The following is a 144,179-nucleotide window of genomic DNA, read 5'->3' on the forward strand; positions in this document are numbered from 1 at the left end:
CAGAATTAGCGAATGCACCTCCTTCACGCTGAGGGCGGTCATCGGGTGACGGGTCACAGAAGGGACCCAAAGGAAATGCCAGCTAAGCTGATTTTTCAAGCTAGGTCGCGCATGGAAAAAAGGCTTTCCAGGCAGAGGGATCAGTGTCTCTAAAGAAAGGACAGACGAACCTGGCTTCTGACTATAGCATCAACATCGGGGCGGGGGGGGGGGGGGGGAGAAATGAAGCCGGAAGGTAAGCAGGGGACGGGTCTCAAGGAGCCAATTATACCACGTCAAGGAGGTTGCCGTTGTCTTGATGGTAACTAGAAGCTGGGGGAGAATGCAACACATTTGCTATTTTAGAAACATTGGAAGTAGAGACCACCTCAAGATCAACAGCTAATGCACTAATAAACGAACAACGTGCCAGATTTTGCTTTCACTTCCTCATGCCGCCATGAGAGGGATTCCCTTCCCAGGAGCACTGCCACAGACCGGCGAAAAGAGGAAAGGCCCACGCCTGTACAGATGTACCACGTCTTCCGCCACCCAGGACTATGGGCAGAGGAAAGCTTTGACCACCCAGGCAAGAAGAACTTTTCCTTCTGGAATCGAAGCCTTCAAAGACAGGCTGAGTTCCCCACGGAAATTCAAAATACACGTTTCCCCAGAAAGAAAAGAAAATGATACATTTTGCTATTTTAAAAAATTAATTAGTTTTTATTTATTTATTTCTAAGTAAAGTCAGTTATTTATTTCTGAAGTGAAGTCCAATGTAGGGCTTGAACTCACCACCCCGAGATCAAGAGCCGCATGATCTACCAACTGAGCCAGCCAGCCGCCCCCGTTTTGGTATTTTTAAACATGTGGCTCAGCCAGTTTATGGGCCGCTCTCTGTCCAGTAGCTGTCCCAGGGCCTGGCACATGGCAGGTACTCCATTCATGATTGCAAAGGTGAACTGGATGCATCGAAATGGATCTGCACACTCACATGCCTCTTGGTTACAGGAGACGTAGGAGGCAAAAATGCCAGTGCCACGCGGTGCCCAAATTATGTGTGCAAGGAAGAGAGGAAGGGAGAGTAAGGATTCGCCTAGAAGGACAATGAATGATAGTGAGCTAGCAAGTCCCTGAATCTGCTGTTGCTCATGGGACAGAAGATCCCTTTGTCTTAGGGACAGGAGCTAATAGGAACATGAAGTGACCTGGACGAATTCTCAATAATGTCAGGACAGGAAATCAACTTAGGGAAACTAATGTTCGTTGCATCACCTATTGCGTATTTTAAGAGTTGATTTGCTGGCTTGTAGCTTAAACATGGTGGCCTTCTCTCTGATTCATCCATTACTCAGAAGGCCCTGGCTTCCTAGAATTCCGAACACAGCTGCAATAGTTTTCATTAGCACTCATCAAATCTAGCTGAATCCTCTCTCAAAGTACCCTTGTTTATTTCCCACTACTGATCCGGCCTATCTCTAGACTCTCCCAGTTTCAACCCCACAGCTATTGCGGAGCGCAAATTTACCTTCTTAAAACAATGCTTTCATTCAGTTACGCCCCTGTTTAAAACCCTTTCACAGCCTCCCAAGCATCTGTCAGATAAAGTCCAAACCTCTAGGCCTGCCTTTACCATCCAGGACGGTCCTCACCTGTAAATTCTGTCCACCTCCATTTTTGTATCCAGTCAACCTCTGGATTGAGAGCAACTTGTTTTGCGAAGTGTTTGCCAGATGAGCAAACATTTCTAATAAATTGTAACTGAAAAACAAGCAGTGTCTTGCGATAGCGGCGGTAAGCGAGGCTGGATGTCACGTGATCACAACTGAGCCAATGGTTCTTGAAATTCGCTTTGACATACAAGCGCTTTGGATTACAAGCACGTTTCTAAAACGAATTACGTTGGCAAACCAAGGTTTTATGGTACGAGGCAACGTAGTATCCTTAGTGTCTCCTGAATAGGCTGTCATCCTCTCTTTATTGCCTGTGGTTCACACCTCAGCAGCCTTAACTCCTCAACTTCTCCCTCTCCGTGTTGAAAGCACACTTCTGAGTCTGGTCTACTCCGGGAAGTAGATGCCCGGACTCATTTCAGCCCATGTGCCCTCCCCTCAGTTCCCTTCTTTGCATGGAATCATTCTGTGCATCTCTGGCTTCCTTGGGAGAGGGGTGGCTCTACCAAGTTGATGCCCACCCCCTAGCCATGAGCAATACAGGACAAAGGGATGACCCAAGGCCCCAGAGAGGTGCCTGGCCCATCCCAGGAGCTCAACAGATACTTGTTAATTTTGTTGAATAAATTCAGGATATCTGGTTTGGTTAATTTTAGACTACCACCCACTTTCTCGGGTAGACCGGGGACTTTCCTCCTCCACCAGGTGAGAAAAAGCATCTAAACATTTTAACTTTGATAAAGTCAGTTGTGACACATAAAAGGCAGAACTTCCTCTTTAACCCTTCAAGAAATGAGAACTATCCCCTCCCATTCCCGCCCACCCCCACTGATTTTCAGGTTCCTTGAAAGTAACCGACCTGGATCATTTCTTAATACAACTTTTATATTTTCTCTGCAGTTGCAAAGGTAATCTTACCTCTAGCCGGCCAAATCACCAACCAATTCTCCATGCGAGAAAAATGTTTAAAAAATGGAGGTGTGGGGGGTAAAACGTCTACAGGCAGGGACATTACAACAGGTGCTGCCCTGCAAACACAAAACACCCAAGCCGACCTTCTCAGCGAGCCAAATGCTTTTCAGCTAACCTAATGTTCTTCAATTATTGCTTCAGGGGCTTTTCGGTAACAAAAATGCTCCTTCGCCTTGGCCCTGCCGTTTTGGGCCCATACTTTACTACCGACAGCGTGTCTGACTTGTTTATCTGGGCGCACCCAGTCATCTCGCTCGGCGACCCAAGAGACCACGTTTCCTTAAATCAGAGCCCCGTGGACTCTGCTCGGAACTACATTACCCAGCGGCCCCCGCGCCCTTCGCAGGAAGGACGTCTGCGCACTAAGATACTCAGTTCCAAGTTTGGAGCTTTTAGCTGCCAGCCCTGGCCCATCATGTAGCTGCAGCACAGCCTTCCCTAACGTTGCAACTGGGGGAAAAATCACTTTCCAGTCTGTTTTGCAAGGTGTGCATTTCCATCTTGATTCCCTGAAAGTCCATCTGCTGCATCGGTCAAGAGAAACTCCACTTGCATGAAGATTGCACGCCTGCAGCTTGCATCTTTGTTGCAAAACTAGCTACAGAAGAGAAGCAAGGCAAAGTCTTTTGTGCTCCCCTCCCCCATCAAAGGAAAGGGGAAAATGTCTCAGTCGAAAGGTAAGAGCCTATTTGCATTACTTGCAAAAATGCAAAGGGTTGTGCATGCATTTATGAATGCATGGATGCAATTTTCGCCTGGCGATTGCATTTTTAAGTTTGAGGTTTTCCACAGCTCAGTTGCATTTCCTGTTTAGTATGTGTCTTTTTTTTGCAGACACAGAGAGTTCCTGTAAGGCAGGGCTTGCAGTTCAGCTGTGCATTGACGTTATTTGCATTCTTCTGCTAGGATTACTGAGCTCTTTTTGCCTTTTGCACAGTCAGGAGAGATAGAGCAGGTTGGTAGCGTCTAAATGTGCAGTGCTTTATATAATTGTAAAATTCTTTAGTATGCACGCACATTGTAAGTAATTTTATGTGCAACAGGAATACAAACTTTTAAAAAGTCTGTAGGTGAAGATGAAAGGTAAAAGTTGAGTTAAACTAGTAGGAAATTAATGTAATCTTATATTCCTTTGGGAATAAACCGTTGCGGTGCCAGTTTTTACCTAAATTTCCATTGATACCGCTTTGAACATTAAGCAACTTTTGATTTTTAAAGGAAGTAAAGGTGAAGTGTGAATGATAGCATGTTACCAAAAAAAAAAAAAAACAACAACCCAGACAAGAAGGTCTTTCTCTTCTGAGATTTTGCACCGTGCACCAACTGCTTATTGGCTCGCAGTATTTAGAAGCAGCAGTGAGGACATACATGTTTTATGTCTCCCCATTTGAGAGATGCTTTGCATCTCAGGGGAAAATATGGGGAGAAAAACTGTACTTGTAAGCATTACACCAACGTGGGGGGACTGCGCCGTTTCACTGAAAATCAATGAAATCTTTTGAGTGTGTACCTGCATCTATTTAGTCAGCTATAAAAGGTCAGAAATTCAGGGTTATGGTGGTTTAAAATTTTTTTTTCTTTTTCTTAATTTTTTTTTTAATGCAGTTGTATTTTGCAGGCTTAATGTTATATTGGGGAGGGGATTAAAAAAAATTCCTGACATGGCATCAGAGAGCCGAGAGGGTGCTGGCAGGTGCCACTAGGACCCTAAGTCACTTGTTTCAGAGCAAATCTTTCTTCACCGTAGAGAAAGCATATGCCATATGAGAATGTATGGGAGGAGGAGGTGAGTTAGGTACAGGTGAGTGAGGCTACCACGGACACCACATGCATGGGGAAGACCTGGTGAAATTAAAGTGTCTTGTGAGCTTTCTGCCATGTTTTTGGAGTTGTTGAACCGCCTTTTAATTCTACCTGATGGGAATCCTACATCTCAGACCAAGAAGGAAGTGATCTATGTTCATAAGAGTTCGAAGCAGGGCTGTGTTTTCCTTGACCATTAGGGGAGAGTGGGAATCTGGAAAGCTCAGAGTGCTGAAGAACCTAGGATTTGGCATTATGAAGGACAGAGGTTCCTTAATAGAAGGAAAACCTACAATCTCCTGAGCAGAGAAATAACAGCTTAGAATGGGCATGCCATGCTTTGATGTACTAAGGAGCTGGCATCTAGTTACTTTGTATGTGGTATATACTCATTCATTCAGTTCAGTTAATGTATGTATAAATGTGTGTGTGTGTGTGTGTGTGTATTCACGTATGTGTATGTAATATATAAATATAAATATATATATATATATATATATATGTATTACACAGTATTTGGAGGCATACAAAAATATTTAAAATGTACTTGTTTCCTTCAAGGAACTTACCATTTAGAAAGCATGTATGCAAATCATGATACTACAAGATAATTGCATAGATAGTGAAAAGAAATGGCCCAGTTGGAGTTTAGAGATGGCAGTGATCTCTTTGGGAGATAGGAAGATTTCATGAAGAAGACGGCATTATGGTGATCTTATCTTTGGACCTTAGGGTCCAAAGTAAATCAGGTTACCCTTCCTTTTCTTTCTTTTCTTTTTTCTTTTTGGCTCACTCCTAAGATATCTCTGTCCTAGCAGAGCAAGTTTCTGAGTTGGGAAAATGAAAGGTATTAGCATGACATGCTTCCATTCTGAGAGCGCCCACTGTAGATGGGATTCGGGTGGTTCTTCAGGTTGGCTCCTAGTTAGCCACATGGTTTCCAGCATCGGGCCCTCTTTGGAAGGTGCATCTGGTGTGAACGTGAGGTTCCCGTCCAAAAAGCAAAAGATCGATAGAAGTGGACGATCATTTCAGAAGCGGTATAGGAGCCTTGGCCTGGACTTTTAAGTGTGGAATTGGCCTAATTCAGCCATGGTATTCTCGAATGGCCAAGACATTTTTCGCAATACCAAACTGCTTTGTAATACTATAACCAAATGGAATGGGAGGCAGAAGTGAAAGGTGGACACAACCTCAGAGTATTGAAGAATTTAACAACACGTTCAACTCAAAGGACCCTTACGAACTTTCTAGATCACTATAATTCGGTTTCACAGACCTCTAATTTAAGGCACAGCAGAGGCAAAGGAATTATAGAGTCCCTGGGAGCTGGAATAACTGGGCTGCTTCTTTCCAGCCTTACCGGCAGTCAGATTCCGAGAAAGAATTTCTTAAAAAGAAATTTTGTTTTCCACAGTTGTAACTTTAGGTGGTATGCTTTTCAGCTTGTTTATATTAGCTGTCTGGGGTTGAGCTGACATTTTTTCAAATATTAAAGTGGTAGAATGCCTTTTGAGGAAATCTGAAATGTAAGTGAACAGGAAGGGCACCCAGAGAGGGCAGGGATTCCTGCACTTTACAGGAAGACAGGCTACAGGAAAAATGTGTCCTCTGCATTACCCGGGAGAGAGACACTATTGTTATTAAGCCATGATGATTTCAGGGAGGAAGGGAGAGAGGGAGGTCGGGCGGTCTGGCATCTCCCAGTTCACCTGAAAATATACAAAAAGTTTGACTGTGTTGGAAATACCCTCTTTCTCACTTCTCCCTCTTTTCACCTTTTAAAAATGTTAGTTTACCTTAGTTTAAGACAGTAATAGGTAAATCATGTCGTGAGAAATGCACGTAAGGCACAATCTCAGAAGCATGTAGGAGAGTGGCAGGCACTCCTATGGGTTCTTTTCTTCTGTAATTCATCCCACCCTGGGAAATGAAATGTGTAAATTTCTCATTCTGTGTAAATTCCTTTGTTAGGTTGTACCAGACAGACTTGTCATGCTTAGCCTGTAATCTGAGCCAGTATGTTTTATAACCTCGTCCATCTCAGGACACAAAATCAGAATAGCTACCTTGAGTTTCCTAAGCTTGTTTTGTATTGGTGTGGCATTCAGCATTTCACAGGACGCTGTATATTAGCTGCAGGGCCTTTGAGGGGGTCTCTTGGTGGAAAATAAATGATGGAAGAAAAGGGCTGAGATTTGTAATATTGGAACTACCTTCCGTTGTTTTTTTTTAATATCTGAAAGAATCTATAAGGAATACTTTTAAACCAACAGAAAAAAGTACACAAATAATATTTGTTCATTATAGAAACATTTGAAAATAAAGAAAAAGAAAATAATCACAGGTGACCACAGTATACATTTTGGCATATATCCCTTTGAACTTTTTTTTCCTACTCTGTGTGTAGGTGTCTGAACAAAGCTACAATGTATATGAAGCTAATATCTACTTAGTTGCCTTTTGTTTCACTTACCTTACACTGACGACTATTTCCAAGTGAATGAATATTTTTCTGCATTCATAATATTCAGTTCTATTTTATTTATTTCAACAGAACCTTCTTGTTTATTAATTTTCAATACTATGAGGTTGCCATGATGGTCGCCCCAGTGGGTACGTTATTCTGTATATTATGTTCTCAGACTAAATTCCAGGTTCTAGATAGTGGATTTTTTCCCCATTGTCGTTTTCTATTCCACCTTTTAAAAATAGCTAATTATTATAAAAATGATATATGCTCATTGAAAGAAATTTCAAGCCAAAGAGAATTTCATAATAAGAAAATAAAGACCACTTGGAGTCACCCCGTCCAGAGCTAATTACCGTTAACTTTCCGGTAAGCATCTCTTTGCATTTGTACATCCATCCATCCATACTTATATGCACACACATAGGTGCTATTTTACACGCTCTGTTACACGCTCTATATGATACTCAGCAACTTGCTTTATACTCCTCCTTCTATCTTGGCTATCTTTCTACATTTCCACACAGTTATCCCATTCTTTTAAATAATTGCTTATTTTAATTTGTAAGAATGTAGCTATTTAATTAATCTCCAGTTTGGGCTTTCACAGAGTTCCATTTTTTTCTTTCTTTTATGCAGCTATAAACAAAATGCAAGGAATACCATGAACATGCATCTTTGTACATTTGCCCAATTATGTCTTTAAAATGAATTCCTAGAAATGGAAATGCTAGGTCAGAGGGCATGGACATACTGCCAAATTGCCCTCCAGAGAGCTAACACGAATTCTTATCCCCACCAGAGGTTGGGAGTGTGCATTCTCTGGTTTAAACATCATGGTACATCATGCCAAATCAACTGCTCTCCAGAAAGGCTATGGCTACTTTCCTTCATCCTACAGGTATCACAATTTGGAAAAAAAAAAAAAAATCTTTGTCAATTTGATAAAAGGTGTTAGTTAACACTTTATGGTCAGTTGTGTTTTTTAGTAAAAAAAAAAAAAAGGAGTTGGATGTTCCCCTTTTTTTGACATTTGTGTTTTATGTGTTTGAATGTTTTTTTCTCATAAAATGTATCTTCAACTTTTAATTTGGGGGTCAAATTATTTCTAGAGTTAGTCCAGAACATTCCAAAATTGCAAAACTTAGGTAATCACGGGTTGAGAGTTGGATCCTATGTGTCTCAATTATGTTGGTATGAGCACTAGGTGTTGTATGTAAGCGATGAACCACGGGAATCTACCCCCAAAACCAAGAGCGCACTTTACACACTGCGTCAGACAATTTCACAGTGAATTATGTTAAAAAAAAGAAAAAGAAAAAAAGTAGTTTAATATCTTGGTGAGTTCTAATTTTAATTTTAACTTGAATTTAAGTAAACATCACATATTTCATAAATTCATTTTGTTATACTTTCTATAGCTATCCAGACCTGTATGAAAATGTTAAGAAAAATGTAATGATCTGATTAAAATTCCAGTCTGGGAAATAACTTGCTTCTGGACATTTCTGCATTTTCAGTTAATCTCTACAGGCCAAAGTAGCTTTTCTTTAGTTTTGTAAATAATTCTTACACAGCACCTGGCTGTGTTCTAGGCACTGTTGCAGAATAATTGCCTTATTATTATTATTATTATTATTATTTTTTGAGCTTCATATGCAATCATGTGCATCATAAAAGGTGGTTGACTTTGGCTTATGAGATTTGTTAGAAGAATTAAGGCTGGGGTCAACCTTGATGACCTCCCAAATTATGTGTCAATCACAACATCATCTTATCACAGCCTTCTTTAGTAAAGCCGTTATGCACGCTGATATTCAGTGATCGAAATTAGAGCTACGAGCTACAAACGGAGTTTTATGGTCCAATCATCTCATTTTACAAATGAGCAAGCTGAGGCTTTGAGAGAAAGTGATTTGCTTGTAGACAGAGCGAGAGGTGGAACTTCATGTCTCCGGATTCAATGTCCGAAAGTCCTTTTCACTAAACAACACCCAAACACTACTAATCCACATTTATCAAGCATTTGTTTCTTCAGAATCTTTAGCATTTTTCACTTTTTTTTTTTTTTTTGGTTTTGCTTGTTTTTGTGGGGAGCAGGCTGGCAAAGAGCAGGGCAGCTTTACAGCTCAAACAGCAGGGGTTCTTTTTCCAAACCCAAGAAATGGTGATCCATTTGTATCATGGTGGTGGGGCTTCTTACCAAGTCTCTGCCAGGGGATATTTTGCAAATACTCTCATTTTAATTCCCAGTGCTTACACCATACAGCTGCAAGTTTTAACCACTGTAATTGTTATTTGCCTTTTATGGACAATCTCTGAAAGCCCCTACTGGGGAGCAAACATCTCTTCTTGTACCTCTGTTGCATTTCCAACTTGTTTTGCATTGTGCTTATAGTAGGAAGCGCTCCATAAATGTCTGACAGTTAAAGTATTCTTCGTCAGTGGGGATCTTTATAATTTCCCCCCACATTTCATAACAGGTTTGGAATTAAAGTATAATGCAATTTTCTCCCTGTGCTTCCTTGTTTGCATTCATATTTCCATTACAGCTTTGCTGTATGAATGCAAGAATAGCATACTTAGCAACTTAGATGGCCAAAGATGTGTCATTTCTCCTACCTGTGTCCTCTGGACAGCTTTAGAGGTTGCCTGATCCTTGACTAACTTTTTCTTTTAAAAATATGCCGAACTAAGATGCGTCGTCTAAAGACTCCAGTGGGATAGAGTGAATTCCTCCATTCTGTGCTGGTTTCAGGAGCTGTTTGTAAATTACCTCAGCACTTGAGCCTCTGAAGGGTTGTCAGAGATCATCTGAAAGTTTTTAACAGCTGGCTGCCCTATGAGAAAACAGGGAACTCTGCACAGACAACCCCCCAATGTGACAATTCTCCACCTCCTCCTAGCCCACCGCCACTGTCGCTGCCGCCCCTGGGACTTGTTTTCCGCCCTGTGTCCTCATAGAGTCTGCCTGTCCTGAGCTGGTCTATACAGTTTGATATGCAGCTCGTATAACTCCTCTTTCTGCCCTGAAACGATTTTCAGGTTACAATGTGAGTTGCTTTTTGTGTGTTATGCTTCTGAACTTCATATAAATCCTCTGGGGATAGATACTATTATTGTTAATTCACAAATGGGGAAACTGAGGCTCAGGTGAGCTAACCAACTTGCTGCTGGCTGGATAACCAGTACATGGCAGAGACAGGATGCAAAGTCAAGCCTGTCTGACCACAGGGCCCATGATCATGATCAGGGTAGTTGTAGACTTTAGCCCCACCTATGTTTAAGTATAGCCTGTGAGCTAAAATGGTTTGCACGTTAAAATTTTTTTTAAGTTTATTTATTCATTTTGAGAGAGAGAGAGAGAGTGAGAGAGGAGAGAGTATAAGGGGTGGGGGGAGGGAGGGCAGAGAGAATGGGAGAGAGAAAATCCCAAGCAGGTTCCGCACAGCATGGAGCCTGACATGGGGCTCGAACCCACAGACTATGAGATCATGACCTAAGTTGAAGCTGGATACTGAACCAACTGAGCCACCCAGGTGCCCCTGCACATTTTTAAATAATTGGGAAAAACAACCTCAAAGAGTAACATTACATGACATGTGAAAATTATATAAAATTCACAGTCAGTGTTTACAAATAAAGTTTTATTAAGACACAGCTATGCTCATGCATTTATATGTTGTCCATGACTTCTCTCCCCCCAACAATGGCAGCATTGAATAATAATGATGGGGATGGTATGTCCCACATAGCCAAAAATAGTTACTATTTGGCCCTTTTCAAAAAAAACATTCGCTGACCTTGCCCTGTATGACTTTATTCAATCAAGTAATGGAATCTTTTCGTGATGAGGCTTCCATATTACATTCCTCTTTGGCATTTCATTGGAAGTTGTTAACCTGGGCAACTACTGCGCCAGCAGTCTCTAGGGCCCAGCCCACAGGAAATGTCTGAGTGGTGCTTCTCCTGGTTATGAGATTTGTAGGCCATTGCTCATTTCCGCCAAACTGAGCTACCAGTCTCCGGCAGCCCATCCTGGGGTCCTTTCCCCTTAGCTGTGCTCTTCCTGTTTGCTTTAGATTTCTTTTCTTTATATTCCCTCCCATTGAGAAGCTGTTCATTTGTTCTTCCCCTGGTCCCTTCCTTCTCCTCTTCCTGATCTCACATTTTGTTTAAAAAGCAAATAAGGTAAAAATAATTCCTCTATCACCACTGCCTGGTTTTCTTGATTATTATCATGGCCCAGCCCAGGAGGGCCACCATTTCTTCAGTGTGGAGAGAAGATGGAAACCTGACTCCCTCCATAGTCAGATCGCCTCCATCTTACCCAGAGAGCTTTCTGCTTATCATTTCCTGCAAAGGTTGGAGCTGTTTTATCATAGTAACTCCCCCAATCCGTGGGTGGACAGTTTTGTTTGGGGAATGAGCACCCTTTTGCTTACAAAGTCGCTTAAATGGTGGGTATTTTGTGGGGAAGAAGGAAGATCCTGGTAGGCCCTGGGAGAATGAAGGAAACGTCATGTCTCCAGATTCGATGGGGAGACATGGGGATGGACCCAGAGTAGCTTCAGTAGGATGAGCCCAGATTTGTCTACCATATCCAGAATGAGGGAAGTCTAAGTCACATACAGGGGAGTGCTAGAATTTCTAGCATCCTAGCATCCTACATCTTACCATGGATGCGAAGGATGTCATTCTCCCCTGACTAGGGTCTGCTGAGGTGACGCCCCATTTTGTGCCTGAGCAAACTGAGGCCGGAGAGGACAAGGAACTTGCCTTAGATGGCAAGTGTATCAGTGGCAGAGAGGTAGCTTTCATCACGGTCTGTCTGATACTAGAACCCGAGCTCCTGGCCAGTCCACTTGAGTTGTCACCCCATAATAAATTTGTGAACCCATTACCCAGAAGACACATTGGTGGAAACATTTTGTTTGGGGAATTTTGCCCACTCAAGAAAACATGAGTGGATTCCATGGGAATCTGTATACACCAGGGCTAGGTATGGTAATTAGGAGGGGCTGACCTATGTCTGTCTATATCGAGGTTCCTTATAACATGTCCCTTTAAGCCTCTGTTGATCATGGTCGATACCAAGTCTGACTCATTCTGAGTGTTGAGGTTGAATTCCAAGTACAAAGTACCCATTGGTAGAAGGAAGCTGGTTGCAACTGGTCTACTGATAGATACTGGTCTGTAGAGACAGGACGTTAATGTTAAACATCAGTAATGAATATTGATGCCATTAGCTGTCTTACAGGCTGTAACCAAGCAGATCCAAACCTTAGGTGTTTCCCTGCACATCTAAGTTAAATTTTTTAAAATAGTAGTAAGAACCTTGGTGCTCCAGCTAGGTAGAGGCATGCTGTCACCCCTTGGTGGCTTAGTGATTTCCTGTATTCCTGGTTATTTCTGTGTACATGTAACAAGTGTTGTTTCCTTGAAACTGTGAGTGAACTACATTTCCACTGCTTTCCTCTTGTACTGGATGGTGTGGAAGAAATTAGAATTCTCTCTTTTTGTGGTAGAGGAGGCAGCCGGGGGAGTGGGGAGTGAATTTCCCTTAAACCACTGAATTCTCCCTCTGCTTCCTCTCCTGCCAAAGCAGGACAGTCATACCTATGTTTCAGCGGTTTCCCAAGATCCCATGCGGAAGCCATGGGAATAGATGGTCTGGATGTTGAGTGACAAGTTATTTATTCCCTTCCTCGATTCTCGCTGCACCAGTCCCACATGGGGGGGAATGAGTTAGAGATAAGGGTAAGGCGAGTATCTGAAGAACCAACCAATGGGAACAATGGTCAAGAGTATGGGAATTATTTTGGAGCGAGTGTGCAGAAACGGCCTCTCTGTGCTCTTTGAAATCTTTCCAAGCATATTCTCCCGCTTTATTTACTCCTTCATGCTCCCCAAACTCTGTTGCTATTTGAAAAACATAAGCCTGGAGACTCTGAGCATACCTAAAGAGAGAACTTGGATAAGGGGCTTGCCCAGGTCAATCCAACCAGTAAATTTTGGATCCGTGGTACCATTTAAGACATTGTGCTAGGTGGGACTGGACAGAAATGCATCCCCCTCTGCTCTGCTTACTAGCTATGAGCCTTGAAAAACCTACTTCCTGTCCAACTTCAGCTTCCTTACCAGCTAAATGGAGAGGCTGACACTCATTCTCAGGATTGTTATGAAAATTAAACAAGGTAATGTATGTCATGTGTTTTGGCTGGTGCGTGGCATTCAGTTATTCAACAAATATTTATTGAGTACACTGCTGGGTTTGAGGCATTTTGCTATAGCAATCTCACTATGAACATAAATTTGCTCCCCTCTTCCTTTCTCTCTAGCCCTAAGAAGCTTCTAGTCTAGTAGGACGTAAGACACGCGTAGAAATGTGTAGAACAGAAGCTAGAATCCTAGATATGCTCAGAAGACAGAGTGTGAGTCGGGAGGTCCTAGGGACGAGAGGGAGAGCGGGGAAATATTTACAATGAGCGTGCAGGTGTCGACATGAATTTCAGAGTTGATGAGGAGATTGTGCCCTAGATCCAAAGGTGGGATGGAGAAAGGAATCTTGATTTGAAGGATCCGGGGGCACCAGTAGAAGGTTCTCTAGGCAAAACAGTTCCTTGGAATAAAAAAAAGATGCCCTAGCAAAATCTCTGAAACTTAAAAGACCTCACTTGTGTTTTCTAAGAACTTCCTTTTTCTTACCAAGCGATATGCTGTCATTATTACTTACGATCACAATAAGTTAATAAATGGAGTATATCATATCTCATACTTTCAGTTTTTTTCCCTTTAGATTGTGGAAACTCCAGGAAATCCAGAGGTTAATAGTTAAACAAGTATATCATATCACCTGGGTTTATAGGCACACTGTAATTATATAAGCAAGCTGTTGGTTCAATAATCAACATCTAGCTAAGTCAGGGAATATTTTCCAGAGCATGGCCACAGCTGTAATTTTCATTTTTTATAACCTGCCAACCTGCCTTTTCCATTTCTTAGTGCTTTTCCTTTTTCTAGAATCATCAGCAGTCAGTTAAGGAGGAGGAAACTGTTGAATGTGTTTCTGAATTTACTCTCTCTCGCATGATATTGGATACTGGCAAGCGAGTCCATAAATGTGTGTGTGTGTGTGTGTGTGTGTGTGTGTGTGTGTGTGATTTTTAATTTCAGAAAAATTCCATTTAAAATATAAAGAGATTGAAATAATGGATAGGTTAAATTCACTTGTCTTTCATTATATTGGCTTAAAAAACATAGTGACCTATAGCTCTGGAGCCCATAGTAGGCTGCTTCTTAGTGTAACTCGTGCTTAGTCACTTTCTTTCTCCTCCATGACCTCATTCAAGTCAGGGTCAGTAGAGTGGGTAAGGTGGGCAGGCTGACTCACTCCCAGCCGGGACCAGGAAGGACACGGGGCACTTTTTGCCTCACCTCGCTGTGCGGTTAAAGAGCACGTGTGACCCAGCCAGGTGATAGGACCTGACAGCTATAGCATCTCATTCGATGGCTTGCCAAGTCTTCATGCTTGGGGCTTTGTTCCTGAAGGAGCCTCCATTGTTATAGGTAAAGTAGAAGACAAAATTGCAAATTTAATTCTGGAATTGATTGGAAAATGAGATTGAGAGCTCTTGATCCATTAGTGTTAGAATAACATTTCCCTCTTACATTAGGGTTAGAATAACTTTTCCCCTTCCCCAATTTCAATTTTTTTTGATGTGATCTAAGGACAAGAGAGTCAGTGCTGGTTGAGTAGGGGGTCGGGGATGGTCGAGAGGGCTGGGGGTGCCGAGGACCATATATTTTTGGGTTGAATTTGACAAACGTTGAACAATTAAGTTGTCTGCGCCTTACACTGTGCTGTATGAATACAAAGATGAATAGAATTCCATCTCTCCCTTCAAGAAGCACACAGTCTGGTGGGATGTATTCATTTTCTAGGGCTACCAGAACAATAAACACCAATCGGGTGGCTTACGCAATAGGAATTTATTGTCTCAGAGCTCTGGAGGCCAGAAGTCTGAGGTCAAGGTGGTGGCAGGATTGCTCCTTCTGGGGGCTGAGCTCTTCTCCTAGCTTCTGGTGGTTAGCTGATGCTCTGTGACATTCCTCGTAGGCTTGTAGAAGCATCACCCAGATCTATGCCTTTGTGCCCACGTGGTGTTCTCCCTGTGTGCATGCCTGTGTCTAAGCACCCCACCCCCCACCTTTTTTAAAGTTTTTATTTCTTTATTTTTGAGAGAGAGAGAGACAGAGAGAGCAAGGGAGGGGCAGAGAGAGAGGGACAGAGAGAGAATCCCAAGCAGGCTCTGCACCATCAGCACAGAGCCCAATGCTGGGCTCGAACCCACGAACTGTGAGATCATGACCCGAGCCAAAACCAAGAGCCAGACACTTACCTGACTGAGCCATCCAGGTGTCCCTAGATAGGACACTGGTCATATTGGATGAGGGACCCACCTTAATCTCATGTGACCTCATCTTAACTCATGATATATACAATGACCCTATTTTCAAGTAAGGTTATATTCTGAGGAACCAGGGGTTAAGACTTCAACATAGTAATTTGGGGGGGGGGACACACAGTTCAGGCCATAACGTGGGAAGATAAACATATCGGCACCCACGTGCCACTCCCTGTGATCTGCACGTAAGTTTTGGTTCAAGCCACAATGAGGACACCAAGGAAGGTGAAGACTATAACTTAACCTGAAAAGACAAAGGAAGCAGTTGGTAGAGAGAAGACCTCAAACTGGTACAATGGAACTTTCAGTGTGGTTCTTCTCAGGAGAATAAGCGAGTGAAACAAGAGGCTTGCCATCTGGTCCGTGAGCAAACTACCTGCTCTTTCTTCTGATTTTCTATTGTTAATGACAGACTGGATGCTTCTAAATCGGGGGGTGTTAAATTGGAAAACATGCGTGCTCACGCACACGCACACACACGCACACACACATGCTGTTGCCGTACTGATTTCCAAAACGTAACTCATGTTTAGAGGGAATTCTACTAAACACTTTTAGTGGCTGTCACAGGCAGCTTTCATGGATAGAGAGATACAGAGATGGTGTTTGGAGGTTAGAGAGAAGAGGGCACCCTTCCCTTTGTAACAAATGGTTCTAGTCCGCATGGGATAAAGCTTAAGAGGGAATGAGAGTGAGTAAGAACCAAGGATCTGTAGCCAGGCAAAGCTTATTTTTAGAAAAGGCTTGTAAGCCTTTAAACAAAACAAAACAAAAAGTGTACTACTGGGTGTTACCGAGCTCTTAAATATTGATTGTTAACAAAAGGTGTTTTCAACTCTCTGTATACTTACTGGCGTTAATAGCTTTATTTTCTTACTGTGGTCAGAGTATGTTTCACATAAAATCATGGATAAAAATACCAGGATCAGCTTGGGTAGGAGGGGACAATATGAGATGAAATTGTCAGGGGTGGTTGTGTGAAGCGATCGGGGGGTAAGGTCAGTGGGAAGGAACTTTCCTGGCTTAGAACAGATGTCCATTGGGGCATCTGGGTGGCTCAGTTGGCTAAGCATCCAACTTCAGATCAGGTCATGATCTCGCAGTCTGTGAGTTCAAGCCCTACTTCGGGCTGTGTGCTGTTAGCTCAGAGCCTGGAGCCTGCTTCCGATTCTGTGTCTCCCTCGCTCTCTGCCCCTCCCCCACTCATGCGCTGTCTCTCTCTCAAAAATAAATAGTAAAAAAAAAATGAAGAGAGAAAAAAAGAACAGATGTCCATTATCTGTCACATTGCTCTGCCAGGGTGTTGATGGTGGCTTGCTTCAGGTATGGGGGGAGCACCCCAGAAAAGAGCCACGGAAAGAGAAGGCATCCCTCCCAGCCAGGTGGATGGTCCTGAGACAGACGATCCGAGTGGCAGAAGGACAGGTGGGCAGCAGAAGTGAGGCAGAAAGTCAAGTATCCGGTGAGTCAACATGAAAAAGGAAGAAAGAAATAATAAGCAGGGAGATCAGCTGGAAAACAGGGATCAGAGAGGGAACGGGTCCAAGAAACCAGGGTGCAGAATTCAGGCAGGAATGTGTGTGTGTGTGTTTCCTCCCGTGTTCACCCTGCATATCGGAAATAAGCGATGCACTTCACCTGTTTCTTGCAGTTTTGGAAGCCGTCTTGATTCCCCTGGCTGTTGTGTGATGCACTCACACAAAGCCTGTGGAGGTAGGGGGTAGAAGGAGACGCGGAAAAAGAGCAGTAGAAACTAGGTTGGGGCTTGTCTGAAACGAGCCCAGACTTATCTCCACGTCGAGTACCTGCGCGCAGCTCTAAGTGGGACCAACAGAGTGAGAGGAAAACAGGAACTAGTGAATCAGCTGGACTGTCAGGCCCCTGGGTCTATAGACAGAAGCCAGCTACTGGTTTTCTGTCTCAGGTTAGGGGGTGAGCACGGTCTCCCATTCCAAGGCGAAGCTGGGAGGAAGACGTGTTCGGTGTTGGAGGAGAGCTTGCTTGTGTGTTCTTCTGTCCTAAAACTATGTCAGGAGGGGTGGAGAGACCCCATGTTTGCCGAAGCAGTGGGGCAGGGTCGAGAAACTGGTCCGATTCTTGTTCCCTTGGATCCTGCATTTCTGTCTTGAGAATCCATATCCGGTAAGAACTAGTCATGCTGGCATGCCTACTGTGTGCGAGGCTCTGTGATGAGCACTTTGCGGATCAGCTCTAATTTTTCTTCAAAACCTGAGAGGTGGGTAAAAGGATCCCGGTTTTACAAAGCGACTCGGAACGCGGGATTAACAACTTGCCCAAGATCAGAGAGTTTGTGCTTGCACAGCTGGGGTTTGAATCTGGTTCATTTGAATTCCAAAGTTCATGTTTTTCACTATGTAACTGCCATGGCAAAGGAATAATAAAGGAATCACTTCAGTTACAGATACCTACCTGATATGTAATAGGTTATAAAGACAGAGCAATAATGTTAATGGGAAGATGCTTATGACCCAGGAAGAATGGATATAGACCCATAGATGGGATGATTACAAATACGGGTAGGTGTTTGTGTCTTTGTGTTTGATTTTACCTCAAGTCAAGATGTCTTTGAAAAAAAATTTTTTTAATGTTTATTTATTTTGGAGAAAAGGGGAGGGGCAGAGAGAGAGGGAGACACAGAATCGGAAGCAGGCTCCAGGCTCTGAGCCATCAGCACAGAGCCCGATGTGGGGCTTGAACCCACGAGCCATGAGATCATGACCTGAGCTGACGTTGGACGTTCAACCAACTGAGCCACCTACATGCCCCAAGTCAAAATGTCTTTCTTAGGGAGGGTTTCATTGAATCCACCTGTAGGAGATACTGCCGAGCCCGGTAGGAACTACGAAATACATTTTCTGATTCTCTGCTTGCTGTCTCTTTGAAGGCACCCTCTTTCTGTTTTTTCTTGGAGAGTCTTTACTGTTTTCCCCTGCAGACTCATCTGTGCAACTTTGTAGTTTACCTGCCATTCTTTGATTAGTGACAGTCTCTGGGCCGAGTTTGAATTCTCTATCTTGCAAAAGAAAATGATGACTGTCATGAAGGGTAGTTGTTGGGTTTGCTGGCTCTGAGTTCAGGTGTCCCTCTCCGCGGACGTAGCGGGTAAGCGTGAGGCCCACTGCTACCCAGAGCTGCCATAAGAACGGGTTATCTGTAGGCATAAGTAAGACAGAGAAAAATGGACTGACCTAATTAAGCACTCAGGGAGGAACTGCAAGAGAAAATGAAAACAATGAACATGGCCACCTAGGCTTTAACTTGAGTGGAGCTTTGACAGTATTGTGACCTGTGGTGTTTCAGTCCTCCTTTTAATAAAAAAGGCATTATAAATGTGCATACTCTTAAAAAAATTTTTTTTAACGTTCATTTATTTTTAGAGAGACAGGACAGAGCGTGAGTAGGGACGGGCAGAGAGAGAGGGAGTCACAGAATCGGAAGCAGGCTCCAGACCCTGAGCCATCAGCACAGAGCCCAATGCGGGGCTCGAACTCATGCACTGCGAGATGGTGATCTGAGCCAAAGTCGGACGCTTAACCGACTGAGCCACCCAGGCGCCCTGTAAGTGTGCAGACTCTTAATAATAAGGGACTTGGTTAATGAGGAAGGGGATGCGTCACCTCAGATTCTCTCATCTTCTCTTGTGAGTGGCAGAGACTCAGACCCTCTGGGCCGTCCTTTGTTCTGTGACGGGTTTGCCTTTATAAGAGGCAGTGAAAGGAGCAATACAATAATACCATCTGCTGGACAGACTGAGTCCCTGCCCTTGAACTGAAAGAACAGCACAGAAAAGACACGCTGGTGCTGTCTCTGATGGCTAAGTGAGAAACATAGGATTAATATTCTGATGACGTGACAATGGCCCAAGTGTGTGGTACAGAGAGTTTGGGCAATGGATTCCTGGCAAGATGTCGCGAGTTTCCAGGCATGGGAGGTTACATCTAGCAAAGACCTTAGACCTCATGTAGGTTGCACACCTCATTTTATAGATGAAGCAAGTATGACTGAGAAAGATTAAATAAGTGATTGGAAAGGCCGAGGTGATGGCAAACTAGATCTGGAGACAGATCTCCGACGCCCACACCCGGATAGCTCTTAGCATCCCAGCTGCATCCTGACACAGAGCCAACCTTTGGCTCTCTGGGGAGCCCTTACACTCTTCCTATAAAGACAGAAACTAACCCCCGAGGCTTAAAGATAAAAAATAAACAAGAGCGCTGGGCACAGTAGAAATCAGAACCTCTGTTTGTTCAGCGGGGCATCAGATGATTGAATGGGTCTGGTTCAATCATGCATGCAGCCGTCCATCCATTTATTCATTCTCTGAACGTTTATTAGATGCTTCACTGTGTGGTTCATGGCTAGGCACCAGGAAGCATGCGGAGAGATGATTCCTACTCTCAAGAAGCTCACATTCTAATGGGGAACAGATGGGTGTGCCGACGGTTGTGATTTAATGATAGCTCAAAGGAAGGGCGATTTGTCTGCTTCGATCTTTTTTTTTTTTAATGTGTGTTTTTTTTTTTTTTAATTTTTAACGTTTGTTTATTATTGACAGAGAGAGACAGAGCATTAGCCTGGGAGGGGCAGAGAGAGAGGGAGTCACAGCATGGGAAGCAGGCTCCAGGCTCTGAGATGTCAGCGCAGAGCCCGACGCGGGGCTCGAACCCACAAACCGCGAGATCATGACCTGAGCTGAAGTCGGACGCTTTACCGACTGAGCCACCCAGACGCCCCTGTCTGCTTCAATCCTGCAAATGACTGGGAGAGTCGGAGATTGGGGTGGGGAGTCCAAGCGCCTTCAGCCCTGGTCTGTGGGGCAGTGTAAGGAGCTAGAAGGTGTCCGGACATCCTCAAGCTCTGGGTGATCGGGATGTAGGGGGTCATCTGCCAGAGCAGTGAGAGATGATGTCGGAGAAAAAGGCAGGGGCTGAGGGAGGGAAGGCCTTACAGGTCCGAAGGCGTTCATTGCCTGACTCAGATACAGAGTACAGAATAGTACTGGGAGAGGGTTTCTTCCAGCAGCTAGATTAATATAATTTTGCATTTTAGACTCAACTATGCATCTACGTCCCTTAGCAACAGGTCTTGTTAATATTCTGAGCTTGGTATGAAGGGGAGAGCCAAATTAGCATTGAAAAGCTTTCCCTTGGCAAGTGTGCGACAAACTTTTCTTTATCAGTTAGGAGAAAAGAAGATATTAACACTTATAGGGATGAGAGTTTGCCCAGGTTGATTAGTATTAGTGGTTTTCTTTACCATTTGATGACTCAACTCATCATGACATTTTGTTGGCATTTCGTCGACTTACACTTGCGTCTGTCCCACCGGGCGTGCCTTAAGGTCTGATGATAGAGTTTTTATTCATCTGGGCATGTCTCCCACCTGGCTTTTTTTGGTGTTTTTTTAGCTAACTAACGACTTTCGTGCCAAGGCCCTGGGAGCCTGCCTCCCCCTTCCTTTGCTTCGTCCGTGAAGTCAAGTGAATGCTACTCACATTGGAGGGCCTGTCGTCCTGGGGGTCTCACTGAGCAGAAACCCCAGCCTGTGTGCTCTAGAGCTAGAGATGCCTGCTCTGGACCTTGGAAGTCAGTCTTGATCTGTAGAGTAGAATGCTCCCTGATTCCAGAGGTTTACGGAAGTGCGGGAGGCAGCACCCAGGTGACGATGAAAGGCAAGACCAAGCCTGAGGTGGTCTCTCCAAGGGTCACAAGCAGCTACCATTATTTTTGTGTTGTTGTTCAACTTTTTTTTAGCTTAGAATTTCCAAAGTCTGTATCCACAGCCTCGTACGGTTCTTTGCAACAAACTTCGCAACAGATCAGAGGAAAAAAAAATCAGCTGTTTATCTCTATCTTTCATTAGATTTGTGATCTCATCTACCTCGTCCAACCTCCTCGGGCCTCAGTTTCCTCTTCTTGAAAGTGAATGGTCCCTACCTTCTATTGTTTTAAAGAAATACCTGATTTGATTGGGAGAATGCATTAAGGCTGAAACATGGGGAGAATTTAGAGATACAGTGCAAATACAGAAGCATAAATACAATTAGTGAATGTAAGCGGATGAAGTATTTCAAACATTTTACCTTCTGCCCACTGCCATTGGGCTCAAGAAAACCATCCATGGGGCGCCTGGGTGGCGCAGTCGGTTAAGCGTCCGACTTCGGCTCAGGTCATGATCTCACAGCTTGTGGGTTCGAGCCCCGCGTCGGGCTCTGTGCTGACTGCTCAGAGCCTGGAGCCTGTTTCAGATTCTGTGTCTCCCTCTCTCTGTGACCCTCCCCCGTTCATGCTCTGTCTCTCTCTGTCTCAAAAATAAATAAACGTTTAAAAAAAAAAAAAGAAAAAAGAAAACCATCCATGCTTTTGTTGATTTTGGTAGAAGCTTGGAAGAAATGAACTACTTAGCCCCTACTCTAATAGTAATCCAAATTTATGTATAACTGGACTCCTGTACATTTTCAAAAATGCATTTATCCATTTTCATTCTGCCAAGAATAAAAGGCAAAGCCTGGAGCTCAAGGAACAACTTTGTTCTTTGAGTGATGGTTGTAAACGTGAGGCTGGGTGACCGAGAAAGTTTATGAAGTCTTAAAAAAAAAAAAAAAAAAAAAAAGGAGAGAATCAGCTTTATAGGTTGGCTTGGATCCAGTGTTCCTAAAAGTTAAAAAAGAAACCAAAAATACATTCCAGTCATTTGGGATTGATATGAAAGAATAAAACAGGTGTGCTTCTGGCAGTGTTCGACTGTTCGACTACAAACAACACTTTAAAAGAAGTATACAGCTGTCACACTTCTCTGTCCTCTGAGGAGATTTTGTTCTGGAAAGATAACACGTTTGCAAATTAACAGATCCCATCTAAATCCCTTCCCTTTTCCCTGGAGTTCTGCCACTCCAACCCTACCCCCTTGCTTCCTCTTCCTTACTGTTGGAAACGTTTGTCAGTAGGCAGTTTTTCACATGAGAATTAGTGAAGAAATGCTATCATATATTTTTAGTTTTGTTGTAATGACCCTACAAGAAATATTTTGTGTCTGTTTTTTATAAAAATGACTTGATGAGGGCTTTTGCTCTGGGTGACTGTAGATTGGGCCAGAAGTTGCAGAAACACTTTTCTGCCCTGTTGGCTGGTTTATTCTCAGAGCCAGGCTCGGTGCCTGGTGCCTAGTAGGTGCTCAGTCAGCACTGTCTGAATACATTGTTTATTAGCAGTGTGCAGGGTTGGCCTTAAAACATGTAAAGTGAACTAAGGTGGCCTTCGGTGGATTCATTTCTCAAATGAGAACTTCTTTTCACACCTGTCGAATCCACCTGTGTCTTTATCTGGGTATGTTTTTTTTTCTTTTTATTATTGTGATAAAATACACAGCATAGAAGTCACCATTTAAATAAGTATTAAATTTTTTTGAATTTATTTTTGAGAGAGAGAGAGAGAGAGAGAGAGAGAGAGAGGCAGAGAGAGAGGGAGACACAGAATAAGAAGCAGGCTCCAGGCTCCGAGCTGTCAGCACAGAGCCCGATGCGGGGCTCAAACTCATGAACTGTGAGGTCATGACCTGAGCCAAAGTTGGACGCTTAACCAACTGAGCCACCTAGGCACCCCTAAATAAGTTTAAAGGATACAATTCTGTGGTTTTTATTTTGTAGTCACAAGGTTGTGCAACCATCACCACTATCTAGTTCCAGAACATTTTTATCTCCACAGATGGAAAGCAGTCACCCCCCCTCCCAGCCCCTGGCAACCACAAAGCTACTTTCTGTTTCTATGGATTTGCCTATTCCAGATATTTCCTATGAATGGAATCATACAACGTAAAGCCTTTTGTATCTGGCTTCTTTTACTCAGCATCATGTTTTCAAGATTCATCCATGTTTGAGCATGTAATGGTACTTCATGACGTTCTGTGGCTGTATAGCTTTCCATGGTATGGATGCATTTTTATCCTTTCTGTATTTCCCATCAAAAACTAATGTCTAGAGAACTGTATAAGAAGTAGGTAATAAGTTACATCTAAGTATAACTAACAGAACTTAAATTAAAAAATCATCCAGGGGAATTTGCACTGTTCAAGTGGAAAACAGCTTAAACTAAAGTAATACATTAAAAAGTTTTTTTTAATGTTTATTTATTTTTGAAAGAGAGGGCCAGAGGATGAGTGGGGGAGGGGCAGAGAGAGAGAGAGAGAGAGGGAGACACAGAATCTGAAGTAGGGTCCAGGCTCTGAGCTGTCAGCACAGAGCCTGATGCGGGGCTCAAACTCACCAACTGTGAGATCATGACCTGAGCTGAAGTCAGGTGCTTAACCAACTGAGCCACCCAGGCAGCCCTAAAGTAATGTGTTTCTTTTCTTTTTTAAAAAATTTTTAATATTTATTTATATTTGAGAGAGAGTGCACAAGCAGGGCAGGGGCAGAGAGAGAGACAGAGACAGAATATGAAGCAGGCTCCAGGCTCTGAGCTGTCAGCACAGAGCCCAACGTGGGGCTTGAACCCACGAGCCGTGAGTTCATGACCTGAGCTGAAGCTGGACACTCAACCGACTGAGCTACCCAGCTCCCCCTAAAGTAATGCATTTTTAATGGTGAAATTTCAGGGTTGGGGACAGGGGATTTTTGAGTAAGTGAATTACAGATTCATGAATATCTGACTTCTCGTAAAGTCAAGGCTACCCATGGCCATGGGGCTGGAAAAGGTATTGAACAGAATAGATGGGCACAAGGTTCAGATCCTGGGCTTGTTGTGAGTGAACTGTGTCACCTGCATTTTCTTGGACGTGGTGTTTTCTGTTTGGTGTTTTGGTTTGCTTTCGAGTAAGGCTCTTTGCTAAGCTCTTTGACATGCATTATCTCATTTAATCCTCACAAAAATTGTGTGGAATAGGTATAATTTTTATCTACATTTGATAAGTAAGGAGTCTGTAAATGATGAGGAGTAGGAAGACTAAATACCATAGCTGAAGTTTCACTTCTAGTAAATTGTGGGGGCAAAACCCAAACTCACGTCTGACTATCTTTAGCATGAGCTCATAACCAACATATGGCAGGGCTTGGCAAACTGTGGCCCATCGTGTGTTTTTGTACAGCCCAAAAAGCTAAAATGGTTTATACATTTTTAAATGGCTAAAAAAAAAAAATGAAAAGAATATTTCATGCCACGTGAAAATTATGTGGAGTTCAAATTTCTATCTATAAATAAAGTTTTATTGGAACATAGCCACACTCATTTGTTTACATACTATATCTGCTTTTATGCTACAATGACAGAGTTGATTTATTGGGATAGAAACTATGGCCCACAGAGCCTAAAATATCTCCTCTCTGGCCCTTTATGGAACAAATTTGCTTTTTCCCTCATTTGTAAAATGGAGGCAGGGGAAGAATTCGATTAAATTATTCTTAAGGTCCCTTTCAGCTTGAATGTTCTGAGAATTGCAGAGAAAGTTGTTTGTGTCTGCTTTCCTGTGAGGTCGCCAGCTCTCTCTGCCTTCCTCTCTCTCAACAGATGAGTTTGCCTCTTTGCTAAAAATGACCGAGCATCCTCCCTGCTGCGGGCCATCTATCCATGCCCTGACCTCACATCTCTGTCTGTATCTATCCTGTCCTTGGTTCATCTGTCTTGAGTAGTCACAAGATTACTATTTGTTAGGTGCCTGTGGTACTCAGGCACTCAATGAGGCTGTGAAGAAGGCTCAGAGATGATAGAAAGTCAGATATGTTGTTTTCAGTTTAGAGATGTGAGAGCTGAAATTTGGGGAGTTCACATGGTTTCCCCAGGACGCATCAGTTTGTAAGTTGTGATGCTGGAGTGTGAACCCCAGGTCGCCTCTTTCTGATCCTAGGGCCATTGCTACTCTTGACTGACATTCTCTTTGCCCTCTGTGTACCTAGAGTTATCTCCCCCTCACCCCGCCCCTGCCACTCTGCACCCCATTCCTCAATGTGTACCCTCTTCATTTCAACACCCCTCTTTCTAATGTTCTTTTTTGTATCAAGCTTGCATCCTGAGAACAACGTTCCCTTCGGCCAGCTGTTCTGACTATATCTGCCAAGCCTATCTGAATCCCCACCCATGTGGGATTCCCCTCCCCTTGGGTGTGTTTAAGGCAAGACAGCGTGAATTAACTCTGGTTCTGCCATTTGCAGATGGCATGACCTTGAACATTTGGCTAAACTTCACTAAGTCTGTCCGCATCTGTAAAATGGCATAATAGCAACCACAGAGGCTTGACTTGAGAATCAAATGAGCTCACTACCATGTTGTACGTGAGCGTGTTTAGCACCTAACAGACTGAGAGCTGTAGCTTTTGGTCTTCTCACTGTTACTATAAAACAGTATTTTCCACCCTATCACTCAGTCCCAAGCCCCAGATTTGCCCTGCTCGGTTTTCTAGGGCGTTTTCGTGCTTTCTCTCCATCCAGCTGTCCGATCTATGTCCAGCTTGTTTCTCACTCCCTGACGTGCCTCCTCTCTGGTTAGCCCTCATTTTTGTTTTTCTTCAGCTTATCTTACCCACACTTGGTGCCTATCAGTTTGATCATTCTCCCCTCCTTCGCTTCAAATCCCATGCGTTGGTCAGGCCTCAGCTCCGGCAGGAGAGTCTCCCGTGACTGAATCCTTCCGTCTGGATCTCTTCCTTTTTGAACTTCCTTTGAACGTAGAGTTGCAGAGCCATGAACTGTGGCAACGGAAGGTGCCATGTTCTACTCCCCGCTTGGCCAGGTTAAGTAGCTCTGGTTATCTAGCCTGTTTGTGGCAATGTCAGATACTGCCTTCCCTGTATTATATAAATCTTCTCTGAATCATATACACTTTCCTGTGTTATTCACCATTCAGTCAACAAGAGTCTGAGTGCTTATTCTATAATAGGCTCTGAATTAAAGAAGGACAGATGGTGGAGATTGGTTTTATGCACTTGTACTTGAGAGTGCGTGCTTGTTTAGGAACCTTGCTTGCCTTAACCTAATTCTGGCCCTGGTGAAGGACTTCCCTTGTTCTAGGAACTCACAGTTGGAGTGCGGGGTGGCGGGTAGACTGCTACTCTTAAAAAAAGGGCAGGCTCATGGCCACAGTAGAGAGTTCAACAGCATAGAAGAAGTAGCGATTAATTTAGGGGATGTTAGGCAAGCTTCACAATGGGAGAGACTTTTGAGTTGGGTTTCGAAGGATGAACAGGAGTTCGCTAGCAAGGAGAACACATTTTAGTCAGAATGAAGAGCGTAGGAAAAACAAAGGAAGTTGAACATGCGTGTCCTGTGTGGTATGTAAGTTTGTGGTACTGCCTGGGCGTGTCTGGGATGCGTTGTCCTTAGGGCATTGGAGAAGAGGCAGTAAGGGAGGGAAGTAACAGAAGTTCAGATTTTTTTTTTTTTTTTTTTTGACTAAAAGGTCCATGCTCTTATTCTTACCCTCATTCTACTTCTGTATAAAATGTCTGAGTAGGGGCCTGGGTGGCTCAGTTGGTTGAGTGTCCGACTTCGGCTAAGGTCACGATCTCACGTTTGTGAGTTCGAGCCCCTTGTCGGGCTCACTGCTGTCAGTGCAGAGCCTGCTTTGGATCCTCTGTCCCTGCCCCCACTCTGCCCCTCCCCCATTTGCACACCCGCGTATGCTCCCTCTCTCTCTCAAAAATAAATAAAAAACATTAAAAAAATAAAATGAGTAGAGTTCATCCTAAAGCATTAAAAAAAATTTTTTTTAATGTTTATTTATTTTTAAGAGAGAGAGAGAGAGAGCGTGAATGGGGGAGGGACTGAGACGAGGGGGAGACACAGAATCGGAAGCAGGCTCCAGGCTCTGAGCTGTCAGCGCAGAGCCCGATGCGGGGCTTGAACCCACGAAGCACAGGATCATGACCTGGGCCAAAGTCGGATGCCCAACGGACTGAGCCACCCAGGTCGCCGCCCCTCCCCCAACCCCCGCCTTTTCTTTTCTAACCCTGTGCTTGCTGTGTGATGTACATTGTGAATGGAAAGGTTGATAGGGTCATGAGGTTTAGTGGCACATCATCTGGAAATTTCTGGATGAAGCCCAGTGCTCTGCTGGTCTTGATTTCTTGGCCTTGACGATGATTTCTGAATTAATAAGATTTTGTTGTCAGAAATTGATTCTTGCTGATCTTGGCAGGAGAAGAATCCATTGCGAGGATTTGGGGTGGCTTCTAAAAGCTGCCAGAGGTTCAGAGCACTAGAATCGGAAGCAACAGAGCTGGAAGAAAGCCCCAAAATGCACCAAAGAAGGGGGCTGGTGTAGGCACTGCTGCTCCCACTGGGGGGCGGGGGGTACAGATACGCAGCTTTCACCACTGCTGCTGGACATGGGGTGTGGTTGTCATCAGAACTGTTGCCAACAAAGCTTCCCCAAACTGGATGGAGGGGCCACTACCATCGTCAAGTGCCGGAATGGATCGCGTGTTGTCCCTGCCTGATGACATCACGAGGGACTGATTCCAAGTCTGCAGTGATTGCCCTGGGCTTATGCTCTAGTGCAGAGGATGCTGGGAAAATGAGTAACCTGCACTTCTAGCTTCTATAATGGGTGGCTGGCTTTGCCTCGTGAGGTGGAGGACTGCAAACATAGGCAGGGGGCTCAGATGCCAAATGCGTGACAGATGCCTGCCTCGATCTCTAAGCTGGCCATTGAATGCAGGCCCCCGACTTTCTGTAGCTGGAGCTTTATGGGAAATCCAAAGGGCACTGACATCAGGAAAAGATTTTACCAACCCCCTGTGACAGAGGAAGGAAACTCGACTCGGGGGAAGTTAGCAGCGGAGAGAAAACTCTCCAGTCTTAGATTACTTACTGACCTCAAAAGCAAAAAAGGGCTGGCTCAGCCCTAGCGAGGTCTGCCAATGAGCTAATTCTAGTTCACGTAACAAAAGTGACGTTTTGAATGTGAATGGCACTGCCTTGATTTGTGCACAATTTTCAGAAATCATAGATCAAATCATGGATCAAAATTTGTTTTAATCCTTTCTAAAGGCTTGATGTAGTAGACCAAGGACTCTTCTTTCACAGGGAAAATTGTTGCATGTTTCAATGAAGTAACTTGTTTGGGGGGCTGTCTTACTACCTGGTGGGAGAGGCTGGAACCTGATGTTCCCATTTCTCTTTAGTATTTTCCCCGTACTACAGGCGTTTCCTTATAAGAATCCCCCTTTCTCTGGGTAACAAGTGAATTGTCTGTAAATGCCCGAGGCCCATGAAGAGTATGAAGAGAACTCTTGCTTTTGTGTCTTAACGATCGGGTTGGTAGGACATAAACGGTAGCTTTGTTTCTCAGGGGTGGCGATTCGGAGGAGGGACACGGTGCACATCTGTGCTCGGCCTTGAAAACTTGAAAATGCAAACCTCAGGAAGGTCTCTCTTCCCTATTTTGCGAGATTTATGCTGTCAACATCAGTTTCAAATGCATCTATCTGAGATTTGGTTCACGTGTGTTCAGTCCACCACACGACATGTGTCACGTTGCATAAGAAATCAGAGAGGTGCCTACGTACGTAAGGAGTTCAGGGTTTCAGCGAGAGAAAAAAGGTTGTTTATTTTTTTCCCCTGCAACAAAGGTATTTTGGTATGTAACGTGTTGTCTTAACAGCTGCTGTCTCCTTTAGTGTTAGCTAAGTGTTCGTTGCTTTACTCTCTTCTGGCGATTAACGGAACCTGGGGGAGGGGAGGGTGGATCCATCACTTTGTCTAAGAATATCAAGTTTATATAATCGAGCCGGAAGTGGACAGTTGACTGTTCGGCGGCAAAGCTCCAGCATTCTCCTAGAGAATGAAAACACAGTACAGGGATACAGCTTGGATTTACATTAGTCAACAAGTTTTTTGAGTGACGCACGGGGAGCCTCGACTGTACTAAGTGCTTGGAGATTGAATTGCTGGGTGAAGGAAGGATCGTGTGACAAGGGCTAAATTAGCGGTGGCCGGATTGGCTGGGCCAAGTTACTCTCTCTGTACCTCAGTGTCTCCACCAGCGTCTGAAGGGAGTTGCTAGGTGCCAGGCCCCCTCCTGCGTGTTAGCGTAGCACTCCTTCACTGCTAACCTTTTAGGTGGTTGTTCTTTCTCTTTGGCAGGTGAGGAAACTAAAGCTCGGGGGAGGTTGAGTGATTTTCTCTGAGGCCCTGGAGCCAGTGAATAGCAGGCTTAGATCCCCTCGAGAGCCACTCAGCTCGCTGGTCTTCTCTCATCCACTGCCTTTCGGGCAGCGTTTCAGGTCTTCCCACCTTAGTGTCTCCTCTGCCCTTTTACGGTGGCTTTGTTTTGAGCTTATTGGGGGAACGGGTGCTTGAAAACCCAGTTGAAAACACACTTCACTGACTCGGCATTCCCTGAAGTCGTCCGTTGAGTTGGATAACTTCGGCAGATTGGGTACTTGTAGTAGATTTATATAACTACACGTTGTATGGTCATCTTCCTGTCCTACGTGCGGAGGGGTCCGAAGCGAAGGTAGGCTTGGGAGATGGAATTTGAAAATGGCCCAGAAGGAAGTTTAGTAAACAGGTAGGGGTTGGAGGGGGAGGACATGAAGGAAGGAGGGACTGGAGAGGCGTTCAGAGGGGTGAGCCTTAGCCGAGCAGGGGCATCGGTGAATAAAGGCGTAGCAGGAGAGAGCAGGAGGCCGGGGTCCCGTATCCCTAGCACAGGCCCAGGCCAGGAGGGGTGCAAGAGGCTGGCCGAGTCCAGGGAAAGGCAGACCAGCCAGACTGTTTGAGGTCAGTTGGCAGACAGGGCTCTTTCAACCCGAAATTGAGAGACGGCGTGTGGAACACAGCGGAAGGTCTCTTAGCGTAGGGATGTAGGGATGAAGAGAGGTAACTCTGTGAGCCTAGGGCCGAAACTGGGAGGCATCTTTAAATGCCTGTTCCATCAGTAAGCCGTGACAAACTCACCTAAATATTGTTGCCTGCACCTCTGATTTGTCCTGCCGTTTCTGATGTCTTTTTTAAGTTTATTTGTTTATTTTTTGCGGAGGGTGGTGAAGGGACAGAGAGAGAGGAGGAGAGAATCCCAGGCAGGCTCTACACTGTTAGCACAGAGCCCGATGTGGGGTTCTGTCCCACGAATCTCGAGAACATAACCCGAGCTGAAACCAAAAGTCAGACACTTAACCGACTGAGCCGCCCAGGTGCCCTGCTGTGTCCGATTTCTATCCCAGGGCTCCTGACCCCACTGTAAAATCTAGCAAAGACCCACCTATCTAGCTCCATAGGGAAGTGTTCTAGAGCATTTTTTTTTTCTTTTTAACTTTAGTCCTCTGAGCACTGAGGTCTTAACCCTGTTTTCCATGAGACTCTGTCCCCAAAGGCACTGTCTTTTATTCTTTTCATTTAAATGTAGTCTGAGGGGCACCTGGGTGGCTCAGTCAGCAGAGTGCCCGACTTGGGCTCAGGTCATGATCTCGCGGTTCGTGAGATCGAGCCCCAAATCGAGGCTCCCTGCTGTCAGGGCAGAGCCCGCTTCAGATCTTCTGTCTCCCTCTCTCTCTGCCCCTCCCCTGCTCACGTTCTCTTTCTCAAAAATGAATAAGCACGTATTAAGAACAATATAGGGGCACCTGGGTGGCTCAGTTGGTTAAGCCTCCGACTTCAGCTCAGGTCATGATCTCGCGGTTCGTGAGTTCGAGCCCCACGTCGGGCTCTGTGCTGACAGCTCAGAGCCTGGAGCCTGCTTTGGATTCTAGTCTCCCTCTCTTGCTGCTCCTTCCCCACTTGTGATCTGTCTCTCTCTGTCTCTCAAAAATTAATAAACATTAAAAAAATTAAAAAAAAACAACAACGTAGGCTGATAAGCACGACCGTGTGCTGCTCTGCGGTGCACGGAGCCCACGAGAAGTTGCTAAGGTGCAGGGCTTTTCTGTTCCCAGCCGTGGTGGGTGACTCCCGGGCCTCCCCATGGCTGCCCCGGGGCCTCACAGCCACCAGCGTCATAGTCCTGGCCACGCTCCCAATGGCAGCCATCGCTGGTCAAGGCTCTTTTCATTCATCGTTGTATTTTTCTTCTGTTCTGTCTTCAGCCACATCTTTGCTCCTGGCCCCTGCGGTTTACTTCTTTAGCTGTCCCCAGGTAACGAGAAAACTCCTTCCTTCTGGTCAGTGAGCAGACTGTTCACGGGCCGGATGTCCTCTTGGCGCTTTGTCTCCTCTTGGCTCTTTTCAGCCTTGCTCAGAGGGTTTGTTTTCGTTGCTGGCGCTTCCTGTCCTTCCTCGCCTCTGGTTCCTTCTGTCATTGGGGTTTGTGGCATTTCCACATGGGGAAGCTGCTGAGAGGAAGCGTCCCTAGGCAACCGAGGTGTTGGTCTGTGTGGCGGGGCTGGCCGGGTGTCGCTGCTGCAGGTGATGGGCAGGGGCCGGAACTCCCAGTGTACAGGCTTTGACGGGGACATTCGTTGCCAATCCTTTGATGACGGTGGAGGGACGTTGCAAAGGAGCCTGTTTTTCTCCTTCTCTTCATATGATCAGGAACATGGATTTTGGAGCCTGGCCGCCCAAGTTCAAATCCTGGTTCTGCCCCTTATTAGCTGGGTAGCCTAGGCAGATTACTTAACATCTTTGTTTCTTAATCTGTAAAATGGGGACAATACTTGTACCGAGGATGTAGGGATGATGTGAGGATTCTATGTTACACAATATGTATCATACATAATCTAACATAATATTAAACTTCACAATATATAATGTATTTTATATATTGTAATGTATAACATATATAACAATACTATATATAATAATGTTATATTACACATATACCACAGTATTATATTTGTGTATCTTGTATTATTATATATGTGTTACATATTATTATAATATATAGCATACTTGCTTGCATTTGTTATATATAACAAGCTACCTTTATATAATAATGTATACCCTAACACATATTAAAACTTCATATGTAATATGAATATAATATAATATAATTTTATATATAATAATGTTATATAATGACATATACCCTAACATATATATATATAACTTCATATGTATAATATATAGTACATAAACTATACATATATAATAGTATATGTAAAGCCTTTAAAACAGAGCTGTTATATCCAGCAAGCAGGTGCTATATAAGAGGTTGCATTATTACTCTTTGTTTTTATGGAGGTTTTTTTTTTTTTTGGAGGGAGGCGTACAAAAACAAAAATGTTTTTGACTTAAAAGCAAAGCTGGTTATTATTCCTCAAACTCCTCTGAGTGGTTGTTTATCGTTTCTATCCTTATTTTAAGGATGCAGTATTTCTCAAGCAGTAGGCACCGCGTGAGTGTGTAAAGCTTGACTTAAATCCCAAGCACAGTGAGCACCAGTGGGACTCCTAGTCTGAGGCAGTTGGGGGTAATAGAGTATTTTTTCCTTGGGATGTCTTTCTTTTACGATCTCTGTTTGATGGGAAAGTTGAGCTAGGAAGTGAGGCCAGTTTTTAGTCTATCCAAAAACACATTTTGTGAGCGTCTTATGTGCCAGAAAAATATAAATAAGTAAGACCGTACCCTCGGAAGAGTTACAGTCTAGACGGTTTAGTTTTGTAAACACACACACACACACACACACACACACACACACACCACACAAATATCGTAGGAATGCTATGATAGGAAATCTCTTTGGTCCTCGTGGACACAAAAGCAAGAAAGTTCTATTTAACCTTCTGAGTGAAATGGGATGCGAAGGGTGAACTTTGAAAATGTTTATGGAAGAGATTTTATTTGAGCCGAATCTAGAGCATCCAGTACGTTTGCCTGAGTCACGTAGAAAGGAAGCATATTCTAGACGGAGAAAACCCCATGAGTAAGGGCACAGAACCTCAAAGCATCCTGGTGGTCTGAGAACCGCAAGCCTTTGTCATATCTGAAATGAAGTCTGAGTGAAGGAGAACAGTGAGAATCAACAACAGTGAACGGTCCGGGGGTATCAGCGGCCTACTGGAGCTGCCTCGTGTCTGGTTCATGAGAGCCATTTTTTAAATGGCCCGTCATTTTGCAGGCTGGTTGTTAAACTGGTGGTACCTTGCAGTGGATAGTGGTGGAGACATTTACATCATAGAAGTCAGCATATACCACGTATCAGGGCTTCCCCTGCAGAGAGCTCCCTTGCCAGGCTCTACCGATTGAGATGCCCTTGTCTGCCACTCGGGGAGTTATTCTTTAGGGTCCCTCAGTGTAGGTGATGGGGAGGGAGGGCAGGATGGCTGGCAGGGAGGCAACGTGGTCAGATCTGTAATTTCAGATGATCACTCTGTGTCTTTGGTCCTGTCCCGCAGGAAGCAGACCCAGAGAGGGAGCGTTGCGCACAGGAGGTTTACTGGGGAGTGTCCTTGCCACTTGCATTTGAAGGCAAGCAGAAGAAACGGGACTGGGCAGAAGGAACGGTTGAATAATGAAGCAGCAGTAAGGCCCATCCCACAGGGATGCTTTGGAGCTGGAATGGCCCATCGGAGTGAACCACGGGAGTGGGGGGTTGTCAGGATAGAGGCTGTCCCTGTGGAGGGGAACATAACCGTGGTGCGGCGGCTCTGTGCATCTTACAGCACTCGGCGGAGAGCGTCCAGCGGGTAGGGGAGGGCGTGCCTCGTGCTTGAAGTTGATTCGGTGGCAGTCTGGAGGGTACAGGTATGAGCTCTGGGGGAGGTGGGTGGCAAGAAGAGCAACTGGGAGAGTATGGCAGCAGTCCAGGTTAAAGACGATGAAGGCATAAACTAAGGAAGCAGCGATAGAGATGGGATGAAGAGTGGGAAGGTGGGGTCTATGGGGCCAGTTCCCCTCATGTTGTGGTTCTCAACTGAGACCCTGGGGCTACCCCCCAGGGTACCTTCGACAGTGCCCGGAAACATTTTTGGTTGTCATAACGGGGAGGCATTGTGTGTCTGTGAGTATGCCACTGGCCTCTAGTGGGTAGAGGTCAGAGATTCTCCAAGCATCCTACAACGCACAGGGTAGCCTCCCAAACAAGGAATTACCAGCTCCCACATGTCAGCAGTGTCGAGGTTGATCTGATCTTAAGAAGAAAGGAATGATATTTGGAGTAAGGGAAAGGACATGGGAGAGGTCTTGTTTTTCTGCCCCTTCCCTGGGTGTCTGGGTGTTGAGTCCACAATTCAGTACCCAGTTGCTCAAGTGAAGACGGTATTTTACTGACAGTACTTTACGGACAGAAGAACCTTGATCTTACCAGCAAATGCACTAAAGCCCTGCTTGTCTCTGATGGAAATTTTAATTCTAGGTAGCAATAGATTCTCATGTCTTTCCTATCTCCCTTCTTTCCCAAAGATGCAAGTAAATTAGAGCTTCATTCTGTATTGAAAAATACAGAGGTACAAGCAAGCAAATAATAAGAATCACCTCTGGTGTTTGCTACCATAGTAAAAGGTTTGCAAAGAGACGGCAGAACTATGGGGGTACTATGAAAACGCATTGCTTAGGTTCTAGCCGAGTAGTAAAGCAAAAGAAGAACATTCGATTGAATTAGGCAAAAACCAGAAGTTGATTAGGGAGGTTGTGGAGAAGCACTATGTAAAATATATTTGTTTGCCTCTTCACATGAGCATGCTGGGGAGAGCTTTGGTGTTTTTTGTTTTGTTTTGGTTTTGGTTTTGTTTTGTTTTCTTTCTTGGCTGAAGGCTGGTTAGTGCACAGAGCGGCCGTCAGCCTGGTGCTCTGAGACATCCTAGCGAGAGCTGAAGACAGGGCTCCAAGCTGGTGGGATGGAACAGAGGGACTCTGGGACGCACTGCAGGGGCCCTTCGATGGGGTGGAGCAGCCAGAGCCACGGCACAGGCAGGAGCGCAAGGGCAGAGCTCTGGCACCGGCATTAGCGGGAGAAGCACAGATATATGTATGCCTGGTTCTAGGCTAGAGCAGCGGTTGAAAACTTTTTCTGTAAAGGGGCAGATATTGGGTTTTATGGACCAGATGGTCTCTTGCACCTCTGCTGTAGGGTGAAAGCAGGCAGACGATATGGAAATCAGTGAGTGTGCTGTATCCACTAAAATGTTATGTCCTGAAACAGGTGGCAGGCCAAATTTGGCCAATGGCCAGCAATTTGTGGACTCTGGACTACCGTCTTGAGGAGCACTTAAAAAAAAAAAAAAAGATTTCTGTTTAAGGAAGGTGTGGATATGGAGGAATAATAGGTACAACTAACATGTATGACTAAGGGGCCAAGCACTTGTATTGTCTTTCCTTTAAAAGTTTTTTTAATGTTTATTTATTTTTGGGAGAGAGAGAGACAGAACGTGAGCAGGGGAGGGGCAGAGAGAGAGGGAGACCCAGAATCCGAAGCAGGCTCCAGGCTCCGAGCTGTGATCACGGAGCCCGACACAGGGCTTGAACCCATGAACCATGCGGTCATGACCTGAGCCAAAGTCAGACGCTTGACCAACTGAACCATCCAGGCACCCTTAATTTCCTTCCTTAATTTTGGTCTCTTACTCTTGGCCATCCCTCTCCTTTCTTTAAATAATTATACACACACACACACACACACACGTGTGTGTGTGTTTATATATAATTTTTATATTTAATAATTCAGTATAAAAACATACCTTATGGTGTGCCTGGGTGGCTCAGTCCACTGAGTGTCTGACTTTGGCTCAGGTCATGATCTCACAGTTCAGTTCGTAAGTTCAGGCTTGCTTTGCGCTCACTGCTGTCAGTGTGGAGCCTGCTTCGGATCCTCTGTCCCCCTCTCTCTCTTCTGCCCCTTGCCCTCATGCACACGCACGCCTCCTTTCTCTCTCTCTCAAAAATAAATAAAAAACCAAAAAGAAATTAAAAAAAACATTTAAAAAACCCGTAATTTCTAAGAATCGATTATATAATAATTTGATTTATAATAATTGATTTTCTGGGTTTTTTTTTTTTTTTGGAAGTGTTAAACAGTGGGAGGAAGCCACTCTCCTCTCCTCTCTTAACTCTTCGTAAATGCAGTTTAGTTATTTTTTTCTCTTGGGTGTAGCTCTTTAATTACATTTCTTCTATTTACCATTGACCTTCGGTCAGTGGTTCTCGACCTTGGCTGTATATTAGAATCACCTGGGGAATTTTTAGACATCGCCGTGCCCAGGCTGCGCTTGGAATAATTCATCAGAACTTCAGGGAGAGGGCCAGGCATCATTATATTTTAAGGCTCCCTGGGGACTCCAATGTACAGCCAAGGTTAAGAACCACTGCCTTGGATTTAGAGGGAAAAAAAGTTGTCCTCCCCACTTGCTTTAGATGCAGAGGGCCATTCAACCTGTGTAGGGCTAACCGTGTACATGGCCTCTAGGTCTTAACTATGAGAATCGGATTCTTCAGATCCTAAGGGTTGTATTTGGACAAACTTACTAGCGACACAGTAGAAACTCTTTGTTATGGTTTGATACCGGCACTAAAAAAATTTCAGGAAGCTGTTGTGACTTGGCGGGTGTCTGTATTTCTAGCCAGAAGCACTTTCTCCATCAACGTGTAGTGACAGCTTTTGAACACGGTGAAAGCTTCCAAGTTCCAGTGATTAAGTCATTATCCGTCCGCCAAAGCCAGTCTTACCAGAGGAAATTTTCAGGACAGATGTTCTGACTGTGTCCGGAGGGAATAACTTTCTCACATCGTAATGGGTGCATACATAGTTGACGGTATTTCTAAAAAAGACCCTGGTGGCTGAAATGAGAGGTGATTTTTGTTTAATGTAGGGTGACATAGGGCAATTCAAGAGGTAAATTCGAAGAACTTTTATAAACATTTGTCAAAATTGGGGCGCCTGGGTGGCTCAGTCGGTTAAGCATCCGACTTTGGCTCAGGTCATGGTCTCGCGGCCCATGAGTTCAAGCCCCGCGTCGGGCTCTGTGCTGACAGCTCAGAGCCTGGAGTCTGTTTCAAATTCTGTGTCTCCCTCTCTCTCTGGCCCTCCCCTGCTCATGCTCTGTCTCTCTCTGTCTCAAAAATAAATAAAAGTTAAAAAAAATTAAAAAAAATAAAATAAAATAAACATTTGTCAAAATTAATTTGAAAATATAGATATGGGGATAATCCTATTTTGTGACATTTTTGAGGGATCCAACAGCATTTTTTTTTTTTTTACAACAGTCGTATTTTCGTTTTCCTTTTACGTTTTACAAATGGAAGAGTCTAACCTTGTGACCCTGGAGTTGCTCAAGCATTTCATATTCAAGGCTGGATTTCAAAGATTCAGTGCTTTCTTTTCCTAAGCAAGAGTTAGAGAATCATGGTATTTGGCGGCGGGGGGGAGGGGGGAACAGCCTACCATGTTCCAAGGAGTTTTCCAGCTCGGAGCAAAGTGTCTAATGACTACTGCAGCTTCTCAGTTTCCATTATGCTAGAGACGTGAGAGTTGGCTTCATTTATTGAGAAGTGATGGAAAGAGAATAGGATTCTGTCTGCTGCAAGTCACCGAATACCCAACAGAAGTGGTGGCAACAATTGGGGTTTATTGCCCCCCCCCCCCCCCCCTGAAGATATTGGATGGAAATATACCATTCAGGTTTGGGTGATTCAGAGCTCTCTGGCTTTGGAAGGTACCCCCTTAATTCCTGAATCTTTTGACTTTTCCTTTCTGGTACAGCATGGCCACAGTAGCCCTAAATACCATGATGTAACATGACAACATCAAAAGGCAGGAAGAGAAGGGGGCATTTCTCCCCTGGGTCTTGTTATTATTTCAACCAGGAAGGAAAAGCTTTCCAGTAGCTCCCAGTAGACTTCCTCTTAGATTTCAAACCTGAAGTCAGAAGCTGTTGCTCGGTCACCGTCAAACCCATCCTGGCAAGAGGGGTTGCCGTGCTTAGCATAGACTGGGGGTCTGCCAACTTTTTCTGTAAAGAGTCTGATTGTGAGTGTTTGAGGCTCTGTGGGCCACACGGGGTCTCTGTTCCATGTTTTGTTCTGAACCCTGTGCAAATGCAAAGACTCTTTAGGTCTAGGGAACGTTGGCCCGGCCGTGGCTCCTGGCATAAGCCAATCAATTGCGTCTCATCTCCTGATGAAATATCTAATTTCTAAAATTATCACAATGATTATTAAGTGAGATGGAGCTGAATAAAGCAACTAGTGGGGTCCTGGGCACATCACAGGCCCTCAACAAGTAGGGCTAGTTATTTTAGTGTTCCTGTATCATCGCTGGGGAGTTCTACCGTCTCACCTCCTCTTGTGTATATGCTGGGAACCCTGATTAAATTTACTACAACATTATTTCGTGGTTTTCAATTGGTTCAGGTTTCCTCTAGTGTGAGGAAGCATGACCTCTAAATTCTCTCTCTCGTCCATTTATATACATTTCAAAGTAATTTGGCAACGGGCAACTTGGTGAAGCAAAACTGGGATGTGGCTTCTCAGGACTTCAGTAGAATTCGAATAGGCGTGGGGTTATTCTCACTGTGGTAGTCGGGTTATACTAGGTAACAATCCCCCGATCTCAGTGGCTTAACGCAGGAAAAATGTGATTCTTTGCTCATACTACATGTCTCTAGTGAATTGAGGGGGAACCTTACTCCACTTGGCGGTGTAGGGACCCAGCCTAACGGGGGCTCCACCATCGAGGAGTCGGACCGTCCGGAACACGTGGCCTCTCGTCTCCGAGGCAAGGGAAGGAGGGAGACTGGAGAATTGGCTCTTGAGCTTCCTGCAACCGCATCCTCAAAGTGACATATTGAACTGATCCCATGGGTCAACCCACCCGGAAGGAAGGCTGGGAAATATAGGGGGAGTGAATGTTGGTTGAGTGTTATTATTCCTTCCACAGCCCCACCGCTTTATCCGTATTCTTCCAAGAAAGAGGATCGATCAGGTTGTCCCATGATAACAGCAGTGGCTGGTGTTTTACCTTCTATCTCATTTTAAACTCCATTCGCCCCTCCCCCCTTTTAAACATCTTTAGATTACATATTTCTCTTTTCCCATACCTTTTCCTTTCCTTACACAGTTTAGAATCTTGTCAATAGTTTCTAAAAGCTAGAGTGAATAAATCGGACAATGATAGATGTGCAAAGGTGTACCGGAATTACCGCAATAGAAAAATTCGGTAGGTTTTATCGTTGCGATGTCAAAAGGACTTGCTTCTGCCCTTTGGATTCACCTCCCACCCAGTGAGTCTCGACTGAGAATGCTGTTGCTTCCCAGAGGACATCAGACAATGTCTAAGGATGTTTTTTTTTGGTTGTTACAGTGGGGGGGGGGGCGGGTTGCTACAAGGATCTAGTGGGTAGAAGTCAGGTATGCTACCAAACACTATCCAAAGCACAGGACAACCGTTTACTGTAGAAGATTACCAGGCCTCCATGTCAATAATGCTGAGATGGAAAATGTTCTCCCTTTCTCTTATTAATGATCTCTTTGAGTCCTCATATTCTTGGGTAGTCTTCTCATATTTACATGACTCTGACTTATTTCAATTTTTTGTGGAATATATCCAGGTAAAAATGTAGCCTCCAAAAGTGTAGGTAGCTAATTGATTGTTTAACAGATTTTGTAGTTATTAGGTAGGCTTTTTCAGGGGTCAAGTAGAATCTGTGAAATGTAATTTTTACCTGTTTTTCTTTTGCCCTTCTCAAACTTTACACATCCATGGAGTTCTAGAAGACTTCACATTGATTATACAAGTTGCCACTGTCGAAGTTTAATCTTAAAATTTCTTTTAAAGTTTATTTACTTATTTTGAAAGAGAGAGAGAGACACAGAGTGTGCATGCACGTGCTTGTGAGCGGGGGAGGGACAGAGAGAGAGAGAGAGAGAGAGAGAGAGAGAGAGAGAATCCCCAGCAGGCTCTGTGCTGTCAGTGCAGAGCCCAATGCAGGGCTCAATCCCACAAACTGTGTGATCATGACCTGAGCTGAAATCAAGAGTCAGACGCTTAACTGACTGAACCACCCAGGTGCCCCTATTTTTAAATTGTTAAAAATTAACTGTGTCTTATACAAATATATAGTGAGCATTAATCTTTTTATGATTTGTTAATGAGGATAGCAAAGCTGGTTCAGGGAAGCAATCAAGAGGCTGAGGATTTATAGACACTGAAGCAAGAACGTGGGTCTAGGGGTGCTACTTTACGTACAAACCTGGTTACTATGCTTCAGGGCTATTGACAAATCATTGGAATTATTTTTGGTACTAGACAGAAATCATCTGTGTCTATAAAACAAGTACAAATGAAAATAGCAGGTCAAACAACTAAGGCTCTGGAACAGTGGTTCCCACTTGGAAGCATGCATTAGAATCACCTAGAGGGGCTATTGAAACCATTGCTGGCCCCAGCCTCAGTTTCTCATTCTGCGATAGTCTGTGATGCGGAAATCCTGGCGTGTCTAACAAGGGTCTCAGATGATGCTTCTGATTCGGATTCGATACTGGCGATTCGGAGAACATACTTTTGAGAGCCAGTGTTCTAATATGTCATTGAAAGGCATGCTGATGACCTTCTGCCTTATTTTAAGTTTTAGATGTTTTTTTCTTAACACCCATACAAGAAATTCCCTAATTGAGAAACAAGAGAGAGAGAGAGAGAGAGACAGAGAGAGAGTGAAAAGAAGGAAGGTAGCTAGGATAAGCTGTCCAGGAATGACACAGTAACTCACAGATCTCAGTGACTTAACACAAAGTGTTGCTTTCATTCATTTTATGTCACGTCAAGTTGGATGAAGCTTAGACTACACATCCTTACACAGTACCATCCAGAACACATGGGTTTTGAAGGTGTCTATGGCAGATGGGTGAGCCAAAGATTCTAACATGGGCTTTTCACTAACTCCTAGACCAGAGTGGCACCTTTCATTTCTAGACACATCCCATTGGCCGGAACTAACTGTAAGGGAGGCTGGGAAATGTGGGAACACTCACGTATATTGAAGGAGGCTTTGATGTCTCTACCGAATGTTACATAAGTACAAGAGTGTAGAAATGTGTACTTACCATTCAGAGAACCCAAAGCATCTTAATCGCAGTAATGTTATTCTTACTATATTTGGATGGGCATATTTCACACTTAAGATTTTAGATTTCTAGAAAAGCAGTTAAGGGGTAGTATCATCAAAAAAAAATGATGAAGTTGAAACAGGGAAGATTTTAGTGTTTGAAGTTGCTGTTAATGATAACAAATTCTATTTTGAGAAGAGTAGTAATTAACTGCATAGACAAACGTTTGGTGCCCCAAGTGAAATGTACGTAAAGAGAGAGAATCCTTATCTTACCGTGATGGTACACTCTTGGATCTTGGGATGCAGCAAGCTATGGGTTGGAGTTTGCAGAATGGGGTTCCCACTCTTGCCTTGCCTCAAATTCCCTGTTAAACCTTTGTGCTCACCAAGCCTTTACTAAGGATTACAATGTGGCATACTCCGGGTGAGATGAATTATGTGATTCTTAAAGGCTTTCCCTTTTCACTAGCTGTCAGTTAGCCTCATGGGTCACTTAGCTTCCTGATTCTCAGTTTACTTATCTGTAGAATGGGTATGACAGGAATACTATGAAAGTTATATTTATACAATATACCTGAAAATTCCTACCCCTGGTTCCTTTGTTCTTCTTTGCCTTCTACCTGTTAACATGGGCCAGAAAAACTATTATTGAGATCGTTGTTAGTTATAGGATGACCAACCTACAGATTTACCTGGGACTGAGTGGGTTCCTGGGATCCTGGACTTCCAGTTTTAAAATCCAGACTGTCCAGGGCAAACCGGAATGAGTGGGTCACCCTCTTTAGTGGACCTTCTTGGAACCTGCCTAGGCTTGGCTTGGGGGAATGCCTGTACATTAGCTCTCTTTATGGAGAACAATAGTTCCTTGGTTTTGAGATGTCTCTAATGTTCTTTTACAGAGAAGGAGCTCGGTTAGGGATGGCCCAGGATTTATCTTGAGTTTTATTTTACAGTAAGGCAACTTTATGTCTTAAAACTTTAAAATCCTCGATTCTCGAAATTGGCTGGAATTCATTCTCTCCATTATAATAATCCGATCTTTAAACTCATAAAATGAGTTTGATCAGCTGAGTACTTACACATCTATGACTTTCCCAAGTTGGAGGTAGTAATTTGAGAGTGAGGAGTTGCTGTCAGTGTTTATAGAAATAATGCTTGGTTGGACCGATGGTTTTCTCAACGAGATTGTGAAGCCTCGAGTGGTATCTTCCCTGAACTATTTTTCCCCATGGTTCCTTACCACTAAATCCTGCCATTTCTTTTTCTTTTCCTTTTTTGTTTTAATGCTTAATTACTTTTGAAGGAGAGAGAGAGATAGAGCGAGCACGAGCAGGGGAGGGGCAGAGAGAGAGGGAGACACAGAATCCGAAGCAGGCTTCAGGCTCTGAACTGTCAGCACAGCGCCCGACGTGGGGCTCAGACTCAGGAGCCTCGAGATCATGACCTGAGCCAAAGTTGGATGCTTAAATGACTGAGCCACCCAGGTGCTCCTAAATCCTGCCATTTCTATCATAAATGGCTCCCCTGCCTGGCCTTGTCTCTTCATCTTGGCTCACTGCTTTGTTTTGGGTTCTCTTGTACCACCTGCCCCTATGTATTTTATCACCATTCTCTCCAAACACCTCTCCTACACTGCAGCTAAATATCTTCCTACAAAACATCTATCATCATTCTCCTGTTTGTTTGTTTTTTAAGTTTATGTATTTATTTTGAGAGAGACAGAGACAGCACAAGTTGGGGAGGGGCAGAGAGAGAATCCCAAGCTTGCTCCGTGCTGCGGGCACAGAGCCTGACGTGGGGCTCAAACCCACGAAGCCGTGAGATCATGACCTGAGCCTCAGCTAAGAGTTGGACGCTAAACTGACCGAACTACCCGGGTGCCCCATTCTCCTGCTTTAACGTGGCCCCTTCAACTTCCTTTTGGCCACCATGATAAAAACTAGCTTCTTAGCTTGGAAGCCCTGCTCGACCTGCTTTATGGGCCACACACACACAGAGCCCTTTCACAATCCACACTCTTGCACACGCTGCCCCCGTCCTTCTTTTACAACATCCTCCTTTTCCTTTCTGCATGCACCTGTTCTTTTGAACCCGGTTCTAGTGCTCTCTCTTCCTTGTGAGAGACCTTGGTACCTCCCTATAATGGTGGTTTCTTCTGTTGAAAGATACAGCTTGGGCATTTAGAGCATGAGGTTATGACTCCCTGATCGGTCTCTCATTACCTTTGTGCACCAACAACAAACACTGAAGGAAGAACTCCCACTGCTAAGCATGGTTGTAGTGTTTTCCCTGTCCCATCCAATGCCTATTGATGTGTTTATCATTTGTGTAGAGTGATATTTATCTGGAAATTCTCAATGTTTGGCTCACAGTATGTGCTCTGCGTGAATGCTCGAATGAATGAGGGAGCCCGATTCATGTTCCTTTTCATAGGGGACTCTCTTTTTTTTAAAGTATATCCTTCATTGGGGTCTTGCTGTTTCAAGTTTGGTCCCTGGACCTGTGTACCAGCAGCCTGGCATCCTCAGGGAGCTCACTAGAAATGGCAGGATCTTCGGGCTCACCCCAGACCTGCCGCATCAGAATCTGCATGCTACCACGTCCCCAGAAGATTGGTAGGGACATTAAAGCTTGACAGATACTGCCCTGGGCTGGTCTCAACATTATGGTCCCATGACTGTCTGTAACACATTCGCCCTTCAATGCATGGGCTTCTTCTGAAAAGATTAGAACTCCTTCCCTCCTTCCTTTCGCTCCTCAAATGCACCTTCATAGGATCCATCCTGGACCTGTTGAGTCAGAATCCCAGGCGGGTAGGGCCACTGCCTCTGAAACAAATACCCCAGGAGATTTATACCACCCTGAAGTCTGAGCACCACATCCCAGGGAATTGCTCAACTGTTTCGTTGTCTCTGATTTACCCCAAAACTTTGGACTTAGTGTTAACGTAATTAGTGTTATCTCCATTGAGGGCCCATGGCCCTTTCCAGTTTCCCTGTTGCCGTGGAGGGTGCTGTTCTCTCCCTGCTCCCAGATTGCCCGGCTTGCATCCTGCCATTGGAACAGCTCTTCACCTTGCACCGAGAAATGCACGGTGTCTCCGAGCTTCCTTTCCTAGCAGTTGCCCCGTTTCTCTGCGTACGTCACTCCCTTCAGCTCAGGGTGTGGTGCCAGTGCTTGGTTTTCTCCACGTTGTCCCTGTGCCCGCTCAACTCTTACCGTTGCGGTCTGGCCTCTCTTCCCCGCCTGGGCACCAAAACTCTTCTCGCAAAAGTCACCAGGGACGTCTTTCTTTTCATGCTCACTGAGCTTTTTGAGCGCTCTGCAGAAAATCTCTTAGAGGTCGGCAACCTTGCGCAAACGCACGGCTTCTGGTTTTAACCTGCTTTGCTGGTGTGCAAGGTTGAGCGGGAGCGTCAGCTTCTAAGCCGGGGAGAAGTTGGACCTTACCCTCCCTTGACTTGCCAACCCTCGGGGTGGGAAAGTAGTCAGTCCCTGAAGGTTTTCTTCCTTAAAAACATGTTTTACAAATTCAAGGTTACTGCAAAGAGAAAGGTTTTTTTGTTTTTGTTTTTTTTTTTTTTTTTTTTTTTAGCATTGAGCTAGTGATTTTAATTTCTACCTCATTAAATTACCAAACTTCTTCAGATAAGTAATCGCTAATATTATTCTTATGTGGCTTACCAGTCTGTAGTTGCTTTGGACTACAATCTTCCCTTGTTTTGTAGAACACACCCATAATCAGAGTAGCTAAAGAAACTGTTATCTTCTCTTTGAGACCTTACGAAGCAAATCTCTAAACGTTCAATAGAAGGGAAGTACTCAAAAGGAAGGAGAGTAAGAATGCACCACGTTGGATATCCTTCTAAAAAAAAACCACACACACACACACACACACACCCCCCAAAACCTTTCTCACTCCTGTTCTCTCTCCTTTCCTTTCTCCCTCCCTCTTTCCCTTTCTTCTTTCCTTCTCTTTTTTACATATTGAGCAAACACATTCCAGGCAATACTTTAGGCTCTGGAGACAGAACAATGAAACAAACGTGGCCCCTTGCCTTCAAGATGCTAACGGTTTAGCGTGGGGCAGTCAAACAAAACAGTTTGTTCAACGTACAGGGAAGGTGAGGGTGCAGTTGCCGGAGAGGGAGCGAGAAAGACGGGGTAAGTGGGGAGCAGGCGGAGACTCATGATAGGAGGGACCTTCCTGGAGTTGAAGCTTGAGGGGCGAGCGGGTTCCCTTCAGCCGGAGCTGTTACAGCTTTGGGAGGGCGGACGCAGGGCTCTTTCAGGCACTGCGGCCCCATGAGTGGGACCGGGAGGTCACCAGGCTCCTGGTGGGGGAGCAGGTGGGGGGCGAGTCTGGATTTTAGCATGGGCAGCGGGCATCTGTGACAGCTAGGAGGACCATGGGTTGGGGAAGTGCAATCCTGAAAGATGGGACCTCACTGGCTGGATGCGTGTAAGGTCTGGCCAAGACGCGATAGCCTGGGGTTCCGCGTGGAGAAGTCCCTGGGATCTTAGAAGCCTTGACAATACGACACAGGTGAGAGGCACAGGGAGAGCATGGGCCAAAGACAGAATCTCAGGTCAGGTGAGCCTTTGATGGGGACGGAAGAGGAAGAGCTGCTTAGAGAAGGAGGAGGAAGACCTTTGCGGTACGGTTTTAAAACGCACAGCACCCTTCCCAACTAGTTGTCAGAAAAGTCCTTTTCTGTTTTGTTTTTTTTAATTTTTTTTTTTTTTTTGAGAGACAGGGGCAGAGCCCAAGTGGGGGAGGGGCAGAGAGAGAGGGAGACGCAGAATCCAAAGCGGGCTCCGGGCTCCGAGCGGTCAGCACAGAGCCCGACGCGGGGGCTCGAACCCACGAACCGTGAGATCATGACCTGAGCCCGAGTCGGACGCTTAACTGACGGAGCCTCCCAGGCGCCCCTTTTTTTAAGTTTATTTATTTATTTTGAGGGAGAAGGGAGAGAGAGAATGAGAGAGAGAGAGAGAGAAAGAGAGAGTGAGAGAGAGACAGTAATTGAGGGAGGGGCAGAGAGAGAGAGGGAGAGAGAGAATACCAAGCAGACTCTATGCTGTCAGCGCAGAGTCAGACACGGGGCTCCAGCTCACGAACCACAAGATCACGACCTAGGCCGAAATCAAGAGTTGGATGCTTCACCAACTGAGCCCCCCAGGCGCCCAGAAAAGTCCTTTTTATGGTGATACCATTTGTGTGTTCCTGTCCCTTTGCCTCCTGGAGGAACTCAGAACAAATCTGCTCCCCTTCCAACCCAACAGCTCTAGAAAGGATTGGGAGGGAGCTTTCTTGATTTCCTTCATCTTCTCCTCTGAGGGGTGTGACGCCCTCCCCTGTCCCCACTGGTCCCCTAAGTGACATGGCTTTGGATCCCTTAACTGCACTGCCACCCTGGCCGGCAGCACGTGCTCACAAGGACACAGAGAGAATGCGGGACATGCCTTCCTTGCCTTTCATTTCTTCCTCCCTCCGCAGACCGCTCTTTCCTCCAATTTTTACAGCCGACTCTGCGTGAGCTGTTGGGTCAGTGAACCCGCGGGGTGGAAGGGACAGTTCTGGGATGGCTGAATAGTGTCGCTTTGTCTGGAGGCATGTTTTCCTGACTGTTGATGGCGCCTGACAGGGTCGTTTTTGTTCTGGGGAGAGCCGGTTTGGGAAAGCAGACTGCTGGGAAGGCTGCGGGGCTCCCCTACCCTCTGGGGCTCTCTCCAAAGCCCTCCCAGGGGCTGGAGGCAGCATCCCGAAGTCCCCTCTGCCCAGCGGAGGTCATCCGAGGCCTCTGCGGCCTTGTCCCGGGTCTCACTCAGATAGTGAGGGGGAGAGAAACGGCCGCCAGGCTCACCAGCTTAGTAGTAGTCAGGAAGGAGCCCAGGCCGGCAAGATTGCATTTTAATCGGTGATCACACATGACAAAAAAAAAAAAAAAAAGGAAAAAAAAGAAAAAAAAAAGGAAACAAAGCAGCTGTGTACCTACCATTTTTCATAACTTTCCCTCCATGGTTGGCAGTCGCTTGCTTTTCTTTTGCAGGAAACACCATGTCAGTTTCAGTCGGAATTTATGTGGAGAGATTTTGAAAGGAGGCAGTTTGGAAAGGAAGGTGACATTAGTCAGGTTTTCAGTTCGCATTTGGGATGAATCACACCCATTTGGGATTGTGACGTGCAAACATAATGCTGGAACTTCCCTGTCTCAGGCCTTCCTGCTCTCTCTCTCTCTCTCTCTCTCTCTCGTGTGCGCTCCTGGGCACATCACAGAGTCCCTTACAGGCAGGCTTGGAGCGTAGCAAGGGGAGCACTGACAAGAGAGGTGGAGAGAGATGGTGGGGGCCTCTGCCTCAGGGGGCAGGGAGCAGGTTAGCATCTCCTCCGTCGGGGCATGGACTCAGGTCGGCTGCTGGGGGTGGGGGGGCGGGTGGTGAGAACATTCCAGTGGTGAAGGGAGGCTTGGCCCGTCTCTATGGGTTCCAGAACATGCAGTTCTTCCGTAAAATGACAGAACACAGTGTGCCATTGAGTGCTGCTGGATTTGTATTGAGCCATCTACTTTTCCCCCTGAGGGTCAGGACAAAGGTGGTTTCTTCGAGTGAATTCTAGACCAGCAGTCTAAGGCCCATTAGGGTTGAGTCCTGTGTCCGCTCCATGTTCTTTGTATGGCCTTGGTTAAAGTCCTTAACCACTCTGAACTACAGTTTCGTCTTCTTTATGTCTGTATGCCATGAATATTTTTGCCCCGCTTACATGGCCCTGCATGACTGAGTCCTGGCCTGATTTCTGGGCCTGTCTGGAATGGTTGTTCTTTATGCAGGCTGGGCTTCCCCTTGCCCTGTCCTCGTGTCCTGCACACCTCCCCCCCTCTTTCGCTTGTGCTTCCTGCTTTCCTTCCCCTGGCTCTGAGTCTCTTCTTTTCTTTGTATTTGCCTTTAAGAAGTCCTATTTATAAGAATTAGCTCAGGGGGTGCCCGGGTGGCTCAGCTGAACGTTTGACTCTTGATTTCGGCTCAGGTCATGATCTCACAGTTTCGAGGGGTTTGGAGCCCCTTGTCAGGCTCTGTGTTGGTAACAGGGAGCCTGCTTGACACAGTCCCTCTCTCTCTGCCCCTCCCCTGCTCACACTCTGTCTTAAAATAAATAAATAAACTGGGGCACCTGGTGGCTCAGTTGGTTAAGTGTCCTACTTTGGCTCAGGTCATGATCTAATGGTTTGTGGGTTCGAGCCCCATTTGGGCTCTGTGCTGACAGCTCAGAGCCTGGAGCCTGCTTTGGATTCTAAGTCTCCCTCTCTCTCTGCCCCTCCTACACACACACACACACACATACACACACACACACACACATTCTCTCTCTCTCTCTCTCTCTATAAAATATAGGTAAACATTAAAAAATTTAAAAAAAGAAACAAAAAAAATTAGCTCAGATGATATCTCATGGCTAGGGTTTTCTCAAAGCCATATATATATGTGTGTGTGTGTGTGTGTGTGTGTGTGTGTGTGTGTATATGTATGTATGTATATATGTGTGTGTATATATATATACATACATATATACATACATACATACATATATATATATACACACACACATATACATACATATATATATATATATTCAGGAATATATGCGGAACAACATACAGATGCAGTTATAAGCTGTCTGGGATTCCCTTTAAAGAAGTAGGGTGGGGGTATAGATGAAGCAAGACTGGCCAAGAATTGCTAATTGTTTAAGAAGGGTGATGGGTGCATAGGGATTCATTATATTGTTCTCTTTTGTATACGTTTAAAATTTCTTATAATGAAAGGCAAAAAAGAAAGTTTTCTTAATTACCCATACGAGAGGTGATCTCTCCCACACATGTTCGAAGCTTCCTCGTGGCAGCTCCTTCTGACATCTGCTTCCTGTTATGGTGGTTGATGGGCTAGTATAGCTCAGTAGTTAGAGACCATGCATCCTGATTTGCCCAGGGCAGCCTTGGAATATTCCTTTGTCCCGCATTCCATCTGGATTAGCATTTATCCCAGTATTAATTAACTAATTAATTAATTAATTAGTTTAAACAAAGTATCATTATCTAATAGTTGCATTAAAACAAGCCAGGATAGGTTTTATAGACTATCCCTATTTTGTTCCAGCTTCTACTCTGGTCTCTGTTAGTGTGGCAGGTGCCAAGGCAGCAAGCAGGATTTTATGTCAGTTCCCGGACATATCCAAAAGATGACCAGCCAGGACTTCTCTCTCTTTTCCTTGCTTGTTGTGGAGAGCGTGCAGGGTCAGAGTTGCTAGCTCCTTCCAGTCTTAGGTGGGTGGGAGAAGCACCTGATACTATTGTGGCCCAAGCTGTTCCGTGAGACACAGGGTTAGAGGCTTCATGGCTCAGAGACTGACCTGAAGGGTGGAAACCTGTGCCAAGAAAAAGAATTCTGCTTATGTCATTTCATAATGTGCATTTTGCTTTAATGCACATATGTGTGTGTGTGTGTGTGTGTGTGTGTGTGTGTGTGTATTTAGAAAGAATTTCATTTTGAAAACAGCTTTCAGTAGGTTTGGATTGTATAGGCTCACCACTATAATGAAACCAATCTGCGGATCAATCGGTGGACATTTAATATATTGTATAATTTTTATTATTTTTCTTACCACCTTTCACTCACAAAAGTGTCCCTGTTTAAATAGTAAGGTATGTACTCACTTTACTTACTATACGTCAAGAAAATGGACTCTGAAGTTAGACTTTTGGCTCCAATTCCCAACTCCAGGGCACGTGAACTATTCCCCTTTAGGTCTGTTTTCTCATCTGTAAAGTGGAAATGATAATGGTTGATTGTAGAATTTTCTGTGAAGATAAATGAGTTATTACATATGTAACATTTAATATAATAGTTTCCCTATTTTAAACACTTACGATTTATTTTGCTTTTATTTGGTTTCTTTTCTCTTCTCTACTAGATTATATGCTCATTGAGGAGAGAAATGGTTTTTCTATTTTTATGGACCTCCACAGAGTGTGATTCATAATAGCTCCTTGATACTATTTGTCAATTGAGTGAATAAATGAATGAATGATAGACCGCTGTTTTAAATGAACGGGAGCCAGCTGGAGCGGTTCGAGTTGCAGTCTGTGTATATGAAATTGAGCAATGTCCGGGCAGGAATTCGAGATTCGTCTGGTCCTTGTTGGGACCCCAGTTGGACTAACTGAACTGACCACTTCAAACACCAAGTCTTAAATAAAATGGCATTAGTACGTTCTATAAATCTGTAAGTGACAGCCTGCCCACTTACTTTCTGAACTGGTCATCTTACTGGACCCCATTCTCTTCTTCTGGTTGGTGCATTGCTTGAAGCTGGGCATTACTCAGCCAGCTATTTGCTCATACTTGCATACCCGGCAGGGATAAAGGGATCTGGAATAAGGCAAAGAATATGGGGTTAAGTAAAGAAGAGTTACCATATATGATGAACATATACAGGAAGAGTCTAGAAAATGTTGGGATCTGTGTTTTAATACTTCTCAGGGAGAAATCCTGAGCTGGTGTTGTGTTTAATGCTTAAAAATATCCGACTGGTCTACTCTGCAGGCATCACGGCCACTTGGTGCTTTTGGGCTGATGTGTGTTAGTAAATGGGCCATGTGTAGCCAGGAAGGTTTAAGATGATCAAGGGGGAAGAGGTGGGAGGAAAGGGGGTTGTACGGAGCTCTGAAATGCCATTGTGGTGAATTTCCTTTCATTGTGTATTGGTTGGTTCTTCTAGAGGGAGGCTCTGGACTGAATCCCTTTCCATTTTCACTGCTGCTGGGCTGACTCTTAAACAGTGGTTTTAGGCTTGGACTTTTTGACGAGACCCTGAAGATACTATACTATAAAAAATGGTAATATGTACATTTCTGTGTACAATAATAATTCTCAAATCTTGGTTGCCTGTCCAAACCTTCCCTTGAAGCTTTAGAAATACAGAGACCCTTGTTGGCTGACTTTCTTTACTGGAATGGTCTCTTAACCTCACTGCACTCCAGCCCAAGCCCATCCCTTCCTGTCTGCTCAAATTTGCTTCTCCTGTGTTCTTGTTCCCAGTTGGTACCTGCCATTTCTCTTAGGAAGACCTTTTTCATGTAATTCGGTTTTCCTCTTCATCTTTACGGACACTGATCAAGCCCGGGCTCCTCTCTCCTCTCACTTGGATCCCTGTAGTAACCTCTCAAGCAACACTCTTGCCCTCCATCTTGATCCCCTCTCCATCTGCCCCCGGCTGACTAAAGAAGTTAAGAAATTCAGTAACCATTTACAGATCAATCATTCTCTCTCTTTTCAGGGCTGGGGATAAAACAGTGAGCTAATCACTGTTTCTGCTCTCACCGAGTTCGTTTTCTAGCACTGAAGACCAACAAAGCCACGTACCCAGACAGACAGCTAATGTGTTTGTAAACTGTATTATATCACAAAGGAAACCAACAAGGATTTTAGATGGAGGATGTAACAGGTGTACATACTTTGCATGATATAGACAAGCAAGGCTCTCCTTGATGATGACGTTTAAACTGAGATAAAAAACGATGGAAAGACCTGGAATGGAAATAATCCTAGAGGGGAAATAAATGTTCTAGTCAGAAAGGACAGTTTGTGCAAAGACACTGGGATGTGCAAGAGCTTGGTGGGTTCAGAGAACAGAAAACTAGAAGAGAATGATTAATGCACAGAACCATCAAAGGAGAGTGATTTGAGATAAGAGCAGAGAAATGGGTGGGGCTCACATCACTCAGGGCCTTGAAGGCTCCAGTAGGAGTGCATTTTACCCCGAGTTCAATGGGAAACTACTGAGGAATTCTAAGCACAGTTGCGGTTGTATTCAATTTACATTTCACCTCTCCTCTTGCTTTGTGGGACGTGTGTCAAAGGAGGATGAATGACAAGGTAGGAGCTTGTTACAGGAAGTTCAGGCAAGACATGGTGATGGTATAGACCAAGGTGTTAACAAGAGAGATAGAGAAATGTGGACAGATTTGGAATCGCTTCGGGAAGTAAAATCAATAGGGTCACCTATTGGATTAGACATGGGGACAAAAGAATGGGCAGAGATTAAAGATGGCTGGTTTGAACAACTGGATGGAGGGAGTCATCTATTGAGATGAAGACGATTTTGACCTTTCTGTCTCCCTCTTCTACCTTTTTTAGGACGTCTGGGATTATATTGGGCCCACCTAACCAATACAAGTAATCTCCCTGTCTCAGTGCCTTTAGCCTTAAACACAACCTGCCAAGTTCCTTTGCTGTGTAAGGTGACATATTCACAAGTTCTGGAGATTAGGGCGTGGACATCTTTGGAGAGTGGCACTGTTCTGCCTACTACAGAGGTTGGGTAAAATGAGAAAAGTGTCCACCAAGGTGGCGGGTGACCTTGACAGCACTTTCTCAGGGGTGTGATGGCAGAAGACAGCCATATCACGGTGGGTTGAGAGATGGAAGGAGGAGTCAGAAAGTAGAAACAACGCGTATGTAGACAACTCTTCAGAGAACTGGAATTATAGCTGGAGGGGATGTGGAATGGAGTGAAGCATTTTTTAGGGCAGATAGAAGAGCATGGCTGTTGACTGATATAAATAAACCGGGCAAGAGTAGCATGCTGGGGATACTGGGGAATATCATCAGGGAGGGAATATCTAAAGCACTGGAATCCTTCTTGGGGTGGTTCCAGAGCCCAGTGGTGGATCTGGCCTTTGATGGGAGGGACTTGCCAACCTTTGTATAGAGAAAGTAGAAGAGGAAGCTTTGTGACACGGTGACGAGACAAATGAAGTCCCATCTCTTACCTTCTGGTTCTTCAGTGAAGTATGAAGCAGGGTCATCAGCCGAAACAGAACTGTGACCACACCAGTTGGTTCCTTCAAACCCTTGAGTGGCTCTCCCTGCCTCTCTCTAATTTCATTGCCTGGCACTCTGCATAGGATTTTACACTGTAGCCTCCCCAGCTCCTTAGAACCCTCTGGACACACCACACCTGTCTGCTTTTGACTTCGTGTTTGCTTCCTTCCTTCACAGGAATGCCTTGCCTCCCCTAACTTTACCTGACCCCCTGCTACTCCCACCTCCAATGCTCCAGGAGCCAGCCTTGAGCCATCCCCTCACCCAGGTTGGTTAGCTGTTCAGTTTCTCTCAGAGCTCCCTGGTGACACTGCTATACTCCTAATATAATTATGTGTGATAGATCTGTAACCTCTACTAAAATCGGAGTTCGTTGAGGAGAGGCATGTGTCTTTCATCTCTGTATCTGTAGCACCTAGCACGGGGCCTGCACGTATAAACAGCTCGAAATGTTCATGGAACTTACCAGCATCATAGCAGGTAAACTGATGGAATGTGTATCAACCAATATCGAAGCAGGATAGAATAATCAATGTAATCAAATCTACCTGACCCGTCGTTATGCTTCTCATCGACGTGTTATGACTGGTTTGCCCAGTCTCCGCAGCCAAATCCCAGCAGCCACATGCATTCCAAGTCTCAGCTTTAATTCTGCATCACCCTGGAGGCTCTGAAGTCCTCCAGAGGAAGACGATGGTTTAGTAACCTTTGTATCACTATTTGGCACGTTGCAAAGCCTGTCGAAAGCATAAAAATGTGTAGATAGATTATTTTGTATGATTTAAAAATGATAGGTTTCTTTAGAAGCTGGGTCTCTGGCAAGTCTTCCTTTCTAGAACATGCCCTTCTGTTCTTTGAACAGCCTTTAGAGGAAGGTAGTCTGATGCCACCGTGATTTTAAGCTCTGTATCCGTCTCGGAGGCTGGTGGTGCTCTAAGTGGATTGATTTCAAGTTCTGTGAAACTGGGTAACCTAGCATATCACTCGTCAACTTGTTCTTTTTAAAGAGCCAAACACGTTTCACATGTGCTACAAAGGCATGCCAGCTATGCAGTTGGTCACTTCACAATTACAAATAAATATTCCTCTTTACAGCCAGTATTTGTAGGGCTTTGAATGGAGGATTTTGCAACCGAAACGAGATTTAAAAAGAATACGAGCGATGTCTGCAGAAAATATTCATAATGAAATGCCGAGGGATGGGAACAATGTTAAAGATCACACACACGGTATGGTCTTAAGTTTGTGAGAAAATGCTGTATATATGGAAGCTTATGAACTCGTAGATCTATCTGTGTGCAAAAATGACCCCAAAGTAGTGCACCAAGATAGTAACAACGGTTTAGCCTCGGTGGTGGAATCTGGGCAATTTCAATTTTCTTCTTTATACTTTCCCTCATTTTCTAACTTTTCAAATAAATATTTTCTACCTTTGAAAACTTGGAAAAATCCTTGGTGTTTATTTTAACGAGTAATTTATTATTCTTTAAGCGTCAGGGGTGAGCTAGCTTTTTAAATTTATTTTTACTTTTTATTTTGGCCCAATGATGAGAGGAAGAAACCAGGAGTCCCAGACTTGAAATATTTTTAAGCCAAGAGAACTAGAAAATGAAGTAGTGATTGTAAATGATTATCGATCCAGGAGAGTATGTGGAGGCGATTTAAAGCGTAAAGATATGGGGGCGCCTGGGTGGCTCAGTTGGGTGAGTGTCAGACTTTGGCTCGGGTCATGATCTCATGGGTTGTGAGTTTGAGCCCCGCATCGGGCTCTGCCCTGGTGGTGCGGAGCCTGGTTCTCTCTGTTCTCTGTCTCTCTGTCTCTCTCTCTCTGCCCCTTCCCCACTTGCACACGCACTCGCTCTCTCTCTCTCTCAAAATAAATAAACTTATTGAGAAAAAAAATAAAGTGTAAAAATATGATCAGGGCTCAAGAGATTTGCAGTGAGTACCTGGTCAGATCTGTTTGATGCCCCGACCTCAGGCGGATGTTGTAGCCTCTGTCAGGAGGGCCTCTGTCTACCCTGGTATGTGGGATTGCAGCAAGGTTTTTTGAATGCGGCTTCGTTCCCAAGACCAAAATAGTCCAGTGAGTCACTTGGATATAAGATTTAAAAACCAAAGCCTACAAATGGTCCTATAATGCCTTAGAGCAGAGTGAGTGTCCGTTAAGTTTGGTTTTAAGCCTACCACGATGGTCGTGTTCAAGACAGAGTAACGTTAGAATGAAGAGAGCTCGACCCCTTGCGCGCAAGGACAACATGGTGTGGTGTATTATGGTACGCCGTAATACGCAATTTTTTTTTTTTAACTTCATTCATTTTGACAGAGGGACAGAGAGAGTGCATGAGCAGGGGAGGGGCAGAGAGAGAGGGAGAGAGAATCCCAAGCAGGCTCCGGGCCTGTCAGCACAGAGCCTGACTCGGGGCTTGAACCCACGAACAGCGAGATCGTGACCTGAGCCGAAATCAAGGGTCAGACGCCTAACCGAATGAGCCACCCAGGTGCCCCCATAATATGCTATTTTATTTTAATTTCCTTTTTATTCTCCGTGATGCCGAACACAATGTACGGGACACGCGGGGGCTGCAGGAACGCAGAGAGGACAGTGGAGGAGAGCGGTAGGAAGCGTCGGCTGAGTGGGGTGTGCTGGGACTGCCCTCCTTCACCCTTCATGCCTTGCCTTAGTCATTAACAGTGTCCTCCTTCATCCTCCAGAGTGTCCATGTGGGATGGTCATTTTATAGGGTCACCCTGTCACCAAGGTGGCTACGTTGGATCTAGAATCTGGGATTGCATCTCTGTCTGCACAGCAGTTGTCTGCCTGGCAAAAATTTAGGAGCCACACCCAAGGGCATATGCTTTTTAATGCACCCCCCCCCCCAACCCGATCCTGCAGTGGCTGCCGCTCTTTGTATTCAGCTCTTTGGGACAGATAAATACAACTGTTGAAGGAACCCTAGAGGATTAAAGCTCTGGACTGGGGAGCTCTTTCTATTACCACAGCTGCCCCAGATTTGGTCTAGGACACTGAACGCTGCATTTGGGGTCAATGGGATAAAATCCTGAGAACACACTGACACTGACAAGCTGCCTTGACATTTGCTCTTTGGCTCCTAAACCACGGACTCTCTTCTTTTATGGCAGTTTGCACTTCTCCCTTTGTTCCTTTGGAGACTCCCGCGTGGTCCCCTTTTTTCTTTAGAAGACTGGAAGTTTAAAGCCAGCATGTCTAATGTGGAGGAGATTTAGTGCCCCTTAATTGCCCTAGAAGCCTGAAAAGTCCGTCTCTAGGAACGAACTCTAGGAGGACTCAAATTGAGACAAACATTTGTATTTTTGACAAAGGCCGTGCAGTTTTCTGATTTCTGCCTTAGGGGCAGGAATGTAGCAAATGAGATTGGGGAAACCCTTGCATTTTCTGAATTAGGGTCTAAGTTCCTGGAAACCTCTTGTGCCACGTAAATGGAAGATGAAGACTGTGCCAGTATAAAAAAAAAATTTTTTTTAATGTTTATTTTTGAGGGAGAGAGAGAGAGAGAGAGAGAGAGCATGAACAGGGGAGGAACAGAGAGAGAGGGAGACACAGAATCTGAAGCAGATTCCAGACTCCACGCTCTCAGCGCAGAGCCCGACGCGGGGCTCAAACTCACAGACGGCGAGATCATGACCTGAGTCAAAGTCCAACGCTTAACCAACTGAACCATCCAGGTGCTCCTGCCAGCTTAAAATCAAATGGTTCTAGTCTTTTCTTGGGCACCTGAGCCCTCTGAGAAATGATGATGACCGAGGATCCTCTCCCTGGAAAACTACGCATGTGCGCACACAAAGAAGTTTGCATATTATTTCAGAGGATTGAGTCACCTCGTCTGCTCTATGGATTGTAGGTTAACATAGCGGATACAGCTGGTTGCCTCCCTAATACCCATACTCCACGGCCCCCTTCCTTCTGCCTACTAGAATCCCTATATTCTTGAGGTATCTCACCCTCCTCCACGTGACCATGCACTTGAGGGGAGACCCTGACCCCAGCCCCAGGAGTGGAGGTGTGGCGAGGACGATTGGTCGAAGCCGATCATGGTGGTCCCATGTCCTTTGCCAGAGATTGGTTCTGACATGGGTGTGATGCTTTGCTGGCAAATAAAGCAGGAGTGAAATTCTGCTGGGGAGCTTTGTATCAAAATTAAAATTTTACTCTTAAAATGAAAAACACACAATGGTATGGAGGCAGCTGCCTTGACACTCTTTTAGATGTGTTATAGGACTGAGCAAATGAGAGAAAGCAACAGGAACCCTGGGCGGATGGACTGGAACTGGCCACCTTTGTACGAATTCATGACTTCTAAGCTCTGCGCGTGGATGTACGTACGTATGTTCACGTACGGATGTACACATGTGCGTATTTTTACTTTTTTAATGTTAATTTAGTTTTGAGAGAGGCAGAGACTGGGAGAAGGGCACAGAGAGAGGGAGACCGAGGATCTGAGGCGGGCTCTGTGCTGACAGCAGAGAGCCCGATATAGGCCTCAAACTCATGAACTATGAGATCATGACCCGAGCTGACGTCAGACACGTCACCGACTGAGCCACCCGGCCGCCCCACATACGTTTATTTTTAACGCATGGGTGTGTGTATGTACCCACATTTATATATTTCCCACCTCTGATTGGCGAAATGGCCAAGAAGAGATGATATTCAAGTAGCAGTGAACCCTCCTCGCCCTCAGATCTCAACGCCATTGCCCACTCCGAAGGCAAACGAGTTTCCTTCCAGAAATTCGAGGGGTGGGGCACGGATTCAGGTGACACTGGAAGACCAGGCTGTCGGTGTGCTACTGCCCTAACTCTGCTGGTTCCTGAGTAAAAGGCCATTTCACAATTCAGTTAAGCTGGCTGCTTTGGAACAATGAGGTTCGTGATCCAACGAGTGGATTCCTCGGTCATACACCCATTGTCATACCTCCTTTGACATAAATCAGTCCCTTGGTCTGCAACAGTGTGATGTGGCATACCATGCTGGTAGGTTAGGCTTTCTTAGGTCCTTGGATACTGTGCTCGCGGAGAAGGCAAACCCATATTTGGAGTCGGTGGGCATGAGTTCCAGTAACCATGAATTACTCTCCCCTCCTCACCTCCAGGGTAGAAGTGGTAGGTTAAAATCAACCCTCCACCAAAGGGCCGGCTGCCATCTTTGAAGGTATACTGTGGGGATTAGCATCTGTCTCTGCTATTGATTGGCTGGACATTTAGCAGGAGCAATGGCTACGTCATTGGTCAGAGGAAGCCCACGCTGCTGGGCCCATGCGTAGCCTCCATCCCTGCCACCAGGGCCAGGCCATTCATGGGTGCATTGTGCCGGCACCGGAGTGACTGAGAAGAGGAAGCTAGCTGACATCCACAGGTGAGACATGCGTCCTTCCCAGGCACTTCAAGCACCGTGGCATCTCTGATTCGTGTGGCCCGAGGGGCAGGGCAGACTGACAGCCTGCACTGCGGCTGAGTTCTCCCCTGCTTTGGCTCATAGTTCTGCTACCTGCCGCCTCTGAACGCAGAGCCCGAAATAGACGCCTGTGTGCAAGAGACGTGTTTGTCCCCGTATCACAGTCAATGGGACGGACAAGGTAGACGGGACAGGGAGGGAGGGAAAAGCCCGTGCAGCAGTCACTGCTGGGGCAACTGATGTTTAATACCATTGGATCTTCTAAGAGCCTTGAGAAATGTATCTCAGAACCCCGTGCCCATGGGACTAAAGGGCTTATTCCTCAGTTCCTGTCCATCATTGTTCACTGATCGCAGGTGGCCCCACAGGCTTTGACCTCAGCTTCTGCACGTCAGCAAGCCCAGCGGATTCCGTCAGCCAGAGAACTCTGAGAGTAGGAATCCAGAGACGGGAAGAGGGCATCTGGTGCAACTAAAGATAAGGCACTGTTGGGACGCCTGGGTGGCTCAGTCGGTTAAGCCTCCAGCTCTTGATTTCAGCTCCGGTCATGATCTCACAGTTTGTGGGATCAAGCCCCGCATCAGGCTCTGTGCTGATAGCGCAGAGCCTGCTTGGAACAATCTCCCTCTCTCTCTCTTCTTCCCTCTGCGTGCCTCTCTCTCTCTCTCTCTCTCTCTCCCAAAAATAAATAAATAAATATGAAAAAAAAGAAAACATCTTAAAAAATAAAAGATGAGGCACTGCCAGGTCACATCAGTGTGGAAGTGGCCAGAACCTGGGCTGAATTGGAAAGCCAGATCAGGGAAGGGGGGCAGGGCTCAAGTTGTCCTCTGCACGCACTGCACTCCAAACGGGCGAGTGAGGGCAGTTCAGGATTGGAGCAGAACACAATCTGCTCCACTCTTATCTAGCGGTGATGCCCTGGAGTATTTACCTAACCATTCTAAAGTTCAGTTTCTCAGCTGTGCATTGAGGACAACAAATCATTAGGCACTCGGGAGGGTTAGCAGAGGGTGATATCGGTTAAATTCCTCGCTTTGGGCCTGGGGTAAATGTTGGTGACCTACCTCCTGCCTGTGCAGAGCAGAAGATCCACGGATAGCTTTTTAGTCTTATGGGTGGAGGGGAAGGGAAGGAGATGGGAGGTGAGGGATGAGTAGGTAAGAAGAAGTCATTGGACCAAAACGTGGGCAGAAGAGCTCTTCGTGGGCAGAGGACTGTGTGTATGCACTGCACAGGGAGCAGGAGCAGCATGGCCAGAGGAAGGGTCAAGACCAAGGTTGGGTGTGTTCAAGGAAAGAGCAATGACTTCTGTTAGGCTGGGTCTTAGTTACTTCTTAGAGGTGGCAGGAGTAGACAGCACAACTAGGGAAGGCTCTTGAATGTCAGCTTGAGTAATTTGAATTATACTTGGCTGGCAGCTAGGAAGGAGGCAGAGACAGACTTCCTCAAACATTGGGAATTAACCACAGGGGCTGCCTGGTTTTCTCCTGTCCCCACCGCCTGGCTCATTTAGGCCATGTAGGAAGTGACCATACTTCTGTCCTTCCTGGAGCCACTGGGAGTATCCCAGTGTAACTTCATCATTCCAGAAAAGACATACTGGAGAGTGGGGTGGGCGGGAGCAGGGGGCTACCTCTGATTACTGTCTTACTTTCAAGGCATAGCTTGGTGCCGATGCGTAGTAGGGACCGAGTAGATATTTGAGGGGAGGATGAATGAACGGAAGCGCCATGTGTTAATCTCTTCAGTTCCCTTCTTGGTGACATCATTTGCTTACGTGGACCCTTGGGTAAGACATTGGCCCCTGTTGTGCCAGTGCCAGCTGGGAGGCATCCGTCGGCCAGCTACCCAGCTACCACAGAGCGGAGTTTTCTTAGGCTCTGAGTATAAAGACTCCGGGAAGGGTTTTGAGCTGAGCTACCTGTTGAGTGTTCGTGTCTCCACTTTTCTCCCAAGGTCAGAGCAAGCTGTGTTTCAACTTGTGCTTGTAAAAGTGTTTAGATCACTGAAAAAGCATGTGGTCACGTAAATACTCAGCGGGAAGCCTGGTGTTTCCAGTGATTCCAGCCTCTGCCAAAATATTTCGAGCAGGTTGCGTTGTCTGTGGAAAGAGAGCTAATCCCATAGCCAGAGCTACTTATTTGATATGTAAAAAAAAAAGAAAAAAAAAAGGCTTAGCCCCAGTTAACGGCTTACTTTTTCCAGGCAGTCTTAAATATTACAGAATTTCAGTACCGCCGGAGAATTTGAACAGTTTCTTGGAGCTTTATGTAACAGGGTTTGACTGACCGTGATAATATTTGGGGAGCCAAGCCCGGGACACGTGCCTTTACCTTCCATAACATCGCTTTGTACACATCCTTGGCTGCCTGCTCTCCCCCCGCCCTCCCCGATACCGGAGGATCGGGAGAGTGAACCTGATATCCCCACACTGAATGTTCTCTTATTTGCTTATAACATGTAAGAATCAAATCGTTTGCAAGACCCAGTCCAGCCCTTCACGGGGCTTCTAGTCTTGAAAGCTAAGCATGCCGAAGGACTTAGTCTCACTTCCTAGCATTTTGCATTTCTGTCTGCTCCTTCATGCTCTTTCACTTTCGTTCCCCAGCACGGGCAGCTCCTCCTGCTGCCTGTGACTCTCTCTGTGCCCCTCCTCTTTGTCATGGGACATTCCGTTCTTCCCACCAGCCTCAACCTGTTTGCAACTTGGCACACAGGGAGAACGCGACTCGTTGCGCAGCCTTACCCCCTGGGACCATCCTACTTTCAAGCTTTGCAGAGCAAAGCTTTGGGCCCAACAGCTTGTGGAGACTGAGACCATTGGGAGACGCAGTAAAGCGTTTAGCTTCAGAGAACACAGTCTTTGGCACACAAGGGGGAGGCGACAGAGGGTAGGATTCCATTTATCCGAAGCGTCAAGGATAGGGAGGTCTCCGGGGACAGAATTTAGACTAGTGATTGCCTAGGACCAGAGGGAGGGATGGCCTTGGAGGAAAATAAGCCGTGATGGTTAATGGGTATGATGTGTCTTTTGTGGGTGAGAGATATTAGGGAGTTGATTGTGGTGATAGCTGCACAAGTCTGTGAGTATGCTGAAAACCATCGAATTGTACAAATTTATTTATTTGTTTGTTGTTTATTTATTTTTGAAAGAGAGAGAGTGAGAGCACAAGTGGGGGAGGGGCAGACAGAGAGGGAGACCCAGAATCCAAAGCAGGCTCCAGGCTCTGAGCTGTCAGCACAGAGCCCGGCGTGGGGCTCGAACCCAGGAACCGGGAGATCATGACCTGAGCCGAAGTCGGATGCTTAACCATCTGAGCCTCCCAGGCGCCCCTCGAATTGTACAATTTAAATAGATAGGGGCGCCTGGGGGGCTCAGTCGGTTAAGTGACTGACTTCAGCTCAGGTCATGATCTCCCGGTTCGTGGGTTTGAGCCCCGTGTCGGGCTCTGTGCTGACAGCTCAGAGCCTGGAGCCTACTTCAGATTCTTTGTCTCCCTCTCTCTCTGCCTCTCCCCCACTCACATTCTGTCTCTCTCCCTCTCTCAAAAATAATAAAAACACATTAAAAATTTTTTAAAGAATTCGAGCTCTTTAATAACAGACTTGCTGAATTTTCTAGAAGGATGAAATATACAACATACTCCCCACGTGTGAGCTTTGAGACTCATGGATAGTTCTTGAGCTGAGCACCACTTCTGACTCGTTTGTTTCCAGGTTTTATGATGAGCCACTTTGGAATGGAGGAGGTTCTTGGAGGAAATAAGGAAGTTATAGATCACACCTACTTTAGCTTTACATAGTTGAGTGGCCTTTTGGAATGTTCCCTTATGTTTTTCATTAGCTACTTCCTCGGGAGCTTATATACTGCAAGGGTATGTGGTAAAGTTTCACTCGAAACTACAGGAACTTCTTTGCCGACCTATTCTGGCTGTTTCTAATGTTTCTTGGCTCTGTGTTTCCTAGGACCCCATGGGAAATCTTGGCAGAACACCCTGTTATACGTCAATACGGAGTGCCTCTCTCAACTTCCCTTCACACTGAATTTTCTTTTTTTTTAAATGTTTATTTATTTTTGAGAGAGAGGAAGGGGTTGCGGGGAGGGGCACAGAGGATCCAAAACGGGCTCTGTGCTGACAGCAGAGAGCCTGTTGCAGGACTTGAACCCACAAACATGAGATCCTGACCTGAGCCAAAGTCGGACACTTAACCAACTGAGCCACCCAGGCGCCCCTTGAATTTTCTCTTTGTTGTCACTATTTATGTCCTTCTTCCTTCTTATGGTAAAGAGAGACCCTCCACTCCTTTCTCTGAGTCCAGCCTTCTCCACTGTGCTATTGATCCCACGCTGCCCGTTGGGAATTTTGCCCCATCATTTCTGTGTACTTCTCTGGCCTCTTTGTCTCTTTCCCCATTGGCTTCTTTTCTCAGCTAGACAGCTGCTCAAATTTCCCATCGTATTTAGAAAGTGGTAACAAATGCACAAAAGAACCCAAACTCCCAAACTGTCCTTAGATTCTTATTTCTTCCTCAATATACTATGTGTTGTCTCCCCGCCCACAGTTAACTTTTTTTTTTTTTTTTTTGCAAAGTCTGTGTATTTTCCTGTTTTCATTGATGTGTCCTTTTGACAAAGAGATTGAGTTACAGAGTTGGGAGTCCTGTGCTAAAATTAAGTCTAGAGCATATCCTACCTAGGACAGTTACGGATGTGAGAGAGAAATGGGGTTTCAGCAAGATGGAAAGCAGATTTTCCAAATGGTTTTCCCAGGCATTGTTCCAGAGGCCCAACAACCCCTAGTGGACTCTCATTCTGGTTATGTGGCCAGATGCAGAGAGAGTGTTGATTGTTGGTTGGTTTATTTGTTAAGCACTGCAGAAGGGGGCAGTTTCCTGGAGAAAAAGTACCACAGTTACTCAGAGGCAGGAGTTCTTCCATCATAGAAAATTCCCCCAAGGTATTGGTTGGAATATATTTAGTTTTGTGCATTTATTTTATGTTGAGTGTTGAGGTGTTTGGAATATGATCAGATTTAAGGGTTTCGGTGACCTTGAGTGTTTAGTCCAGCCCAGAACTGGTGAATCTTCTGGTAAAATGGGAGAAACATCAGGCTGAGATGACCATCAGGATGAGCCAATCAAGGAGTCCATTAATGGACTGAAAGCCCCCCACCCACCATTTTTTTTTTGTATTGAGAGAGGGGCGTCCCCGCACAGCCCAAGTTGCACTAACACAGTGTTTTGCAAACAGAAGCCATAGTGACAGCTTTTAAATAGCCACTTGGCCATTAGCCTCCCACTAAAGCAATTTATGCCAGGTAGGAGACAGGCTTATCAATTTTATCAGAACCCCCTTAGGGAAGGAGTGCTGGTCTACGAACATACCACAGAACTATCGCACGGTAGACAACTTTATGACATTGTCTATGAAACTGGTATCGTGTTCCTCCAAATACCAGAGCTGCATTTAATGAGAAGATTAGCTAGTTTTATCGATGGAATATTTTCCATTTCAGCGTCAGGGGAACTACAGTCCAGAAGGGTTAAATAAAATATCTTGGACAAAGTTCATGACAATAGAGCTTTTCGACTGAGCCTTGATCTCCTGGTAGGCCTTAGGTCAGGTCACAGTGGTTCCTGGTAAACAGCTTTGTAACCTACGTGTGTTATCTCAAGAAGTCTGGGCATCGGGGTAGAAAGTCTGCACAGGGGATTTAACCCAGAACTTTTACTTTCGGATCCCAGATTTTAGGGAGAGCCCGGACACGGGTCGGCAATAATCCCTCTACGAGCTAATGGAAATAGACTTGAGACGAAAAGTAATTGCAATTGAAGGACTGCATATCATTATATTTAATAGGAAAGCCGACTGCTCACATCTGTAAAGCTCCACATGTCTGGACAAGGGCCTTGAAATGGAATAAGTAATACTCATCCCATGCAGTCGTACTCATCATTAAATTAAGAGCTTATGTGTGAAGCTGAGCACCACGCCTGTATGTAATAAATTCTCAATAAATATTAGTTGCTATTATTATTCTAATGAGCAGTTACTTGTTAATAAGAAAGCACCTAGGGGCCCCAGGGCAGGTCAGTCGGTTAAGCGTCCAACTCTTGATCTCGGCTCAGGTCATGATCTCACGGTTGGTGAGTTTGAGCCCAAGCGTCGGGCTCTGCTCTGACAGCACGGAGCCTGCATGGGATGCTCTCTCTCTGCTTCTCCCTCCCTCCATCCCTCTCTCTCTCTCTCTCTCTCTCAAAATAAACAAACATTAAAAAAAATTAAAAAAACAAAAGAATGCACCTGCCAAAAATGGTAGAGTAGCTTGACATGGCAATTTTCAGCGTTCAATTATCCAACACAGTTGTATCCACTGGCCCTGCATATGTTTTGCTTAGCCTGTGTCATTCCACCAAGGTGAGATACAGATATTCCCATTTTAAGGATGAGGCTTAGATTAATACCTTCTCACGAGCCATTAAAGCTGGCTCGGGGAAGTTGTATAGAGAACGGTGTAAGAGACCTCACAGAGTCTATTTAAATTTACACGTTTCACTCCCATTTCTGATCATGTGGGTAGGTGGAACAGTCTCTTGGTGCGGTAAGGAAGTTATATACTTTTTTGGGTCCTGAGTCTTGGACATTAACTGATTTACATGTTTCACGGTGACTGACTGCCTGGAACAATTTCTAGACTTATTACCCAAGACTAGAGAACTCCACTTTTTTTGACACCTTGAGTTATAGTGCTGCCTGAAGCAATAATTGTTAGTTACAGTGACAATGGCTTATCCAGAGTTAGAAACTGAGGGCCTGAAGTCTTTCTATGGCACTGTGGAATTTTCCCTAAAGGGTCCCACAGGATCTGACATAGTATTGAAATACGAGTAGATTCACATCAAGAACTCTGCTTTGGAATTAAGTTGATTGCTTTTGTATGTTAGCATTCTCGTCTTGGAAAATCACATTTAAATTTCGTGGTGTTCTCAAAGCTATTTCTTGGTCTCTGTTTTTTAACTGACTGCCGTGAACCTCTACCGAGGAGTGTGCCCAGGGGAAAATGCACTAAGCCAGGAGAGTACGTTGACTATGGTTTGCAAAACAGGACTCTCAGACCGACCATCCTCCCTGGAAAACAAAGGTGACTTAGACATTGCAGAAGCAACCTTAGTGCAAAGGATTATACTGATTTTTTTTTTTTTTTCCAGGCTGGAAGGTTAGAGTTGCACGGTGAAGGATCCTGACATAGTTTTTTGATGTTGTTTTGGTCACGGTTTCTTTACATTCTTGTTTCTTGTTGGCAGGGGGCATAAGGGATTCCAGAATGAGCCACAGGCCTGGAGAAAGGGCTGCATTTCTTAGAAGTTTTCCTTTGAGATGGCATCCAGTTAGAACTGGAAGCCTTCCAGTTCAGCATTCATTCCTTCTTTGTTCCAGCGAAGGGCATCCACCAAGGAGTGGGATGGCTCCGTCTACCCATACCTACTCCTTCTAGTTTGCAGTTAGCTTCTCAGTGTTGCTTGTTTTGTCCCCTTTTATTGTCAAGGCTTTCTAGGTGTTTCTATGACCACCAGGATTGTAGGATCACAGGATGCTCTGGAAGTCCTGCAGCAGAAGCAGTTAATAAGGAAATAAAGGGAATGAAAATGAAGGGGAAAAGAAGGGGAAAAGACAGAAAAGTAAGAAACCTATTTGGTAGAGAGTGGGGCAGCTTGGGTGTGGTAGGAGAGAGACACTGGGTAAGTTTTGAAAGAGAATGTGATAAACTTCAGTGTCCATTTCTAATAATTTGCTGTATTAGTTTCTTGCAGCTGCTGTAACAAATTACTGCAAACTTGGTTGCTTAAAACAATAGAAATTTATTCTGTCTTACTTCTGAAGGCCAAAGTCTGAAATCAAGGTGTGGGCAGGCCAGGCTCCGTCCAGAGGCTCTGGGAGAGAATGGGAGAGAATCCTTTCCTTGCTTTGTGTAGCTTCTGGGAGCTGCCGGCATGCCTGGGACTGTGGCTTCCTTACTCCAGTCTCTGCCTCCATCTTCTCTGGGCAAGTTGAACCTCCCCTTTCCTCTCGTTATAAGGACACTTCTGATGGCCTGTAGGGCCCACCTGGATAATCCAGGATAATCTCCTCATCTCAAAATCCTTAATTTAATCACATCTGCAAAAGTGTTACTAGGGTAGTATTCACAGGTTCCAAGGATTAGGATACGGGCACATCTTGGGAACCTTTGGTAGCCTACTCCCCTCACAAAAATGTGAACAGTTATATACTTCTACGAATGAATTAAACCAAACATACTTTTTTTTAAGGTGGAAGGCTAGAAGTTTTCTTCAAGTCGGGATCAAGTGAAGATGTCTGCAGTGACCATTACATTTAATTATTTTTTGACATGGAAGCCAATGAACTTATAGAAGAGGTATAGATGTTAAAAAGGTATATAAGATTAATGGAGGAACAAAGGGACAGATCAACAGGTGGCATTGGGACAACTATCTAACAGGAGGTTTTGGGGAAGAGGAAACAATGTTCTTGCCTTATAAAAAGGCAGAGGCCACTGGGGCGCCTGGGTGGCTCAGTCAGTTGAGTGTCTGACTTTGGCTCAGGTCATGATCTCACGGTCTGTGGGTTTGAGCCCCACGTCGGGCTCTGTGCTTACAGCTCAGAGCCTGGAGCCTGCTTCGGATTCTGTGTCTCCCTCTCTCTCCCCTCCCCTGCTCACGCTCTGCCTCTCTCTCTCAAAAATAAATAAACATTAAAAAGTTTTTAAAAAACGCAGAGGACAGAAAGGAATGTAAAAATTTTAAATTTTGTATAATCGAAAGGGGAGAAAAGCCCAAACATTGTGTGTGTGTGTGTGTGTGTGTGTGTGTGTGTGTGTGTTGCAATACAAACTTCCAAAGGGGCAATGTCTTCTCTTATAAATAAAATAATAATAATAATAATAATAATAATGATATAAAAATGAGCAAATAGTTTGAATGGGCAGTTCATAGACAAACACAGATATCAGTAGACATACAAAAATATTTGTTAATATATTTGTTAACTGTGCTAAATATTTTAAAAATGTGATTAAAAACAATGAGGTACTCTTGTTTACTTATCAAACTGACAAAGATTAAAAAGTTTGTTGAATACCAAGTGTTGTTGAGGGATTATTTATTTATTTCTTCCTTTTTCCATTAAGAGTTGAAGATAGTTTACTAGGATGCATATAATTCAGCAATTTAGCATAAATAAAAAGTAAATGAGGTCACCTGTGAGGGAGTCTTGCCAAGCAAAAAAGTCATGTTTGAATCTGATTGAGCTCTAACTTACAGAGGAGTGTGGGAATCAACAAGGGATAAGATCAGCAGAACCCAGTGGGAAGCTTTATAGAACAAATGGCCAGATCTTTGCAACAAAACAATTTCATGTAGAGGGAGGGGCAGATAATAAGAAATGGAGAGGGAGCTTATAGACGAAGAGAGACAGAAGAAATTTTATCAAGCAGTCATAAAACATGGACCTAATTTGGATATTGATTTAAACACACCATAATTTAACACTATTTGAGATATTTATGAGACCATTAGAATTTTGAACACTGAGTAGATATTAAGAAATTATTTATTTGTTCACATGCGATGACACTCTTTGTGGTTATGTTTTTTTTAATAGTCAATTTCTTTTGGAGATATTAGGTAACATATTTATGTACAAAATGATTTGTTGTCTGGGAAGGTGGGTGGGTATAGGTGAAACAAAATTGGCCATGAGTTGATATTTGTTGAAGCTGGGGAATGGGTTCATGCGAGTTGATTACAATCGTTTTGTTTACTTTCTCGTGTATCTAAGATGCTCCATGATAAAATGTTATTAAAGGGGTAGATAAGACACAAACAGAAAATACTTACTTGGGGGGGCGCCTGGGTGGCTCAGTTGGTTGAGCACCCGATTTCGGCTCACGTCATGATCTTACGGCTGGTGGGTTCAAGCCCCGTGTCAGGCTCTGTGCTGACAGCTCGGAGCTCGGAGCCTGGAGCCCGCTTCAGATTCTGTGTCTCCCTCTGTCTCTGTCCCTCCCCTGCTCATGCTCTGTCTGTCTCTCTCTCTCAAAAATAAATAAACATTCCAAAAAAAACAATTAAAAAAAAAAGAAAATACTTACTTGGGCACAAATATGAATATGAGTCCCAGTTTGGCCCTAAGCTTTAAAAGTTTTTTGTTTTTTTTTAAATATTTATTTTTTTTTGAGAAAGAGAGAGAACACGAGTGTGAACAGGGGAGGGGCAGAGAGAGAGAAGGAGACACAGAATCCCAAGCAGGCTCCAGGCTTCGAGCTGTCAGCACAGAACCTGACGCGGGGCTCGAACTCCCAAGCCATGAGATCATGAACTGAGCTGAAGTCAGGCACTTAATCGACTGAGCCACCCAGGTGTCCCAGGTTTTTAGCCACCAACCCAAGGACGGAAACACAAAGGAAAACATTCATGTTATCCATAGGGAGAGATTGATCAATTATACAGAAGAAGCCAACTCTTCTAATTATTGATGACACACATTTTTTTCTGAGTCTTTATAAAGAGGGCATCACATAAGGTCATGAAATATATCCTTACAGAGATGAATATCAGATGCTTCTTTTCAAGGTGTACCTTCTTTCATGGGTAAATGATATCATGGTAGAATGTAGTTCAAGAGGAGAAGTGGGGTGAAATCAGGAGAGAGGCAGGATAGACTCTGCACTGGTTAACACTCTAAGAAGGATTATAGATGAAGGACTTTCCTGTGTTATTTCTTTGCATCTCAGCCTTCATGCAGCTGGTGGAATCAAAGTTACTCCTCTGTAGTTTTCCTTGGCTAGAAGGGAGGTGATCACATTGCTATTAAAAGTATGACCTTGGACCAGAGGGGGGAAAATAATCTATTTCTCCCGAGGAAAAAAGAAATTCAACCCTCTTATTCACTATCCCTCTATTTTAAGTATTAAAAGAGAATTTTCTGTGGTTCAGTAGCTATTTAATAAAATCTTTATGTTTTGGAAAATTCCACATATTTACAGGCACCCAGGACAATGAATTACCATGTTATCTGTCACTTAGCTTTGACAATTCCCAACTCATGGCTAATCTTATTTCATCTATAGCTCCCCTCCACACCCCTACTCCACCATATTATTTTGAAGCAAACTCTACAACCGTATTATTTCATTTGGAGATATTTCAGTATTTATCTCTAAAATATGAGTGCTAATTTTAAACCTAAACTAAAATTTAGTGCACCATTTTGAAAAGGTGAAACACGTCACTAAATTTCTCGGCAACCCCTTGCCACATTTTTATTTCAAAGTGGTACTTTAACATTCGTATGACTACATTTCCTTTCAGTAGAGACTCATGAATGAAGCAGCCCATAAATGAGGAAGATGAGCACAGACATTGGGGATTCCCCGCCTAACCACTGCCTGCCTCCTACCTTCACTCGGGGCCCAGACCACAAGTAAAGGGCATTGGCTGTGATTTGCTTTTACATTCCTTCAAGAACACATAGTCAGCATCAAACTGTTAACACGAGAACATGCTTCAGTTCAACCCAGTCTGAAAAAAAAAAGAGCTTCGATCACCTGAGGTTGTAAGAAGAGTCTTCTGAGTGCTTTCATTCTTTGAAAATACGGCCATTTCCGAATGAGTTGATGGTGCTGCTCTGAACACATTGGCTTATTCCTCTTTGGTACATCCAGCAATTCTCTGTGTGTTTCACTGATGCTTCATTCACATCTCATTCTGTCAAAATGTTCTCGACTTGTCTGCCTTCCATTCTCTTGTTCTTTTTGTTTCTCAGCCTCTCATCCAACTCTCTACTTTGTTTTGTTTTGTTTTGTTTTCAACTCTCAACCTTTGTTGGTCACTCCCAGGTGTGCATATTCCCCGCCCCCCGACCCCCCACCTTAAGCTCCATTTGTCTGCTTGAAATTTGTCACAGTTCCCCCACCCCCACCCCAGCATCTTAGACTTTACTTGTCAGAATTGGGACTCATTGTCTTCCTTCTCCACCACCCATCCCAACTGGCCTTGACCTTCTTCTTTCACTTAATTTCATTTAGGTGTAAAAAAGCCAAATTACTACTACTAGTGTTACTGCTGTTACTGCTTATCTTCTGATCTTCCACACCTCTAATCCAGTAAATTACCAGAGCCTATGGGTTTTGCCTCCATAAAGTTTATTAATTTTTTTTAATGTTTATTTATTTTTGAAGGGGAGAGAGAGAGAGAGAGAGAGAGAGAGAGAGAGGAGGGGCAGAGAGAGAGAAGGAGACCCAGAATCTGAAGTAGGCTCTAGGCTCTGAGCTGTCATCACAGAGCCCGACGCGGGGTTCAAACCTATGAACCGCGAGATCATGACCTGAGCCGGTCGGACGCTTAACCGACTGAACCACCCAGGTGCCCCCTCCATACAGTTTAAGTAGCTTATTTATCAGTCAGATGGCTGTGGTCTCTGCCTCTGACTTCTTGGGTCTAGTGCTTGCCCCGTGCCTAGGTAGGACATGGTGGGTGGCTTTGAAGAGTTGGCATTCGAGTGCAAGGCAGGGGTAAACAGATGGATTCAGTCAATCAGTATAGGAAAGGAGACATCCAGACTGCTGTGACCACAGAGAGGAGGAGCATTTATTCTACTTTTATTTTATTTTATTTTATTTTTTATGGAAGTCTCCCAGAAGGAGAACATGCCTGAGTTGAGTGTTCAAGTTGACCAGTAGAGACAGGTGATGGCAACCTTCCAGGGAAAATATATGCCGAGACCTGGAAGCTTAAAACACCCAGGTGTGTGTATATGGGTGTGTGTGTGTGTCTGTTTGTGTCTGTGTGTGTCCCACAGTTTCAAAATATTCTGCAGATGTAAGATTCACCTTGTTACGTTATTTTTTCTGAAATGTGGATGATCTAACGTGACCTCCTCAACTGAAAAACATAGCTGACTTCCCTTCTTAAATATGAAATTGAAAGATTATTAGTTTTGGGCTTTCAGTCTTTGGCTCCAACCTATGCTCCCAGCTTTCTCTCTACTACCATCCTTTACTTTGTCAGAAGTAGATAACTTACAGTTTTCTTGAATATACCACAGTGCCTTCTCTCCACCACTAGGAGCTCATGCTCACTCTGCTTAGAGCCTCACTGTTGCATTTCTGTGTTCTGGTTGTCAATATCCTACCCATTATTTTTTTTAAAAAACTTTTTATAATGGAAACATTTAAATATGTTAAAAGAAGACCTATTGTATAATAAATCCTCATGTACCCTTAAAGCCTACCAGTGATCAAAGGACCACCTAAAATATCACTTCCCCCATGAGACCATTTGTTTTTCATTTCCCTCTTCGGCTTTGAACCTCCTGTGCATTCATGGTGTGACAGTTGTCATGTAATCCTCTGATAGGACAGGAACTGGGTTTTCTTATCCCCAGACTCTTTCAGAGCAGAGTTTGTAGCTTGATGAACTTTTTGTTCCTTGCAATGTCTACTTTGGTGAATTATTAACAGTTTTGGCTCGAAGACATAGAGAGCCTGGTCAGGAGCTTCATCTGGAATTTCTTACTGGCCAGAAAGAACTGACTGGTGATGGGGGAAGGACCAGGAACTGAGGGGAGAGTGACCTTGTCCTCATGAAGAGAGAAAAGGTGAAAAAAAGGAAACACTTTACTTAAACATACCCTTGACAAGGGGTTCTTAACCCTGGCTGGAATCTTCAATCGCTTGGGGAGATTAAAAAAAAAAAAGTATGTAACGCAGCCGCTTTGGAAAATAGTTTGGCAGTTTCTTGCAAGACTAACGTAGTCTTACCATATGATCCTGAAATCACACTCCTTGTTATTTACCCAAAGGAATTAAAAACTTGTGTCCACACAAAAACCTGTGCACAGATGTTTATTTTTCATAATATTATGAAATGATAATTATGGGATCATTATTCATAATTGGCAAAACTTGGAAGCAACAGATGCCTGTCAGTGGATGAATGGATTAACGAACTGGGGCACATCCAGACAATGGAATATTATTCAATGCTGACAAGAAAGAAGCTACCAAGCCATGAAAAGACACAGAAGAACCTTCAAGGAATATCACTAAGTGAAAGAAGCTAGTCAGTATGATTCCAACTGTATGCCATCCTACAAAAGGCAAAACTATGGAGACAGTAAAAGGATCCGTGGTTGCCAGGGGTTGGGGAGAGGAAGGAATAAACAGGCAGAGCACAGAGGGCTTTTAGGACAGTGAAAGTACTCTGTATGATACTGTAGTGATATCCATGCATATCTGTAAATGTCATATATATCAGTATACCTGTCAGTATACATTTGTCCAAACCCATAGAATGTACAATACCAGGAGTGAACCCTAATGTAAACCGTGGACTTTGGAGTGATAATGATGCATCAGTGTAAATTCATCACATGTAACAAACGCATCACTCTGGTGGGGGGGGTTGTTGATGTTGGTGAGGCTATGCACGTACGGGGGCAGAGAGTATATGGGAAATCTCTGTGCCTTCCCTTCCCTTCGATTTTCCTATGAGCTTAAAACTGCTTTAAAAAAGTAAGCCCTTTATAAAAAAAAGATACGGATTCTGAGGCCTCGCTTCCGGAGATCCTGAATGCTAGAGCTGAAATAGTTCCCATGGTCAGTGGGAACCAAGAGAATATGGTTCAAAATCAACGAGATGTTTGAAAAATGTAGGTTTTTTTAATTAAAAAAATTTTAATGTTTATTTATTTTTGAGATAGAGAGAGCGAGAGCGGGAGAGGGGCAGAGAGAGAGAGAGGGAGACGCAGAATTCGAAGCAGGCTCCAGACTCTGAGCTGTCAGCACAGAGCCCGACGCGGGGCTCGAACTCACGAACTGTGAGATCGTGACCTGACCGAAGTTAGAGGCCTCGCTGACTGAGCCACCCAGGCATCTTGAAAAATGTAGTTTTAATATAAATAACATAAGAGAGGAAGAACAGAGGACATCTGAAGAAACATGCTCCCCATACAGGGAACATTCTATTTAGCTCATATTTTAAAACTTTTAGCACAAACATGGAAGGGAGAACAGAAGCTAGTACATATTGAGCACCTGTTATATGTTAGACCCTGCTAGATATCCTCACATATTTTGTGCCAGCTGAGTCCCTCCATGACCTGAGCCTCTCATCTTACATTTGCAGGTGTGGAAACTGGGTTTAAGACATATTTTCAAGCTCACCGTGTTAATAAGTGGCACAGCTGGGATTTAAAATGAGGTCTATTGGTGTTGAAGTTTGTGCTATTTCTACTCCAGTCTGTTATTTTTGTTTTTTTTTCTGAAGGGCTCATTCAATACTAATCTTCAAAACAGTTGAGAAAAGAACAAATATTCAGCCCACAAGTATTTATGATGTGCAGGCACTGGGCATCGTATGGCATTGCTGCCGTAATGGAACTTCTATTGGGAAGATAAATACTAAATAAGTAATAAATGCAGAAGTAAATACATAAATGCAAAAATAATGTGACATTGTGAGACATGGTATGAGGAATAGAAGTGGGAAGACAGTCGTGCAGATCTGTTTGAGACAGAGTGGACGGTTTTTTAAATGGCTTAATCTATTAGTTTCCGGTGTGTAATATAGTGATTCAACAATTCTATACATTACTCAGTGCTCGTCATGATAAGTGTGGTCTTTAGTCCCCATCATCTGTTTCCCTTATCTTCTTCCCATACCCCCCTGCCCAGCTCCCTTCTGGTAACCATCAGTCTGTTTTTTAGAGGTAAGAATCTGTTTTTTGATTTCTCTCTCTCTTTCTCTTTCCTTTTGTTGGTTTTGTTTCTTAAATTCTACATATGCATGATATCGTATGGTATTTGTCTTTCTCTGACTGACTTATTTCACTTAGCATTATACTCTCCAGCTCCATCCATGTCATTGTTAATGGCAAGATTTTATTCTTTTTTATGGCTAAATAATATTCCATTGTATATATATATGTGTGTGTGTGTGTGTGTGTGTGTGTGTGTGTGTGTGTATGTGTGTGTGTGTGTGTGTGTGTGTGTGTGTGTGTGTGTATAAAACATCTTCTTTATCCATTCATCTGTCAGTGGACACTTGGGCTGCTTCCATAGGTTGACTCTTGTAGATAATGCTGCAATAAACACAGTGGTGCATGTATCCTTTTGAATTAGTGTTTTTGTATTCTTTAGGTAGTGCGATTACTGGATCATAGCATAGTTCCATTTTTAACTTTTTAAAAAAAGTTTACTTATTTATTTTGAGAGAGAGAGAGAGAGTGTGTGTGTGTGTGTGTGTGTGTGTGTGTGAGTGGGGGAGGGGAAGAGAGAGAAGGAGAGAGAGAGAGAGAGAGAGAGAGAGAGAGAGAATCCCAAGCAGGCTCCGCACTGTCAGCGCAGAGCCTGATGCAGGACTCCGTCCCACCAACCACGGGATCGTGACCTAAGCCAAAACCAAGAGTTGGATGCTTAACTGACTGAGTCACTCAGGCAGCCCTCTTAACTTTTTGAGGAACCTTCATACTGTCTTCCAGAGTGGCTTCACCAGTTTGCATTCCCACCAACAGAGACAGAGTGGACGGACATTTTAAACTAAAATGGCGGGGTTCGGTAAAGTGCGTCAGGTTCACATTGTAGGTGAGATGCTGGAATGTGAAAGCCGGATGCGTGACCCTTAAGCGGTGTTCAGGAAGGTCTGGGAGGGGGTTCTGTGGGCCATGCGATATGAGAGCTGGATGTGGAAGTTTGGGTTCCCGTCCACAAGGGCGCCAGAGCCTTCTAGGCAGAGGCAGTACAAAGATAAAGGCAAGGTCCCAGGAAATCCACCTCCCTCCTTGAAATCAGAATGACTGCGTGTTTTAACACGAGCTTTTTGGGCTTTCTTTCTCTAAATTTTATGTAATTCTGAAGAACTTCGGCATGCCGGCTAGAGCCTCAGGGGTGGGTGCGAGCCGGGGGTTTGGGGTAACAGGAGCATCGGCGTCCTACCGCTGTTGTAAAGCCAGCTTTTCCCTGCACTCCCTTCCCGCTGCTCCATTAGTTGCTTTGCGTCTGATCATCGCCATTTAATAACATTTAATGACACTTCTCTGCCGATCTCAGTGCCAGCTACCCTTGGGACTTAAGCCTAGATGCAAGTATGAAGGAGAGGGCAGCCAAGGCCTCCAGGTTGCCAGTGACTTGGCTGGAAACCCCACTGACATTGGGAAACAGATTTTTAAAATAAATTTGGCCCTGGAAGCCATGCCATCCTTTTGTAAAGCTGTGTCAATAACCGTAAACCATCATAATCATGCCCCCCCTCGCACCCCCAGCCCTCGGCCGAGCTGACACATATTTAGGCGTCAGCCTATCCTTACGATGCCACCTTCTGTTGACCCTGTGGGATTCTCTTGCTGTTTGGGTTGGCACTGGAGCACAGTCTTCTGTTTTATGTAATAAAGCACATGAGAGAAGCTCTTTGTGCGTAGCCTGTCCGCGTGGGTACCGAGCAAGAGGTCTGGTACACCCCATCATTTTCAGGATGGCCGAAGCTAGCGAACATTTCTGTGGCCTGGGAAATGTTTGCGAGCTCTTGGCAAGGCTTTTAGGCTCCAGTGCCATTTTGCTCCAGGCCAGGATCGTAACGACCCTGGCTTCGGTTTGAGATGAATTTCTGCAAATGTATGTGTGTGGCGGGACTGCGTTTTCAAAGAAAACAAGCGACGGGTGTGATACAGGCTGATGTAATCTAGCACTGCATATGCCCAGCCAAGCCAACGAGGCTTACACTTTGCAGATTGTACCAGTAAGAGGGCAGAGTTTGTTGAGGTCTGCAGGAATACACAGAATTCTCTCTCTCAGAGAAGATGGTTCTGTCCATGTGACATCACACAGAGCCTATTTCCTGATACGTTTATGTTTTTGTTTTTGCTTTAGGCTATCAGAAGAGACAGCCACTTAACATACTTGGGCACTTAGCTGTATTAATTCGTATGGTCTCCTTGCCTAATTTTTTTTTTTAACGTTTTAAACGTTAGCATCAGGTGTTGGCAGCCTTGTGGGGGGAACAGATTGCTTAGAAATAAACACAGCTGGAAACTGACCATGTATTGTTTTTCTTCCTTTTTAAGAAATGAAAGAGGCATTTGTAGAAAGGCTGGAGAATGCGGTCCTGGCCACAATTACTTTATAGATTTATTCTTCCAAGTCTGGTTAATGATTAACATCACGCCTTGGTGTCTAAATGGACCCACTTTCCTTCTTTCTCTGTGAAGTTGGCGGTTTGCTGGGAACAATAAACTCAGAGAGGTTTGCTGCAATCCGCACTGGGGAGGGTGGAGTCTGTTCAGTTCTGCTTCCCTCTGCTGAAGTGTGGCCTTCAGCACTAAGCAAAGAATGCCTCGTGTGTGGTGTTCTTCTGCTAGTCTTGCTTGCAGCCTTGCAAACCTCATCAGAGTCACTTCTGGCCTCTTACTGGGCTCCTCCTTCAGTGATGGGCAAGTAAGTGAATTATGGAATGTTGGTGCGTGTGTCTGTGATTTTTGTTTTATTTGATGCACTATCAGAAATGAAGGCGGGATGTATACCAACCGCGTAATTCAACCAGCTTTTGTGTCCCCTGCAACTGTTTCGCTGGCTGCTGTCAGAGAAGAGGGAGCCTTCTCTTCTCACATCTGGAAGACTTTTTTTTGTTGTGGTCCTTTATTCCTTTAGTCTCTGTGCCCAAAGGTTGCTCTCTCTTTCTCTCGTAATATTACTCTTTCTTTGTAATATTTCGATGATTTGTTGAGCTATAGTATAATAATGAATGGCTAATAATTAATTGCTGTGGTAGAATGATTCATCGCTGTTTGTTTTTCAAAGGCAGTTTGTCCCATAAATAGCTCTCTCTCTCTCTCTGTCTCTCTCAACATCTATCTTAAGAGCTGAGTAAGAAATGAAGAAGCGAGAGATGTAGGAATGTCAGAGTAACTTTTGCTTTTGGTTTGCTTACATGGCAACCATGCCTTTTTCACAGGCGAAATGCATTTGACTTTTGTTTTATTTTGTTTTCGCTGAGAGGGCTACAGGGTTGTAGCCGCTGGGAGATCTGAATTACCTGTCGCCTGTGCTGGAGTATAGATGTAGTTATCTGGACAAATGGAATTTGCCGTTCATTCCTCACTGGAGTATCCCATTTAAAATAGCAATCCTTATCTATTTGACTGAGGCTCATGGATAGGAATTGTTGGAATTAGGCCATTCATCTATTTGGATTTTCACCATCAGATCCAGCTACTTAACATTCTTGGTATACGGCACAGCCCTGTGTATTGTCTACCCATATGTATGGACACAGTTCTTTTCATTGCCTAACTGACTAACGTAGTAACATGTGCTAAGCGGCCTTCCAAACTCTGGGAGGAGGAGGTGAATAGTGAGTCTTGAGTCTTATAAAACACGTAGGTAAGCCCAAAGGAGGAGAGAGTCGAGAAGACCTGTTATAATGAAGGTGGACCCAAAAGGCTTTCTCTGCACTGACCGCTGCCAAGCATATTTTCTCTTGCCTTTATGCAATTTGGCAGAATTGATCTTCATTTTGGACTTTGAAGGCATAGAGGGGGAAAAGAAGACTCAACTGCACATTGTCTTGGGCTGTGATAATCTGACCAATTGTGCTTATGAATTTCTGCAGTGATTTTTTTTAAATGTTTATTTATTTTGAGAGAGAGAGAAAGAGTGCACGCGGGGGGTGGGGGCAGAGAGGAAGAGAGAGAATCCCAAGCAGGCTCCACACTGTCAATGCAGAGCTTGATGGGGGGCTCGGTCCCACGAACCGTGAGATCGTGACCTGAGCCGAAATCAGGAGTCAGACGCTTAACTGACTGAGCCACCCAGGCGCCCCTTAAATGACTCATTTTTTTTAAATATGAAATTTATTGTCAGATTGGTTTCCATACAACACCCAGTGAGATTATATACGTTCTTTCTCTGAATGATTATAATTAACAGCTAGTTAAGGTATGTCTGTGTTCTTTCATATGGGACACCTCATGGTTCTCATATCCAGCGCAGGAAGGTAGGTATTGGTATTATTTCCCCATTTTACAGTTGAGGATATCGAGAGTCAGGTGAACAGTGATTCTGGCGGTCACTTAATGAGTGAAGTACCAGATGTAAGCCGAGTTTTTAAAAGCTCATAATCCCATGTTCCCCTGCCCCCCTCCTCTCATCATCTCTAAACTCCTTCCATTATAGACTAGGGGAATGAGCTCCAATATGGGTTTTGGAGACTTAGATTCTGATTCCGACTGGGTCATTGCTGGCTCTGTGATGTTGAGCAATCATGGAAGCCTTTGGATGTCATTTTCCTACCAGGAGGTTATACTGTTTGATGTCTTAAGTTTCTTTGCATCTTGAGAGTCTCTATCCGTCCACGTCTACCCGACCCTCTATGGGGCTTGCGTCATTGCCATAGTGTGCACCCCTGCGATGTAGAGCAGGGGTGGGGGGAGAAGGAAAGGAGGACCATGGGCATTTGATCCAGCTCTGTTCTGGTTCCTCCTACCAGAGAAAGGAAGGAGGCACAGAATCTCCTTAGTTGAGGAAAATCCTGGGCCCTTAAGAGACTGTTTTCTCTGATCTGCCTCCTGAGCTGGCATTTCTCAGTCTGCTCTTTGTTTTTTTTTTTTTTTTTTATTCATCAGCAACAATTATTTGAGCCAAATTCTCTGTAGTTTCAGCTCAGGGATGAACACATGGATTACATTCCCATCTGGCCCCCAAAGAGGCGATAACCTCTTTGCATGAGCCCATCTATTACCCTTCTTCCTTTTTGGAACAGGGTAAATGTAAATAAATACTCTCTCCGTCTTTTAGGCGTTTCAGCTTATATGGCAGGTGGTTGAGAAATGGGCAGGACAGAAGCGTGGGAAAGTATTGTTTATTTTACCTCCAGACTTGACTCTATCAGATGTTTACAGATTAAATTAGAAAGTTGTAAGATGCTGAGACGAGGGTGACTACATTTGACCGACATTAAAGGGGAAAAAATTTGTATTCGACACCATCTATACCATCATCATCATCGTTGTGTACGAGAAAGAATGAAGAACTCAGAATGACCACCTCTCAGCAGGGAGGAAAGGGCAGGTCTTCCTGGGTAAAGAGAGTTAGCATTCTAATAAGGATATTTTCACCCGTAAGTGGCGAAAGACTTCATCCACGACCACAGAGCATTTGGGAAGCTGTGCTCTGCCTGGGGCTTGGGTGCTTGTCACTCACAGGCTTCCCGGGTGGGAAGTGGGGTTCTGAATGGGGAGATGAGAGCAACACATTCCCAGGCTAGCCCTTTTCCTTTGCTGCAGTCTCTGTCCCCACTCTCATGCTGTCATTTAGACCTTAACCTTATCCTTATGTCTTTCCCCCATAGGCAGGAAGCGAAACCCTGGCCTTAAAATTCCAAAAGAAGCATTTGAACAACCTCAGACCAGTTCCACGTAAGTTGGCAAGATCATCGTCTTAATCCAAACAGTCCACTTTACAGATTTCCTGGGAATAGGGTTTCATTTCGGGACTGGTGCGCAATGCCTCGACTATGGAAAGCATTGTTAGAAAGAAGAGCCCTTTAAAGGGGAAAGCCATGGACCTGGAATAGGTCCGTCAGTCTATATCGAATGGGTCACTTTGAACTCAGTGTCTCACATTACCGGTTGGCAGAAAATTGAGTGTCACAAAGTCATTTGGCAGATGGAGTCTTATGAAAGGTTCCTGGACATGGACTTTCTGCCTTTTCCCTATAGGCTTGGGCCAACAAGCGAATCCCCGTGTAAAGCCACTACCGTAAAACATGAGTTGAGATGGAAAGAAGGAATTTGGTAAGGACTCAGCATCCTGACACCTAAATCCCATCCCATATAAATAGAGGGCAAAATGAGGCACAGGAGCATTTTTTTTTAATTAGCAGAGGCTTTGGCCCAGATCCCTAAGTGAGCTCGAGTCCTGGTGAAGCAGGCTACCCTCTCCCGTTCTCTCCCTCTTAATTTCTTTTTCACTCTGTGGGGGAGTGAGAGTACCCCCCTGTCCCGCTGGAAGTATGACCAGCTTATAAAGCATCTGCTTGGGAGGAACGGAAATTGCAAGGAAAAAAGTCGTAACAGGAGTATTGGAGGGGCAGAGCAAGCATAAAGAAAGGCCATCCCAATTGAAGCTTGAGTTTGCAAGGCCTTTGCTCATCTCTACAAAGGTGCCTCCCTTTCAGAAGGGTTTTGGACTTAACCATGACCCATCCTATCAGTAAGCGCACCTGCTGGTGTTGGAATGTGCTGGTAAAAATGATCATGTCTACCGTAAGACTTTGTCGAGGCCATTGCCATTGCATTCCATTGAAGAATCTCCTAAGTGCAGAGCGGAGTGGAGGGCTTGTCGTCAGGGTTCTACACCATAGTTCAAGGGTCAAGCTCACGTTGCACGATTCCTTTCGTGAGGCTCTACAGGATAAGGTTCCTTCTGTATCTGCTATTGAGGTTAGTTCTTTTGGTCTTTTTGTTTTTGTTTTTTCCTCTGGACCTAAGACCTGTGTAATTAATAACTTTCCCCCTCTGATTGGTTTCTAGAGAGTTTAGAGTCAAATATATTGTTTCCCTGTACTATCTGTATTGGACTCTACGTGATACACTTTTAGAACTTTTCATCATGAAATTATTGTAGATTCACAGGATATTATACAGAAATGTACAGGGAAGTCCCATGGACTCTTCCCCTAGTTTGTGTCCCCCCCCCCCAACAACACAATATCAAAACAAAGTGGCATTGGTGCAAATCATAGAACTTACTGAGATTTCACCAGTACTGCACATACTCGTGTGTGTGTGTGTGTGTGTGTGTGTGTGTGTGTGTGTAGCTCTATGCAGTTTTACCATATCTGTAGACTTATGTAACCACAGCCATAAGCAAGATACTCAACTATATCAACACTGTAAGATTCTTTGACTTCATTCCCTTAGAGCCATGCCCACCTCTAACCCGCAGCCCAAATCTCTGACAACCACTAATCTGCTCCCCATTTCCATTTTGTTGTTCCATGGTTGTTGCATAAATGGCATCATGCATCTCCTGTTCGAGGTTGGCTTTTCCATTCAGCATAGTTTCCTTGAGGTTCATTCAAGTTGTTGCCTGTATCAATAATTCATTCCTTGTTATTGCTGACCCCCTTCAATGGTATGGATATGCCACACTATGTTTAACGCTTTAGCCTTTGAAGGAGATATGGGTAGTTTCCAGTTTGGGGCTGTCAATGATAAAAACAAGTTCCTGCTTGAAAATAAGTCTTCATTTCCATGGGACCTGTGTCCAATAGTACAATTGCTGGGTCATATGGTAAGTCTGTTTTTAGCTCTGAAACAACTTCCAAAGTACTTTCTGGATGATTGTACCATTTTACATTGTTAGCAGTTTATGAATAATCCAGTTTCTCTGCATCCCTGCCAACATTAACACTATTTTCCATTTTTGCCATTATGATAGATGTATAGTGATACATCATTGCAGTTCTGATTTTTGTTTCTCTAATGGTGAATGGTGCTGAGTATTTTTAGGTGTTTGTTTTTCATCCATGTATCTTTAGTGGTGAAGTGTCCGTGCACATCTTTTCTTATTCCTTAATTAGCTTGCTTTTTTAATGTTGAATTTTGAGAGTTCTTTCTATATTCTAGACATAAAGAGTTTGTCAGGTATGTGATTCAAAAGCATTTTCTCCCAATCTATAATTTGTCTCTTCATTCTTTTATTTTGATGAAATCCAGTCTAGCAATTTTTCTTCTTAGGGATCATGCTTTTGGTGACAATTTTAAGAACACTTTGCTTCACACTTTGTTCTTATTTTTCAAAATAATTTTGGCTATTCTAGTGCTTTTCTGTTTCCATATTAGTTTTATTTTTTTATTTTATTTTTTCCATATTAGTTTTAGATCAGCTTGTCTGTGTCTACAGATAAACTTGCTGAGATTTTGGTAGAAATTGTGTTTAACATATAGATCAATTTAGAGACAATGGACATCTTTACTAACTTGAATCTCCTAATCCATGAGCCTGGTAGATTTTGCAAGTATCTAGATTTTCTTTGACTTCTTTTCATCAGTATTTTATAGTTTCATTATACCTATTCTCTACATCAGGGTTTTTTTTTTTAATATTTATTTATTTCTTTGGAGAGAGAGAACAAACAGGGGAGGGGCAGAGAGAGAAGGAGGGAGAGAGTCCCAAGCAGGCTTCATTCCATCTGTGCAGAGCCCAGTGAGGGGCTCGAACTCACAAACTGTGAGATCATGACCTGAGCTGAAATCAAGAGTCGGAACTTTAACTTACTGAGCCACCCAGGCATTCCTGCGTTAGGGTTTGTTAACATTTATACCCAAGTATTTCATTTTGTGGAGAGCAATTATAAATGATACTTCATTTAACATTTTGGTTTCCACTTGTTAGGAATCAGTATATAGAAATGCAATAGATTTTTCTGTGTTGATATTCTATCCTGCGACCATATTGAATTCACTTAATTGTTCTTTGAGTTTTCGTAGATTATTATTATTATTATTATTGTTATTTTGCATTTTTGTAGATACTTTAGAACTTTCAACGGAGACGATCATACCTTCTGAAAATAGAGACAGTTTTCTTTCTTCCTTTGCAAGCTGTATTTTTAAAACTTTGATTAAGATTATTATTATTACTGTTTTGCTTTGTTTCAGTGGCAAGAATGTCCCATGCTGTGTCACTTAAGATTGATGAGAGCAGGCAACCATGCTTTGTTCTTAAGGAGAAAGCGACCAGTCTTTAACCATTAAGCAGGATGGTAGGTTTTGTAGATTGAGGTTTGAAAAGTTCTTCTTTAGTTGTAGGGTACCGAAGGTTTTTATTGTTAATGTGTTTTGAATTTTGTTAAGTGCTTTTCTCTGCATCGCTTGGCACGATCATAGATTTTTCTTCTTTGTACTGTTGATGTGGATTACATTGTGATTGATATTTAAATATTGAACTAGTTTTGCATACCCCAAATAAATTCCACTTGGTTTATGGGTACATTATTTTTTTTATACACTGTGGGACTCAATCTGCTGAGATTTTGTTGAGAAGTTTTGTGTCTAAGTTCATGAGAGATGTTGGTCTGTGGTGGGTTGTTTTGAGTTTTGTTTGTTTTGTTTTGTTTTTGTTTTGTTTTGTTTTGTTTTGTTTTGGTGTGTGCTATTATTTTCTGGTTTTGATATTAAGGTAGTATTGGCCTCATAAAATGAATTGGTAAGAGTTTCTTCTTCTTTTTTTTCTGGTAGACACATAAAGTCTATGAAACAAAATTAGCCAAAATATTTCTTTTTCTGGAGCTTTTAAAATACAAATTCAGTTTCTGTAGTAGTTATAGGACTATTCAGATGACCTGTTTCATCATGGCTAAGTTTTGGTCATTGGTGGTTTTCAAGGAATTGGTTCATTTCTTCTAAGTTGTTGAGTTTATAAAAGTTGTTCATAGTACTTCTGGATTATTCTTTGAATGGCTACAGGATATATTGTGATATCCCCTGTTTTTTCCCAAGATTGGTAATTTGTGTGTCCTCTCTTGTTAAATGTTTCAGTCTTGCTAGAGGTGTATCAATACTATTGTTTGTTTGTTTTTTTAAGAACCAACTTTAAAAAAAATTTTTTTTATTTTTGGCTTCTCAATTTTACTGATTTCTGCCCTTATTTTTATTATCTTCTTTGGTAATACATTTTTATATCACCCTCTCAATTCTCTTACATTCCTTCCCTTCACATTTTTAGTCTTCATTAGTTTCTAACTGATATTAATTTTCTGCATTTTATGAATTTTTGAAAGCCATCATAAATCCTTCCTTGGTATAAACAAGTGAATGAAAGCCTACGTAATGCTACACTATTTCTGTGTTCTTTCCCTCATGTGGTAGAATAAACTTTGATTATGATTTTCTTTTTCACTGTGTAAAGCCAAGAGTATCATTTTATTATTGTAGACAATACCACTCCAGCTCATGGAGAGCCTATTATTATTATTATTATGATTGTTATTATTATTATTTTAATACTAATGCTTAAATTTGTACTCCTAAAGAAGTAGCTTCCACATTTTGTGTTTTTCTTGGCAAGTTTTTGAGCTTGGCTTGGTGACTCTTACCATTTATACCCTGCCTTCTTCTGCAGTACTACACAAAAATAAATATCCTGGGACAGAGCTCCATTCTTCCTAGTTCCATGTGTGTGGTCCCTCCGCTGGAGCTCTTTCTTTGAGTAAGTGATGCCAGTGTGTCTTTGGCTCAGGTCTCTGAGCTGTCCCCTTACTGGACTGGCAGCGGCTAATTCTGAATTGATTCGATGCTAGTGAGTATTATTCCAGTTAACCTCCCAAGAAGCTCAGGAGGCCGTTACTGTTACTCTTACTGAGAAAACAGACCCGTACGAGGTCAGGTGCCTTGCTCAAAACAGTTGAGTATCACTTCATGGGTAAGAGTTCCGGCTCGAGTAAGTTGGCCCGTGTTCGTCTTTGAGATCTACATTTCACTAGTTGAATGAATACCTTAGGCAAGTTATCTAACTCGATGGAGGCTTAGTTTCTTCTTCTGAAAGATGAGAATAAATAATGATGTGATTGCTGTGAGGTTTAGGCATCATAACCTCTATTAAGTGTCTAGCCTTTTCCCTTGGGATTTCTCAAAGAAGGCTGCTCCAAGTGTTGTTGCTGTAATTATTACTAATCCGCTACATAATTATTTAAAATGTTTTTATTTATTTTGAGAGGTGGAGAGAGAGAGAGAGAGTGAGCGGAGGAGGGGCAGAGAGAGGGAGAGAGAAAATCCCAAGCAGGCTCCATGCTGTCTGTACAGAGCCCAATGCGGGGCTTGAACCCACGAACCCATGAGACCATGACCTGAGCCGAAATCAAGAGTCAGATGCCTAACCGACTGAGCCACCCAGGTGCCCCCACTTAACAATTAGTAATAGTTATTATTAAGTGGAAGAGCTGGTGTGCAAAGTCAGGATTCTCTGACTTTCAAGTATATGCTCTTAGCCACATGTCGGACTGGTAGAGAGTGTGGCCAAATAGTCTGTGGCTAGTGAAACAAGAGGCAGGATCTTTTACTCTCGCAGTTGAGAAGACGTTAGAGTGAGGCTCTGGGTTCTAATTTCACCATGTCTTTGAATGACGGGAAGTTATTTAGTCTGTTTTGATGTCAACTCTTCCCATTAAGGTAGAGATAATAGTCCCTCTAAGAGTTGTGTAAATTAAAGAAGATATTTTATATAAAGGGTCTAGCACATGGGTGCCTGGATGGCTCATTCGATTAAGTGTCCGACTCTTGATTTCAGCTCAGGTCAGTCCTGATCTTGTGGTTCATGGGATTGAGCCCCACATTGGGCTCTGTGCTGTGGGTGCAGATCCTGTTTGGGATTCTCTCAGTATCCCCCCTTCAAAATAAATAAATAAACATTAAAAAAATAATAAAGGGTCTAGCATAGTCTCTGGCCCAATAGACGAATAATAATTGTCATAACACCTAGTAAACTGATCACTTATTACTTAGAATTACAAATAAATAATCACTATAATATGCCGAAGCTTGTTGTTCCTATAAAAGCTAATACTAGGTGACCGTTGGAGTACCTTTGGCCTTCCAGGGAGGGAATTTTGTAATAAGCTTGTTTCTGTCCCCACAGGTCTAAAATATTGAATAAGCAATGGAGAACATACACCCACAGTTTAACCTCCTGCAGAGACTCAGTGCCCCAGGCAGACTAATAATATGCCCAGTCTGGACAGAACACAGTGTCAACTAATCTAATATGAGCTGTCAGTCTTGGCTGCATCGTTTGATGCTTTTGGCAGACTTGATGAGTCCAAAGGCCTTAGGCTCGGGTGGATTGATCATTTTCATTAGAGGGGACCTGGGTGTTGAGAGTAAGTTCCTTGGATTCAATTAAACTTGGATTGAAATCATGGCTTTACCACTTGGGAGCAAGTTAGTTAAACTCTGAACCAGATGGTTTCTCATCTGGACCATTGGAGTAATGATACTCATAGGAGTGTGTGTGTGTGTGTGTGTGTGTGTGTGTGTGTGTTTAAGGCATTAAATGAGATGTAGGTAAAGCACTTCACCTGGTTCTTTAGGTCAAGACAGATTCAAGTGACATGAGTTTTATTTTCAGCTCTGTTAGGCTGTATGGCTTTAGCAAACCACTGAGCTTTTCTGGGTTCCATTTTTCTCTCATTCTGGAAAATGGCATGACCTCCTCCTATTAGGTAGAGGTATAATGCTAGGTTAGTATAACACTTGAGTCTGTACACTTTTTTTTTTTTTTTTTGTGAAAGTCCAGATAGTAAATATTTCAGGCTACTCGGGCCACAGTGGCCTCTGTTGGATATTCTTCGTAAATTGTTTTTCCACAACTTTTTAAACTTGAAAAAAATTATTAGCTGGGCCACGGGCTGTAATTTGCAAAACTCTACATGGATACTGGGACACCAGAGCTGGAAGGGGTCTTACCCAATGCCCTCATGCAAGAAAATGGAGGTAGCCCCAAATGACCAGTGACATTTCTGTTGCTTCATACCTTTTCTTTAGTGTTTATTTTTGAGAGAGAGAGAGAGAGAGAGAGCAAGCGAGCAATCAAGTCGGGGAGGGGCAGAGAGAAAGGGAGACACAGAATCCAAAGCAGGCTCCGGGCTCTGAGCTGTCAGCTCAGAACCTGACGCGGGGCTCGAACTCACAAACCACGAGATCATGACCTGAGCTGAAGTCGGACACTTAACCACTCAGCCACCCAGGTGCCCCAGTTGCTTCATACTTTTTAAAAGGAAGAGTCCTGAACAATTGCAAAAGGTTTTTTACTGTTTATGTTAGTCATGTTTCAAGTAATATCTGTCTTTATTTCAGAATTGCATTGCAATTAGTACAAACTATTGATCGTGAAAGAAACAGTTTTGGAAATTTTAAGAATGAGAAATCAGATTTTTAGAGACTTAATCCTCTGGAACGTATTTCTGAAGAAAATTTCCCTGCTCATAAACACAAGATCTATAAAAACATCACTGGTGTGTGTGTGTACGTGTGTGTGCGTGTGGTTGTGTGTGTTTTCCTCTCAATCTCTTCCTCCTACTCCCTGGTTTTAAGTTAGTATAGAAAAACTTTATTTTAGGTATTCTATGTATTTCAAAGGGATTTTGAGGTGAGGGAGGGCTTGCCATTAAAACTTTAAATTTATGTTTATACCTGTGTTTATATTCTTTTTCTTGTTTTTTTTTTTTTTTTTTTTTTTTTTTATTTAGTTTCAGCACATGGGGTAGGATTATAACACACGAGGATTCTTCTCTCCTTTCCTTTCATCTTCTCTGTCTTCTATTTTTTCTTGTATTTTTGTAGAGGCAGAGTTCTGGCATGGAATGTCCCCTTAGGAGGACCTGGTTCTCTTTGGTCACCCTTGATTCTGCCAGCACTGGGATCCTTTTGTCTTTTTCTAGTGATGCTTTGGGTGCATTTATTTCAAGAAAATGCTTTTCGCGGCTCCTAATTAGTGGCAAGGCCAAGGCCAAACATCCTTCTCTTGAGTGGATTGATATCAATCCAGGTAGTATTGGAGTAGTAGAAATACATACCCATGAGGGGACTGTGTGCTTTCTCTATGGAGACACAAAATCAGCCAACCTCTGGCTTCTGAGATGACCCCTGGGTTGCACGTGCACTATGTATAGAAGAAATATCACAACCGGATTAGACAGCCTGATAGAACAGAAAGTATTCTGATCACAAACCAGGAGACCTGGGTTAGTTGTGACCTTGGGCAAATCACTGGGTTAGTTGTGACCTTGGACAAGTCACATCAGCCTCTCTGGATGTTTTTTCCATCTGTAAATGTGGGGACTAGATAGATTTGGAATTATTATGGTGAGTTAACATAACCATAGGCTAATTATTGTTTTTTTAAAACAATTGTGGGAGGGGCGCCCGTGTGCCTCAGTTGGTTAAGCATCGGACCTTGGCTCAGGTCACCATCTAATGGTTCATGAGATGGAGCGCCACATCAAGCCCTCTGCTGTCAGCACAGAGCCCACTTTGGATCCTCTGTCCCCCTCTCTCTCTACCCCTACCCTGCTCTTGTGTGTGTTCCCTCTTTTCTCTCTCTCTCTCTCTCTCAAAATAAATAAATAAACTTAAAAGAAAACAATTGTGGGAAAATGTGGTGGAGTAATTGGGCACATTGGTGTTTTCGGATGAAAGAAGAAGTTTGGGACTTACTAGAATAGTATGGTTATTTGTATAACTATTTACACCAAGATCATATTTATTGGATATTTACTATATGCCGGCCATGTTAAAGAAGAAATAGAAGCTCAAAGAGATTAAGTCATTTAAACCCAAATTTTATTTTATTCCAAATCCCACACTACTAACACTTTTGTGCTGCCTAATTTCACTGATGAACTTCCACTTTAATCCTGCAGAAAAAAAACATCTCTCCAGTTGTATGTGATTTGAGAAGGGCATATTTGACTAAATATTTCATGGTTTTTCTTTACCCCTTTTCTTTCTTAGGCCACCTCGAGACTTAGACTCCAAAGCTTGCATTTCTATTGGAAATCAGGTAAGAAAAATCATGTGTGCCAGTTAATATCTTGACCGTTTTCCATATATGCTTTCTGACTGGCCATTGAAAAGTTTATTTTCCATTACATGCCATAAAGAGATGGGTCAAAAAGTTTGAGTTTAAGCAGATGTGATATGTGCTATTGCTATTTTGAATGCCTTATTGAAATCAGGCTGGTGAGGTCCTGATGGAAGGTGTTTGAGGAGAGTAGATGATTTGCTTTGGGACACATTCCTTAAAGTCCAAGGGTAGATCTCATTGCCATCAGTCAGCAAATGGGTGACACATGTGATGAAGGGGGCAGAGCTAAGGAAGCACAGTGTAGACAGCTCAAACCGAGCAAGTTGAAAAAAAATTTTTTTCTAATGTTTATTTATTTTTGACAGAGAGAGAGATAGAGCATGAGCAGGGGGAGGGGCAGAGAGAGAGGGAGACACAGAATCCAAAGCAGGCTCCAGGCTCTGAGCTGTCAGCACAGAGTCCGACACAGGGCTCGAACTCACAGACCGCGAGACCATGACCCGAGCCGAAGTCAGACGCTCAACCGACTGAGCCACCAGGAGACCCGCAAACTGAGCAATTTGGAAGCTGAGTTGGAGCTGGATCTCTGTGTTGCCCGTGACCAGCAGGTGGCACACCGTGAGAGTCTAAACTTCCCATGGCGCATCTTGCATTCAATGGCTGCCTGGATAAGCTTCTAGACAAGAAGCCTGTGGGCCAGAAATAACCCATAGAATGTTGGGAGAAGCCAGAGAGAGGACGAAAGAGACTGTGTCCTTTATTTCTTTGTTTACTACTGCAGTATTCCTTTTCTCTCTTGTAGAACTTTGAGGTGAAGGCAGATGATCTGGAACCAATAATGGAACTGGGGCGAGGTGCGTACGGGGTCGTGGAGAAGATGCGACACGTGCCCAGCGGGCAGATCATGGCGGTGAAGGTAGAGTCGATGGTCCCCAAACGTTTTCTGTCTGTGGTGTATATGTTCGTCCATCTCAGTTCCAGATCAATTCCTTTCATAGAAGCAAAACAATCTTCAATGGAGTAAAACAAAGAATGTTAATTGTAGGGAACCCTAGTGACTGCCAAATGTGTGGAAAAGGCTTCCTCGGTATAAGTTACATCTACCAGTTGGTTTTTGTTGTTGTTGTTTTGTTTTGTTTTTTAATTTTTTTATGTGTATTTATTTTTGAGAGAGAGAGAGACAGAGTGCGAGCAGGGGAGGGGCAGAGAGAGAGGGACGCAGAATCCGAAGCGGGCTCCAAGTTCTGAGCTGTCAGCACAGAGCCCGACACGGAGCTCGAACTCACGGACTGTGAGATCATGACCTGAGCCGAAGTCGGACGCTCAACCGACTGAGCCACCCGGGTGCCCCAGTTTTTTTAACTGATAAATCTGACCCCCTCCTTTTAATTTTTTATGTAACCACCGTGTCATCATCACGCTTAAAAGAATGAACAGTACTTCTTTAATGGCATGGAATAACAGCTCCAAATTAAAATTGCCTTGATCATCTCAAAGTTGTTTGGTTTTCTTTGCCTGGTGGTTGTTGAAATCCAAATCCAAATAAAAGTTCACAAATTGCGTTTGGTTGTTATGTCTCAAAAGTCTTTTTTATTCTATATTCTGTTGTTTTTGAAGAATGATCCTTGAAAAATCAGGAAACCAGCATTGTCTCCATTTGTGGAAAACAGGAGAGTAAAATGTATCTTGAGTGAATTTGCATCATTTTTGAGCTGTAAAAAGAAACTTAGAATCACTGCATATTTCTTGAGGGGCTTTGGAGAACTACCCTCTCTCCATGAGTTCATGGATTTGGACCATTGTTAGGAAAGCGGATGGTCAGACGACTTGGATCCCTTTGTTTTTGGAGAATGGAGATACCTTTCCCTTACCTTGTAGATTTTTCAATTTGTTCTTCTGCAGACTTTTTGCTAATTAGGCAAAAAATATGAAAGCCTAGTGACGCTATATCTTTAAAAAAAATTTTTTTTTTTAAATTTTTTTTTCAACGTTTTTTATTTATTTTTGAGACAGAGAGAGACAAAGCATGAACGGGGGAGGGGCAGAGAGAGAGGGAGACACAGAATCGGAAACAGGCTCCAGGCTCCGAGCCATCAGCCCAGAACCTGACGCGGGGCTCGAACTCACAGACCGTGAGATCGTGACCTGGCTGAAGTCGGACGCTTAACCGACTGCACCACCCAGGCGCCCCTAAAAAATTTTTTTTAATGTGTATTTATTTTTGAGAGACAGAGACAGAGCATGAGTGGGGGAGGGACAGAGAGAGGGAGACACTGAATCTGAAGCAGCCTCCAGGCTCTGAGCTGTCAGCACAGAGCTTGATGCAGGGCTCGAACTCACGAGGTGCGAGATCATGACCCAAGCCAAAGTCGGATGCTCAACCGACTGAGCCACCCAGGCACCCTGGAAGCCTAGTAACATTGTATCTTTATGCTCATTTAATAGCAAAATCGTGCTTCTTTAAGGCTACATTTACTGACGTGACAGATTTCTCTTCTCTCAGAAGCGCTGGGATAGGAATGAACATTTTCTCCATTTCTGTTTGATTCTGTCCATTTCCGATAGCTCTGTCAGTTCTTTCACAGTTGCTACTTAATCCAAATATTCTTACTTGTTCCCAAAGAGGGCCTTTGGGGTTTTTTTGTGGGATCCCAAATCAGCCACAAAGTAATGGATACTGTGGTCTCTGAACTGAACATACATAACATAATGAAGCAGACTGTTCTTGTGACTTGGAAATACACTCCCCAACGTTTGCACGTTTTCCAAAATATATTGTCAGAGGGCTTGGGATTTTTCAGGAAATCCAGTGAAAGTCTTCCATATTTCTCATTTGTTACAAATAACTCATCACTAGGACAAATACTTGAAAGGTCATTGCTAGAACTTGTGCTGTGAATTTTGTAGTATTTTCAGGATGGGACTCCTTAAGGTCCCTGCCTTATTAACTGACTCATCCTCAGAGCAGTAATCATAAATTTTTCCATGCGTTTCCATTCAGCGGATCCGGGCCACAGTAAATAGCCAGGAGCAGAAAAGGCTACTGATGGATTTGGATATTTCCATGAGGACAGTGGACTGTCCTTTCACAGTCACCTTTTATGGTGCACTCTTCCGGGAGGTAGGTGATCCGTCAATTCAAAATCTGAAGAGAACAGTAACTTAAAAGGAAGTTTCTCTAATTACATCAACGTGATGTATGGTCATGGTCCTCTTTCTTGTTTGACGCATCTTCTTCTTTTTTTTTTTTTTTTTAGGTTTATTTATTTGGTTAGAGGGAGAGAGAGCACGTGCACATGAGTGTGGGAGGGGCAGAGAGACAGAGAGAGAGAGGGAGAGAGAGAGAACCCCAAGCAGACTCCTTCCACGAGAGCCCCACGTGGGCTCGATCTCACGAACCATGAGATCAGGACCTGAACTGAAATCAAGAGTCTGAGCGTAACCGACTGAGCCACAAGGCGCCCCTGGCATGTCTTCTATAGACAGTTTTGTATTTGTGCAATGATGACAATGCCCCACCACAAAGTTGGCTTGAAATCGTAGTATTTTTAAATGTGTTTAGCCCTTTTGAAGATGCTGAGGCTCCCTTTCTCCTTTCTGTTTTGGTTTATTTTGGCAGAGTGGTCTATATCAATTGTCTATAGGCTAATTTAGATAGATTTTGTAAAATCTGATATGTTCTAGTCTTTTGACCAGTGGATAAGCTTTATTTAGCCTGTCTATGTACCCTCGAGGCTTAAGCGTATCTCTTGGCTTTACCTTTGCTTTTATTTTACCGTGACACGGATTGTGATGCTTCAACTCACTCTTCTGACCAGCTTTTCGATTCTTGCCAGCACTCCGTGTGGGAGATCAGACATGGAGCAGGCATGGAGACCTAAGTTCCTACAGGGCAGTAACAATAAAGGCTTATATTTCTGGGAATCTACTGTTTGTGGCTATTAGTACTGATGTATTTGTTTATTTAAAAGGTTTTTTAAAAATCTGAGTTGACACGCTATGTCACATTAGTTTTGCGCGTACAGCAGAGTGATTCAACCTCTCTGTGCATTATGCTGTGCTTATCATAAGTGCAGGCACCATCTGTCACCATACAACACTATTATAACATCATTGGCCATATTCCCTGTTGTGTGCCTTTTATTCTCTTAAGTTGTTCGTTCCATAACTGGTGTGGCTCTTGGTATTTAGGTCCTAGTCTCTATCAAGGAGTGGGTGATGGTATGTAATTCCTGCTTGGCAATCTGCTAGTTGACTCTTTGGAAACAGACTTGCTTCCTTGTAAGTTCCTTTGAGGTCTGGAAGGGAAATCGTCCATTTCCTCCAAAAACTCGAGTTAAAAGAAAAAAAAAAAAAAAAAGAGTTCTTCCTGACAGGTGTTAACTGTTTCCTCTTTTTTCCTTTTCTCTCCTTACTAACCGTCTCTGAACCGATCGGTCTCCAGGGTGATGTTTGGATTTGCATGGAACTCATGGATACATCGCTAGATAAATTCTACAAACAAGTGATTGACAAAGGCCAAACAATTCCAGAGGACATCTTAGGGAAAATAGCAGTTTCTGTGAGTACATCATGAACCCTACTTACAAGGAGAATGTGAGAAGTCTAGACCTTAGGTGTCCCTGATTCCCTAGTATGAAGAAACGCCAGCTGGACTAGAACTTCCCTCCGATTCATGTCTGTTGAATGCACGAGTACATCTGTGGATGAGTGAATGAATTGTTTTCTTTCTGGGCACCATGTAGAAGATTCTACCACTGACTTGGTTTGGTAAACTCTCAGTTAAAATGTCTCTAAGCAGCGGATTCATCTGCTGTGACCACGTTCCTGGTGGCTATATCCTGATATTAGTTTATTTTGATTTTCACTTGTAGATTTTTAAATATTTTCTTAGGGCTAATAGGGCATAGAAGGAAGCAGAAGAAAATGAAATGGAAAAAAAAGGTTGCTCTCTTAATGGCTCATGAGGGTGGAGAGAAAAAATGTTGGAGACCAAATGAAACACCAGTTAGAGGAGGGAGACGCTGTGAGATCCGGTCCTCTCTGGTGGGTGGAGTCCAATTAGTGTAGCTTCCTCTGTGTTTTCCTGGATAGGGCCACCACTATTTGAGAAAATACCTCACCTTATGACGTTAAGCCAGGGATAATAAACCTGGGTACACTTAACATTCAGTTTCTTTCCAGTGATGGAGAAAAATCGATCTTGTGTTTCTCTTGCAGATTGTAAAGGCGTTAGAACATTTACACAGTAAGCTCTCTGTCATTCATCGAGGTAAGCATCCATGGTGTTGCTTTAGCTATTCCTTTTATGAAATCTATTTCTTTCACCCAGATTGTTCTTCCCCCAATGGATGGAAGTGGAATTGAGTTAGGCAATAGAACTGAGGGGTTTTCCTTCCCAGATGAATAGCAAATCAGATAAGTAGCCGCTTTTTATCTTGTCTGAGGACATGCGAAGACATGGGCTTTTTATTACACCTAAATTGAATATAAAACACCAGCTACCAGACACAGCTCTGGGATTACCCTACTGAGAATTTTGGAGAAAAGGATAAAAATGCATCTCGTATTGGCTGGCACCTGGGAGCTTGTTAGAAAAGCAGAATCATGGGTCCCAAGACCACCTGAATCTCCATTTTTAACAAGATCCCCAGGTAATTTTTGTATACCTTAAAGTTGGAAGAGTTCTGGTATAAAGCACAGCTTTTTCAGACAACAGGAGGCAGGATAAAGTGAAAACATTGGTAGATTTGTCTCTTCTTCCGCTACCTCCTCTTTTTTCCTTCTGATTGATTGGCCTGCCGTCTTTCATCCATCCATCCACCCACCCATCCATCCATCCATCCACCCGTGTATCAATCGTTCATCTTTCATGTATCCGTTTATCACTTATACTCCTTTTTCTACCATTTATGCAGCACTATAATAGATACCCCAAGAGGTATCTGAGAACAAAACATATTCTTATTAAAATTCCATAAAGGGATTCTTGATAGGGAAATAAGACAAATATACAACAAATGCATGGAGAAAATAAACCACATTGCAAATATGAGTGCCAAATATGGAAGCAGTCTAGGTAGAATACAAAGCAAGGAAATGATTAGCACCAGGTGACTATAGTCAAAGAAAGCTACTTTGAAGATGCACTCAACCAAATCTGAGGAAAAATTAATGGAAAGTATGGATAGCTAGTAGGGTAGTGGGGTTTGGTAATTCTTACACTCTCTGAGTCTGAAAGTGATGCCAAATGCCTTACAGAGAGTGCCCGTTATTGCTGTTATTACTATCAGTAATTGTTACTTTTAGAAATTGGAAAAATAGGAAGGAAGAGGAGGAGGAGGAGCAAGTGGGCAAGAATCCAGATGGACAGAAGAATGTGGATTACCCACAAACAGGAAACTTAATTTTTAAGGATTTATTTCAAAATTAGGAAGTATTTCGTTTGTATTAAAAATGTATAAGTGAAGTATAAAAAATAATAAAATGTGCATGTCCACTGTTCAGTGTAAGGGAAAACATTATAAAGGATAATTTTTAATGTTTTTAGAATAACTCTGTTGATTACGTGTGCTTTGTGAAAAGCATCTCAAAGGAAAAAAGTTGACCGTAATTTCTAAGTCCGTTATCCAGAGATAACGGTAATCTATTTGGGGGTATGTTTTGTGGTCTGAAATTTCTGGATTTCTGATGAGTTTACACTATGTGACCTCTGACAAGCCCCTTGCAGAGGCTTCCATCAAAACTGGTTGCTTTGGGGGCGCCTGGGTGGCTCAGTCAGTTAAGCGGCCGACTTCGGCTCAGGTCACGATCTCGCGGTCCGTGAGTTTGAGCCCCGCGTCGGGCTCTGTGCTGACAGCTCAGAGCCTGGAGCCTGTTTCAGATTCTGTGTCTCCCTCTCTCTGACCCTCCCCCGTTCATGCTCTGTCTCTCTGTCTCAAAAATAAATAAACGTTAAAAAAAAATAAAAAAAAAAACTGGTTGCTTTGATCAGATTTGATATATCATTTTATCGCAGTCTGCCTTTTCATTCTGTGGTCTGTTTACTCCTACTCTTTTTTTTTTTTAATGTTTTTATTTATTTTTGAGACAGAGAGAGACAGACCATGAGCAGGGGAGGGGCAGAGAGAGAGGGAGACACAGAATCCGAAGCAGGCTTCAGGCTCTGAGCTGTCAGCACAGAGCCCGACGTGGGGCTCGAACTCACGGACCATGAGATCATGACCTGAGCTGAAGTCGGCTGCTCAACCGACTGAGCCACCCAGGCGCCCCTTACTCCTACTCTTAATGTGCAATAGGTCATGATGAGCCGGGCTTTAAAAAAATGATTTTGTTGTCACAAGAACATTTAACATGAGACCTACACTCATAGCAAATTTTAAGTGTGCCATACAGTACTGTTTGTTACAGGGTCAATGTAGTACAGCCGATTTCTGGAACTTACTCATTTTGCATAATAGAGACTATGCCCAAGGAACTGGGCATTTGATTCACTAATAGCTTTTTAAGTTTTTACTACGTGTATGGGGGCAATAGAGAGAGGCAACAGCCCTTTCCATCGATGGATTCGCAATCCTACGAGAGGGACAAAACATGAAATAGAAAAGTTGAAAGCAGGAAGGTCTACGACGTGTGAGTCAGGGATGGCTGTTGACTTTTGTTTTGGGCCTCAGAGGGAAGGGAAGGTGAGGGGGAATGGAGATTTCAGGCCCCCTGGTGGTAGACACATGGATCTTCAAAGCAGGCTGGGATCATGGGCTCCTGGTTCTTGCTTTTAGACGTCAAGCCTTCCAACGTGCTGATCAACACTCTGGGCCAAGTAAAGATGTGCGATTTTGGAATCAGTGGCTACCTTGTAGACTCTGTCGCTAAAACTATTGATGCAGGATGCAAACCCTACATGGCCGAAAGTATGCCAGCGGGTGGGGGAGGCGGGGGGGGGGGGGGGGGGGCCTGCAATCTGGGAACACAGACACAAGCAAACCACGCCAGGAAAAAGGAAATGGATGGCCACAGAGGGAAAATGGAAATGTGCTTACGGTGCAAGAAATAGTCTCCGTCTTATTTTTTTCTTAAATATTTTCTGTCTGTAATCCTTAGTTATTTGCTTCCTACATACTATTATTTTTTAATAAAAAGCAAGTAAAAGAGGTATATCACTTGGAAAAAGAAAAACATGTAAGTAAAATCCATACAGCCCACACAGATTTTTCACACTGTGTTGCAGGGGGGGCGGTGTTATCTTGTTTGTTGGGGACAAAAGAATGAACAGAATTTAAGTTACCCCAACCAGACAAGGAGGTTAGTCCTGAGAGAACCTCATGGCCGTGAAGATTCGTTGCCATTGGCAGAGACCTCGGGACCCCCTTTAACATGAAGGGGCTTCTGTGTTCTATTTGGAAATAAGTTTGCCCTTGGGATTGAAAACCTTCCCATCAGTGCTGAGCTGATCTCAGGGAGTCTCTCAGGGACGCTTGCGCATTCTTAGTATTGAGTTCTGGAATGTTGGTGTTTTTCACAAGGAAAATTCTAGACTGGCAGAGTAGCTTCATAATGTGTACCTCCTATTTCTTCTTAAGGCGAAATTGAAATTAGTTTTGAATTGGGGGGGACTTTGCTCCATTATTGCCTCCGGGAACAGACTCCTGTAGAAGGCGGAAAAAATCCCACGGAGGCATCAATATTTTTTGCAGTAGTGAGTCTTCTTGGCCTGGGAGGCAGGTTAACAAGTTTAAAACAACTCACTTGGCAGCTGGTGACACCCCCACCCCTAGAGACTTTGTGGAGCTAAGAATGTCATCTCATTTGTCTTTTCCCGTCTCCTTTCCAGCCCGAAAGAATAAACCCAGAGCTCAATCAGAAGGGATATAGTGTGAAGTCTGACATTTGGAGTCTGGGCATCACAATGGTAATGATCGCACTGGTCTGTGAGGTTCTGGGCATGAAGCTGAAATGGGGTGGGTTCTGAGACCGGAAGGCAAATGCCCTAAGTGTGGGTCCAGAAACCTCTGCTTTCGGCCTGAGATAGCAGGATGTTCTAAGTGATGGTTGTCTGCAGTGTGGTGTCGTAGAAATACCGCCCTGGGATTGAGCGAACCCAGTCTTTATTCCACCTCTAACGGGTCATATGCCCTTGAGTAACCGATGGAGTCACATGAACAGTCTTATTATCCTCATCTGTACAATGAATCCTGGCTACAGCTGCTCGTAGTTTTCCTTCTAGTTTAAAATTAGGGGCGCCTGGGTGGCTCAGTCGGTTAAGCGTCCGACTTCGGCTCGGGTCATGATCTCACGGTCCGTGAGTTCGAGCCCCGCGTCGGGCTGTGTGCTGACAGCTCGGAGCCTGGAGCCTGCTTTGGATTCTGTGTCTCCCTCTCTCTCTGACCCTCCCCTGTTCATGCTCTGTCTCTCTCTGTCTCAAAAATAAATAAACGTTAAAATTAAATTATTTGGGGCACCTGGGGGGCTCAGTCGGTTAAGCATCCGAGTCTTGATTTCAGCTCAGGTCACGATCTCGCGGTTCGTGAGTTCGAGCCCTGCGTCGGGCTCTGTGCTGACAGTGCGGAGCCGGCTTTGGCTTCTCTCTCTTTCTCGCTTTCTGCCCCTCCCCTCCTTGCACTCTCTCTCTCTCCCCAAAATTAATAAATAAACATTAAAAAATATATTGAAAATTAAATTATTTTAATCGAGGCTCAAGCTTCTCAATGAGTGCTAATGTATGTGGAGCCTGACAGAGCTGAGTCACCCAGGACATAGGCTGTGCTTTCCAGAATAGGATTATGATAGAAGTCTTGGCCAGTGGGGTCATATATAGCCAAAGGGCATAGTAACACACAGGATAATCTCCTTAGGCGCAGTCCTAAAGTTATACAATTAGTGCTTTGTTTGTGACATTGGTGGTCATAAATTTTCAGTGTATCACCAAGGTCTGGAATTATCCACTGTGGGCCTGGCTCCTTTCCAGGCACAGCAGCTGATTAAATCCTGTGAGTTATTTCACATCCCTGCCCAGAAGACACGTGATAGTCTTGTCATGGCAAAGTGGCCTTACTCAAATCCAAAAAAAGATCCGTCATTTGGTCCCAGGGTTTTGTTTTGTTTTGTTTCTTCTCCATTCCAGCAAGGGGCCTGCAGATGGCAGCAGATGTACACTCCGCCAAGGTCTCAGGGCGAGGATTCCATTTCAGACCAAACATTGGAAAACCTGGTTGCTTTACATCCCAAAGTTTAATACTGCTGGCTTGCAATTTTATTAAGTGTCACGGTGGCTTTTGGGGAGGACCCAGTGATAAATGGGCTTCATCGGCTGCCTCTAGTAACATCACGTTTGACAATCCCTAGTGCTAGGAATTGGGGACAAATAGAGAACATGTTGTTAGTTTATTTCTCCCCCAATTTTGCTTGAACTTCACCTTTGGAGTTCCTGCTGACTCTTCTGGGTCAGGACACAGCGGATTCCCTAAAGTAGCTCTGTGTAAGCTGTTGTCCCCTTGTCTTTCTCTCCCCTCTAGATTGAGTTGGCGATCCTTCGGTTTCCCTATGACTCTTGGGGAACTCCCTTCCAACAGCTCAAACAGGTGGTAGAGGAGCCCTCACCACAGCTCCCGGGAGACAAGTTCACCGAAGAGTTTGTTGACTTTACCTCACAGTGGTAAGAGAGCCCCATCTGCCAAACGCCGGTGTTAAGGACAAAGAGGACTTCTCATGGACTTCCTCCATTGGTTTTAATCCATTCTGCATGCATTTCATTCCCAAAGCATTTATGGAGTGTGCCCTTGATGCTGGAGAAACAAAGATGCCTTTGTCCCAGTCCCCGCCCTCATTGGAGTCAGAGCCAAGTGGTGGAGTCTCATCAGTCAGTACTTGTGGTTCAATATGGCACGTCCAGGGGTGGAGATCTGCATAGGGTATTTGGGGAACTCAGAGGAAAGGCATTAGGATGGAGTTTCGGGAGGAGATAGATCCTGATCTGAAGACGACATGAGGGTTTTCCAAGGGGTGAGGGAAGTAGGGAAGGGAAAGGTATTCCAAGCAGAAAACATAGCATGCTTCCTGTCACAAAAGTGAGAAACTCCTTTATGAGAGCTATAGGCTATTTGAGGTTGATTAGAGTGTTAAGAGAACAGTGGCCAGACCATTGGAGGATTAGAGCTGGGGAGTAGATTAGATGCAAAGAATTACTTTGGATGAGCAGGCAGTAGAGAGTTGGAGAGTGTGACTTAGTTACCTATACGTCTTGTAGAGTAGTTCTCGTGCCTTCTAGGCTGCCTTCTACACAGTACTTGTTAATGGGGGATATCCTTGCCTGTGAGGGTACAATGGACAGTACTGGGGGGTCTGAGGAGGGAATCCAATCCAAGTTGGAGAGGGAAGATGGAAGGAGTCCTGCTAACAATGTACGTTTTATTTTCCTGGAAATTGTCAGTGGGATTGAGGAAAGTGGGAGAGGGCATGGTTTTCTCCTCTCTGCCTGGTGACCAGACTGCCTGGTATAACCTCATCCTAAGGACCATTGCAAGTGCTCCTGGAAGAGGAGGAGAAGAACAAAAGGAAAGCACAAAATGGAGCTCGTTGATATGGGCATCCTATCTGCAGAAGCAGACAGTGACAAGCCCAGCTGTGACCCTGGGAGAGGAGTGACCCTGGCTGCTCCCTCTGAGGAAGGAGCTGGGCCTCTGGAGGCTGTTTCACAGCGCAGCTCCTCAATGTTATCATTCCTTGGCCTCCACGCTCTTTGGAAGAAGCGTTCTGAATGCAGCTTTTATCGGGAAACACAATGAGACAAAGCAACCGTCTGTTGTTTGTGAAACTAAGGCCTCTTGGACTTCTGGTTAGCCCCAGTCCCCGTGTCACCCCTGGTCTTTGGCCCTGATGACGTATGAGGCCGGCCCACCGTTGCTCATTTTTGTTTGAGTTTTGGCTGAATGGCTAGAGAGGGGCTGGAGCAGTGGGCACGGGGTGTTGTTAGATGCCTCTTACTGGTACTTCCTCTGGGCTACTGAGGTGTATCCTCCTCTGAGCTTTCCTTGAGCAAATGTGCTGGATATGGTGGCATACTGGCCAGGTTGAGATGGGCCCATGGTCCTGCCTTCTGGATTCAAACATTTGTTTTTGTTGTCGTTGTTGTTGCTGTTTTTCTTTTTCCTTATCCCCAAACGTCTAAAGATCACCTAGGAAAAGGGAGTGAGTCGCGTTGGATAGTTCAGACCAGTAGTTCTCAAGAGGAGCGGTAAAGGGAAAGCATCTTATCTAGGGAAGGCTTTTCAAACTATCCTCCCTATAACCTTTCGGCTGCCTGTCCCCCTTTCCCCAGGATTCTGGGTACTTTGGAAAACTTGGTAAGAACAAGGCTGATGTGAAAAGTTTAAGAAAGCTGAGCTGCCTTTTGAGAATCACCAGTTTAATGCAGTAGCTGTTAACGTTGGCTGTTCATTTATAAGACGCGAGAGAACTTTCAAATGTACTGTCGCTTAGGCATACGCGCAGACGTTCTGACTTCATTGGTCGGGAGAGGGTCCCGAATCTCAATAGTTTTCAAATGTTCAAATGTTCAAATCTTTCCACTATACAGCTGGGGTGAGGGCCCCTAATTTTGACCTGTGGTCTGTGGACCTGATTATCAACTGCTTCCTTTTCAGGAACTGTTTTTCTTCTATAATTTATTTTAAAAAAAAATCAGTTGCTTTTTCTTTCACTAGAGTATTTTTTTCCTCTGATGTAGAATTTCCCCCTGAAGATTCAAAGCATTAAAGCTTTTTTTTTTTTTTAATGGACATGTAAAAAATGAGAACCTTGAAATAATGCTTTCTAATTTTAACAGGTGCACACACATACGAGGACAATCCAGATACTTTATTATTGTGCTTTGTAGGGTGACAACCCTGTGCCTACCCTACACTCCTAAAATCATTGCCAGTATCTTCCGGCTGGCCTCTGAGGCCTCTGTTCCCCTCTCATTTTCTGTCAATTTTAGTCTCAGCTACCATAGTTCATTAATTTAAAAACTTTGAGCCATAGACATTTTCTAGCTTTCCTGGAACCATTAGCTCTGTTAATGCTGTTAATTCTGTGTCCTTTTACTCATATTCATGTCAGCCAGGCTGGCTTGCTTAAGGGGGTTACTAATATATATATGTATATATAATATGCATATATATATATATATATACTATTTATATACATATATATACGTAACGCATAATACACTATATATGCATATGTATATATGCAATAGAAACAAAACTTGAATCACTTGAACTTTGAAGTTTTCAAAGAAGAAGTTCCTCAAACCTTCAGTGTTGCTGTCCCTATAGAACCTGATATTTAAGAATATCAGTTGTGTAAAATAGCGAGTCATTTTTGTTGTTAGGAGAATTGGAAAGAAGAAGAGAATTAATTCTGAATTTTATGAGCATTCTTAATGATCCTCACTTGGATTTTCTTTAAGAGTATAGACCCTTCTGGGGCGCCCGAGTGGCTCAGTCAGTTATGCATCTGACTTCAGCTCAGGTCATGATCTCACTGTTCGTGGGTTCAAGCCCCATGTTGGGCTCTGTGCTGATGGCTCAGAGCCTGGAGCCTGCTTCGGATTCTGTGTCTCCCGCTCTCTCTGCCCCTCCCCACCACTCGTGCTTTGTCTGTCTCTCTCTCTCTCTCTCTCAAAAATAAATATTAAAAAAAAAAAGAGTATAGACCCTTCTGTTTCAGAATCCGGGTCAATAGTTTTTTGCCTTCCATAAACTACCAGTATATTTTCTTTGGTACCCCTTCAGTGTGAACATTATTTTGAGATCAACCAAGTTGGAAAAGTTGTCTAATGCTTCAAGAGACGGTGCTGATTTTTTTTTTTTTTAAAGCTTTTATGAATGGCTTAGATCTTGCTGGAAGCCATTTCATTTTCTACGCATTAGCTTACAGATACACACCTGCCCCAGCAGCAAACTAGGTATTTCACTTGTTTTCTCACTGACAGTTTTAAATTTGATCTGGGGCTGAGTAGAAAGAATGCAGAGGTGATTGACGAGCACCCCCTTTCTATTTCTTGATGAAGAAAAGGATGCAGCCTGAGTGTAAGTCCCTTTCATAGCAGTTCCTGTAATTCCCTATCTACACAGCCGTGTGTTGAGATACCTTTTCATGAAAGGACCCTTTTTGGAGTGACCTCCATGTGTGTTTTTGTATTTTAATGGCATAGTCAGGCAATGATCCTTCACGACTTCTCAGAAAGCCCCAAGTTTTGTGGTAAGTGGGGAAAGGGGCGTAAGATTTGGGAAGTAAAAAATTGGTCCCGAATTTCGAGGTAGGTACACCTGGGATTTTATCTCCTACCTCTGTCTTTGGGCTAGATGCCACAGTGGAAGAGAAAGGTTGCAAGGTTGCATCGTTCCTGGTTTAGGTCATCTGCCAGAGTATTTGTGATATTTCCTGGGATTAATCCTAACTGAGCACTTGAAGACATCCCAGTGCTGCTCTACACGGCACAGCTTCTTCCAGGGGGTCATCTTGGCGGCCCCTCTCCTCTGATCACGGCTTGTGAGTTGACCGTGATCCTGATCTGTGGTGTGTAGCTCAAAGTGCCACCAGGCTATCACTGCCCCACCCAAAGTTACATTCAGAGCCCAGAGCCCCAGCCGATGTGTTTCTTGTGCAGTAGCCTCAGACACTCCAGGGAGTGGGAGGGTGGGGGCAGAAGGGTAGGAGAGGAGAGAAATTTAAGGCATTTGTTCTTTATGGACTTAAAGGAAAAACCAGTGGTGTCTTACACGCCGTTCCCTTCTGTCCTTCTTCTGAAATAGGACTACTGAATGACATTTCCTCCTCTTTTTTTCCCTACACGTGGCTCTCTTGTCATAGGGTTTTTAAAGCTTTCCCGGAGTAGGTGATGCTGACCATAGAGGCCTTGCTTGGGGATTCATAACACAGAAGTCCAATAGAAAAGCTTTACATCCTAGTCCCACAGAGGCTTAACAAATGAATATCCCGAAAGGAAAAAGGGAGCCGTAGCAGGCTTACGCTTTTCTCTATAGCCACTTCCTATCGATGCACAGGTTTGGTGACTGAAGGAAGTCTCTGGAAACCAACTACTGGGTGCCGAAACAGCTCGACCTTCTTTTTGCCTCTCCTTCAGGCCTATTTAAGGGGCTCAGTGCCCAGCTGACCAGCCTGATGGCATGTTGGAGGAGACCCACCCAGACGTTGAAACTGTCTGACTCGGAGGGACTAGCATCAAACAGAGACGATCAAATATAGTTCCCGACTTGTTCAGGAAGAAGAGTAAAATAGAGGCACCGGATATTTATTTCGCTTCTGACAAATGTATGGGCTTGAGAGGCGCAGTGTGTTTTTTATTCTGTGGGCGTACCGCACAGGCCTTCTTGGAAACCGTCAGAGGGCATTCAAATAGGCAGAAATCCTCTGGTCAGCACAGACTTCAAGCTAGCAGTTCTCAAGACAGCATGGAGGTGTTTTTTAGTGTCAGCTACGGTCAGGAGTGTGTGTTGTGGCCTTTGGAAGACGAATTAGAGCAGTCAGCTAATTGCACGCTTGAACATGACCAGCCACTTGAAAATTCCAAAGTCTGACTCCAATCCAAAAAGAAATTGGTGGAGCTTATTTTATACTGGATTTCAAGCACTTCCTATCAAACGTGGAAAATTTGCTCCCTCCCCCCAACCTGATCCTGAGTATTTTCCTATTCTTAGCCCATGTTTTGAAGTGCTCTCAGTTTAAAAGATGGAGAGAATGTGTTTCATCAGTTACATTAATTCAGTAAACAGCCCTGGATTGCTACGTAAGTATTTTCCATGAATGCTCCACAGTAGTGCTATTGCAGGAAACTGTGAGCCTTCTAATCAGAGGTCAAGAAATAGCCTATTGGCCAGCAATCCCCGAGGCTTTAGGAATCCTAAACATTTATGATGCATCAGCTTGGGGTACGTTCCCCACATTTTCTTTATACAGACGAAAAGAAAGAAAAAAAAATCTAGAGAATTTTTCTTAACCTGTTCCAGAAGTAAAAAGATAAACCATCCTTACTTAAAATGATCTCTCCTTGGGGGTACCTGGGTGGCTCAGTTGGCTGAGTGTCCCACTTTGGCTCAGGTCACGATCTCTAGGTTCATGAGTTCAAGCCCCCCATTGGGCTCGCTGCTGTCAGCGCAGAGCCTGCTTTGGATCCCTCTGTCCCCCCCTCTCTCTCCCCATCCCCCACTCACGTTCTCTCTCTCTCTTTCTCTCTCTCAAAAAAAAAAAAAAAAAGATTTCTCCTTAAAAAAAAAGGAAGCATTTACATCTGTCTACCTGATGAGAAGATAGTCTTATGTCATTTTCTGCTAAATAGAACTTCAAAAATCAGCAACATCACAAAGATCTCTGGTTGGTAGAAGTGGCCATTGTTCTAACATTTGAACAAGAAGCTTCCTTTCCTGTCATTCCCTTGGTTCACTTGCTGACCGGTGGAAGCTGGTGATGTGAAGGTGGCTGATGGTTCTCAAGGAGGATGTTAACAGAGTCCATGCAGAGTCCTGGCCTGATGGCTGACTAATATTCCTGTCTAAGTAGAGACACCTGAAATCGAGCTCGTGACTAGCGAGCATGGATTTAATGCTGCATCTGTGCTTTTCATTGTTGCTTTTCAGAAGTTAGATTGTTCAGATTTGGGGGAAGACTTTCTGGTTTTTGATTGGCTTTGAACGGTAGCCGAAAACCCAAGGCTTCTGTGCATTAGCCCTTTTGTTTTTTCACTATGGTCTGTGTGCAAATCAGCCACGCTCCTGGGATCACACTCCTCCTCCTGTGTTTCCATCTAGGTGAACGAGCTCTTGAACTTAGAAAGACAACTTCTGCTTCTGGGGTTCGGGGATAGAGACGTGGTAGTGTTGAGAATGTGTGCAAAGGACAGATGAGCCAGCTGGGGCTGCTTGTAAGTGAATTTCATTTCTGAGCAGGAGAGAGAAGGCAGCAGTGAGGAGGAATATCCTAGGACACGTAGCCCAAGGGTTTGCAACCTCAGCCCTAATGACTTTTTGGACTGGATCAGTCTTTGTTGTGGGCAACCGTGCTGTGCATTATAGGATGTTTAACAATATCCTGGGCCACATCTAATATCTACCTATTAGATGCCAGTTGTATCAACCATAAAACGCCTCCAGAGGTTGCCAAGTATCCCCTAGAGGTCAAAATCACCTGCATTTGAGAACCGGCAGTAAAGCACTATAGAACCTCAGGATATAGATACGTAAGTATCTATAGAGATACAGAAGGATACATATGTATCTATAGAGATCCAGAAGGATATAGATACAAAGTCATAAGTGAGTCCAAGGGTCCAAGGTCTCATTCATTTCACTCAGGCACACCTTCTCATATCGACCTGATTTTGAAAGTTGATAATTCCTCTTTCTAATCCACTCTTATTTTTATCCTCAGTTGAGACGAAACTTTCTCTCATAGGTTGTCTGGTCACTGAGGTCACTAGGTCCTAGATCTGCCCTCAGTCCCAGGTTGAAACTTCTCTGCTCACATCTACTGTACCCTGTCTCAGGTTCCCTGGCTTCTACTCACAGCATTGCCTGGAATAAACTGGTAGGCTGTTTTAAGTTGTTTTGGTTCAAAAGCTTTCTCCCTCTCTCTCTCTTTTTTTCCCATTTCGTTTTGTTTTACACCACAGTTTCTCAAAGCGTCTCAGTGACTTCACTCTCTTATGGCTCTGTCCCTCCCCCCCCCGCCTCCCCCCCAGGCCCCCCCGTTGTTATTAGCCTTTGGGGGAGGAGCAGAGCTCATGTCACACATATAAGCTCCCATCTGCTCAAAATGATCCATTAGCACAAATCGCAGCTACCTAATGATCAGTCACATTTTGGTTACTTCGATGCCAGGCTAAGTTTCCTTTCCATTCATGTATGCTTTTGTGCCCCCGTGGGCAGAGGAGTCTGTAGGTTGCCTTGCAAACCACAGTCTCCAGAATCCTCCTTTTCTTCATTCTGTAACCTGGGATTCCAACTCCAAAATAAACTGCTTATTTTCTTTTTTTCTATTTTAAGGCCATGGGTGGATACAGGGGTGGGTTGAGGCTAGAGGGGAAGGGTTGGTCTCACTGCAGTAAGAAGTTACTGTTGTTGTTACTGTTGCCTCCGGTATCACATGTTATTAAGACATTTGTGTATATGTGCAGTTGTATATACAGAATGGGAGCCACTGGACAATCGTGCACGGCCACAGAGAATTTCTAAGAAGAAAAACTGCTTAGGCACTGACTGAGGGTGTTTTCTCTTTCATTAGCTAGGAGGTTGTAGACAAGTAGCCTTACTTTAGACATTTCATGGAGGTATTGCTTCTATCTTAGGTGGGTTCGGTTAGGAATATATAAAAGCAAATGATACATTCAAGGGAACCGGAAGCCAGGAGAACCAGGCATTGAAGAGAGTGAAGAGATAACAGATGTAATGTAAGAAACACCTGCCAATTTCTTTCCCGGGGGGAGGGGTGAGTGAAAGCTCTTTTGAAGGAAAGTAGATTTGTAATTTGGAATATAATGGCTGTAGATCAGGAGAGCTAGTTTGTATGTTGTTGGTAAAGTATCAAAAGGATACTTTTTAAAAGTACCAAAAGGATGCAGCACAAACACACACACACACACACACGCGTGCGCGCGCACACACGCACACCTCTTCTTCCTGTTAAGGTACACCGACAGTGATTTAAAACCTAATTTTAAAGGTGTAACAAAAGGGGGGAGTCAAGACAGGAGATTTATGTGTTCAATACATTTTAAAGCTGGCTACGTTTAGTCTTCTGCAGGTTCTGATGTCCTAGGCTAGTGAAAATACAGATGGTTCCTAGGTTTTAATGTGATTAATTTTTTTCTTTAAGCTTGAAGAAGAATTCCAAAGAACGGCCAACATATCCAGAACTTATGGTACGTATGGTTCCCAGCGTAAACCTGTCCTGACCAACAGCTAGTAAAGGTAGAGTGACTAAGACCTAAATTATAATCAAACAACCGTGTTGGAGGAGCTGGTTCATTGACATGGAAGTGAATTCGAGAAAACAAGAGTCGAGTCCTTTGTGCTTCCTAAATCCTTCTTTAGCATGACCTGGGGCGGGTCGCCTTGCTTCGTCATTTTTTCCACGTTGGTAAACTGGTTATCATATACACTAGATGCCTATAAAAATTTATATTTTCAAGTTCTTGTGATATCAAGAGCCACCACTTATAAATGAAGGAAAGCATGATTTAAAGGATTTCTGTAATGAGGGGAAAAAGTGCTGGACAACTCATCAGGTTTTGATAACATATTTAGGATGAATTCTTTTCGGTGAGTGTTTAGGGGGGATAGACTGTTTTCTCCTTCTGGTTTTCACATGCATGAAAATAAGTAAGACCAAGCCTTCTTAGTTTCCATTGTCTTACCTCTGCATTCACAGCTTACCATTTGCACAAACTATGAAAAGAAGGGGTGAGAATAGGATCTCAGAATTTTTGTCTAAAAATAGGTTCTCTGAAATTGTGGTAACTCCCAAGTTTGAGCTAATTACACATGGTTCTTTAGCATAGATGGTGAGCACCTAAACTTGGGAACGTTTATCTAATTGTATGTTCAAACACATTTGGGGGGGGGAATGATTAAATTCTGACTATTTGCTAATTTGCATTAACCATTCCCTAGATTTATTTCAAGTATCGAGGTTTTAACTTTAGCGGGGGAAGGAAGTTTTGTTTGGTAGAAATAAGAGCAAACACTGACATCATTTCTTTTTCTTTTTAATTTTTATTTTATTTCTGAGAGAGAGACACACACACAGAGTGCAAGCAGGGGGTGAGGGTGCAGAGAGAGAGGGAGACACAGAATCTGAAGGAGGCTCCAGGCGCTGAGCTGTCAGCACAGAGCCCGACGCGGGGCTCGGACTCACAAACCGCAAGATCATGACCTGAGCCGAAGTCGGACACTTCGCCGACTGAGCCACCCAGGCCCCCCTGCCATTTGTATATCTTCTTTGGGAAAATGTCTTCTCAGGTCCTTTGCCCATTTAAAAAAAAAAAAAAATCAGATTTTTTTTTTTTTTTTTTTTTTTTTGCGATTGAGTGGTATGAGTTTTTAAAATATATTTTGAATATTATCCACTTATCAGGTACGTGGTTTGCAAATATTTTCTCCCATTGTGTAGGTTGCCATTTCCTTCCATTGGCTGTTTCTTTTGCTGCGCAGAAGGTTTTGGTTTGAAGTAGTCCCACGAGGTTTTTGCCAACAAGTACACAAAGAGATGCTCATCATCACTAGTCACTGGGGAAATGCCAATCCAAACTACACCTGTTAGAATGACTGTTACCAAAAAGATAAGAAACAAGTGTTGGTGAGGTGGTAGAGAAAAGAGAACCCTGGCATACTGTTGCTGGGAATGCAGATTAATACAGCCAGTATGGAGAGCAGTGTGGGGGTTCCTCAAAAAAAGAAAAATAGAAATATCGTATGATCGAGACATCTCACTTCTGGGTGTAATGTCTCAGGCAACGGAATCACTATCTTGAGGAAGCATCTGGATCCGCATGTTCACTGCAGCATTATTTACAGTAGCAAAAGGCATAGAAACAATGTAAATGCCCATCAGTGCATGAATGGATAAAGAACACACGAGGGGCGCCTAGGTGGCTCAGTCGGTTGGGCATCCGACTTCAGCTCAGGTCATGATCTCATGGTTCGTGGGTTCCAGCCCGCCTCGGGCTCTGTGCTGACAGCTCAGAGCCTGGCACCTGCTTCAGATTCTGTGTCTTCCTGTCTCTGCCCCTCACCCACTTGTGTATGCGCGCGCTCTCTCTCTCTCTCTCTCTCTCTCTCAAATAAATAAACATTAAAAAAAGAAAAGAACACTTGTTACACACACATACACATGCAATGGAATATTATTCAGCCTTAAAAAAATTCTGCTGTTTGTGGCAACATGGATGGAATGTGCATAGCACTGTTAATAGTTAATAGCATCGTTAATGATACTGTGTTGCATACTTGAAAGTTGCTAGGAGACTAGATCTTAAAGGTTCTCATCACACAAAAAAAAGAATGCTAACTGTGTGAGGTGATGGATGGTATTATCGTGGTGATTATTTCATAATATATAAATATGTACCAAATCGCCACATTGTACACTTAAACTCACACGATGCTATAAGCCAATTCTATTCCAGTAAAGTTGGAAAAGAGGAAAGAAAAAGTATAGCTTGGAGATGTCAAGCCAGAAAGACTTACAGAAAGCCCATCCACACAATAGGTGATGGTCACAGCCAATCACATGGATTTTCAGCTCTGTTGGTTAAAATTTGATTTCAGTCTGAACCATTCTCCGATTGAGGGACCATAAAAGAACCCTGGGGAGAGTTCCAGAATAGAAAAGGTGGTCTCCTTGGGGCAGCAATTGTCCCCTATAAAAAGGCATCCCCTGGGACTTAGCATTCTGTTGGCTGTATTCAACTGTGACCCACAGTGGAGGGAGGAAAGAGGATGCGTAATTGCTTGAGAAAACTTAGCATACCACCTGTTTGGGCTGGACATTTCCTCTCTGGCTATATTTTTAATAGCCAGTCGGGGGCCTTTTCAGTCCTGGCTACCCTTTTTGGATATACTTATGCAACCTCCCGAGCATTTTAAAATTAATTTCACATAAAGTGCAATGGACATGGGGTGATTTCTGGGGTGTCTTATGAAGCCTGTACTCCTATTTTAAAGTTGTCTTGTTTGTCCCTATTTTCAGAAAAAGAAGAGCACTTTCTATATATTTCTGCCTGTTTAAAATGCAGAACATTTTTTTCCCTTCCGAGGGGCCTCTTATCAGAGGTTTCAGTGAAACACATTTGGGAAAAAAAATGCTGAGTTCTAGCTTCGTATACATGAGCGAGTGATGTTGAATTCCACCTTTCCATTATGTTCTAATGCTGTGGTCTTTTATGGTCTACATATTAATGTTATAAGGTCATGTGCTTCCTCCCCCCCCCCCCCCAGTTCTTTTTATGGCATTTGCCTTTGTGACTGGAAATGGATTTGCCTTTTAAGGCTATAACTGCTCCCTGCTTTCCTGTGGAATTGAGGTTTTTAAATGGAAAATCTGAGTCCAAACTCTTTGACTTTAGCATTGGGAAAACACATGCTGAGAGACTATTGTTTACATTGTAGGAGTTGGTGAAGAAAGGGGAAAAAAATCCTTTTTCCAGGTGAAGGACAGTATAATTAAGGCGCCAACCCAGACATGTACCCCTTATAGAAATCTCACATGTTTTTTCCCTAACTGGATGGAGGGTGTACATGCTTCAACATCATCTCCTTGTTCTCTCAAACTCCCACTGAGGGACATGAGTCAGTAGGGTTTGTTCCTCTAGAGTGGGGACCAGCCAACTTGCTCTGTAAAGGGTTAGATAGGAGATGTTTCCGGCTTTGTGGGCTGCTATTCAACTCCATTGTTTTAGTGTGAGAGCAGCTCTATCCAATATGTAAACAGATGGTGTGGCTGTGTTCCCGTACACCTTTACTTCACAAATAGGCAGTGGGCTAGATTTGGCCCCTGGAACATTGATTGTTGACCCCCCAATCCCAGATGAGAAGCACCAGAAATGATAATCAGGTGATGCAGATGATTGCCCAGGGAGGTGATTATGTTCTTTGAATATCCTGGGAAGTTCTAGATTGAATCAAAGTGCTGAGCAAGGATGATTGAACCCATAGGAAATGATAGTCATGAGGGACGAGGTGTTGTGTAGAAGATATGGTGACCATTGGTGACTGCGGCTCGCCCCAGTGCTCCCGGTAGTGTGTTCTCGGATCTCCATGTTTTCTCCAGGCACAACCATTGGCAATGTCCTCCCTTGCTGTAGCTGGCTCCTTTTTAGAAAAACGCAGCCTGGGGAGAGGAATCCATGATGCCTCATTTGCTCATCTCCGAGTTGCTGGCCTTGCTATTCCTAGTCTATTGCTTATAGAAGGGACTGGCTTGTCTCCCAACCTTTTACAGCCTCAAAACCCACACAAGAAGGCAAGTCACACTTTCCATTTTGACATGCCGGCCTGTCCTCCCCTCCCCCTGTCCTCTGACTCTCACAGCATTTTCCCAGCCTGGGAATGCTACAAGATGCCTGAGGACTCTTTTTCTTAAAGACGTCGGTTTAGGTCGTTCGATTCATTCACAGACTAAGGCTACCCTCACTGAGCTAACCGGCAGAGCAGAACCAGAGGCAAGATAGGGCTGGCAGGCATCGGCAGTAGTCATGGACACAATCTGAGGTTTGACATGTCCTGTTTTGATAGTAAAAACTTTTAAGTACACTAAGAGACCTCGAAATGTCAGAGGATGTGGGAAAGCTAATAAGCATGATGGTAAAGCCCTTGGTAAGTGTGCTGCATAAGTGGTTAGTAATCGGAAGTAACTCTGCTATTTATTTGGGTAAGGAGCTCAGGACGCAGGACCCGGCATCTAGAACTTTGGTTAATATGGTGGGGGTAAGGCTCTGAGCCAACACCCAACCTGTATCTTCTAGATGGGCAAAAGCAGAAAGCCTCTTTTCCGTGTTTTGAGTCACGATACTGACCAGCGACCACCTACCTTCTTTTGGGTTTCATTCCTTTGTTCTCTTTCCATTTGCATGGCTTCCTAAACCTTCAATGGGCGGGCATCCAGTTCCCCACAGAGCTGGCTCATCTAGCCCTGTGCCGTCAGGTTTAAAACACATACGGTGAGAAAACCTACCGCTGGGGCAACATGAAGGTGATAAACTAACATCCCCAAAGTCAGGGAGAAACGAAGCGAGTCATCTACATGTCTGGGTGCAGAAACACTCCTATTTAGCGGCTCAACTAGGCACTGAAAATAATACCACCAGACAATGAGGGAGGTGGCCGTGACGGAGGGGAGGGTGTACCTGACAGGTGGAAGATGACACTGGCAGTAGGTTCTACCCAAAGGAATCGTCCTTTTTGGTTTGTTTGTTGGATTCTGTTTCCCACTGTTAGAACTATGGTTCGTGAGTTGATGTATCTCCTTTATATTAGAGGTGTGAGGTTCCAATGTGACACCTGGGAACTTACTGTAACAAAATTGTGCCTTTGGGGGAGGGTCATGTTGGTGCAGAGAAAATGGCTTCATTTTCTTCAGAATTGTTCCACTGTGTGGCCTCTTGGACCCACTATGCCTGCGTTCACTATGGCTTTTTTTTTTTTTTTTAACATTTATTTATTTTTTGAGACAGAGAGAGAGAGCATGAACAGGGGAGGGTCAGAGAAAGAGGGAGACACAGAATCCGAAACAGGCTCCAGGCTCTGAGCTGTCAGCACAGAGCCCGACGCGGGGCTCGAACCCACAGACCGTGAGATCATGACCTGAGCCGAAGTCGGACGCTTAACCGACTGAGCCACCCAGGCGCCCCTGCTATGGCATTTTTGTGAAGTTTGCTTAATCTGAGCTGCATGAATAGAGACTTTTTTTTTTTTTTTTTTTGCTTTTCAATCTTTAATGTCCAAGTTGAATTTCTCTGCACATACCTAGAGTTTGGCAGTTTGCATTATTTTCCAGATGGATCAACTCTTCATTAAGAGAGACATAAGTACAACTCGTGGCTGTCGATGTGGCTTAGAGAGTGGCTTTGTTAACTGTTTCAGTTCAAACCAGCTCTCCAGGGTCAAGGGAAAGCAATGCTTTGCCCATTTACTATGCTACAAAAATTGGTTTCTCCTTCTGCTATCCAATTCTTGAGAAATCAGTGTGCATAAATCTATGAAATTTCTCATTATGTTACCACTGTATCAGTCTAAAATTACTTTGTAGGGGACAGGGTTATTTGTAAATCAGAGTCCGGGCTGTCTTTGCCAATCCTTGTATTTTACCATAGGTAGAGTTTATATAGCCTAATTACATATATTTTCCAAATAATAAATACTCTGTAGCAGAAACATATCAAAATGGGAGGCTTACAATAAAAGTTATCTTTAAAATGTCCTCATCACTAGGCATATACTTGATAAATACTCTGTAGCAGAAACATCTCAAAATGGGAGGCTTATAATAAAAGTTATCTTTAGAATGTCCTCATCACTAGGCGTATACTTGACTTGGGAAGAGGTTGGAAGAGTCCAGTTTAATCCTAATAGGGGTACTTTAATCTGTTTACCAAACACATCTGTTAAGTTGCTAATCTCATGTATTGTCAGTGCTGAATATTAATACCATGTGTTTTTCCTTTCTCTTGCAGCAACATCCATTTTTCACCCTACACGAATCCAAAGCAACAGACGTGGCATCTTTTGTAAAATTGATTCTTGGAGACTAAATACCGTGGACTCAATTGGTTGGCCCTCCTGTGGATTGGTGGGTTTACAGGGTGAAGCAGGTTCACGAAAGCACCAATAGAAACTCATCCTTGAGATAATTTAATCCTGCCTCTCAGAAGGTTGTTTTCCCCCATTTTCTTTTCTTTTCTTTTCCTTTTTTTCCCCTCCAAAGGGGGCCTTGGAATCTATAGTATAGAATGAACTGTCTAGATGGATGAAATATGGCAAAGGCTTAGGACTTAAAAAGGTGATTAAATATTTAATGATGTGTCATATGAGTCCTTAAGCTTCTCAGACTTCTCTTGTTCTTCATAAAACGAATGCATTGGCCCTGGTCAAAAGGTGCTACCGTAGTGATGAAATTGTAAGTAGATCTGTAGTCTGTCCCACTTATTATTTTAATATTTATGTTTAAGTGCTTGGTTGAAAAGATTCCATTTTATTCAAGGAGGGAGATACAAGAGGCAAGGTTGGGTTGGCAATATTTATAGGGCTTTTATTTTTAAGTTCAGTCGTGTCTGTGGTCCAGAGGAAACTATTTAATATGCATCTTTAAGAGTATTATAACAATAACAGTGAGGAGCTCTTCTTTGTAAAACACCTGTTCCAGCTGTTGTGGCTGCTTGCCACGTCCTTAGATTTCTGCTCAACTCCTGGGTAGTAACCACATATTTCAGGTGAAGTGGTGAGGTATCCCAGTCATACCCTTTCCCCAACTTTGGGAAACATAAAATCACTTTTGTCACATCTCAGAGTCACGAGTTGGGTTCTCTTGGCCTTTGTGGTATTAATGGAATGTGATTCCTGATGCAGTTTTATATCCCCTATCTACCCTTCTACATGTGTGCCTGTGTATATTTGATAAGTCCCAAGCTCCGCCAAGTGGCTTCTGTGGACATCTCTACTTAGCGAGGAGGATATATGTCAGTTCTGAGAGGAGATGTCATGTCAAACCACACTGAGAATTGGTGCCTTCTTCTGCTTCTGTCCCTCCTTACAATGCATAAGCCCCAAGGTTTGCCTTTGTGTTAAGATGCGCTCTTTGCTTTCTTCTCTTCTTCCCCCTTGTTCAATAAAGAAGCCTTACTATTGACGGGAGGGCTGCAATACAAGAAAATAAAAGTTCTTTGACAGGATAGGAGATAATGGGGAAGGTTGAATTAGTTCCTAGGAATAGACGGCCCGATTGCCAGTTGTTGAGGCCACATTTCACTTCAGTAGCACACAGCAGCACGGGATAGCACTCCGTAGGAGGCTAGTGCCATTATGGGTTCCCGGCAGGTTGACAAAGCAGTGAAAGCTCTTTCTTAAGACTAAATATGCCCCTAGGTTCTCTAGGTTCCTTGATGAAAAGTGAGTGAATTGATGCAGGGAAGCTGTAAACCGATAATAACCAGCAAACATGGCTTTTGGACGTTGGGTTTCCATGAGGCTATTCTTGAAGGACGACGATGGAGAATTTTGATGAGAGAGGAAGAAGAGAGCTCCCTGTCTTTCTTTCTTTGCCTCAAGTTCACAGATATGGAGATTATTCCTCCTGAAAATCTTCTCTTCTTTCCCTTTTAGGTTTTGAAATGCAGTCATTAGTTTTTCTGTGTCTGCGTTTTCCCCTTGTTCTTGTCTTTTGTCTGGCTCAGAGCAGTTGCCCAGAGTGAGTATGGCCCTCCCGTACACTTCTTTGTACCCCTAGTTCCAAGAGATACCTGTTTGATCAAACGTAGTTTCATCTTCTTTAAAGCTACCTCTGTTCCTCATCTTCTTCCAGCCAGGAAAAATGTATTATCCCAGTGATTATGGCCCTTCTCTTTCTCACCTACCTTGCTAAATTGGGCGGTTTCCCTTGTTGAGACCAAGAGAAAAAAACATCACAACTGTATTCCTTCTTTTCTTCATCTGTTTAATGAAAAAAACAAGTAGTAAAAAACTCGGAGGTCCCTCCGTCACAGCTTTTGGCAGAGTATGTAAGGCAAAACCTCGTTCTGGTCTGAGTCAGACAACTCATACCTGTTGTTCAGTGCGGTTTCTACTTAGAAATATTCTTAACCGAGTGTGTTCTCATGCATTCGCCTCTCCAGTTTGTGAACCCAGGGCCCAAACTTGCAAAACAATCGTACTGAGACAGAGAAGGAGTTTGTCAATGGTTCTCAACCTGATGCACACTGGAATCAACTGGGAGCTGGTGAACACTGCCTGTGCCAAGTTTGGGATTTCATTGGTCCAGGGCGGGGCCTGGGAATTGGCATATTTCACACGCCACATCAGAGAAGGCGTGTTCATGGAATACTGACTTGGAACTTGGAATACGTTGTCCCCATAGAAATGATGTACAACATGGTGATTAGATATCTTATGTGCTCAAGTAGAATGGCTTGCTAGACTTACGAGTCTAAATTCTAGAGTGTGTGTGTGTGTGTGTGTGTGAACCGTGTTATAAGTTCTAAACTAATTTTAAAATAAAGAGAGAGGGGCGCCTGGGTGGCGCAGTCGGTTAAGCGTCCGACTTCAGCCAGGTCACGATCTCGCGGTCCGTGAGTTCGAGCCCCACGTCAGGCTCTGGGCTGATGGCTCGGAGCCTGGAGCCTGTTTCCGATTCTGTGTCTCCCTCTCTCTCTGCCCTTCCCCCGTTCATGCTCTGGCTCTCTCTGTCCCCCCAAAAAAAAAAAAGAAATAAATAAATAAATAAATAAATAAAAATAAAATAAAATAAAGAGAGAGATGTGTAAACCATATTTAAGTTGATATAAGTTGGAAGGTCTCCTGTACATACACACAGGTCACTCGACCCTCTATATTACTCCACTCATTGTGCATCAGCATTATTATTGTTTGTGGTTACCTTTGGTTGATTAGCTTTTTAATTGTGGTCCTACCCTCCTGTGCTCTTTGTTAGTCTTGAAATGTCAGACGTCCAAGTCTAGGACATGAAATACTCATTAGCCTCAGCATTTGAGGAAGCCAGCCCTGAGACTAACGCGACCCCTGGCTTCTCCAAGTGCATTTGATTTAGTGTCTTTGGAAGGTAGTCACAAAAGTGACAGAGAAGGGCTAATGTTTTCATAGTTTTTAACACTAAAAATGCTTTTCTTGACCAAGAGGCTTCATTAGCTCTGCTCAGAGAAACTACTCTGTTTCTCCGAAAGTCGTCTAACAAAATGCTTAACCTTTGGCTTAAAAGTGCAATGGATGCCCAGTTCCTGATTTCCCCCCCAAATGCTTGTTTTGGTGACGTGACTGCCTGTGGCCTTGAAGGGAAGATTCATATATTCATAAAATTCATTGGAGTTGGTGGTCAGATCAAGTAAAATGAATTAAATCTCTATCGTGCTGGGGATTTTGTCTTCTGAATGCCTATCTATGACTGAGAGGGAGATTTGCTGGCTTAAAAGCAACCTTCCATTTTTTATTGAATTAGCAAATAGAAGACGCAGTTGTTAATTGGACCCCTGAAAATTTACATATTCAGATGGAAAAATACCAGAGTAAAATCTGGGAGGTGGAAGCTATCAAACCAACCCTATTAGAATAGAAAAAAAGAGAGATTTTATTGTAGAAGGTCTGTGTTCCTCTTGTCTAGGGGTGTGTGTGTGTGTGTGTGTGTGTGTGTGTGTGTGTGTGTGTGTGTTTTAGCACTGTTAATATGCTGGCAGCTAAAGATGCTCTTTGGTTTTCTTTGGCTTTAATTGGGGTACTCTGGATTTCTTTAGGAATCTGTTGAAAGCTAGGACCTTTTCCCTAGGAAAACGCACATGGTACATGGAACACGTAGTTTTGCAAACATGTTTTGTTGAGGGGAGGGGAGTGGAGTGCAGTTTATAGACCCCACAGGATCAATAACCTCTGCTCTGCAGAATGTGGACTGTGACGTTCTAGACCAAGACTGGCAAAGTTTTTCTGTAAAGGGCCAGATAGTAAATATTTTTGGCTTTGGGTTGCATTAGTCTGTTACAACTACACAGGTCTGGGGTTGCAGTGTGGAAGCATCCATAAATAATACACAAATGAATGAGCGTGGTTCTGTGTCCCAACTAGACTTTATTTACAGAACCAGGCAATGGGCTGGATTTGGCCCACAGGTTATGGTTTGCCAATACCAGTCCTAGAGCATCGAATGCAAAACTCCAATTGATTGAATATGTGTATAGAGCTTTTCCATTTAGTTAGTATCCAGCTCAGCTGTTGAGGCAGATCAGGAAGATGGACATAGAAATGAATTTGGGAAGAGTGGAGACTGTTCAGTCCCATGGAAATTGCCTCTTAATTTTCTTAGGTAAGTATTCCTTGCCCTGGAGGCCAATGGGACAGTTTTCCTCAGATGAAATTGAGTACCTGCTTTTTCCGTTTCCATACAATAGCCGGCGTAACGTACTTCAACTTGGCCATAAAAAGCATTCTTCTCTCAGACATCAACGGCATTCTTGTCTCTTAGCTTTGCATTTTATTTCTCTCTGAGATGTGATGCTTGTGCAGGGAGGATCATGAAGCCAGACACTAATCCTCGGGTTTTCCTTTTTCCTGAACTGCATTAAGATTTGAAAATTTGGGAGGCCATAGCTACATCAGAAGTGGAAGGCAGATAGACGTCTTAAAATCTTCCAGGTTATCCCCCTGTTCTTTTTGGTCATCATTTGAGAAAGGAAGAAAGATAAGTATGGGGTCAAAATTCTTGTTCTCAGGTAGACACGGAGCTCTAGGCTCTCACTGTGACAGGAGACTTGGGCCCACCCCTCGGGTACTGTCCTTGGACTTGGAAAGACAAGGCTGCTTTATCTTACTCCTTTCTTTAATCCTCACTAAATTTCTATTCTAAGGGGCTTATGCAAAATGCCTCCTTTCTGATGTGATTATCTTGGGTCCCTTATTGAGTTCCTGGGCCCCCTAATCTCTAGTGAAAGCTTTGCCTTCCCCATGGGACCAGCACAACTGTCCTTTCCTTTGTCTTTGGTCAACCCTTGTCCCTTCTTTGCTGTAGGAGCGCTACACAAAGAACTGTCTGTCCCCTAAGGTGCCCAACTCCACTTTCCTCTTCCAGAATAGTCCAGCACAGCTGACCTAAAGCTGCAGTTGCTTGGTTATTCAGAAACAGTTTTCTTCCTGCTGCATCATCAGGCAAACATAAATTACACTTAGAAGGCTGCTTGGAAACTCTTGAAGAGCATATTTAAGTATTTGACCTGGCAATTTACCTGAAAGAAAGTTTTCTCTTCGCCCTGGGAAACAAAACCTGAATTCCAGAGCCTTCAAAATGAAACCATCCTTCTGGGGAAAGCTTCTTGCCACCAGATATATCACTCACCACCTGTTCCTGGTATCTGCAAAGAAGCTGTGTCGTTTTGCTGGGGTTTAGAGAGTCACTGTTTACAGCTATGCAAATATAATTTCCCCACTGCAAGTTTTCTAATGGAGTCATTTGGAATCAGCACCTAAGTTGGGGTTTATCTTTTTAGCTCCTGCCTCAAACTCCCTTTTCAAGCAAAATTTCTCCAAAAGCTCTTTTCCTATCTGACGTGAAGGGGACTGGGCCCTAAGTAGAAACACAAAGGAAAGTCAAGGACTTTGTGGTAGGGTTTGTTTTTTTTTTTAAGAAAAAAATATCACCTCTAACACAAACATGTGTTAATAGAATTAAAAAATATCCAATCCAGTTCCCAGGGACTGTCAGCATCTTGACATCATTTGTATTGTCATTTGAACTAGGACTCTGAGCCCTCTATTCTTGGGAGTTTAGAGTGAGATTTTTGGAGATGTGCATTGTGTTTCTGTCTCAAGAGTTGTCAGCATGGAAAGATTCCTCTGGGGGCTGTTCCTCTTGACACATACAGGGTTTCCCCAGGGTCCACTTCTTTCTGGGACTCAGGGTCTCTTTCGAGGAATGAGGTTAATGCTCTTAGGACCTGGAGACTGATTTCAGGGAAAGCACGGGAAAGTTGAGGCACTTACTTGTGGCTTAATGTAGGAAACAGAACTTCCTAAATAGTCCCCAGAGTTTGTGGCTTCGAGCGGGCCACCTTGTCTTTCCTGGTTTCCTTGATTGCATTTGCTTGTTTTTCCACTGCCCACGCACACAGGACCTGGGCTGACTGAATGCTTCTGTGGAAAGGAACCGATCCTACCATTTTCATATGGCAGAACTCAGAACCAGCAGTTTTGCCTTGGTTTGCCTACCTGGATTCTGTTGTTCCCGAATCTTGAAAATGAATGTAAGGGATGTCTGAGAGGACTTTTAGCAAAACCCTCCTTCTGAACGTAAGACCTTACAGTGAATCTTCCACTCATCCTGTAAAAAAGGATTGCTGGATTGGGTATCTGTTCCTCTTAAGGAATATTCTGTTGTGGCCAGAAATAAGCAGTTAGCATCATTTGGTCACTACTAACGTTCATTCGTATTGGAGTCTGCAAGCTAGTTCAACAAAGCAAGTCAGGTCCCTGCCTTAGGAGACTGTCATCAGACTTTGGGCACAAAGCTGAGCCCCTTCATCTTTAGTTCTGGTGGCTGATGGTTTTAAGGACGGTGGACACCAAAGGCTATCTGATGAACATACTTTTTCCATGAGACAGAGGATGGTGAATATTCTTAGAAAGACACTACAGGTCTTCATCAGAAGAGGAGAATTTATAGTTTTAAAACATAACGCTCAAAGCTAGTTTGAGTTTTCAGAAGAAGGGACTTGTGTGGGAAAGTAGTTTTATTTTCTGCCGATCTCAAATTGTCTTCCTTGCTTGTGTTCAGTACTCGTGGAGGGAGGTGTCGAGGGCACCAAGTGGTTTCCAGACTGTGTAGAGTGGTGCCCGTGGGGGTCTCTGGTCAGGAAGGGAAGGGGAAGAGAGAAGAGTGTGATGGCCATCTGAAAGCCCCATCAACCTCCAATGAGAATATTTGGCTACGGGTATCAATCCCCCTTCACTTAACTATCATTCCCCTTAAGTCTCTGTGGCTATTAAAGGCTTGGGGACTTTGGATGAAGTCACTACTTGGAGACCAGAAGCAGCCACAGAACCCGGGAAATTTTGTGGCCAATGCTGTCTATGCAGCCCTGGCTTCTGCTGTATTCTGTATGCCAACAGGGCTTGGAGGTAGAAGGGCAAAAAGAGAGGGCCATTTCTTTAAATTTCTGAGCATGAATCATTTGAAAGAAAATGCAAACATCAATATGGGATGGCCATGCATATAGACTCTTGAATTGCTTATTTTTCAGAAGTGGTTGCAAATAATCTGATCTCAGTGGCAAGGAGGGGCAAGAGTGGGCTCTTGATGGGCAGTGGAATATCTACATTTCTATGTTTCCAGGAACAGGAGTTGTCATTTTGGTTATTGACATTTAGAAAAAATTAAAGTTCTTTGTATGATTTTGGCACAGAGCAGCGTCCCATCTGAGAGTCAAGCTAACGGTTACCCTTGCTGGGTGTTCCAGGTGAAGATCGGTCAGGGGAAACTGGTACAGCCTTTGGAAGCTGAAAACAGGTGGTGTTATCTGTCCTGAACTGAACACAAGGGGATCCCTAGGCATCCATTGAAACATATCAGGTGCCTTCTACACACACAAGAGTCTGTGGTGAATTCTGATAACGGTGCTTTAGCCGCTAAACCAAATTGAACAGCTGGGGGGTTCCAGCACCCATTTTAGAACTCTGTATGTGTCATAAAGCTACATTTGGCAACAATTTGTGGAGCCCTTGGCCAATCTCTGCATAAAAAGCCACCGGAGGAGGTTCAATTAAGAAGATTCAGACAATTTATCTGTCATATTATCCCCGTGTTTGGTTTATTTTTTAGTTTCAAATTTATTTTTTGAGGAGTGATTTTCTATAGGGGCCGAAATGATGTTTTAGTAAAATAACAGGTATTTTTAAAGGAAAAAAAAATGCCTTCTTGACGTAATTAACGTCCGCCATTGCAACATATTTTCTGCTGTACAGAAGCATCACATTAAGTCACTTAAAGCTGAAAAAGGTGTTAAGGATGTAGTTCAAAGTCTTTGTTTAAACACACCAAAATTTTTCTATATATTTTGTGAAAAGCCTGATGGAATGCAGGATGTAACTTCTGTATGGAATTGAACTTTATAAGAATTTTAGTAAAGTAGGTGGGTTTCCCCAGATTCCTTTGTGCATCAGTTTCATTGCTGAAAATGCTGCTTCCAGTTATTAATCTGGTCTTTGTAAGGAAACACACACACACACACACACACACACACACACACACACTTTTTTCCCTTACATGGTGTGAATTTTATGATAGACCTTTTTCATTTGTATATGTGATGGATTGTTTTCCTGTGTTGTACCCCACATTTGTTTGTAAGCCGTGTTGATTGTAAAGACAGCTGTTGGGCAAGTGGAAACATGTCTGGTCTCTACAATCCCTTGATGCTAAGAAGGAAGTAATTCCATATGTTTGTTAGGCCCTGCAAACTCTTCCTAATACCTGAAATATGATGCAAGGAGATTGGAGAGGTTGTGCACCCCTGTCCTTCAAAACCCCATCTCCAACACTGTGTCATCTCCAACACTGTGTCTCTGGAAAGTGTGAAATAGCAGAATGACCACCATTTTGTGGATTCCGTCATTGACTGACTCCCTCATCTTTCCTGCTCTGTAGAACATGCTGCTAGCTTTCCCTGGTGGAAATCATCTCCTCTTTATGGATGGCAATATCTTCTCTTTATGAATGAGGCAGACTGGACTAGAGAGTATGGAATTCATTAGAAGTTCATAAAGTAAAGGCCTCTGAAGGATGTGGGTAGAATGTTTCCATGCCTTTGAGGTGATTGGGAAATTGATGCTCTGGCCTTGGGAACGTTTTGCTTGTGAGCTGCGGAGGGAAAGGAGTCGGGGAGGGTGTACTTCATCCGTTTTCCTATAAGGAAATGTACAGGGCTGCTCTCTCAAGGCGAAAGCGTTTCTCACCATTGTCCAGGAAAGAAAAATTATGAATATCAATTGATAATTTCAGTCAGGCTCTAGGATTGTATTTAAAAATACCTGTTTTATGCCTTTTGTTGACTTTGCCATATTGGCTTTGGTGGCCACCATGCATTTTTATTTTAGCCTTGTTTTCCTGTTCTCCAGATCGTGTGCATTATTGTTGTTGTTTTCTTTTGAACTACTGCTTATCGTAAATGGTGATGTTATCTCAGAATTCCTGAAGCCAAGGAAATAGCTACTGTGCAGGACTTGGGGTAGATGAAAGCATTGGTATTGATGTAGGTTAAGATTGGACAGAGTTACCAGAAATATACTGAAGGTGGCTTTAAAGACGGCGTGTTTGTTTTAACATCTGGAGAAGCCACCTGTTCTAGGTTCCTTATTCTTGGGAAATCCATCTTTTCATGCAAATGCCATTTGTGGTTCATACTTAACAGCCTGGATGACTGGCCTCTGTCAGTCACTATACAAGGAATTCTAATAATTGCCAAAGGTGGAGGTAATTTTGCCTTTTATAGGTCATTCTATGGTGAAATTTCCAATCATGGTATCTTATAAAAAGAACAACTATTATTTGCCATCTCTTTCCTGATCCAAGAGCACAGTAAAGGAAGAGTAAAGTTCTGGTGTGATACAGACTAGTTCATTGAATCTGTTTTTGACCAAGGAAATGGCTGAGATGTTGAACTAAGTGGTTGTTACATGGTTCGTATGGTGACCTCAAAAGGAAAATGAAATTGGGACATTAAGTCAAACTTGGACTCCTCTGTTGGTGAGGAGCTTACACTTTGATTTCCTATCTCAGGATATTCTTCAGTTTCATACTGCTGCTGAGGAGGAAGGAACAAGCCGTAGACTCTAACTGGTCTCCGGATGTTTGTGCGTGTGTATGTAAAACTTCACACTGTGTGTGTTGTGTTCAATGTTGTGTCAATCTATGAACTGACTCAAACAACAATTTGAAGAGAGAGAAGACAGTAATAATGGCAACAGACACCCATCCACCTCTTTTTTGTCAAAGTGCTTGCTATGACTTTCATAGCTAGGACAAATAGCATACGTATTCAGGAGCAAGGTGTCCTTGAAAGAAATGGTGTGTTGATCTCATAAGAAAATGTACAACCAATAAAAGACATTTTAAAAAGTGCAGCGAGTCTGTATATTAATTGAGTTGTGCATGGATATTCTTTGTTCCAGGGATATGCTACTTTTACGTATAGAAGCCCTGCAGGTGGAAAAAAGAAAACACTGGCTTGAATGATTCATTCTCTTTTTCTTCTCCCATTCCTACCACCCTACTTCCAAAACATAACGGAGCAAAGCATACCAAAACAACAGTGTTGTAGTCCTGAAGCCTCATTAGAAAGTCATTTCCATGGTAACGAACTTCAGACTCAATCTTCTTATAGTCAGTATTCCTAGGTTAGAAGTGAGGGCCAAATATTACATTATTAAAATCTGATGGCTGTGGGAAGGATGGGTCCAGATGGCTTAAATCAAAAGAAGCAAGGCCCTGACTTTATGTCTCTACAGATTTCTGACCCTGAAGTCTTAGGCCAACTAATCATTTGAATTTTTCCTAGTCCTACTTGTAGCGTGCATAATAGTAGGAAATTTGCTTTACATCATCAGACATGCTGTGATGCGGATGTCCTGGGATAGAAAGAAAATGTCATTTCTAGTATATATGGTTGGGTCTGCAGAGTTCTCTGGTTTCTCCTATAAACTGAGTGCCTAAAACTATTTGATGAGCATCCACATTAATCCAATTTAGACAAGAATGGCTAGATCTTAATGTTACCATTTTGAGTGGATCACCAGTTATACCCAGAGGTGCACCTCTGTCTTGCTTATTGCCCAAACACGTTGTGTTGCTGAGTCAGTAGACTCCTTTTAAATCCCCTAGTATTTCACCTTGGACAGATATCATCTCAGAGTTGAGAGTCTAAAGTGGAGGGCTCACCCTACTTCTGCATATGTTGCTTAAGTATTTTCCAATGCTGAGACTCTATTATACTGATCTGGAAGTCCTGCCTGTCTACTGTATTAAGATTGAATCGTTCATCTTTCTTCAATGATAGGGCTTCCTCGGCATTGGGAATTTTATCTTAATAAGGGGTGGGGGTGCGTGGAGGAGGAAGGCATCAAACACCGTATTCTCAGGCATCATGTATGAAAGTATTTTATATAGTCCTCCGTAGTCATTCCTTATTTTCATACATTGAAATATCAGATCTTAAAGTTTTGTTCCTTTCAATGGGTATAATGCCTTCTTTTTTTTGCATGCTTCTCATGTGGACCAACACTAAGTTGCCCCCATCCAACTGAGTTCCTGTTTACTCAAGATTTTGTAGGAAACTGTGAATTAAACTGGAAAGTGGAGAAAATGATTGGGTTAGTAACACAAGCTTCTTTGGTTTTGCCTTGGTCATTTGACAATCTACTGTGACATAACAAACCCTGAAACTTAGTAGATGAAGATAACAGCTTATTACTACTTCTCCCAGGCCTGTGGGTTGGCTGGGCTCAGCTGCGTGGTTCTTGCTTGTCATCTCTCACGCATTTGTAGTTGGGCAGCTGAAGCAAGAGCCACTGGGGGTGTCCTCACGCACTTGTCTGGTGCCGGGCAGGGGTGGCTGGACTGGGCTTGATCAGGCATCTCTCGTTCAGGCAGCCTGTCTATGTGTCTACCGTGGGCTCTTCACAGCCCCTCAAATTAGTCATCCAAATTAGATTTCCCCCAAATTAGTCATCCAAAAGCCCCAGGCAGAATACTGGGACTGTGTTTCATGGTGGGGCATTTTGAAGACTAGCTACATGCTTGGTCAGTCCCATACAGTTAGAATATACTCGTGACCTTTAAAAATGGATCTCATTCCTTGTTTCCTAAATTGGAGGTCCAGAGGCAGTACAAGAAATGTACTAACATTCATGATGGAATTAGTTTTCCATTCATTTATTATCCACGGTTTTGTCAAGGCAAGCACTTTGGTCAATGACGTTGTCCTGTAGAGGCTGAAGTAGCCATCCCTGCCTGAAAGTCTGAAGCCATAGTCGGAATGAAAATAAGACAAGTGTCAAGAACATTGATACTCGATGACCCATGAAACTGTTAGTAGGTCCCTGCCACCCCAGACGTCAGGGCTCATGAATACTTGCTGAGTAGCTGTTTTCTCCTCAGATGGAAATGGCTTTGATTTTTATTTTAAAAATAAGGCATTATGAGAAAACTTAGAGAATACATGCAGGAAAATAAACATTATCCCCAATTCCGAGTGAATAGTTCATATCTTCCTTATTTTTTTTAAGTTTATTTATTTATTTTGAGAGAGAGAGAGAGAGCACGCACGAGAGGGGGAGGGGCAGAGAAAGAGGGAGAGAGAGAGAATCCCAAGCAGGCTCCACACCATCAGCATAGAGCCTGACTTGGAGCTCGACCCCAAGATTCGTGAGATCATGACCTGAGCCTAAATCAAGAGCCAGGCACTTAACGTAACCAACTGGGCCACCCAAGTGCTCTTATTGTTAATAAGTTCTTTAAAGTATATTGTCCTATACTCTCTCTCTCTCTCTCTCTCTCTCTCTCACACACACACACACACACACACACCCCATATTAATGGGATTATGCTATTATCATCTGTCTTGCTTTCCAGATTGTACCACAGGCATCTTATGTCGATTAATGTAGATGGCATCACCATTTTTGATGGCTGCCTAATATTCCAATACATATATATGTATGTATTGTATATATACATATATATGTATGTGAACCTATGTGTGTATACACACACACATATATATTTAGCTGTGTCCCCATAGGTGGAAATTATGATTATTTACTTTTTGATTGCTTTGATAAATGTTCTTATTCTTACATATTTATGCATGAGTCTTATTGTCTTGGAGAAGTTTTAAAAAGCTAAAGGGCCTTAAACATTTCCACCAGGGTTGAACATCAGCAATGGTTTCACTTACTGGTCTCAACACGGCTGTTTCCTTTTGTTACCGTGGCATCCACTCTTCCCCAGCTTCAGTCATAAACTAAGAGATCAGACTTCTCTGGCAATGAACCCAAATTAGGAATTTTCCGTGTGGGGACCAGTCCACACAATGGCGCTTTGGTGATATATTTCTTAAGTAAATTGGAGCATAAGGAGTGTCTTTCAGGAATAGCCACAGAGGAAAGAAAATTAGGAGGAAGCACTTGGAGGAAAAGTACAGAGCATACTTTTTAAAAATCTGCTTTTTAAAATTATTTTTTTATTTTAGAGAGACAGCATGTGATCAGAGGAGAGGGCTGGGGAGAGAGGGAAAGACAGAATCTTAAGCAGGCTCCACACTCAGCACAAAGCCCAACATTGGGCTCAATCCCATGACCCTGGGATCATGAGCTGAGCTGAAATCAAGAGTTGGACACTCAACCGACTGGGCCAACCAGGTGCCCTGGTGTCTGCCTTTAAGAAGGAAAAGATTGGGGCACCTGGGTGGCGCAGTCGGTTAAGTGTCCGACTTCAGCCAGGTCACGATCTCGCGGTCTGTGAGTTCGAGCCCCGCGTCAGGCTCTGCGCTGATGGCTCGGAGCCTGGAGCCTGTTTCCGATTCTGTGTCTCCCTCTCTCTCTGACCCTCCCCCGTTCATGCTCTGTCTCTCTCTGTCCCAAAAATAAATAAAAAACGTTGAAAAAAAATTAAAAAAAAAAAAAAGAAGGAAAAGATTGCTTTCTTTTCCCCTTGTAGTCTTGGTGCAATGATTATGCAATGGCTATAATGGACACTAGCAGAATTTCTGGTTAGCCTAGTGGGCACCCTAACCATTTATGACCATGTAAGTCTGAATGAAGCTAGAGCTGCCATTCAGCATCCATCACTCAATAGGCATTAGCTCTGAAAGCCCTTTTCAGGGGTGATGTAGCTACACTGGTTTGGAGAAGCTCTGCTCTACCCTTGAGTTCGCCTTCTCTGTCCCTGATCCTCAATGCTATGGCATCGGTGCCACCGCCCAGGAGCTAGCTAGCAATGCGGAGAAGAGCCTGGAGGACAGCCCTGCTCCAGGGGACTCACCTTCACATTACAGTTGGAGAGAGAGCCGTCTATCCATCTCATCTGATTTTGGAGTTTCTATGGTCAGGCCGCAAATGTTGTAATTCTTTCGACACGGACGCCATATTGAAACATGGACTCCAGACAAAAAAGATGCCTCTGGAAGTGATCATCAGCTTTAGAAATGGAAAGTCTACAGTGGATGGAGGATTATATGTGTTCAGGTATATGTAAATATGTAGGTATTCTGATGATGGGTTCAATGCAGAATTACTGAAAACTAGTCTCATGAAGGGAAAAAATGACCCTCATGCTTGAACACCTTTACATCAGTTAGAGATAGAAGTGTTTTATAGATTGTAAATGGAATGCTGCTTTGGGGATGCCAAACATTGTGTAGCCTTCCTAGAGAAGGAGCTTTAGTGGGTAGCGACTGTAAAGCTTAGAGAACGACCTAGTGCTTCCACTGTTTCCAAATTCCCCAACTTCCTGGTCTTATCTGGGCCATGATGCACCTCCTCTTTGGTTTCCTTGCACTGCTGGTCTGCTGGTCCAGTCAGAAACTTCCTTGGCAAATGGTGGCTCTCTGTCCCTCGAGAAAGGGCAAGAGGCAGACTCAGAGCTTAATGCTACTTGCCTAAGAATGCTCAACTCAGCTAAGAGCAATCAGCTTTCCCCTGATCCGGAGTGACCCCATGGACCGAGAGGCAAAGAGCTGTTCTTAGACAAGAACTTGCTAAACCACTTGACCTTTTCAACAGCTGCAGAACTGTTTATCGAGAGCATGCCATGTCTCTTGGCTCCTCCAATTTGTCAGCCAGGAAAGTCAAGCCAGTGACATTGTGTGCTTTAGAAGACTTCTGAACAATTCACAGCTTCCACCATAAAGTGGCTAAATTGGTCTCACCAGTCAGATAGTGATCTTTGGATGGGCTGTGCACTCCGTGAGCTGGTTGGCTTTTGGGACTCGTTCACTGGAATCAAATGAGTCACGGCTGGAGATAAACATAAATGCTGATATGCCAAAGCCTCCAATTCCCTAAACTATAGCTCATAAGGAAGAATAGATTGGGTGTGTTTCAAGCCACAAACCTAGGGCAAGTGGTAATGCCTGCCAAGAGCAAAGAACACGAATTCTGTTCATTTATGTAAGCAATTTCTTGAGAAATTAAGGAGCCAGTGACTTTTACTTCAGCTTATCTGAAAATTGTTTGTGTGCAAAAATACCTATGATTCATGGCATCCTTTTGACAGGATAACGTGCATTGAACTATGATTCGAGAATGCTAAGAAAATGGGTGAGGAAATATTTTTAAATAGCGGAAGTGAGCCAGAGATGGGGCTTGAGTGGGTATGGAAACAAGGAAGGTGGCACCAGCCCAGGGCCACACAGGCTGTCTGAAGCCCTGGCTCAGCCACTTACTAGCTGTGTGACCCTGGACGTATGCCTTCCACTCTCTGTCCCTCAACTGATTCCTTCTTCAAATGGAGATAATAACAGGACCTACTTTAGAGAGTCACTGAGGATTCCATGGAATGTCACAGTAGAGCACTTAGCGCAGTGTCTTCTCCATCACTATCAGTTGATGAAGTTTTCTTAATACGGTCCTCTGCTCAAATCCTTTTTCCACCAGTAAGATTCAACAAAAGTGTATATAAAGGAAACATGAGCAGACAACTTCAAGTATGAAGGTGTTCTAGACTACTTACCCCAATCCATCACAATAAGACTCGGTCGGCTGTTGTTGACCGAATGCTCAGGACTCTACATCAGAGCCAAATCTGCACGTCACAAACAAATGCCCGTATTTTTCAGTTTGTGTATCAGATTAAAAGCTTTGCTTACCTACTCATACAGTGATCAAAGCAACACGTTTTACTTCTGCAAACCCTGCTTTATGAGGTTAAAACAGTGACATAACCACTTTTGAGATGGCAAATCCAATGTATATTGAAGGAAAATTTCAGGGTGTTTATTAAGATTGAAGTAAGATACATCAAAAAAGAGCAGCTCAGTACTGGCAGATTTCTTCCTTCCTTCCTTCCTTCCTTCCTTCCTTCCATCCTTCCATCCTTCCTTCCTTCCTTCCTCTTTTTTTTTTTTTTTTTACAAAGATTAGGCAACAGATAATAAAATGTTATAGACTGCTGGCATGTAAATACTGAAAACATAAAAATACTTTTAAGCAAAAATGTCTTCGCAATTTATTAAATACTTAAGAAAGTAATCTGTGTGGTTTGAGACCTTAAAGGCATATATACTTTGTTATACTATTTAATTCTTAGAGAAAGTACCACGCGTATGTCGGTGGAAAGCATGTGGTCTTTGAGGCTATTCAGATCTGGGTTTGAATCTCGGCTCATTCTAAGGCCCAGTTTCCTACCTCAAAAAGTGAAAACGATACGAATGGTATGGAGGGGTGGAGTGGACATTGTAAGGAAAAGAAAGGAAGAATCTACCACAATGCCTGGCATACAGCCCTCACTTTGCATATCGTGGCCTCAACTCACAGAACCATGGTGAACGATCATTCGGTTCCCACATGCATGCATTTCGGTTGACACAGTACCAGGCCAGGTGGGGATTGTGTGCAGTAAGTGCTCAATATATGGCAGTCCTGTGTAATATTTATGTATTAAAATTATTGATAAGAGAGCTTGACACTTTGCTTTAAGGGGATACACCTCTGAAATGAGAATGGTAATGTCGTGACATGGTGTTCGATCCTTATGAAATGTCAAGAGGTGTGCACTCTGGGTGCTCCCATTTTACAGTTGGAGAAGTGACAGTGAGAGGAGCACCAAGAGGACAGGATGCCTGGTTGACCCAGGAGCCGGCCCCTGGCATTGGAGTCTCTTCAACCCTTCCTGTCCTTGGAATGTGTATTCTGTCTCGCTGATCCTGTGCCCTCAGTGGGAGACATTTTCAAGGACACAGCCTGAGAGAAAGATGATGTATGTGTCAGAACCTCTTAAAAAGTCTGCATATAAACCTCTAGGATTCTGGCAACAGGTTTGGACATCTGCTCTTCTGGAGCCAACCGATTTAAGCCTCCGAAGTAAGTCTTTTTGCTTCTTGAACCTGCCACCTGCCCATCTGAAGTAGCCAGCCTCTGTCTTCCCGGCCAGTTTCAGATTTTACCTGAGAAGCTCCTGAGGTTTTGAACCCCAAACAGAGATTCAGAAGTTCAGTAACTCACCTAAATTTGTGCTAGACCTTTCAGGTCTTTACAGGAGGGGCTGGGCCCTATTGAATATCTTTTAGATTTGCATTAAAACAAAGAAAATGCCTGGGTGGCTCAATCGGTTGAGCATCTGACTTCGGCTCAGGTCATGATCTCACGGTTCGGTTCGTGAGTTTGAGTCCCATACTGGGCTCTGTGCTGACAGCTCAGAGCCTGGAGCCTGCTTCGGATTCTGTCTCTCTTTCTCTCTCTCTCTCTCTCTCTCACACAACAATAAATAAATGTTAAAGAAAACATTAAAAAAAAAAACCCCAAGAAAACATTTTCTAACTTCCCTTGACCCTGAGAACAATTTTTCTGTTTTCTCATCTGCCAAGGAAATAAATGTTGTAAGTGGGCCAATTTGAGGAGTTGCGGAGCCCAGGACCTTTGGTACCCTGTGTGGTCCAGGGAAGGCAGAGCAAAGAGCTGCATGTGGTATTCCGGAAGGCCCAGGCCTGGCCCAGCTAGTCCAGCTGCAAAGGGTGGAATGAGGGCAGGTGTTTTCCCAGTGGGTCTGGGGGAAGACCATCAGGACTTGAGCAGCTGGGCGGGCTTTAAGGTGGTGCTTTGTCTTCTACAGTGTGGGCACAATACAGTCTGGGTCCTGGTGGGGGCTGAGGGGAGGGGAACAGAAAGACTGTTGAGTCCCTCTCTCAGAGATGGAGAGCTGTAATAGGCAGCCCAGGTGAACTGAACTCGTCTATGTGCTCTGCATCTCATTTAGGGATTACAGTGAAGGAGACGGTGGGCCTGATGGGCAGGGAGAGGTCACCTAGTAACTCAGCTGTCATGGCGGCAGGGCGGCAACCCAGCTCCCCAGTGGGAAGATATGCAGAGGTGTGCCAGAGGTAACAGAAGCTGCTCACGTGGTCGTTACGCTCTCACGGTTGGCAGGCTGGGACTGAGCCTTGAGGTGAAATGGATTGGTGGATCCAATGAAGCAAAGGAGGGGAATGAGGGGCTAGGAACCAGAACCCGCGATCTTGGGCTTGAAACAATGGCAGACGTTTCTATTTCCCAGCTGGAAGGGTTGGGTGATTCCACACCCACCACGTGCATGGTGCACACAAGGTGCTTGGGAGGAAGAGACCTCAGATAATCTGTTCTTCGCTTTCAGGAACCTCATGAGAAATGTCTTAGATGGGGACCATCGCCTTGCAAGGTGGCTTTGTGCTTTGGAACTTGGGGTTTGTTAGCAGGCAACCCTGTCCAAGCCATTTGGGTTGGAATGTGAAAAACCAGGCCCACTTCTTGTAACCAGTGGCTATAGTTAGAGCATGCGAACTGCTTTGATTCCCCAATTCAAGAAAGAAGAAGAAATGAATTCTTCAAGAGCCATGGCAAAGACCAATTCTACCTCCATTCAGAAATGCCACTCGAAAAATAACCTTCTAGCTCCTTTAAACTGTTGCAGTGATGGCCGTGAAATGGCAACTTGTTTAAACATCAGATTGGAAAATCTGGGTGGGGGTGGGGCTCAGCCTCCTTAAACACACAATCCCATCCTGATGAACGAGGGAAAAGTCCTCCATGTCCTATATAGTCTGACATTTAGTGAATGAATGTCTCTGTGGTCAGGGTCAAGTTACGGAAAATGTAAAGTTAATATCTTTTGCATGTGTTAGGGAGCTCGGTCGGAGCCAAAGGAATACCACACAGTGACTAGGTGTGTGGGGGGGTGGCAGGCAAGGAGAGAGGTGGGAAGATGTGGTTGGGAAAAGGTTCACTGAAACTCTCCTTTTCCCCTCTTGTTAATCTGTAAAACACTTTCTGGCATGCCTTCATGGAAACTCTGGAAGCAGACGGAAATATTTTAAGATGTATAGTACACACGGACCAGTAATCCCAATTTCCACTTTCCTTAGAGGAGTCAACACAGGGAAGCCCTGCATCGTCCTTTGGGTGTGAGCAGGAATTTGAATGGGAAAGAATGTTTCATGGGATCGCTTCTAGGAGGCTTAGAAATAACTGATTTGCCAACAACGAATGCGCAAAAGCTTTGATTCAATTCTTTCCAATGCATTTCAACAGTCAGTGGTCAGCCTTTTATTTTTCCTTTTTTTTCTTCATAATCTGGTAGTTGATAACCCTGACCTTTGGCAGTAATTCAGCAAATTCAGCAGCAAATTTCTACCCCCACTCCCCCAAAGAATTAGGTCTTTTGAGGGAAGGAATTATCAAGCTTCTAGGAGATGAGACAGACATCTCAGTGTATTGTCCTTAGGGAACGGCATCCATTTCAAATTGTAAAACTATCTTTGGTAAGATATCTTGACTTCAATAATTTCCTGAGGGTGTAGTACAGTCTTAAAAAAGGGAGTTTGGGGTGCCTGGGTGGCTCAGTTGGTTAAGCCTCCGACTTTGGCTCAGGTCATGATCTCACGGTTCGTGGGTTCGAGCCCCGCATCGGGCTCTGTGCTGACAGCTCAGAGCCTGGAGCCTGCTTCACATTCTGTGTCTCCCTCTCTCTCTGTTCCTCCCCCCACCTATGCTCTGCCTCTCTGTCTCTCAAAAATAAGTAAACATTAAAGAAATTAAAAAAAATTGAGTTTGTAGTGGAACACCACCAATATCACCAGCAGTAATATCTAAATAATAAAATCGACACACAGTGTTTTCATGGGCCGGTGAATAGGGTAGTATCACTGCCTTCACACCAAAAACTGCTGAATGAAATTCAAATATACCATCCAGTGAATCACCTTCCAGATACTCAGCTTTGTACATGCCTAACACTACTTAACAGTAACTGAAATCTACTCTCTTCCTCAGGCTGGGTAGGCTTGTGTTTTTTCCAACATTAGGGGCCTCCTTGGTGCTGAATGGACAGCTCTGGATATGGCCAGATCAAGCCATCAGGGGGGATTGGGACCCATGGATGGCTTCAGAGGGGCTGTGGACTTCACAAGATGAACTGCAAAATTGTGCAAGTATGTAGGTACCCTTTTCATAGAGGATCCATAGCAGTAAAAGCACCCCCCCCCAAAGAAAACCAAAAACACCATAAGAAATGCTATTTTCATAGAGTACAATATTTATTATGAATTTTACTAATGTGCTTAACCTCACATCCAGACCAGATAACAAAATGATTTTAACTAATCAAAACCCAAATATCTGTGTTAACTTTTCCATAAAGTGAAACAAGCCTTCTTTATGCACTATACATGGGGCTTATATTCAATATATACCTTAAAATATTTGTTCTGATTCAAAGGCAATTTATCCCCCAAATTAAAGAGTTTACTCACTTTCAGTGTAAGTGAAAATGTAAGTGGGAGTGGTGGAGAATAAATTTCGACAAAAAAGAGATGAACCAAAGAGCCAAAAAATCATTTTCAATGTTTCACCATTGATATTCCATAGCACACAACCGTAGGTCTTAAAATGTTTGTTTTTTAAAGTGTTTGGTGTTTCTGGGGGAAAACACACCCTATTTTTGTTAGGGTATATTCCAGGCATGGTGTGAATATCAGTAAGCATTAAAGTTTTAGAGAAGAGGCTGGTAAATATTCAAATGAACTAACCAGATTTTAAGCTAGTCAATGAAAAAAAATTTCTCTTAAAATTTCCAGGTATATTTTGATCGGTTCACTTATTTTGTCAAGTTTCACTGTTCTACTCTTTCCTTTCCCAACAACCTCTCAGTATAGTTGTGTTCTGTACCAGTTCCACAGCACCGATGAACAAACTATCTCAAATCAACTCATCGCTGCTCTCTCAATTTAAAATACTAAAATCATTGGGGTGCCTGGGAGGCTCAGTCGGTTGAGCGTCTGACTTCGGCTCAGGTCATGATTTCACGGCTCTTGAGTTCAAGCCCGGCATCGGGCTCTATGCTGACAGCTCAGAGCCTGGAGCCTGCTTCCGATTCTGTGTCTCCCTCCTTTTCTCTACCCCTCCCCTGCTTGTGCTCTGTCTCTCTCTCCTTCAAAAATAAAAAATTTTTAAACGCTAAAATTGTTTAACATTTTTGTAAAAAGCAGATAACAATATGATTAACTTTATAATTCCTCCTCCCTTCCCTTTCAATATAACGTTCTATTTATGTTGATAATATGGTGAATGATCTGGCTCCAATACTAAACTCTGGAGAAAAGAAAGAACTTGCTTGACATAGTGGACGTTTCCATGAGGAGATTCCTTTCGAACGCCGTTGAGAAGTCCATTGTCACCGTATCTGTCGTAGCTTAGCTAAAATCAGTGCGTTAGTGTATATACATTTTTTTTTTTTTTACATCGATGACAATGGTACAAAGAATGCACACTTAGTCCTCTGAAGGGAGGAATTTTATTTGGAAAATTTTAACCCAGGTTATGGGGCTCTTCAAGAGGGAAATTTTAAGACGGCCACATGGGGGCAGCAAAATACGCCGGATTCCCCTTAAACGCTGAAGCCACAATTTTATATCTGCCCCACTGGTATGAAGAAGGCAAATGAAAAGAAATAATTGAAGTACCTGGGATTTGAGCCATCTACAAGCACTGGCATTTCTAGGACAAATATAGTGAGACTGGGGGGGGGGGCACTAAGCTTCCTGGGATATATTCCTAACTGAATACAGGAGACATCAGCTTTCTAAGTATTTCTTACGATTTGCACACACAGAGAGCTAAAGCCTGGCACTTGTTCACTGTACTTTCCAGCAGATCTTAATCTTCCCCTATTAAGATTTTCCTGTATTTCAGGAGAGGATAACAATAGGGTAGAGTGTCCATAGGATTTAATTTTTTTAAGTAGGGAAACAGACTCTCTTCAGAAGAAGTGGTAAGGACTTATGAATCACTTGCTAATTATTAGGCTCTGCTCGGCAGAAAGACTTACAAAATGCAGTGGATTTTAGGATACCAGGAAAACCCGGATACTGTTGGCCGAATTCCTGACTGTGCAGCTGCTAACCTGGGTCAGGTGTTGTAATCTCCAGGTGTAACTTTTACCTGTAACACAAGGAGAGGGGGAGAGAAGTCCTGTCAAAGATCCAGTAAGAGAATGTACGTCACCCACTTAACTGGGAGCCTGGCCTATGGTAAGAATTCGATCAAGTCAGTAGTTATAAAATTATTGGAAGGAATCAGTGGCACATGGCAAGGCTCAGTAATTCTTTCTTTCTTTCTTTTTTTTTTTTTAATTTTTTTTTTTTAACGTTTATTTATTTTTGAGACAGAGAGAGACAGAGCATGAACGGGGGAGGGTCACAGAGAGAGGGAGACACAGAATCTGAAACAGGCTCCAGGCTCTGAGCTGTCGGCACAGAGCCCGACGCGGGGCTCGAACTCCTGGACCGCGAGATCGTGACCTGAGCCGAAGTCGGACGCTCAACCGACCAAGCCACCCAGGCGCCCCCAGTAATTCTTTCTTGATGAGTACTGATGATACGCCATCTCCCTTACTTCACGTGAGTACTGTGAGAGCTGGGTTTTATGTTCTCCCATTTTTATTGTTGAGAAAGTTGAGATTTGACCATGTTAATCCCTTGGTTAACATCATGGATTAAGTGGGACAGCTGGGATTTCAACCCAGGTCCTGATTCCAAGCCCCGTGTACTTTCTGCTGCACTCGGGTAGGGAGACCACCTTATTTTCCCCCCTGCTTTTGGTAACTCCTACGTTACCTGAAGTTACCTGGCAGTTCTTGAAATGACTCAGTGGGTTTGTTTATTTATTTTGAGAGAGAGAGAGAGAGAGAGAGACCTCGCAGGGGAGGGGCAGAGAGAGAGGGAGAAAGAGAGAATCCCGAGCAGGCTCCATACTGGCAGCACAGAGCCCAACACCGGGCTTGAACCCACGAACCGTGAGATCATGACCTAAAGCCCAAACCAAGAGTCCGAGGCTTAACCCAGCGAGCCACCCAGGCGCCCTCCCACACTTACAATTTTTAATTGACGAGGCCACCCCCACAGGCTTACAGGCATGTCGTGTGTGACTTATCATACATTTGAGAACCACACCGAGTGAACATTTTAAATGAAAAATACAAACATACAAACATACAAACCAAAACGTCCTCCGGTAAAGCAGCTTGAAAATCCAGAAATTCTTTGTAGTTTTCAACCAGAGGATTCTCCATGAGAAGGATGAACAGCACAAAACTGGAAACAAGAAGCCCACTAACCTAACTGCGCTCTTACCCCCGAGACCATTACGGAGACGCGACGGGACATTTCCTTCTATACCTAGTTATTTTCAAAAAGTATTTGACAACAACTCTGGTGTGCCCCCCCGGGGAGCAAAAGCTGGTCTCAACACCCTAACTTCAGGCAATAATACAGGCGTGTGTTGGAGAGGACGTGACCTCGGGGTGACCGGGGAGCTGGCCCCGGGGCAGGCTCTGCACCCCTCCCCCTCCTTGAAATGCACCACGTACGTGCCGCCCCCGCCCCCGCGCCACGTGGGAGCCATTCTCAAGGACGCAGCCGGCGAGCAACGTGTGCATGAGTGGGGACCCCTTGCAGGCCTCTGTGTAAATGCTGAAGATTCTGGCGGCACCCAGGACAAGCCTTACAAGGCTTACGAGTAAGTTCCCTTGCTGCTGCTGCTTTTTTAAAAAAATATTTTTTTATTTTTGAGAAAGAGAGAGAGCGTGAGCGGGGGAGGGGCAGAGAGAGAGAGGGAGACACAGAATCCAAAGCAGGCTCTGGGCTCTGAGCTGTCAGCGGGGCTTGAACTCACAAACTGTGAGATCATGACCTGAGCCGAAGTCAGACACTCAACCTTCTGAGCCACCCAGTTGCCCCATAAGTTCCCTTGCTCCTTAAACCCGCCACCTGCCCGTCTGGGGTGGCCTGCCTCTCTGCCCCTCCGTGCTGGGGGCCAGTTTCAGATCCCCCCCCCCCCCGAAGCTCTCGAGGTTTCCAGGGACCGGCCTTACAAACGCAAAAGGGGGTGTGATCAAGGTGCACCGTGCCCAATGGCACGTGGCTGCCAGCATCCATCTCAAAACGTTTAGGGCTCAGTCGAAAAGGCCCTTAAAACATCTTCTGAGTTTTTAATCTGTGGACTTTAACGGTTGTATTTAAAAGTCGTATTCATTTACGTTCTAAATATAAGTTAATTTATTTTGCCCTTCCATGCCCCTGACCTTGACTTGCTGTGGTTTGGGGAGAATTCTCAGCGGACTCTGTTCTTATTGAGGATGGGCCTTGAGAAACATACTGGCTTTCTGTGCGTTTGTCTGTCTCTGCAAAGCCTGGAGGAATGTGGTGGTCTGGCCGGGAGGCGGGTTGGGGGTGAATGCCTCTGGTTTGCCTAAGGTCTTCCTCCATTTGTCAGCCTACCCTTGAGCCAGAGGTACACTCTGAACAAGAACCCCACGGTGTTTCTTTTGGTTTCACAGACCTGCAAATGAAACGTCTGTGAAACATCCTATATAGTAGGTTTTACATCACTTGTGATTATTTAAGCACACGGAACGGAAGTCTACAAAATATGTATATGGAAAAGATACGGGAAAATATAAAGTTACACTTTTTTTTTGCATGTTTATTTATTTATATTGAGAGAGAGAGCGCGCACATGGGTGCAAATGGGGAAGGAGCAGAGAGAGAGCACGCGAGAGAATCCCAAAAAGGCTCCATGCTGTCAGCGTAGAGCCCAACTCGAGGCTCGAACTCATGACAGTGAGATCACGACCTGAGCCGAAACCAAGAGTCAGGTGCTCAGCCGACTGAGCCACCCAGGTGCCCCTGTACGTTATACTTTGAATAAATGTTCTTCCACTCATTCTTGGCAAACTGTAAATAACAGCCTCCCTTCTTACGTTGGGCCTTTAATTTTAAATATGCAGTGATACACTCCCTACCTCTTTGCAAAGGGGATTTTTAGCTCTGCCTTTGACACGGGAGCACGTTCTTGCCAAACGAATAAATCAAAATCGGACAGCACTTATTTAATCAGAGATGTGCCTGTTCAGCTCCCCCCAGAACTGCCAGGCATGTGTTAGCCGCGTGTCCCACGGCAAGAAGTAATTTCCACAGGTGGCACTTTGTGAAAAAGGAACCAGAAAGATAACCGTTGCTGTTCTTTTTCTTGTCTTTTTTTTTCCTTTCCTTTCTTCTTCTGTTTCCTTCCCTTCCTCCTCCCCCTCCTCCCCCCCTCCTCCCCCTCCTCCTTCTTCTTTAAGAAACGACATAATTTAAGATACTGCCACCGGTGATTTAAAACATGTATTTACCTTCCTATTTTGGACATGGCCTAAAAGGAAAAAATGATGTAAAGGAAGAAAACGACCAGTTGGAACAGTTCATCCTTCCCGTTGTGAGAATGAATTTTTTGAGTAGAAAGATTGGTGTCTGGTAGCATAAAGTGATGGTGGCTGGAGACTATGTGCTCGTCGTTGGGGTGATGTTTTGTGCTGTTTTGGAAAATGAAAAGGGTGTGTGTGTGTGTGTGTGTGTGTTCACAGAATCACCCCCAGGACCCTGTGGGAATGGCAGAATAATGATCTCGTACCAATGGCGTAAGGAAGTTCAGTTATGGAAACTGAGGGACGTGTGGGGCCCACCATCAGGCCGAAACTTTCCTTGCCTTCACAATGGTCCATTCAACACCCTTCATCCTTGCCCAGGGTGTAGACCTCATCTGTGCTATTCTGACCTTTCAACCTGAGGTTCTATCCCTCCCCCAATGCAGCTTTATCAGGTCAGTGGGAAGATATGTAAATCAGGGTAATTTGGAAATCTGTTCAGGTTAAGTCCCTTTTCTCTATGAAGTTACACGTATCTTAAAAGCCTGACCCGGGGGCACCTGGGTGGCTCAGTCGGTTAAGAATCTGACTTCGGCCCAGGTCATGATCTCACAATCCGTGAGTTTGAGCCCCGCATCAGGCTCTGTGCTGACAGCTCAGAGCCTGGAGCCTGCTTCGGATTCTGTGTCTCCCTCTCTCTCTGACCCTCCCCTGCTCATGCTCTGTCTCTCTCTGTCTCAAAAATAAATAAACATTAAAAAAAAAAAGCCTGACCTGTAAAACCAGAAGGAAACAAACAAATAATAAACAAGAACCAGAAACAAAGGGAAAAAAACGCAGTGGCATCAACAGTCAAACCAAACCCAAACAAAAACTTCCCTGTTTCCCTGGGTTGTGAATTTTTAACATAATTTTAAAAAATCATTGCAAAAATGAGATTTTCGTGTATCAAATGTCGATAAGCAAGAAGAAGAAAATAAAAAGCACCTATGACCCTCGCATTCAGAGATAATCTCTATTTTTAACCTTTTGGGGTATAGACTTTGTGTGTGAGTCTGTGGGTATACGTGCACACACCGATTTCTTTCTTTCCTGTCCACATCCAATCCACACATTATATAAACTCACATGATATATGAAATTTACAAAATATATAAACTTATAAAAATGGGGATTTTTTTGCTTTTATTCTTCTTAAACATTCCCATTCTTTTTGTTTGTTTATTTTTGAGAGAGAGACAGAGAGAGTGAGACAGAGCATGAGCAGGGGGAGGGGCAGAGAGGGAGGGAGACACAGAATCTGAAGCAGGCTCCAGGCTCCGAGCTGTAAGCACAGAACCCGATGTGGGGCTTGAACCCATGAACTGCAAAATCATGACCTGAGTCAAAGTCGGTCGCTCAACCGACTGAGCCACCCGGGCACATCTAAACGGTCCCATTCTTTAAGAAGAGCAGAGCATGTGAGTGTATGAATATGTTCTAATTAATATCACTGGCCATTATTCTTGGGTCTGTAAGCTGTTTTTCAATTTTTCCTTTCTAGTAAGTATTTTATAAAAGTTGTTTCTATAGCCTGATCTCTGTGGCATTACAAATCCTTACTTAGGATAAATTCCTGGAAACAGGATTCCTGTGTTAAAGGTTAAGAACATCTTAAATAGCATGCGAGTGTTTAACATGTATTGTCAAATCAGGCCAAGCTGCTTTTTAGAAAAGTGTTACCAACACATCTCTCATTCGTAGCGTGTGACCCTGTCCAGGTTCTCACTGTTCCCGAGAGTGATCATTAAAGAAATATTTAAAAGCGAATTTTTATTTGCGTTTTAAAGTGAAATTTTAAAGGAGAGTGACTAAGCAGTTTAATTCTGCCACCTTGAATATTAAGACTTTATTGCCAAATGCAGGTCTTTTTCAGGAATTCACTTGTTACCGAATGAGTTCGTCATGTTCAGGGCAGAAGCCCACGGCGGCCGTGCCGAAGGGCTTGTACGTTGACTCGTAAGAGAGGTCATGTCTTTCTTGCTTAATTCAAAGGAGCAGAAGCTGGCTTGCTTCCAGGTGGGATATCCTGATTGGAAGTCAACTCTGACATTCAGCTTTGCTCCTTCCTTACCGTCTTTTTGGTGCAAATCCCTTAAAGAAGAGCATGATGTCTACACATGCTGCTTTGCACACACACAAAGTGGGACAGACACGTGATCTAGCGTGAGTCATCCTGTGTGGCTTCTCAGTGGAAATGGTTGGGGGCGGGGGAGATGCCCAAGGGGAGGGGAAGAGGAACAGGCTGAGAAAATTGGAAATTCTTCCTGGTAAGTCCATTTCAAACATTAGTGTTTGCCCCGCGAACAGCTGTTACATAAATTATTTGTATTAATAACAATGAGTAATAATTAAAAAAATACCACGTGCCCTGCCAAAACTCCATTCAGTGCTATACAATATGCTTAGGTCAAAGTCCTTGTTAGACCTTTTATGATAGCCTTGAAAATGATGTCTTATATTTGCAGAGCCCGTTAGAATTGACCAGCTGTTTTCACATTGATAAGCTCATGTAGGGTGAACTGTCAGATTTAGGGGGTACTTAATGCTTCTACCTGTCCTTGAATAATGTGCAATTTCAGACCTGTCGATCCTTTCTGTTTCAGGCTTCTAATGTACATCCTTACTTAGAAAACAGTGACGGACTCAAATCTTTCACCCGATTTCTTAACGGGATGCAATACAATAGCACGTGGGGTGAGCCATTATGGCGCAGTTAAATAAATTAAAAAAGATATAGAAGTCAAACAGCGGCAAGATATGCTTTCACTCAGTGCTCTGTCCCCCAGAAGGCATCAGGAAAAAGTCCTGTGGGTCTTGGATTAGAAAAATCCCCAAACATCATTCATGCATGGATGGAAGTGTAAGACTCGGTGTCCTGGCTCCAGTCCAGTGCAAAGGGGAATTTCAAAAGCCGGTTCGCATATTTGTAATTTTCCAGTTTGAGGCACACACTTCCTATCTTGGCCACTTGTGCAGTCTGGGAGCAGCCAGCATATGGGTTGTGAAGAGGGCAAAGGCTTCTTGATATGTGAAAACCGTAAAGCGCTGTGGGATGTTTTTGGATGAAGAGCTCAGGCAGAACGTTAATTTTGTGACCACTGTGTGGTCATTAGCGGGGTTCTAGACTTACAGTGTTTTATTAGCGTGGTCTGCATTATTAGTTTACGTGGAGCATCATTATCAGTTATTGATGTTGTCACTCTACTACAGAGGAGCCTGGTCAACTAGAGGAAAGGGAAAGGCGTAGGTGTTTGTTGTTTTTAATACGGGTTTATGCGCAGCAGCATACTAGTGCTTGGGAGATCTACAAAAAAAAAAGATCTGTTAATTCAAAGAGAGGGAGAGAGAGGGAGGGAGATGTTGTGCAGAGGACCAGCAGAGGAAGCTTCAAAGAGCAGAGGGGTCCCAGAGGGTCTTTGAGCAACAAAATAGTAAGAGGAGTAACAAAATGATTGAAATGGACGATTCTCACCAAAGTTGGTTAAAACGGTAAAACCAACAGCCATTGGGCTTTGCCGGTTAAGATGGCTTTTAAAAAGCCAGACCTAGGGTGCCTGGGTGGCTCAGTTGGTTGAGCGGCTGGCTCTTGATTTCGGCTCAGGTCGTGATCTCACGGTTCGTGAGTTTGGGCCCCACTTTGGGTTCTGAGCTGAGAGCCCAGACCGTGCTTGGGAAGCCTGCCTGGGATCCTCTCTCTCTCCATTCTTCCCCAGCTTGTGCTCTCTCCCTCTTTCTTTCAGAATAAATAAGTAAACTTAAAACAACAACAACAGGGGCGCCTGAGTGGCTCAGTCGGTTGGGCATCTGACTTCAGCTCGGGTCACGATTTCACAGTCCATGAGTTCGAGCCCCGCATCAGGCTCTGTGCCGACAGCTCAGAGCCTGGAGCCTGCTTCGGGGTCTGTGTCTCCCTCTCTCTCTACCCCTCCCCTGCTCAAGCTCTGTCTCTCTCTGTCTCAAAAATAAATAAAAACATTAAAAAAATTAAAACAACAACAACAACAACAAAGCCAGACCTAAGGGCTAAGAGAAATCGCCCAAGAAGATGGACACGTGTGGTATGTCCCACATGGTCCATAGGAGTGTTTGGTGGTGTCGTCCCCAGAGGCTACCCTGTTCACAATTAAGCATGGCTATTGGATCTAGGTAGAAACACCTTGTTGGCAGAAGGAAGGGGAGCAGAGGGCATCTCGGTAAAAAGCACATCAGTGCTTCCT

General features: G+C 43.8%; 1 protein-coding gene across 1 annotated transcript; it reads left to right on the forward strand.

Moving 5' to 3' along the window:
- The first annotated feature begins 3,019 nt into the window (after window positions 1-3,019).
- Window positions 3,020-117,174, forward strand: MAP2K6 (mitogen-activated protein kinase kinase 6). The gene is made up of 12 exons (XM_049636419.1): window positions 3,020-3,301; window positions 80,005-80,071; window positions 89,168-89,216; window positions 90,043-90,156; window positions 92,242-92,361; window positions 93,685-93,801; window positions 94,461-94,512; window positions 97,019-97,158; window positions 98,071-98,148; window positions 99,752-99,891; window positions 108,111-108,156; window positions 114,466-117,174. Exons 1-12 carry the CDS (start codon window positions 3,286-3,288, stop codon window positions 114,541-114,543), a joined length of 1,017 nt encoding a protein of 338 aa, XP_049492376.1. The 5' UTR covers window positions 3,020-3,285; the 3' UTR covers window positions 114,544-117,174.
- The last annotated feature ends 27,005 nt before the right edge of the window (window positions 117,175-144,179 follow it).

Source organism: Panthera uncia, chromosome E1, assembly GCF_023721935.1.
Source record: "Panthera uncia isolate 11264 chromosome E1, Puncia_PCG_1.0, whole genome shotgun sequence".
Taxonomy (NCBI): Eukaryota; Metazoa; Chordata; class Mammalia; order Carnivora; family Felidae; genus Panthera; species Panthera uncia.

What these genes read in the sequence shown, in the direction of transcription:
- MAP2K6 (XM_049636419.1), top strand. An exon ending in ACATGGCCGAAAGTATGCCA is followed by an intron (nt 97,159 to 98,070) that starts GCGGGTGGGGGA and finishes TCTCCTTTCCAG; the next exon opens with CCCGAAAGAATAAACCCAGA. An exon ending in GGAGTCTGGGCATCACAATG is followed by an intron (nt 98,149 to 99,751) that starts GTAATGATCGCA and finishes TCTCCCCTCTAG; the next exon opens with ATTGAGTTGGCGATCCTTCG.